Source organism: Coregonus lavaretus (assembly GCF_964263955.1).
Source record: "Coregonus lavaretus genome assembly, chromosome: 2".
NCBI classification, from domain to species: Eukaryota; Metazoa; Chordata; class Actinopteri; order Salmoniformes; family Salmonidae; genus Coregonus; species Coregonus lavaretus.
In genome coordinates, this window is record NC_139989.1 from 35,724,572 (window position 1) to 35,868,750 (window position 144,179).

The 144,179-nt window shown below is 44.6% G+C and overlaps 2 protein-coding genes across 2 annotated transcripts; both read right to left on the reverse strand.

Moving 5' to 3' along the window:
- Window positions 1–5,426: 5,426 nt before the first annotated feature.
- Window positions 5,427–68,953, reverse strand: LOC311101260 (neurabin-2-like). Its single transcript, XM_084142385.1, has 11 exons — window positions 68,815–68,953; window positions 64,403–65,934; window positions 15,997–16,129; window positions 13,382–13,502; window positions 13,167–13,271; window positions 10,459–10,594; window positions 8,489–8,632; window positions 8,274–8,327; window positions 7,861–8,090; window positions 5,846–5,942; window positions 5,427–5,666 (listed from the first exon to the last, which is right to left on the reverse strand). Exons 2-11 carry the CDS (start codon window positions 65,864–65,866, stop codon window positions 5,613–5,615), a joined length of 2,538 nt encoding a protein of 845 aa, XP_083998511.1. The 5' UTR covers window positions 65,867–65,934; window positions 68,815–68,953; the 3' UTR covers window positions 5,427–5,612.
- Window positions 68,954–76,860: 7,907 nt separating this feature from the next.
- LOC311103201 (uncharacterized protein) lies at window positions 76,861–99,977 on the reverse strand. The gene is made up of 47 exons (XM_084144749.1): window positions 99,764–99,977; window positions 97,234–97,425; window positions 96,676–96,698; window positions 96,393–96,428; window positions 95,119–95,211; window positions 94,364–94,435; window positions 93,754–93,798; window positions 93,209–93,262; window positions 92,591–92,644; window positions 92,369–92,422; window positions 92,139–92,192; window positions 91,818–91,871; window positions 91,655–91,699; window positions 91,451–91,504; window positions 90,395–90,439; window positions 90,205–90,258; window positions 89,433–89,531; window positions 89,263–89,307; window positions 88,984–89,082; window positions 88,772–88,825; window positions 88,463–88,570; window positions 87,589–87,642; window positions 87,277–87,375; window positions 87,004–87,057; window positions 86,780–86,878; window positions 86,324–86,431; window positions 85,994–86,047; window positions 85,825–85,878; window positions 85,580–85,624; window positions 85,132–85,338; window positions 84,742–84,903; window positions 84,353–84,406; window positions 83,931–84,038; window positions 82,021–82,074; window positions 81,836–81,889; window positions 81,297–81,458; window positions 81,021–81,128; window positions 80,576–80,737; window positions 80,254–80,361; window positions 79,784–79,837; window positions 79,559–79,666; window positions 79,288–79,341; window positions 79,042–79,149; window positions 78,654–78,936; window positions 78,215–78,405; window positions 77,850–78,092; window positions 76,861–77,419 (listed from the first exon to the last, which is right to left on the reverse strand). Exons 1-47 carry the CDS (start codon window positions 99,843–99,845, stop codon window positions 77,273–77,275), a joined length of 4,350 nt encoding a protein of 1,449 aa, XP_084000875.1. The 5' UTR covers window positions 99,846–99,977; the 3' UTR covers window positions 76,861–77,272.
- Window positions 99,978–144,179: the final 44,202 nt, after the last annotated feature.

A 144,179-nucleotide genomic window follows, 5' to 3' on the forward strand; every position in this document is an offset into this window, starting at 1 on the left:
TCGGAGGCGCTGGAGGGTGGAATGGGAGGCCCCCACCTGGGATGTCCGCGGGTCGCAAGCAGGGTGTCCAGTCGAATGGCCATGTCCACCAGCTGGTCAAATGTTAGTGTAGTGTCCCTGCATGCTAACTCCCTGCGGACGTCCTCCCGAAGGCTACATCTGAAGTGGTCTATGAGGGCCCTCTCATTCCACCCAGCATCAGCCGCTAGAGTCCGGAACTCCAGCGCAAACTCTTGAGCGCTCCTCATCCCCTGTCGGAGGTGGAATAGACGTTCCCTCGCCGCCCTCCCCTCTGGTGGATGGTCGAAGACAGCACGGAAGCGGCGGGAGAACTCCGCATAGGTGACTGTGGCGGCGTCTATTCCCCTCCATTCGGCGTTGGCCCACTCCAACGCCTTGCCGGTGAGACAGGAGATGAGGGCAGAGACGCTCTCGTATCCCGAGGGCGCCGGGTGTATGGTGGCAAGGTAGAGCTCCACTTGTAAGAGGAACCCCTGACACCCGGCAGCGGTGCCGTCGTACGCCCTCGGGAGCGAGAGCCGAATCCCACTGGGTTCCGGTCGATGGACGGGCTGGCTGTCCGGTGGTGATGGTGCGATAGGTGGGGCTGTGGGAACCCCGCTGGTTTCCCATCGACGAAGGGTGTCCATGACGCCCTCCAAGGCGTGCCCGATCCGGTTGATTCGGTGCTCTTGACCAAGGAGACGCTCCTCCATGACGTCGACAGGTGCTCCTGCTGATTCCATGTGTGGTGTGTAATTCTGTCACGATGCTGTGGATTGGTGTGGTGTAGAATCAGGCGCAGGAAGCAGAGGATAAGTCCAACAAGACTTTACTTGAGCACACACAAAAATAAATCCAAACAGCCCGGAGGCAAAAGGACGCACACAGGCGTAAATAGCGAGCGCACACACAGGTGCGTAAATACTCTCCTAAAACACAAGGAGGAAGCTATGAAAATAGCGTACCGACATGGGTAGCGCAACAACACGACACGAACAATTACACACAACACTAAACTAACAACAAAGAAACTAAATAGGGTGCTAAATGAGACATAACACAAAACAGGTGTGACTAACAGACAAAACCAATCAAACAAGCAACATAGAGCGGTGGCAGCTAGTACTCCGGAGACGACGACCGGCGAAACCTGCCCGAACAAGGAGGAGGAGCCGCCTCGGCCGAAACCGTGACACTGCTCAGCATTGGGCTGAGGGAGCTCGTTCCTACACCCGATTGCTTTTTAGCTACATAACAGGAAATCGAGCAGAGCACTTATCCAAATAAAAACAATCCATAGGCTACAAGCCATCACCAATAACCATACCGCTATTGGAATATTTTAGGGCATAACATCATAACAACAACTTATTTCCAATGCAGTCAATCAGATTAATTTTTCATATAGGCAACTTTTGAAATCCCATGTATTTCAAGGACAAACCCGACCTTATTGTCATCCATAATTGATCACTTTAAGTTCTCATCCACGTCTGTCTCAGCTACATGGAACAGTAATGATGACTGATGAAAAGTGACAGACCTTATAACGGTATTGCGTCATGCACCTAATGTTGTGCATGACCTCATACAAGTAGTTTCGTTCCTGAGGAGTGCGGGGGCTGGGAACAACATGGGGGGGCAAGGAGATAGGCATGGTGCTGTGATTATAAGAGCAATAATTCAAGGATGTGTTGGCTATGTTCCTTGTGATCCCTTTAGGCCAACTATTAGCCTAAAGCTCCCATAAGTCTCAGGACAGCTTCCACTTCTAAAAGGATCCACTATGAGGAAATCATTTAAAAGTGAATTAGCCTCTGTTTTAGAACCTCTTGACTTTTGTGAACAAATTGAGTGCATGAAATTGAAACAGACACCAACATTAATATACCTTTAATTTATGAAAATTATACCCCTTTCAGGTGATGTATTGCAGGTGCAACAGGTTATAACACAAAACAAGCCAACATGACCCTTGAGCTCTTGTTCAACACATCTGCATTTATTAACAAAGACTGTAACTTATGTGAGACGAACATTATGAATTTCTGGACTTTTTCTCTTACTCATTGTGTTTGCAAACCACAAGGCAGGGCTAAAAAAATATAAAAGGAATGTAACCAGTTTCCTTCCCCTCAGAGGAGGGCAATGCTATTACACTGTACTAATGGGCCATGGTCAATAATGCAAGTGTCTCTAGTATGAAGCAGAGATCCAGAATGAGTTTCCAACAGCATTTATCTGGCATATTGAATCTCATGCACTCAAAGTAATGACAAAGTGTACAATGGAATGTTAAAAGATGAGAGAAGCCGTACGATTGTTCTGGTCTGGATCATAATATAGAGCTCCTATTTCATGGCCTCATTGGCGTGGTTTATGTGTACATGTGGTTCCCCTTTCCTATTCTGAAGAACAGATATGAACATGCATTTCCCAGCATATTCTAATACTGCCTCGAGGGGTACTATCAGAACTGAAATCATAAAGATGCTAAATGTTATGTCAAATTCAAGGATCCACTTCAGTAAACCACATCCCTTTTTCACCCAGCCATTTCATTGGTCAACTATCCCATTTCTGACATGTTTCCCATGCTTGTAACTTTACTGACAGCATAGCTAGCCTTGGAATGTTATTGTGTGAACATATTTGATTTAGTCCACTTTGTAGTTAAATTATACTTGTCCAGTGTCTGCCTGCCATCTGAGAGGTGAGAGAAGGAGTCAATTTTATGATGAAGACTGTACAGGCAAGTCCCTTGGTTAGGTTCGTTTGAGAGTCATACATTAACAGACACAGTATCTATCTGAATGTGTTCTATGCACAGTTCTCTTTCTTTTGGTTAGTAGAGGTCAACCGTTTTGATTCACAACTGTAGGCAAGGTATTCACTATGAAGATGGATTTAAAAGGTAAATATATACTGCATATAGCCAAGAGGAAAGCGCAAAGTAGCAATAATACAATTGGGGACAGTGGATATAAATGTCTTGAGATGAGCGAGGTACTGCTTATCTCTAAGGTGGACATTGTGTTCCACACTGGCACACTCACTATGTAACGATCAGCATCCTGTACAAGCATACGGTATGGAGTTAATAGGTCAATAATGGTTCAATGTCATACAAGACAAACACACAAAAGTTATTTTTTGGAATGTTTCCTTTTGCTTAAAGGTCCAATGCAGCAATTTTATCTCAATATGAAATTATTTCTGGGTAACAATTAAGTACCTTACTGTGATTGTTTTCAATTAAGATCGTCAAAAATAAACAAAAATACTTTCTTAGCAAAGAGCAATTTCTCAAGCAACATGTTTCTAGGACTGCCTGGGAGTGGTCTGAGAGGGGAGAGGTAAACTGAAAACTAGCTGTTAGGAATTCTCTTATTGGTCTATTAACTAATTAGGGCAGGCCAAAACTCCATCCCACCAAAACAGGCAGAAATTCCCAAACAGCTCTTACACTAAAACGGCATTATCATCATTTTCACAATTTTACAGTATTATTCCAACCTCATAGTGTGGAAATATAATTTAACACAAGAAAATCATGTTTTGACTGCACTGGGCCTTTAAGTCCCTTTTAAGTTCTCTGTTCAATGCCACAGGATCAGAAAACGTGTCAGTTTATTCCAGATGGTACACAGGAATTAGCCACTACCTGATGACATAGTATTCCTTCTCTGAATCAAACTCACTGAAAGAGTGACACCTCCTGGTTTAGAGCAGTACTGCCACATAAGATATATAATGTAACATTGGGCCCATGAAAACTCTGTCAAATACATCTGTTTTCACTGTTAAAATAATACAAATTTGACATTAAAACACAGTTAAAATGATACAAGATTAAATTAATAATAGGGCCATTTTTAAGATGACAAAATCAATACATAGTGGGGGCAAATGAGTCTGACCTGTTTGTGCTACTAGAGGACAGAGAAGTAAGTGACGACAGGAAGTTCCAAATGCCTAGTCTTGGATAAGACACGCACGACTGAAAACTTAAAGCCCTGAAACAGGAGACTGTTGACAAACACGAGCAGCACAGAGGGAGCTAGGCAGCTGACTGGTATCATTGGAGATTCAAGCGAGAGCATCGCGTCGACAGACAAAAACCTTTTACTGCACCTCAGATGTCCACAGTGGCCTCCTCCTCCTCCTGTCTCCTTCAGCTGCACTGACCTGAGATACACTGGACAGGTGACAGGAGGTCCTCTGGTAGGAATCAGATCAGACACACTGCTTTGCTTTTACCTTCCCTGTGTTGTTCAGATCAGATGAAATGAAGGAAGGAGACAAGGAGACAGGAAGCCACTTGAGACTATTCAGGCATGCTGGAGCATTTTCCCCCCCTGCCTCCGTCGATCTCTTTCATAAAGCTGCTATGTAACATCAACATTATCCCATGGCTCTAGTTACCCCAACATCACACAATGATTGACATCCAGTCCCCAAATCTGAAGGGATACACCGTCTGGGGGCTAGATTTAACCCCCTTTGCTAAATTAGCAGTAATTCCAGACGCAAATGTGAGACCGTGAGTAAGACCTTGGTGGGGCAGGAAATCCCGGATTGTGAAATTCATATAGAGTGAAGCACAAAGTCAAATAATACTGACACTGAGTTATCAGAACCCAAGGTGAGACATACGCAAGTAAAACCACGAGTAACAGATTGAACTGTTAAGCTTGCACATATTCACACCCTGTTTGCCATTTTGCTAATAGAAAAGGAAAATGCGCCACTTTGCGTGGCCTATATCCACTTGGAATTAGACCATCTTCTGTATACCCAGTGTTCTCAATGCTTACGGCGATTCCAATCAACCCCCTCCCACTCCCAACCCAGCCACATTGCTTAAGCTTTTTAAGCAATTTTAAATATATGTAAAGAATATATACAAAACAAGCATATCATCACTGTACAAATGAACTTGAACCCCACCTGAGTCTTTCCATCACACAAGGGGAGCAGTCGAGCAAAAAGGGGAAGCGGACATTTTCTTTTGTTCAGTTAGTAGAAATCAAGAGAGATCATGCCATACAGCAGAAGCACTGTCTGTCACCAGTAGGCTAAACAAGTATTTGAGGAGTCTCTGTCATCATATCAGTTTCTTCTGTCCAGTTCTGTTTCCCATATCCAGTTGATTACTGAACCAGTAAGTCTAGTTTAGAAGCGTTAAGTCAGTAGGGGCTGTATTTCCTGGTTAGTTATTTTACCAGTGATAAGACAGAAAGAAGCGCATAGAAGACAAGCAACCTTCTTCACAGATTGATCAGTTGGGTAGTAAACTAGTTGAATGTGGTTCGATGCAACAAGTACCCAAGGTATTGAATAAGGAGCATATTGGGATTGTTGACGCGGCTTGAAGCAAATGACAGACATCAGTTGAAAAGACACATTTTTTTCTTCTATTTGCAGGTGTCTTTTGAACCCCACCGCCCCCCCCCCCCTTCAAACTGCTGCCCCTAAAGTCTTTCTTTCTCCATTATTTTTTTATAACTTTTGTCGTTCTTACAATCCGTCAGGGAAAACGTGGATTGGAAAAAGGATGGCCCCAGTGTGAAGGCATTGTTCCTCCTTTCCCTCTCTCTGCCAGAGGTTTAGGAGGGATCAGATGTCTTCAGAGCATCCACCTTGGTCTCCAGGTCTGTGATCTGAGGAGAGGACAGAGAGAGGGGGCTTATATTACACACAAAATGTCAAGGCAGAATGATCATAACTCAGTAGCATCCTCTTGCTATGCGTCTTGATTAACCACAGCAAAATGTCTTACATCATTATTGAGAATGTCCTAAAATATTTCCTCATACAGTAGAACCTAAATATACAACACCTTATCCTGGAGGTTGTCTGCCTCTTCCTTATGAGTGGCCTCTGTCTCCTCTTGGGCTCTGCGCTGAGCCGTCTCCTTCTTCAGATACTCAATCTCCCTGAGACACACAGCGTGGTTAGGCTGAATCCTGCCCATCCATCCTCCTACAAATCCCAGAATCCCCCATTCCTCTACATTCCACAAACCCCAGAATCCCGATTCATCTTCCTCCTACAAACCCCATAATACTCCATTCCTCTTCCTCCTACAAACCCCAGAATCCTCCATTCCTCTTCCTCCTACAATCCCCAGAACCTCGCATTCCTCTCTTCCTCCAACTCCTGAATCCTCCATTCCTCTCTTCCTTCTACAAACCCCAGAAACCCCCATTCCTTTCGTCCTCCGTGCTGAGCAATTAGTGCTTTTTTGAGGTCGGTTCGGTTTCAGTTCGATTATACAAAACATTATCACGGTATTCGATAAAAAAAAAAAAACACAAAAAAACAGAAATAGTGAACATTCAATTGCCAAAACATTGAAAACATTCCATTGTCTCTGTCAGGTCCACATTGGGTAGACATCAATAGAAAAATTGGAAATTACTATGAAATAATACAATATTTCAGTTGTGTATATTACTTAGTTTTTATTTGATGACTTTATTATTTTTCAGTCAGTCATCATCTCATCTCTGCTCAGGCAGTAGCAGCCAGCCAGCCAGACAACCATCCAACGTTATCTCTGTGCTCCCCATACTGTACTGTCTGACAAACCTAGTAGCTGTAGCTGCCTAGTAGCTGGCTAAGTATGCTGCAGAGCTGTCGGACAAAAACATTTTACTAGTTCCCTTTCAGTCAGTCAACTTCGGTACAATATACTATGGGGAGTCGCACTCTCGTGACTTCAGTTGAAGGATCTACAATCCCGCTTGACAAGGACAATGAAATCCGTGCCTCGCTGGAAGCCCTGCCTTCCATAGGTGATAAGCGTGAGGGAAATGAGGTACAACATACTATGGGGAGTTGTAGATCTTTCGGTTGAAGGATCTACATTCATGCCTGACGAGGCCAATGAACTTGTGGGCCATCGTCGTCTCTGGCGTTTTCTTATCCATCTTACTCATTGCACCAGCAAATTGAAGAATAACTAATTGTTTGTGATTAGAAAACTTATGAGAACAAACACAACCTTCAGTACACAATGTCCAGAGGATGAGCATGCTCTACCACTATGGGACAGTTTAGTTGGTGCAACGTAACAGTCTCGTTTTCCAATTGTTTGTTTTAGTAGCGTGAATCATTCCAATTCATACCGAGCTGAATAATTGAAGGAATGAATCCGAGCCTCACGCTTATCACCTGTGGAAGGCGGTGCTTCCAGCGAGACACGGATTTCATTGGCCTCATCAGGAATGACTCCCCATAGTATGTTGTACCTAATTTTCCCTCCTTCAGGGAATAGCAGTTATAGTCATAATGCTACGTTCGTCCAAAGTAGGCAAGTCATACTTTCAAGACTGCTTATTACCAAATACTACAACTATCAAATCAGGTAGCGCTACCTCACGAACTGTCTCTATCCATCTTGTCGTTGTGTTGCGTACATTCCTCTCTCGTGTGGTCTGTGTGTATCCGTCTCTGTCCGAGCCGGAAAGAACATGCGCAATTGATTACAGTCATGGTAGTTAATTACCACGTTTCTGCAGTGAACTAATTTGCTTAATGAAAACTACAACTCCCTTCAGCCCAGCATCTCACATAGTTCTTAACTTAATTTCTCTCATGAATTATTTGATTTCTCTCTAGAGAAACGGCACGTTGAGCTAAAAAAAGAAAAAAAAAAAAGAAAAGGAATTTAAGTAATTGAACCGACGTAGGTTGTTTAATAACAAAAACCCCGCAATTTCGGTTAATCGCTCAACACTACCTCCTACAAACCCCAGAATCCTTTATTCTTCTCTTCCTCCTACAAATCCCAGAACCCCCATTCCTCTCCCTCCTACAAATCCCAGAATCCCCCTTATTAATCAGCCTTACTTCTGCTGGTATTCCTTGATGAGGCGCTTGGCCTTGCTGTACTTGCGCTCCAGGGTCTGGTACTGGGCCTGCGTCTCCTTCAGATGTTCGTCCACCGCCTGACACAGACTCTGGGCCTCCATCCAGTAGCCCTCCAGCTTCTCCATGCGTTCCTTGTTCTCCCGAACGCTCTGTTCCAGCTGGGCACGCTCCATGCGCCAGCGCAGCTTGTCCTGCTCTGCATGCGCCAGCTAGATAAGGGGAGAAAGTGTCAAGTTTACTCCTGTATACTTCTAGTTTACTCCTGTATACTTCTAGTTTACTCCTGTATACTTCTAGTTTACTCCTGGACTGTGTGCTTTAGTCCAGGGTTAAGGTGGGTCTGTGAAACCAGTCCTATGTTTGTTGGTTAATTGATTTTGGAGCAGGTGTACCTTTCTCTTCAGCTGTTGAATCTCAGCCTGGGTGACGGCATGCTTTATCTGAAGCTATAGAGGGAGAGAGAGAGAGAGAGAGAGAGAGAGAGAGGTAAAAAAGTGGACACCATGGCTCATCTCATACGCTCGCTCAACAAGAAGTTGAATTGAATATAACTTTTTATCCATTTAGAGATAAACATTTGCCTTTGGCATCAAGCCTCCCTGCTCACCTCTTTGAACTTGTGGGCCAGTTTCTCAGGGTCCATCTCCATGGGGGAGAGCATGTCCTCATTCTCCGCCAGGTCAAACACCTCTATGGCGTTGGGGAACATGGGGCTCATCTCCTCCTCCTCGTCCGTGGCATACTCACCTGTCTGGAGGACATTCAGAAGATTCAGAGTATATTCACAATACATTCAGAGAGTGTATATAGACAACTTCCTGTCATGTTCCTGTCTTGTTGTGAACCAACAATGTCACACAGTAACCATACCTGCCTATGTAACTACCATGTGAAGTAAATACATGGTTTCACCAAAGGGGAACCAACGTTTTTTGGGGGTCCTCGCAGGATAGGCCTACATTTCTATTTCTCAATGTTTTCCCTCTACCCTAAAATGACCACTAGATGGTGAAGTTGAGCTTAGTGGAAAAAGCCATTGTGGAAAAAGCCATTGAGGAGTAGAATGCTAGTGGGCCAGAATTGACACCCTAGAATTGGGCAACCACCATTTTGTGTTTACCAGGGAAGCCTGTCAAAAGGCAAAGCTTGTCAGGGGACTCCGTGGCTGCATTGATGTGAATCTTTGTTGACAAATAGTCTACATACAAATGTGTCTATAATCAATTGTTCTGTTGATTGGTGAAATAAATCCCACTATACTGTACTGTCTATATGGACCTGGTGAGGTCAATAACAAAAGAAACACACAAACCTCTGTTCAATAAAAGGAAATTCCCCCTTCCTTCACACACAACACACTCACTCCTAACACCTCCCATCTCATACACACACAACACACAACACACAGACAGACACACAGCCATTCCAAATCTTCCTTTAACAACCGCCACCTGGGACAAGGCCCAACAAATCTCCCCGAACACACACACACACGCACGCACGCACGCACGCACGCACGCACACACACACACACACACACACACACACACACACACACACACACACACACCCCCCCCACCCACCATCAACCCTGGTCTGTCTGCCCGTCTGAACCCTCCCAGTTGGACCAAGCATCAAAGCCCTGAACGCGCCTGTCACAACAACTCTGTCTGATGTGTCAACTCTTCAAACGTGCTGAAAATGTTGAACAACACGGTTTGAATGTTGCATAGCCAACCAGAGTTGGGGAGAAACGTACAAAGCACAGAGACTGAGGGATGAGCCAGAGTCACATAGGACAATGCCATCAAACGATGCCTACCCATAAAAACAAGGCCAAATAACAATAACTATTAATTTTTTAATGTATTACAAAGTAACTGGTAATGCATCTTTAGCAGGAAATGTAATTGATGCAGGCTCAGATCTGTTGGGAGGGGGGCGTGTTCTGATGGGGAGACACAGTGTGATGGAATACCAGACCTGGGTCATGGCATCTGGCCCGCACTTGTCTGTCTTTCACACCCAAGCCCAGACATCTATTGAACGTGATTGAATTTAACAAGGAGACGGATTCAATTATTCAAGCATTTCCTCTCCATGGAAGAGACTGAGAAAATTGCTGGACAGGGTTTAATTCCACAACGCTTTCCCGTACCGTCTCTGTCCTTATTCAGCCCCTTTCAATGATCTGAGATGACTGGGCATCTGGTGCACCTAGGTTCCGTCATATTGCTTACACCTATCCAGTCCTGTTAGATCAGTGAAGGGGAGGTGAACAGGGAGTGTTCTTTCTAGAATTATATAGTTGTATTATTCCATTGTGAAGGGAGCCTGATGAAACATCTGTTAGCGGTGGGGAGGAAGTGTCAAACGCTTCATTAGCGCCATCTTGTTTTGTCACATTATTGACTGATGGAATGAGTGAAGATGTTTTGGATGGGCTGATCTAATATTTTTCATGGTGTGTGTGCGTGTGTGTGCGTTTGACCAGGGCCCTATGGTATCTGGCCAGAAGTAGTGCACTATAAAGGGAACTGGGTGCCATTTGGGACGCAGCCATAGTGAGCCCCTCACCTCCTCGTCCTCCTCCATGTACTGGCTGTAGCGCTGCTCCATCATCTCTTTCTGCCAGCGCTCCTGCTCCAGGGTCTGCTGGATCAGCTGGGCCACCTCGCTCTGCTCACCTGGCTTCTCTCGGCCAATCATGAACCTGCATGGGCAACAACAACCAATGGGGTGAGTGGAAAGGCATGTCTGTCAAGGAGTAGCCAATGGGAAACCTAGGGTAGGATTTAGTGGGTAGTAAGGTAAACCTAGGGTAGGATAGTTTAGGTCTAGTGGTTGCAACTTCAGAAGATACATCGTAAATAGATAACTCATCAGTTAGATTTGCCAAGAAAATAGCCCCCACAGTTTACAATCAAGTGCAAGCCAGGGCAGCAAATCCTTGACGGGAAAATTAAAATGACAGCTTGCGCCTGGAAAGAACATGACACTCACTGTACATGGATGGATGAGTTGACATCACTAATGAAAATCAAGGAAATTTGTAACGAGTAGAAAATGCGATAAGATTGCTCTGAGGGAGACAGACAATTCAGGGAATAAGTGTGGCACGCCATCAGGATAGAAGGTTATGGCTGTGTCTGAAATAGCACCCTATTCCCTATATAGTGCACAACTTTTTCCCAGAGCGCTATATAGGGAATAGAGTGTCATTTCAGACACAGTCTTTTTCTATGTATCACAGAGAATAACAATAAAATAAACAAATGTCAGTCCTGGGGACCAGAAGGCATGAGAGGACATGCATGTTGTTCAGGGATGTAGCTCAGTTGGTAGAGCATGGTGTTTGCAACGCCAGGGTTGTGGGTTCGATTCCCACGGGGGGCCAGTATGAAAAATAAATGTATGCACTAACTGTAAGTCGCTCTGGATAAGAGCGTCTGCTAAATGACTAAAATGTAAAATGTAAATGTAATGTTGTTTTTTTAGAATGTGTGACTGAAGCATCTACGGAGCCATTTCAGCCGTAGCAGAATTGTCTGACAGAGTTATCCTGTTGCAGATGGGACCCTTAAGACCGCGACACCAGTTCTGGCTGTCACATGTTGTCCAATGGAATGATCGAGCGGAAACACCTCAACTGGACGGTTGCCTGGAGATAATTTTTCACACCCAAGCATGTGTGCAAAGCAGCCAGATGCACATTGACACGTAAGACAAAGAAAAACATGTTGCTGTAGCCAATACCACGTTTGACTAAAAACGATTCTCTCAACAGAATATCATATTCCTTGATGATAGTGCACTAGACAATATGATGAAAACAATCATTTCTAAATATATTATAACGTCATATATTTTTGTACACCTATTATGGTTTACAGCAGAAAAAATGGCATTGATCACTACCTCTACATCATAAAAATCCCCATAGTGAGATTTGAACTAACAACCCTCTGGTCGCCAATCTGTATCCCTGCCTGAGACTAGACTACCACACATGCTCAATGAGACCCCAGAGAGCGGTAGCTACATAATTCAACACGACCGCCGGCACCACTGTGGCATTCAGTGTGAGCGGGGGTTCCGTGATGATGTTGTGAGTGTGTGAGGGTTAAGAACCCACTAGAGTGCCCCTTTGTTGCCTGAGGAGAAATAACTCAGTGCCGGTCAAAAGGGCAGAAGAAATGGTGACTAGGAATCTAACCACTATGTGGAAAAGCCAAGCTGTGCACGGAAAAAGATGTCAAGCAAATATGACACCTAACCTCTCCAGCATTTTCAAAACAAACCATGCCATCTATTTTCTGTGACTATGCTGAAGCATATTCGCCAAAGAGACGGCGCTTCTAATTTTGGACCAATCAAAATATCACCACCTGTCAGTGCACCCAGTCTGCAGCCTGTGAGGGTGATCGACGGATGTGCTAATCAGTGAATATTCACAAGCTCAGAGACACGCTCCATCCAGCCTTCAGGACATGAGGCAAAGTGGAAAACAACCAGGCCTTGTCTGGAACTGTCTGTACGTGTGAATCTGCAAGTATCCCCCTGCCACCGTCTGTACAAACCCATCCGACCTTGGATGAGGTCAAACACCAGCATTCTCCACAGACATTTCTTGGATTTTGATTAAACGGGGGGGGGGGGGGGGGGGACTTAACAATAGGTGGCAAATTCACTTTGAACAAAGGTGCTTCCACAAGGGGAGACAAGAGTCCGAGATCTCCTTTGGTTACAGTCCGTAGTGTTAGACAGCAACCTGAGCTTGGTCCGAAAATCAGGCTGGACCAGGCTATTTTATAAATAGCGTCGCCGCTCCTTCACGGACACCGGGCTCTCCGCTATCTCACTGGGATCCAGGCTCATGTATTAATCAGCCTCTCCAATCTCTGGGTGGCTGTGATGTGAAAACAGGGAGATGTCTCTGCTCGCAGGCAGTTAATAATGCAGGGGAGAGGGATGAGAGCGGAGGGATGAGGGGATGAAGGGATTAGAGGTGGTGAATGGGGAGAGAGGGATTCCAATTGTGATCCGGTCTGAAGAGAGGTAGAGTTAAGGTACTTGTGTTTGGTTCCCTATCACCAGTCTTCGTACAGTTCTGTATGTAGACCCCCTTCCCTCCAATCCCATGCTTAGTTTCTCATAACAGATTTTGTCAGGGTACTGTTGAACCATATTTGACCAGAGTGCAGTGAATACACAATAGATATTGTACCAATAGCTTGATGTTGAAACTAAGTGTTTATTGACAGCTATTGAGTAAGGGTTCTTACTTGACAGTGCCGGTGGTGTTCCTGAGGACGGAGGCAGCAAAGGCCTGGGTCACGCCCACCAGACTGGTCCCGTCCACCTCCACGATCAGGTCATTCACCTGGATCCTGCAGGGGAGGGAGGAAGAGAGTGATAGTGAACGAGGGGAAAGAGGACAAGGAGCAAGGGAAAAAACACCATTTTGGGATACACTGCTGAAACACAGTTTGTTCAGAACCTTTCATCTCGGTGTGCAGCTCCTCCATCAGTGACCGTCTTGACGAAGATGCCCAGTTTCTCCAGACCCATGTCTGCCCCGGCACCCATGCCGATGATGCTGATCCCCAGACCGTCCCCATCTGTGGAGAGGAGGGGATAGGAGATAGGATATGGGGAAATTGTATTTGATAAAATACAACAATAACCTCATAAATATGAGCATGGCTTACAACGAAAAACTTCCAAAAGGACTAATTTAAGGTAAAAAGGAGTTGGAGCACTCAACAAAAAAAGGCAGAGATGTATTTTTGTCACTTTAACCCATTGTACAGTATCCATTGTTGTGTCTCAATGGGCCACTAGGCTGCAATGGTCAGGTCACTCTGAGGAAGACGTCAGCTTGCCATCGAAACGTCAGTCACCTGTTCGCATCCTGTACAATTAATTAACGTGACAAAAATAAATCAAATCGCTGTCTTTTTTTGTTGAGTCCTCCAACTCCTTTTTACCTCGAATTAGTCCTTTTGGAAGTTTTTCTTGTTAAGCCATTCTCATGATTCTTGTCATGGTTGTTGAGCACCCCTCCTTTCCTTTGTTTGCTGAAGCGAAGGCCCACCTGAACTCGTTTTTCAACCACTCCACACATTTTTGTTTACAAACTATAGTTTTGGCAAGTCGGTTAGGACATCTACTTTGTGCATGACACAAGTAATTTTTCCAACAATTGTTTACAGACAGATTATTTCACTTATAATTCACTGTATCACAATTTCACAATATACTAAATTGACTGTGCCTTTAAACAGCTTGGAAAATTCCAGAAAATGATGTCATGGCTTTAGAAGCTTCTGATAGGCTAATTGACATAATTTGAGTCAGGTGTACCACCTGTGGATGTATTTCAAGGCCTACCTTCAAACTCAGTGCCTCTTTGCTTGACATTATGGGAAAATCAAAAGAAATCAGCCAAGACCTCAGAAAAAAATTGTAGACCTACACAAGTCTGGTTCATCCTTGGGAGCAATTTACAAATGCCTGAAGGTACCACGTTCATCTGTACAAACAATAGTACGCAAGTATAAACACCATGGGACCACGCAGCCATCATACCGCTCAGGAAGGAGACGCGTTCTGTCTCCTAGAGATGAACGTACTTTGGTGCGAAAAGTGCAAATCAATCCCAGAACAACAGCAAAGGACCTTGTGAAGATGCTGGAGGAAACAGGTACAAAAGTATCTATATCCACAGTAAAACGAGTCCTATATCGACATAACCTGAAAGGCCGCTCAGCAAGGAAGAAGCCACTGCTCCAAAACCGCCATAAAAAAGCCAGACTACGGTTTGCAACTTCACATGGGGACAAAGATCGTACTTGTTGGAGAAATGTCCTCTGGTCTGATGAAACAAAAATAGAACTGTTTGGCCATAATGAGCATCGTTATGTTTGGAGGAAAAAGGGGGTGCTTGCAAGCCGAAGAACACCATCCCAACCGTGAAGCACGGGGGTGGCAGCATAATTGCTGTGGGGGTGCTTTGCTGCAGGAGGGACTGGTGCACATCACAAAATAGATGGCATCATGAGGAAGGAAAATTATGTGGATATATCTCAAGACATCAGTCAGGAAGTTAAAGCTTGGTCGCAAATGGTTCTTCCAAATGGACAATGACCCCAAGCATACTTCCAAAGTTGTGGCAAAATGAAATTTCACCCAACTTATTGTGGGAAGCTTGTGGAAGGCTACCCGAAACCAAGTTTAACAATTTAAAGGCAATGCTACCAAATACTAATTGAGTGTATGTAAACTTCTGACCCACTGGGAATGTGATGAAAGAAATAAAAGCTGAAATAAATCATTCTCTCTACTATTATTCAGACATTTCACATTCTTAAAATAAAGTGGTGATCCTAACTGATCTAAGACAGGACATTTTTACTAGGCTTAAATGTCAGGAATTGTGAAAAACTGAGTTTAAATGTATTTGGCTAAGGTGTATGTAAACTTCCGACTTCAACTGTATGTTACCTTCCAAATATAAGGAAATAAATGGAATAAAATGGGGAACCTTGGCTTAAAGATACAGTAGCTAGCTAAAGCTACTACGCCACTTTGTATACGCAGGCATTATCCATAATAGAACCCAATTAGCCACTGCTAATCTAGTGTAATATAAATCCAATAAGGAGATAACAGGCGACTCTGGATTCATTTGTGACCAGTAAGCACTTAGTGACCACTAAGGTGTTCACTCATCATGTAAATATATGTGGCTAGCAGATTTGTGAGGAAAAGGGTAAAGGTTACTTAAAGACTTCAACTAGCTAGTTGAAGCAATTTAATTAAAGATTTAATGGGAACTACAGGCTTCACTGAAAATGTTTAGCTACTAGTTGTAACTTTAATAGTTACAGTTAAATGTTTACAGTTAATTCTCTATTTATGTATTGGTTTATGCTATTGAACTCCAAAGCGACAGTCATGTGTGCATACATTTTACGTATGGTTGGCCCCAGCGGGAATCGAACCCACGACCCTTGGTGTTGCAAGCGCCATGCTCTACCGACTGAGCCATGCAGGACTAACAATATACTGTGAGGTTCTGTAATGCTCTAGAAGATTCCACCAGGTTTTTACCTTTCTCCAATTCCACAGGGAAGAGGTCCAGTCTCTCCACCCTCTTCTCCAGCTCGTACTCAGCCGATGCCGCCATGGGGTCAACGTCATCATTACGCCGGTCGTAGTCCTCGTTGGAGTACGTGGTGAACACCTGGCAAGAGAAGACAAAAAAGGTCATAGGTCAGTTCGACACTCACCAACAAACAAGGTTTACACCACCACAGGTTTCCCATAGTGAAGACCTGTCCTCTAGAACAGTAGCTCCCAAACTGTGAGGCGCACCCCGAGGGGAACTCAGTCCGGCTTTAAACTTACTCTTGAAAGTTGTTATAGTAGAACGCACAAGGTGCAATTTTGGGTAGTGCATCATCAGTTAGTCATTGCATACCTTAGAGAACTATTTATAACTTGTCAGAAATGTCCAGATCAACTAGCCCATGTCTGCTAATGTTTTTTTTAGCCCATAGATATTGTTGTAATTTTTTGGTCACTCAAATATCACATGAATACACATTCGACATGGCAAAATGTATAGAATTGCAAGAAAATTACCTTTAAAACTGCAACATTTCCTTTGCATCCCATGACAAAACGTGTAGAATTGCAGAAAATAAGCTTAAACCTGCAAAATTCTCTCCACCAACAAGAGGGGTGTGGACAGCTTGTGTCATGAACAGTGCTTGTGCCCATAGAAATATGGGCACAGGGTAGGCGCAGGATGTTCCCCGCCCAGTGAAAAAGTTTGGGAACCCCTGCTCTAGAAAATGATCTAAGGTCAGTTTAGCATTGTCACCACTAATGGTTAAGGATAAGACTACGGGAAGAGTAAGCTGATCCTAGATCTGTGCCTACAGGCGTACAGACCTCTACCCGGAGTTAAAAGGAGAGCTAGGCAGGCAAGGCGCTAACAGGGCGGTAGGAGACGTCTCCAATAACCAGACAGACAGACAGGGGTGGTGTTATATACTGCCACTGATACAAACACACAAGCTCATGGCTTCTCGACTGAGCTTTTGGATTATCAACCGACCTATAAAGTCTATCTAGTTTAATGTGTGTGAGTGCGAGGGAGAGGAGAGCGAGAGCATGTGAGTGTGTGTATTTAAGGCCTCTTTCCTCCCTCTGCAGCCAGCCAAATTCACTCTGGCAGCGAGGACATACTTATGGGTGGTGTTGGTGTTGGAGTGCCCTGCTACACTGGCAGCTTGTGGGTGTAGAGAGCAGTGGAGAGGGTGCTCCAGTGAGCGGCTAGGCTAGATGGGGTGTACTACTCAGGTTATTTTTTTTAGTGCTACTTAGGTGATTTATATTTAACAGGGGGATGTATTTTTCATAACCTCCCATCCTGCATTAGTGCATTAGAGAGGTGTCTGGGCAGGTCTGGAGAGTTAGGGGCATTTTTGGGGATGTGTTCCGTTTTCAGAGGGATGAGGTTTAATATTTGAAATGGGGTCATGCACATGCACACACACACACACACACACACACACACACACACACACACACACACACACACACACACACACACACACACACACACACACACACACACACACACACACACACAGGTCATGGAGTTTCACATGTATTATTCATATCATAAATTGGGAGGAATCCTTTATCCAGTTATTTGATCTGATCCAGGGTTGCCATGCCAACATTATTAATATGCATTTGTTATTTCCATAGTAAAAAAAAAAAACACCAACGAATTAGATTACCAACAACAACAACAGCTCTAACAGAGTTATCCACAAGCGTGCCAAGAGGGTTAAGTATAAATAAGGTGGATATCCTCTTGCTGAGGTTAAAGGATAAAACACAACCCTCAACCTTTAGGATTTTGTACTGCTAGAATTCTAAGCCATAATGGCCTAGTCCAGGTCTATGTTATCTAGGCCCAGTGAGCAAAATGTGTTGAAATACATATTTTCAACGTCTTGTACTCATAGGAGGGGAGTAAAGAAGGTAGATGTGAGAAATAATTAAAAGTAGGCAACAAGGGAACTGAGTTCATCAGCTGGTCAGGGGAGAATTTAATGAGCCGTGTGTTATTTTACGGGAAATGGAGGTTTACTGTGTGAGAGGCAGAAGGAGAAGAGGCAAAAATAAGATGTGATAAACAAGGATTTGGTATTCAGCATTGTTTCAAGTCCTCAAATCTCCTCTTCAAGTGTCTGTCGTCCATAAGCTCTTACTAAAAGAAGCCGAGACCTGACACTTCAATTTTCTAGTTTATTTGTCACATGCACAAGTACAGTGAAATGCTGAAATGCTTAACTTAATAACTTGCAAGCCCTACCCAATAAAGCAGGATTCAATATCAAAATAGTTCAAAAAAAAAAAAAAAAAAAAGATGACACACACCTAAATAAAGTGTAGGAGTGTGATGAGTCTTCTTGTCAAGTGAAAGACTTCACCTTAACAGCCGCTCTATCAGGGCTGCTAGAAGGTGTGCCACTTCCCTCTGCTCCAAAAAGGCAGAAGCTTCATATTTACTACTGAGAAAGCCAGATCACTACCCCTAGTAAATACCAATACTTGTTAGCTTTCTTTTAAACCAGAGACAGAGTACTTATCACAAAGCCACACTGAACCAAGACCAACCGTAATCAACATGATTTTAACTGATGAGGGCCTCATTTACATATCATTTGCATAACTCCTCCCAAATGGAATATAAGCCTACAAACTATGCCTCTGATTTTACAGATCATTTCAGCTGGTGAAAACCCAGCAACGCCATCCAGATGTTTAAAATACAGAAACATTTAGTCCTGAGACAGGTCTGGATAAGTTACTTTACACTACACCATAACTAGCATAAGGAAAGGAAAAGCCATTTCAAAGCACATAAACCAGAGGTGTGTTATCGCATAATATCATATGATTGGCCCTATGTAGCAGCCAGCAAAGAGGATTATTTTCTCCAGCTATTAGATCTCTGCATGTCTGGCAGACATATCAGTGTGGATGTCGGATCATCACCTCAAGCTGAACCTCGGCAAGACGGAGCTGCTCTTCCTCCCGGGGAAGGACTGCCCGCTCCATGATCTCGCCATCACGGTTGACAACTCCATTGTGTCCTCCTCCCAGACTGCAAAGAACCTTGGCGTGACCCTGGACAACACTCGTTCTCCGCTAACATGAAAGCGGTGACCCGCTTTCATGCTCTACAACATTCGCAGAGTACGACCCTACCTTACAGAGAAAGCTGCACAGGTCCTAATCCAGGCACTTGTCATCTCCCGTCTGGATTACTGCAACTCGCTGTTGGCTGGGCTCCCTGCCTCTGCCATTAAACCCCTACAACTTATCCAGAACGCTGTAGCCCGTCTGGTGTTCAACCTTCCCAAGTTCTCTCATGTCACCCCGCTCCTCCGCACACTCCACTGGCTTCCAGTTGAGGCTCGCATCTACTACAAAACCATGGTGCTTGCCTACGGAGCTGTGAGGGGAACGGCACCTCCTTACCTTCAGGCTCTGATCAGACCCTACACCCAAACGAGGGCACTACGTTCATCCACCTCTGGCCTGCTAGCCCCCCTACCTCTACGGAAGCACAGTTCCTGCTCAGCCCAGTCAAAGCTATTCGCTGCTCTGGCACCCCAATGGTGGAACAAGCTCCCCCACGAAGTCAGGACAACGGAGTCACTGACCACCTTCCGGAGACACTTGAAACCCTACCTCTTTCAGGAATACCTGGAATAGTATAACAGTAATCCTTCTACCCCCCACTCCCCCACAAAAAAAAAGGGGGGGGGGGGGGGTTGTCCCACTGGCTATCCTAAATTGAATGCACCAATTTGTAAGTCGCTCTGGATAAGAGCGTCTGCTAAATGACTTAAATGTTAAATAACTACAACCAGACAGTCTATGGATGCGTCCCAAATAGCAACATTAAGGCAGCCCTCCGCACCTCTCTGATTCAGAGCGGTTGGGTTAAAATGCAGAAGACACATTTCAGTTGAATGCATTCAGTTCTGCAACTGACTAGGTATCCCCCTTTCTCTTTCAGAAAGTATTCATACCGCTTGACTTATTTCACATTTTGTTGTGTTACAGCCTGAATTCAAAATGGATTCATTTGATATTTTTTCTCACCCATCTACACACAATACCCCATAATGACAAAGTGAAAACATGTATTTAGAAATGTTTGCTAATTTATTTAGAAATGAAATACAGAAATATCTCATTTACATAAGTATTCACACCCGAGTCAATGTTAGAATCACCTTTGGCAGCGATTACAGCTGTGAGTATTTCTGGGTAAGTCTAAGAGATTTGCACACCTGGATTGTAAAATATTTGTACATTATTCTTTTTTAAATTGTTCAAGCTCTGTCAAGTTGGTTGTTGATCATTGCTAGACAGCCATTTTCAAGTCTTGCCATAGATTTAAGCCGATTTAAGTCAAAACTGGAACTAGGCCACCAAAAATTCTATGTCGTCTTGATAAGCAACTCCAGTGTATATTTGGCCTTGTGTTTTAGGTTATTGTCCTGCTGAAAGGTGAATGTCTCCCAGTGTCTGTTTGAAAGCAGACTGAACCAGGTTTTCCTCTAAGATTTCCTGCTTAGCTTTATGCGCTATTCCATTTATTTTTATCCGAAAAAAAGACCTAGTCCTTGCTGATTACAAGCATACCCATGATGCAGCCACCACCATGCTTGAAAATATGAAGAGTGGTACTCAGTGATGTATTGTGTTGGATTTTCCCCAAACATAACGCTTTGTATTGAGGACATAAAGTTAATTTCTTTGCCACATTTTTTGCAGTTTTACTTTAGTGCCTTGTTGCAAACAGGGTGCATGTTTTGGAATATTTGAATTCTGTACAGGCTTCCTTCTTTTCACTCTAACATTTAGGTTAGCATTGCGGAGTAACTACAATGTTGTCGATCAATCCTCCATTTTCTCCTATCACAGCCTTTAAACTAACTGTTTTAAGGTCACCATTGGCCTCATGGTAAAATCACTCAGCGGTTTCCTTCCTCTCCAGCAACTGAGTTAGGAAGGATGCCTGTAGTATATTTGTAGTGAATGGGTGTATCGTTACACCATCCAAAGTATAATTAATAACTTCATCATGCTCAAAAGGATATTCAATGTCTGTTTTTTGTTTTTTTTACCAATCTACCTAGAAGGTGCCCTTCTTTGCAAGGCATTGGAAAACCTCCCTGGTCTTTGTGGTTGAATCTGTGTTTGAAATGCACTGCTCGACTGAGGGACCTTACAGACAATTGCATGTGTGAGGTATAGAGATGAGGCAGTCATTCTAAAATCATGTTTAACACTATTATTGCACACAGAGTCCATGCAACGTATGTGTCATGTTAAGCACATTTTTACTCCTGAACTTACAGTATTTAGGCTTGCCATATCAAAAGGGTTGAATACTTAAAGCGAGATGGAGATAGAATGATATGTTCTGTGAGAGAAAATATAAATAAAACCATAAAAATCCTTAAATATCCAATAGGCCCTTTCTTTCACAACCTTGTTTTTGACCCCTCCCCCCTCCACACACATCCCATAATTCTCTCTCTCTCCGCTTACGAGCGTCAATATTTTATCAAATGCATTGTAATCTCGACTCAATGCTTTTCAAGAATCTCTCGCTTGCGCTCTCTCGCAACAGCTTCCCTACTCTGTGTGAATACCATCACTATGGTCACGTGGTGCCGTCACCATAGCAACCGGCAGCTTGGCAAATGTTAGTTTGACACCAGTTTCTCTCTCTTATCTCTCTCTCCCCAGGCTGCAGTCAGAGGGCAGTTATTTTTTCAGTCTCAGCATCTCTCTGTCTAGACTTCAGGGAATTCATTTTACACATATGCACACACACACACTTTTTAAAACGTGCACGGCACACACATTGAAAAAAACTGTTTTCAGTGTCTCCACTATCATGGCGTATTGCTCAAATAAATTGTGAAAATCTATAATTTTTTGACATTTGAAAACATAATCTACAATAACTTTGACAATATGGTCTAATTAGCGGAAGCTTCCATATCAGGCAAAACAAAAAAGATACTGCCCTCCCTTCACTCGATATGAACAAGCTGACCAGCTCAATGATATCTCTATACTATCTCTCTATCTTCTTATAGAAAGTCAATTATAAATGTGCTGTACTAAAACTATAATGGAAAAAAGCTAAGTAATGGCTTTACTAAGCTGCCCTTCCAGAGCTGTAATGGACCTTTTGATTGTAACATGAGAATGAGGACAGACAGAGAGTGGTCTGTACTGTAGCTCAGTTAATAGAGCATAACGCTTGCAACGTAGTATAGTGGGTTCAATTCCCAGGACCACTCGTAGGTAAAATGTATGCACGCATGACTGTAAGTCGCTTTGGATAGAAGCGTCTGCTAAATGGCATATATTACAGATCAAAAATATAAACGCAACATGTAAAGTGTTGATCCCATGTTTCATGAGTTTAAATAAAAGATCCCAGACATTTTCCATATGCACAAAAAGCTTATTTCTCTCAAATGTTGTGCACAAATGTGTTTACTTCCCTGTTAGTGAGCATATCAAGAAGCTGATTAAACAGCATTATCATTACACAGGTGACAAATAAAGGCCACTAAAATGTGCAGTTCTGTCACACAACACAATGCCACAGATGTCTGAAGTTTTTACGGGGCGTGCAATTGGCATGCTGACTGCAGGAATGTCCACCAGAGCTGTTGCCAAATAATTTAATGTTAATTTCTCTACCATAAGACACCTCCAACTTCATTTTAGAGAATTTGGCAGTACGTCCAACCAGCCTCACAACCGCAGACCACATGTAACCACGCTAGCCCAGGACCTCCATTTCCAGCTTCTTCACCTGCGGGATCATCCGAGACCAGCCACCCGGACAGCTGATGAAACTGAGTAGTATTTCTGTCAGTAATAAAACCCTTTTATGGGGAAAAACTCATTCTGATTGGCTGGGCCTGGCTCCCCAGTGGGTGGGCCTGCCTTCCCAGTGGGTGGGCCTATGCCCTCTGAGGCCCACCCATGGCTGCACCCCTGCCCAGTCATGTGAAATCCATAGATTAGGGCATAATGAATTTATTTAAATTGACTGATTTCCTTATATACAGATGAAGTCGGAAGTTTACATACACTTAGGTCGGAGTCAATAAAACTTGTTTTTCAACCACTCCACAAATTTCTTGTTAACAAACTATAGTTTTGGCAAGTCGGTTAGGACATCTACTTTGTGCATGACACAAGTCATTTTTCCAACAATTGTTTACAGACAGATTATTTCATTTATAATTCACTGTATCACAATTCCAGTTTGTCAGAAGTTTACATACACTAAGTTGACTGTGCCTTTAAACAGCTTGGAAAATCCCAGAAAATGATGTCATGGCTTTAGAAGCTTCAGATAGGCTAATTGACATAATTTAAGTCAATTGGAGGTGTACCACCTGTGGATGTATTTCGGCCTATCTTCAAACTCAGTGCCGCTTTGCTTGACATCATGGGAAAATCAAAAGAAAATCAGTCAAGACCTCAAAAAAATATTTGTAGACCTACACAAGTCTGGTTCATCCTTGGGAGCAATTTCCAAACGCCTGAAGGTTCCACGTTCATCTGTACAAACAATATTACGCAAGTATAAACACCATGGGACCACGCAGCCGTCATACCGCTCAGGAAGGAGACGCGTTGTGTCTCCTAGAGATGATCGTACTTTGGTGCGAAAAGTGCAAATCAATCCCAGAACAACAGCAAAGGACCTTGTGAAGATGCTGGAGGAAACAGGTACAAAAGTATCTATATCCACAGTAAAACGAGTCCTATATCGACATAACCTGAAAGGCCGCTCAGTAAGGAAGAAGCCACTGCTCCAAAACCGCCATAAAAAAGCCAGACTATGGTTTGGAACTGCACATGGGGACAAAGATTGTACTTTTTGGAGAAATGTCCTCTGGTCTGATGAAACAAAAATAGAACCGTTTGGCCATAATGACCATCGTTATGTTTGGAGGAAAAAGGGGGTGACTTGCAAGCCGAAGAACACCATCCCAACCGTGAAGCACGGGGGTGGCAGCATCATGCTGTGGGGGTGCTTTGCTGCAGGAGGGACTGGTGCACTTCACAAAATAGATGGCATCATGAGGAAGGGAAATGATGTGGATATATTGAACCAACATCTCAAGACATCAGTCAGGAAGTTAAAGCTTGGTCGCAAATGGGTCTTCCAAATGGACAATGACCCCATGCATACTTCCAAAGTTGTGGCAAAATGGCTTAAGGACAACAAAGTCAAGGTATTGGAGTGGCCATCACAAAGCTCTGACCTCAATCCTATAGAAAATGTGTGGGCAGATCTGAAAAAGCGTGTGCGAGCAAGGAGGCCTACAAACCTGACTCAGTTACACCAGCTCTGTCAGGAGGAATGGAATAAATCATTCTCTCTACTATTATTCTGACATTCCACATTCTTAAAATAAAGTGGTGATCCTAACTGACCTAAGACAGGGAAGTTTTACTAGGATTAAATGTCAGGAATTGTGAAAAACTGAATTTAAATGTATTTGGCTAAGGTGTATGTAAACTTCCGACTTCAACTGTAGATGTGCAGTTAGCCTGTGTGCCTGACTAGCTCTGCATTCACCAATGCTATATTGTAGCCTTGTCAAAGACACACAATAACACGTAGCAAAACCAGGCTAGCACGCAGGCTATGTTATAGCACACAAATGTGAATAAATAATTTTGATAGTACGGTCCAGTATGAGACAAGTCTGAATTTTGGGCCCTGCTCTGGCCTGATGTGACCAGCTTGGAAAGTTCTCAGACATATGGGCCGTGTCCGAATACCCGTACTTGTGTTCTAAATAGTAGGCATTTTGGGTATGCAAAAAAAAAACGTTTTATAGTGTGACATTTCGAAAATGTTGTATGCTTTAAATGACAATCAACGTAATTGTGCATTAGATTACACATTCTCAGTAGGAGGAGCCTATTATGTTGATATGTGTTGCTTACTGCATTCGTTCTTACTAAACAGTGTGTTCTAAATAGTATGTAGTAGGAGTAGCACAACGTATGTAGCTTTAGTAAGTAGTAGGGAAGACAGATTTCTTACACTGCCATGGATTAACCCAATTCACAGAGAGAGAGAGAGAGAGAGAGAGAGAGAGAGAGACAGAGAGAGAGAAAATGAGGGAGGAAGGAAGGAGAGGAGTAGGATAGAGGATAAAACAGATGTTCTGGTTGTGTTCAGCTTGTGGGAGCTGTTCTTAACCACTTATACAGGATCAGCTATCATTCCATCAATCTCCCTAATGGTTGAGATGAAGAATGAGGGTAAATCTGAACCTAGAACTGTGGTTAAGGGCAACCCCTACCTTCAGTGGGTCACTTAGGGGAGAGTGAGGTGGGTAGAAAGTGTTTGCGTCCCAAATGGTCATTTGGACCCAGATCAAAAGTATAGGGTATAGGGAATAGGGTGCAATTTGGGACGCAAACAGAGACAGTATGGAATGTGGCTGGGCTGACCACTGTGTTTACCCATCTCCCTGTTCCTGCCTTTCAGCCATTCCACAGGATTTAGCTGGTATGTGGCTGGCACTACGCTAGCAGGAGCATAGCATGTTGCTAATGCTAATGCTAACAGAATAGCAATTACAACCATAGCATAGCCTGTACCTTCTCTCTCTGCTCTGCCCAGCTGTGTGTGTACTGCAGTGGGGTGGAGGGGGTGTGGTGGCTGTCTGGCGTGGGAGTGGTGGAGGGAGGCAGAGACATGAGGCAACATTTAAAGGCGAACACAACAGACGAAGGTACGTAAAAGCTCTGGCACAGTCAGCAGTTTAGACTTCAGTGAGGCGGGGCAGACTGTGTGCCTAGGTCGTATTTCACTAGCTGTTTTTCCCCTTTAAAAAAAAAAGAAGCATATGGTTTCATTCGCCTTAAGAGCGGGCCGATGTATGACACTGCTGGCCTGGTTACCATGGAGACTACACACACACATCTCAGCCAGGCCCGTGGACACAGGGAATGTGTATTTTCTGCATCCCTCACGGAGGAACGCCATATAAATGCAATCAGCTTGGGCAATAGGGCTCATGCATGTGAATAAAGAACGAGGCAACCCGCAGCGATTGTGATCCTCACCAGAATGACTGAGAGAAAGAGAAACACAGCAGAGGGGAAAGATGGTATAGAGAGAGGGGAATGTGGAGAGAAAAGAGAAGTCAACCACTACTCCACAAGAACTGCCACAGAGCTCCACACCCCCTTTTTCCAAGACTAGGTCAATTTCCCATCTCCTACAGAAGTCTGTTTATTTGGAACAGTCTCCCGGAACACCTCAAGCACTGCAACAGGTTCAACTCCTTCAAATTCTAAATGAAAAAATATCTGGACATTCCAATAACTTCTCTGCCTTTCATTTTTCATTATGCACTGTACTTTAATTATTATTTGTTCTTTACCCCCTAATTCATCATGTTTTCATCTTCTATGTGTAAATCTCCAATCCTTTGTTCATCCCTCTTAAAAATCAGATTTTTTTTTGTATGGTTTTGTTTTATAACATTTGAAAGGGGAGGTGCCTACAAGCGTCTCTGAGTGTGTGTGTGTGTGCAGAGCAGAATGAAGCAGAGGGTATCATCACACACACAGCAGGCCTTAACAGTAGGGGACGTCCTCCACCTCTGCTCTGTACTGTCCCCTCAGTGAGAGGCAGGTCACTGTGACAATACTGTACACACACACAGAATGCAGCAGGGAGGGAAGGGGATGTCACAAGTCACAGACACCATTATCCTATCAGGAACATGAATATGTCCACATGTATAGTGTCTTAATTACACTACAGCAGGGGTGTCAAACTCATTCCATGGAGGATGTAGTGTCTGCTGGTTTTAGGTTTTTCCTTTCAACTATGACCTAGACAACCAGGTGAGATTAATTAGTGACCTTAATTCATCAATCAAGTAGAAGGGAGGAGCGAAAACCCGCAGACACTCGGCCCTCCGTGGAATGAGTTTGACACATGTGCACTACAGTATAGGGCTTAAAGGTGACATCATCATACACAACGGGGAGACTTCCTGCATACGGACAACACCGTTCAAATCTGCCAAAATCTTCCGATTTGCAGCCTTCCTTACTGAGTGTACATTTATTTAGAGTATCTAACTGGTTGCTAAACTAAATCAAATAGTTCCTTTTGGAAACAGTTGAAAACAATTAATTATTCAGATTTGACAAAATACGTTGCTCAAGGGAAAACAGCAGGTGTACGCCTTTAATTCAATGCCTGAATCACACATTATAACACCAACTTTGTCCCAGCCACTATTTTACATTGCTGCCTTAGGCCTAAAAGTATGTTAGCATAGTGTGCAAACGGCTACCACAGCAGGGGCAGGAGGATGCAGAGGAGGAGGAGGGTGTTTGCCTAGCTAAATAATCCACTTGGTGATCTGATAATGAACCTGAGGAGACATGCTGGTTTTAACAGTGGAGGGGAGGGGGTCCACGCTGCTGGGGTTTAGAGAGGGAGGGAGGCGGGGGGAGAGAGACTATTTTGATGAAGATGTTTTCCTGTCTAGATGTGCAGGTTTAGAGAAAGAGGGGATATAAAGAGAGAGAGAGAGCTAGGTGATTTTGAGGGTTGGTTGATTTCCACGTAGACTTGATGTGATGATGATTTGGGGATGCTGACATCTCCATCTCCTCAGTCTAACAGTGGGCAGGTGCGCACACACACACACACCCCATTAGCCTCAATCTGTCTGTATGTCTCTAGGGGGTTCATGTGTCACTACCCCAGCAGGTAAGGGTAAAAAATCCTTGTCGCTAAGGAGTTGCTATGGCGTCACTATGGCGTCTGCCACAACGTGGCGCAAGTGCTGTATCATAGGGCTATATTCAGCAGAATACGCTGAAGACTGACTCTGGAACAGTTTCAGACACTACTTGGGAGAGACAGGAAGCACAACATGATGACAGGAAGTGGTAGATACAGATCGGGCTTGTGTTCCACCTCCCTTGTGATAGGTCTGTGTGTGTCTGCGTGTCGGTGTGTGTGTTTCCACTGTCAGACTTGGGGGATTATGGTGTCTTCTCTTCCTGTGTGTGTGTGTGTGTGTGTGTGTGTGTGTGTGTGTGTGTGTGTGTGTGTGTGTGTGTGTGTGTGTGTGTGTGTGTGTGTGTGTGTGTGTGAGAGAGACTGTGTCTTTGCATTCCAAACGTCTTAAAGCTGTATCTTCAATAGAGCTTTTGGGTGTTTTCCTGAACTATAAGCCACAAATAAATATGACTCAACCCAAAGAAATCAGCCGCAACCCACCATTTAGGAAACACTGATCTAAAGCATTGTACATTCTAGCCTATATAGTAGGCCTAGGCCTAGAGATAGATAAACACAGTGCACTAGTCAATTAAACCATTCATAAGATGCATATGCACCAGTTGGCATTTGAAACGACCATTCACAGTTGAAATACAATAATGCTCCATATGCCTTTATGTGAAATCCTCGGGTTGTACAGCATATATATTATGGCATCTTACCATAGCCAGAGGGAGGGACTGGGCAGTCTATTGTGTAAGGATGATGTGCCAGTATTGGCATGGAGACTAAATCAAACCATTCATTAGATGCATTCTCAAAGATGGCTTCAAAAACTATTAGATTAGATAAACATACTGTATACAGAGATCTCCTGAAACTAGAAACACAATTCTAAACACTGTAGGATACTTTATAGCCTACAGTATGTCACTGCATATCAGTCTGATCTATGTACATTATCTACAGTAAACATAGCAACTAGCTGTATAGCTAGCCATCAATGAGGTAGCCGTGCTAGCTACAGTAATGTGCCATCCTTGGCTATCAATAGCATTGACACTAGCACAGACAATTCATTAGCTTCATTACCATCAGATGGCATTGTAAAGTATTAGATTAGCAGTAGGAAATCTAGTCTTAGTAGAACACTGCAGGCACTACAGCAGTTTCCTATGTGAGAGTGGGGATATATGTCAGACGATATGTATGTCATAGTATGTTCAAGCCAGGCAGGATAGCAGCTAGGAGCTATTAAATCATGTGTTATTAATAGTACACCAAACCCTCAGCTAGCTAAATCATTAATTAGATCAATTTCCATCATACAGCATCTCAAACTGTTAGATTAACAGGAAGAGTATGAAATACTATATTAAATCAGATCTATTATATTACGTTATAAATATATAATAGCAGTAGGTTTTGTTTAATGACAGACCGAGCTCTGGTGTCCTGATATCCCACATTCCCTTTCTCCCCGCTCAGCACCGCTCTGTCCACTTCCCCAGCCCCAGGCTAACATATGAAGGGAAGAAGGGAGGGATAGACGTTCCTCTTTCTGTGAATGGAGGAGGGAGGAGAGGAGGGGAGCAGACTAGCTGCAGGGCTTCTGGCTGTCATTGTCATCAACACAAGGAGCTAGCCAGGGCAGGGTACCAGGGTTGAGACTAGATCAGGTTTGAGACTAAATCAGACAAGGGGCAAGATTCAAACCAAACAAACAACGTAGCTCGGGTTACGGCACAAACATTATTTGCATTGATATAAATAACGTGTTGAGTTATTTACTGTATTTGATATTGGCTGACTTGAATATCGATTCATACCAGACAAATGCATGACACATAGTAGCTAAACCGCATCAGCTAAGGACTGCGTCTGAGCCCATCGGGCCGAAGCGATTTCAATTTCCTGTTCAATTAACCTTCTTTGGTTTTACATTACACACAGGTAATTTGTCACAGAGTGCTTAGCCCCCCAAAAATGTGTCGCCCCAAGCCTGGAGGCCACAAACGACAACAGATCTACCAATGTCCAAAACCCCATTTGGGGTTAAAAGATCAAAGCTTAAATACATGTTATTGATCCCATGAAGTATGTCTTCTTTTAGTGGTCACCAATCAATAAACCAATCACATTTCATTAGGGTGTACACCCCAGCTGTAGCCAACTCAGTGGCCTTGTGTTCTGAGTGTACGCCCTAAGATTGGAAGGTTGGGAGTTCGATCCCCGGCCGAGTCATACCAAAGACTGTAAAAATGGGACCCAATGAGTCTCTGCTTTGCACTCAGCATTAAGGAGATGTGAGGGAAGACAGGGGTGGGGGTGCTGAGGGAGGGAGAGAGAGGAGGAGAACAATAGAGGGAGTGAAGTTCTCCTCCCTGCTAATCAACAATGGAGTGAGAGAGACAGAGAGAGAGAGAGATGGCAAGAGGAATGCAGCATTCCCTCGGTTCTAATAACCCACTACCTCTCCCAAGAAGGAGTGGGAGGGAGAAAATGAAGAAGTATAGAGTACTCTCCATCTCTGCTAAAAGCCCTGTACATAATGAGAAACACAGAGCAAGCAGTAGGAGAGAGAGGGAGAGAACTAGGTAGTGGATAGTGGGAAAGAGAGAAATACAGTGAGAGCGCGTATCTGGCTGTAAACGGTGAGGTACTTGAGGTGTTTATTCCTGGTCCGTCCACCATGATGAAAGGGGACGGTAGTGCAGGTCAGAGCGACCCACCATCGATTTTACAAATAATTACCAAGTCAACGTGCAGAGTTCAGAACATTCTCCATTTAGAGTTTAAAAAACAAAAGGAATGAAGTGTTTTACTGGCAGGCCGGTTATCAATCTTTCTAATGGTGTGAGCCTTGCTAACCCCTTTAAGTTAACCACATTCTATCTTGATGGCATCTTTTGAAAGCCTTGCCCACCAAGAACCCAACATAGCAGAAGCCACAATAGTCAAACGCCTCCCCCAAAATTGCCCCCACTCCTTCTGCACAAGACTGTATATGAATGTCTCCTCTCTTCTCTCCATCTTCCCTCCTTTCTGTGAGAAAAACAACCTGGGAAGAAAAAAAACATCAGTCTTTGCGTTGGATAGGTTCTGAATGCTGCAGTGTCCCCTCCCTGCTCCCTCCTCCTCCATCATCCCCCCTATTTCTCTCCTCCCTTCTTCGTTCTCGCCATGCTGACCCAGTGAGCAGTACTGACGTCAAACTCCACCCCCCGTTGGGACAGCCTCCGCCACTGGAGCAGCTGGACCAATCACAGAACAGCACCGCTACTGCTGCCACAGAGCACCCTGGCTGTCAGAGACCGTCCAATCAGCTTAGAGAGAAGGGAGGAGGGCTTACACACATACACACACACACACACACACACACACACACACACACACACACACACACACACACACACACACACACACACACACACACACACACACACACACACACACACACACACACATACATACATACATACATATATATATATATATATATATATACACACACACACACACACACACACACACACACACACACATCTACACACACACACACACACACACACATATATATAAAACTACACGCACACACTTGCATAAAGATACGAACACTCTCTCATTCATACTGGCCAGTCGGCCACTGATACACATTAAGAATGCACAAATGGTCTCCCCCCTTTTCTCTCTCATAAATACACACAGCACACACACACACACTTCTGCTGACAGGGCTGCGTGTGTGAATCCCTCGCTAACAGGGCAGCCATTGAGCTATGTCTGTCTGATGAAGAAGCAGGGGCACATCTCTCTCTCTCTCTCTCACTCTTTTAGAGGTCATGTCCTTCTCAGCCAGCAGCCATTTAGAGATGAACACCCATAAATACCCCTGCTGCTGGTGTACTGTACTGTACATCTACAGTGAGGGAAAAAAAGTATTTGATCCCCTGCTGATTTTGTACGTTTGCCCACTGACAAAGAAATGATCAGTCTATAATTTTTTTGGTAGGTTTATTTGAACAGTGAGAGACAGAATAACTACAAAAAAATCCAGAAAAACGCATGTCAAAAATGTTATAAATTGATTTTCATTTTAATGAGGGAAATAAGTATTTGACCCCCTCTCAATCAGAAAGATTTCTGGCTCCCAAGTGTCTTTTATACAGGTAACGAGCTGAGATTAGGAGCACACTCTTAAAGGGAGTGCTCCTAATCTCAGTTTGTTACCTGTATAAAAAACACCTGTCCACAGAAGCAATCAATCAATCAGATTCCAAACTCTCCACCATGGCCAAGGCCAAAGAGCTCTCCAAGGATGTCAGGGACAAGATTGTAGACCTACACAAGGCTGGAATGGGCTACAAGACCATCGCCAAGCAGCTTGGTGAGAAGGTGACAACAGTTGGTGCGATTATTCGCAAATGGAAGAAACACAAAAGAACTGTCAATCTCCCTCAGCCTGGGGCTCCATGCAAGATCTCACCTCGTGGAGTTGCAATGATCATGAGAACGGTGAGGAATCAGCCCAGAAGTACACGGGAGGATCTTGTCAATGATCTCAAGGCAGCTGGGACCATAGTCACCAAGAAAACAATTGGTAACACACTACGCCGTGAAGGACTGAAATCATGCAGCGCCCGCAAGGTCCCCCTGCTCAAGAAAGCACATATACAGGCCCGTCTGAAGTTTGCCAATGAACATCTGAATGATTCAGAGGAGAACTGGGTGAAAGTGTTGTGGTCAGATGAGACCAAAATCGAGCTCTTTGGCATCAACTCAACTTGTCGTGTTTGGAGGAGGAGGAATGCTGCCTATGACCCCAAGAACACCATCCCCACCGTCAAACATGGAGGTGGAAACATTATGCTTTGGGGGTGTTTTTCTGCTAAGGGGACAGGACAACTTCACCGCATCAAAGGGACGATGGACGGGGCCATGTACCGTCAAATCTTGGGTGAGATCCTCCTTCCCTCAGCCAGGGCATTGAAAATGGGTCATGGATGGGTATTTCAGCATGACAATGACCCAAAACACACGGCCAAGGCAACAAAGGAGTGGCTCAAGAATAAGCACATTAAGGTCCTGGAGTGGCCTAGTCAGTCTCCAGACCTTAATCCCATAGAAAATCTGTGGAGGGAGCTGAAGGTTCGAGTTGCCAAACGTCAGCCTCGAAACCTTAATGACTTGGAGAAGATCTACAAAGAGAAGTGGGACAAAATCCCTCCTGAGATGTGTGCAAACCTGGTGGCCAACTACAAGAAACGTCTGACCTCTGTGATTGCCAACAAGGGTTTTGCCACCAAGTACTAAATCATGTTTTGCAGAGGGGTCAAATACTTAACTCCCTCATTAAAATGCAAATCAATTTATAAAAAATTTGACATGCGTTTTTCTGGATTTTGTTGTTGTTATTCTGTCTCTCACTGTTCAAATAAACCTACCATTAAAATTATAGACTGATAATGTCTTTGTCAGTGGGCAAACGTACAAAATCAGCAGGGGATCAAATACTTTTTTTCCCCTCACTGTATCTATCAGCAGTATGATCCACTGTGGCCCGCTGGTAGGGGACTATTACTGCACATTATGTCACAGGGAAATACTAGCTGTAGAACTGTCCACACATTGGGTTACTACAATGTACAGTACCAGTCAAAAGTTTGGACACACCTACTCATTCAAGGGTTTTTCTTTATTTTGACTATTTTCTACATTGTAGGATAATAGTGAAGACATCAAAACTATGAAATAACACATATGGAATCATGTAGTAACCAAAAAAGTGCTAAACAAATGCCAAGAGTGTGCAAAGCTGTCATCAAGGCAAAGGGTGGCTATTTGAAGAATCTCAAATATAAAATATATTTTGATTTGTTTAGCACTTTTTTGGTTACCACATGATTCCATATGTGTTATTTCATAGTTTTGATGTCTTCACTATTATTCTACAATGTAAAACATAGTAAAAAATTAAGAAAAACCCTTGAATGAGTAGGTGTGTCCAAACTTTTGACTGGTAGTGTATGTGTGTGTTTCCATACAGTATACATTTCCATCTCAGCCTTAGCAGCTGTAAAATCCTGATTATGCCCGCTGCCCTTTTGATCCTCACAGGTCCTTTATTTCTCTCTGGCCGCTGGACCGAGGCGGATCATGGGCGTGTTACACTGACCATAATGGCTGCCGTTTGGCCACACAAAACAGTCTCAGTGGCGTGGAGGGAATAGGGTCACGGTCAAAGGCATGCCGCACACCCTGCCACGCCCTCAGGGCACTGTCTCAGCCTCTCTGTCCCAATGACAGACTGGCTACTACTTCCGAGGTCACGGCTGCTAGTAGCTCCTACTGTTGTGTTAACTGTAAACTCTGCATAGTTTCAATTATGTTAGTGAGATAATTGCCATTCCGCTACTAGCAAAAATACAGCTACTTTAACTGAACTAAACTACTAAATACCAGAGAGAGAGAGAGACCCACCTCAAAGCTTCTACCAGTTACAACAAATAAACCCATCATGATATCTCTCCCAAAACCACTGCATCCCTCCCTCCTTCCCGATCCTTCCTTCCTCTCGCCCTCCTTCCCCTCCACAACCTCCCAGCTGGTGGCTAAATGTGTAGCTCCAGGAATCCCATTCATAAAACAGTTAACCTAGCGCACGTAGACACGCTTAGTGGCAAAATGGTCCCTCCTGTAGCATGTGGATCGGGAACAAAATGACCAACACCACCAGGCACACACAGCGGAGGGACAATAACTAAAAAATAGACATACATAATGCAGGAGCAGTGAGCGGGCTTTCTGGGCATGATGAGTTTGACACCCAGAGGCAGTGTGGCAGCGATTACAATGAGACTATTTATTTCAATGGCTGCATTGAATGGAAACGCAGTGAGATGGATGCAGGGGGGGGTGGAGAAAAGAAAGAGAGAGATCAAGTGAAGACAAGTGAGAGGAGGACAGAGTAAAAAAGGGGGAGAGAGGGGAGAGAGGGGTGACAGAAAGCGAGAGGGGAGACAGTGGCACTAACTGACTGAGCGAGCTAGGGAGGTTGACATAGAGACAGCAGACAGAGAAAGAAAGAGAGAGATGGAATGAGGGGAAGAAAAGAGTGGCACAGTGGGAGAGTGGCAGAGAGGGCAGGGAGAGAGTGGCAGAGAGGGCAGGGAGAGAGTGGCAGAGAGGGCAGGGAGAGAGTGGCAGAGAGGGCAGGGAGAGAGTGGCAGAGAGGGCAGGGAGAGAGTGGCAGAGAGGGCAGGGAGAGGCACAGATCTCATGAGTAAACGAGGGAAGGAGAGAGAGAGTGAAAGAGAACAGAGATGGCAGTGTGCTTTCTCTCTCTCTCTCTCTCTCTCTCTAACCATTCCACAGGCTTCTAGCCAGTGGATGACTATCAAAGGGATAGAAAGCGAGAGGAGCGAAAGACAGAAAAGCTCTCTCTCGTTTTCTATCTTCCCTCCTCGGTCTCTTTCCACTTCAGCCCGACCCCTTGTGCCCCTCTTCACAACCAACCCCCTGTGTTTCCAGCCAAAGACAGACGCCATTTTCTCCCACGCGGAGGAGGAGTAGGAGAGGAAAATAGCCTTTGTGTCAGCAGCATTAGCACTTCTTCTCCGAGACCAAACAACCCTCTGGGACCATCCTGCAACAAAACAAGAACAATAACAAGACAACCAGAAGAACCGCAGAAGTCTATTCAAAGTCTGCCTGTTATGTGAAGAGATGCTCCTCATCTAAATAATGAGCATAATAGAGGTAAAAACAAAAACAACAGCGGCAAAGCTCGGCTGTCATCAGAGAAGAGGTACTTAGTGGAAATGATGAATGTGAAAGGTAGAAAAACAGGACACACCCACACACACATGATTAAAGCTCGTCTTAAAAAGGGCCTCTTCATTGTCTCCCCTCCTCTCCTCCTTTTCTTTCACCTCCTCTGGGTCTTTTAGCCACGACGTGTGAGAGCAAAAACAGCCCTGGAGGCGACTGAGCCAGAGTGACATTCCTCGCTGACGACAGCCATTTTGGGGCCAAACAGTCACAATGTCGTCCAGAAAAGCCATTCTCCAGGTGGAAGCTGTCTTAAAGTGTTGCATAGAGACTAAATGCCAGAGAAATAGGTCTCAGTCTACCATTGCTACTGGGGATCATTGCTATGGAACAGACTTTACATGTCACAATGGAGTGTGCGTGGCGCGCGCGCGCGCACACACACACACACACACACACACACACACACACTACTTATCTGTTACTGGATAAAAAAAAGACAGACAGTGATGTCAAAAGAATGACATGAAAGTCAGCTATGCCCACTAACACAATTAACTTTTAGGGTAACACATTTGTAGTATTTGGCATTTGTAGAACAGGCTAGGCATTAAAACCGCCACACAAATCAGGAAGTAAGAACAAAGCACCAAACATGATCTCAGATCAGATCTACATTGTCTGAAGAAGAGACAGTGTCGAGTGACAACAGGGCACTGAGGACGACAGTATCACTTTCCATACAAACCTCCTCTATAGAATTTTAAAATAGACCAGACAGACAAATAGATATAGAATTACCAGAAAATACCATAATTCTCTCTCTAAGGTGAGTCAATGAGCTATTTCTACATGGAAACAATTACCATACTTTGGTTGCGGTAATACCTAAGCTATTATTTATACATCTATGTTTTGCGCTGCCTGTTGCAAAAGCCGAAACACCTTGGTTTCAGTGCACTTCCTCCTCCTCCCGGGGCCTCTTGTACCACAGTAAAACTTAGCTGTGTGTCAAAGGCACAATATGAACACAGCTCTCTCTCTTCAGCTCTAACTGCTGTTTCCTGCCTGCCCTCGGCTCTTGTAAACAAGTTCATATTGCTAAGTCTTTCGTGACCTCGGCCCTCACAAGTCATGTGATTAGACCTTGAAGTCAACAGGTTCCTGTTGGATTGGCTTTTGAAATGGCAGTTGTGTTGTCACAATCTGTAACATGGTGATAATGGTAACACATTGTTAAAGTAAATGCCCAGTGAAAATCTCACTTTTAAAAGTTCATAACAAACACAGCACTTTACGGTTTATTGACAGTTTCCACACTATTTTCCACACTGGCCCATGGGGGCCCATGGGGCTCTGGCCAAAAGTATTGCACTATATAGTGAATAGGGTGCCATTTAGGACATCGACATTGTCACAATTTGTGCTATGATTCCAATGGATGTCATGTCTAGCTAGCTGACTTCCAGAGAACATTTTTGTTTTAATAGTGTTCCTTGTTTCTGAGAAACTGGAAGGAAACTGCAGAACCATAAAAGCAACAGAGCTGCCAGACCAGTGGGATGCAGGATGGATGGGAGGACGCAACATGTTTTTATAGACATGATTACTTATGCAGGAGCATTTTCATCACGTCTTAGCTACATTTAGTGTACATAGGCCTTTTAGAGATTATGGCCTATGAAACTAGACATGCAGAAATACACTCACAATATAGGCCTAGCATTGTGACTGTATTTATCCAAGTGTGACACAACCCTCTTAATTCAGCCTCCCAACACTTAGATTTCCACATTTTGGGGGCATACAGTATGTAACGCGTGTGTGATGGTTGAAGCGATTCATTCTAGTTGATGACCCTTACAATGAAGGATGGCTGTCAAATCAGGATTATACCAGGCAGTCCGTGCTCACTGCTTAGTGATCACCTTGTAGATGAACACTGAATATGATGACTGTTGATATCACCAAATGTCAAACCTATTGTTGAACGTCGGATTTCTGAATGTCTAAAATTTGAGATTTTACGATGAGCTCATAGACCAAACAAACAACTCTCCTTAAGTCTTGTTTTCATACCACCAGGTGTTGGGAACACTTAAGTAAAGTTGAAATAAAAAATGTAAAAAAAATATTACTGTTCACTTTAAACTTCAAACACACCAAATGTTTGAGACTTCAATAGAAGCCCCAGCAGCGACAAATACAATCATGGTTTGACTGTAATATACTAAGCCTCTTTTCACTAAGGGCATGCCGAATAGGCAAAAATACTACAAAAAGTGGGGTGCAACAGGGACGGAATATATTCTAGGTTAGAAATGAAAGACCTTGCCTCAAAAAAGACCAGGGTGAGACAGACATCTAAAAGTAAAGAAAAGTCAACGTTTTCTCCTATTAAAGGGATACAATATAGGCCTAGCATTGCCGGGTTGCATAAGTAATAAAGCAAGCATGAACTGATCAACAGCAGTACCAGCTAACGCGAGGCTACAGTGTAACAGAAAGAGCAGAGAAGTTGTAGTGACCGGCGAGGAGACAGCTTGAGGACAAGCGGAGAAAATAATAACCGCTATATAAAAATGTAGGCTGTGGGAGTTCCAGGCCGCCACACCACAACAACAAAGCCTCCCCATCAGAGTCGGTCTATGCAAGGGAGCTGAAGTGGTCTGAGAGACGCTGGAAAGGGGAACGGGGGGTGTGTGTGTCGGATGGGAGGTGCATGGGCAGGTGTGTCTGTGTGTGTATTTCAAAGGGGGGCTCAGTGTGAAAAGGAGGATTTTTTTCATTTATTTTTATTTCACCTTTATTTAACCAGGTAAGCCAGTTGAGAACGAGTTCTCATTTACAACTGCGACCTGGCCAAGATAAAGCAAAGCAGTGCGATAAAAACCACAACACAGAGTTACATATGGGGTAAACAAAACAAAGTAAAAAATACAACAGAAATATATATACAGTGTGTGTAAATGTAGCAAGTTATGGAGGTAAGGCAAAAAATAGGCCATAGTGCAAAATAATTACAATTTAGTATTAACACTGGAATGATAGATATGCAAGAGATGATGTGCAAATAGAGATACTGGGGTGCAAATTAGCAAAATAAATAACAATATGGGGATGAGGTAGTTGGGTGGGCTAATTTCAGATGGGCTGTGTACAGGTGCAGTGATCGGTAAGGTGCTCTAACAACTGATGCTTAAAGTTAGTGATGGAGATAAGAGTCTCCAGCTTCAGAGATTTTTGCAGTTCGTTCCAGTCATTGGCAGCAGAGAACTGGAAGGAATGGCGGCCAAAGGAGGTGTTGGCTTTGGGGATGACCAGTGAGATATACCTGCTGGAGCGCATACTACAGGTGGGTGTTGCTATGGTGACCAATGAGCTAAGATAAGGCGGAGATTTGCCTAGCAGTGATTTATAGATGACCTGAAGCCAGTGGGTTTGGCGACAAATATGTAGTGAGGACCAGCCAACAAGAGCGTACAGGTCACAGTGGTGGGTAGTATATGGGGCTTTGGTGACAAAACAGATGGCACTGTGATAGACTACATCCAATTTGCTGAGTAGAGTGTTTGAGGCTATTTTGTAAATGACATCGCCAAAGTCAAGGATCGGTAGGATAGTCAGTTTTACGAGGGCATGTTTGGCAGCATGAGTGAAGGAGGCTTTGTTGTGAAATAGGAAGTCGATTCTAGATTTAACTTTGGATTGGAGATGCTTAATGTGAGTCTGGAAGGAGAGTTTACTGTCTAACCAGACACCTAGGTATTTGTAGTTGTCCACATACTCTAGGTCAGACCCACCGAGAGTAGTGATTCTAGTTGGGTGGGCAGGTGCCAGCAGCGCTCGATTGAAGAGCATGCATTTAGTTTTACTAGTGTTTAAGAGCAGTTGGAGGCTACGGAAGGAGTGTTGTATGGCATTGAAACTCGTTTGGAGGTTTGTTGCGACAATTTCGGTGGCTAATTTTAGAAAGAAAGGGTCCAGATTGTCTAGCCCAGATGATTTGTAGGGGTGCAGATTTTGCAGCTCTTTCAGAACATCAGCTGTCTGAATTTGTGTGAAGGAGAAGCGGGGCGGGGGGGGGGTTATGGGGTGCGTTGGGTACAGATAATTAAAGGGGCAGATTTCCGGGCGTTGTAGAATAGATTCATGGCATTATGTACAGACAAGGATATGGAAGGATATGAGTACAGTGGAGGTAAACCTAAGCGTTGGGTAACAATGAAAGAGATAGCATCACTGGAGGCACCGATTGAGCCGGTCTCCGCGTGTATGGAGGGTTGGAACAAAGGAGCTATTTGAGGCAGTTTGAGTGGGACTTGGGGCTCTACAGTGAAATTGTATAATAAGAACTAACTGGAACAGCAATAGGCAAGGCATATTGACATGGGAGAGAGGCATAAAGCAATCACAGGTGTTATTCGAGAGAGCTAAGACAACAACTGGTAATGGCGATTTAAGTTTGGGCTGAGGCTAAACAGATAAACAGGACAGGGTATCGTGTAAAAGGATTAGTCCAGCAGGCATCAGCTGTGCAGCTGAGTGATCATAAGGTCCAGTGAACAGCAATATGTGAGTCCGAGAGCAGTTCGAATTGGTGCTACAGCACAGGTGAGCAGGAAGCACGGCTGTTGAATTGCGTGTGCTAGCGGGCTGGGGCTAGCAGATGGATTTTCGTGGTCATCGCAACGGGAAGCCTGTTGAAACCACAGACGATTACGTCGGCAGACGAGTCGTGATGGATCGGCGGGGCTCCGTGTCGACACTAGGAGGTCCCGTCCGGTTGACAGAGAGGTAGATAGCTGGGAGATGGGCCTGACTCGAGGCTAGCTCAAGGCTGATTAGCCAACAACCACATCCATTCGGTTGCAGCTAGCTAGTTGCGATGATCCGGTGTTAAAGGTCCAGTGATTCAGTGATTCTGGCAGAAAATCCGGTATGTTCCGGGTCGATTATGCGCTGTGCAGACAGTGCAGACTGGCCAATAATAGTCCAGGCTAGAGCTGGCTGGTAGGTAGGTAGTGCAGGCCACGGACAATGGTGAAAAACCGCTAACTTGGCTAATAGCAAGTAGCTAGTTAGCTGGCTACTCCTGCCCGGTAGACAGAGAGGTAGATAGCCGGGATATGGGCCTGGCTAGAGGCTAGCTCAAGGCTAACTTGTGCTTGCTTCGGGGACAGTGGTGATTAGCCAACAGCAACATCCATTTGGTTGCGGCTAGCTAGTTGCGATCCGGTGTTAAGGTCCAGTGATTCAGTTATTCCGGCAGAAAATCTGATGTTCTGGGTGAAAACCGCTAACGGTGGCTAATAGCAAGTAGCTAGTTAGCTGGCTAGCTAGTTTCAACTGGAGATTCTAGATAAAAGGTAAGTAAATAATAGAATCCGTTCCATATTGAGTGAGGCGGGTTGCAGTAGAAGGATGAAGATTGTCTGATAGGGAAATATATACGAAAAAGACAAAAAACTGGCTATTTACACGGACACAGTACAGAGTACATGACCGCACTGCTACGCCATCTTGGACACACAATGATTCTTCTATAGTTTAAACGGACAGGGCCAGCCAAAGCTGGAGACTGGAGAGCCAGCATGATAACAGAGAGAGAGATAGACACTGAAAGAGGGACATGTGTCAGGGGTTCAGATAAAGTGTTCAAATGTCAGAGAGAAGGATGGGTGTAAAAGAGAGAGGGAAACATTGATTGGCTATGTGCATGAGAGAGTGAGAATGCACTGTGCACTTCATTAGACTCTGCAGTCTGGGAGAGACCTCCTGAATCAACCACCCTCTCTTTCTCTCCTTCTCCCTCCTTCCATCCATCCCACCAAACTCATCCTGGCACATGTCACCACCATTAATTGCACTCTATGCTCTCTGATCTCTCCACTGCCCACCTTCCCTCTCCCCCTTCTCCACTCCTCCCCGGCACCGACTTTTTCTCCTCGCCTTTTTACCCTTTTCCTGGCGGGCGCGGTTCACACTTCCACGTGCCCTCGTAGGCGTCTCTCCCAAACACCAGGAAAACATGTCGGAGAGAAAACACAATAACACTAACAGCATACTCTAGCCTAGCTTCTTTGTGTGTCTGAGAAAGTCATTAGCTAAGCGTGTATCCAAAGGCCTAAAAGCCTCCATGTGCTGTCCACAAAAAAAGCCCTCACAATGCAATACGGCAGGTGCAGCGATTATACTGGGTTCTTATGAACTGTGACATTGGAGTGTCATGACTACATGGTATCTTTCAGAGTTGGGCTCAATCCCATTTCAATTTAGTCAATTCATGGTGTGGATAGAAATTCCAAATTCCCCTAGAAAATAAAAGGCACATTTCTTTTTGTGACTTTGAATTGACTCAATTGACACAGACACACACACAGACAGAGAGAGAGACAAAGCGTTAAAGAAAGTGAGAAAAGCAGTCTGTCAGAGCAAGGTAAAGAGCTAGAAAGAGAGGACAAAAAAGAGAGCAATATAAAGAGAGCATTAGAGGAAGGAAGAATGAATGAAAGCAGCAGGATTGAGGCATGGCTCAGAAGTTTCTGGAGCATGTTGAGACAGAGACCAGGGAGTGAGTCATAACTAGAGAGGTGGTTGCCGGTTGTTCCCCTGCTGTGACCTTCCTTGGACAGCCTCTATAAGAACTAGGCTAAAGCAAATCCAACCGCTTTAGAAATGGTGGATTGAAAGGTTCAGTACTGGCAACCCTGCTTGTTGCTTTGAGAAGAAAAGGTGAGCCATAAGCAAGTCATGCTTTAGATGGCGTTGGTGTTGATATCTTGGTAAAGAGGCAGATGAAACATGGGGGTATTGTGCAGGAATGCATTGAATGTGTTGTGTCAAGAAAGCCTAGCAGACAGACAGGTAAATATGGTGTCAGAGAGAAGGTGTGTGTGTGTGTGTGTGTGTGTATATGCGCGTGTACAGGGGAGAGGAAGAAAAAGCCATGGATGCGCCACAGACAGGAAATTCCTAATATAAATGTGTGAGTAGGAAAGAGAGATAGGGAAGCATAAAGGAGGGAAATAGAGAAAAGGAGGGAAAGAGAAAAGCAAAGTTTAAGGTTGCCACTGTTTAGAGACTGACATGGGAAAGCCATTCTCCAGGAGAGACAGAGAGAGAGATATGACATTTTAAATGTCTTTATTCTTTTGGAACTTCTGAGTGTAATGTTTACTGTTCATTTTTATTGTTTATTTCACTTTTGTTTACTATCTACTTCACTTGGTATGGCAATGTTAACGTGTTTCCCATGCCAATAAATCCCTTAAATTGAATTGAGAGAGAGAGAGAGAGAGAGAGAACAAGAAAATTATTAACATTCAGTATAAAATGTCCTTTAAGTAGATTCATTTGCTTTTAGCTCATAATGGTCATGGCCTTTGGTAGAGATCTGATTCTGAAACAGAAATTAAGAACGGCAGCAGCCATTGGAGTTGCCTGGGCAACAATCACATCAACAACCGTTAGAAGGTCAAAGCCTGCCCTGAGGCTGATTGCTTGATTTACTGTGTTCACATTATCATCAAACTACAATGGAAACCCACGCTGGTGTAATGCTATGTACCCAGACTTTATGGGTCAAAATTAGGTTACTTAAACAGTTGCATTGAAGCAGAGGGGAGACATAAGAGACACATGCAAACCATGGTTTTACTGTAACCAACATGCAAATACAGTATGAAAACAATGACTAGTGTTGATCAGGTCACCACATGGCTAGGTTGTTTATTTAAAGACAGCCATAACACAAAGTTTAGTTACTGATCATCTACATTTGCATCAAAGTGCACTATCTTGTTGATCTTGGTTCATAGTGCATTTCTGAATCTCAGATTCCAACATGGCCACCCTTCCCTGTATACACTAGTGAGTATTGCTGTTATCGGATAGAGTCATAGCAGTAATCCTATTATGACGGTTACTATGTGGCTAGCTTCACGTCGTACCATGGCGTGGTAAGGGTGGGGTTAAAGTTGAATGGGTTACACAAGGGATAGTCATTAGCCAACATACATAGCCTTATAGAAAATCTCTGCAGTGAGCTACAGTGCATTCGGAAAGTATTCAGGCCACTTGACTTATTTCCACATTTTGCCATGAGGTCGAAGGAATTGTCCATAGAGCTCTGAGACAGGATTGTGTAGAGGCACATATCAGGGGAAGGGTACCAAAACATGTCTGCAGCATTGAAGGTCCCCAAGAACACAGTGGCCTCCATCATTTTTAAATGGAAGAAGTTTGGAACCACAAAGACTCTTCCTAGAGATGGCCGCCTGGCCAAACTGAGCAATCGGGGGAGAAGGGCCTTGGTCAGGGAGGGGACCAAGAACCCGATGGTCACTCTAGAGTTCCTCTGTGGAGATCGGAGAACCTTCCAGAAGGACAACCATCTCTGCAGCACTCCACCAATCAGGATTTATGGTGGCCAGACGGAAGCCACTCCTCAGTAAAAGGCACATGAAAGCCCGCTTGGAGTTTGCCAAAAGGCACCTAAAGACTCTCAGACCATGAGAAACAAGATTCTCTGGTCAGATGAAACCAAGATTGAACTCTTTGGCCTGAATGCCAAGCGTCACATCTGGAGGAAACCTGGCACCATCCCTATGGTGAAGCATGGTGGTGGCAGCATCATACTGTGGGTATGTTTTTCAGCGGCAGGGACTGGGAGACTAGTCAGGATCGAGGGAAAGATGAATGGAGCAAAGTACAGAGAGATCCTTGATGAAAACCTGCTCCAGAGCACTCAGGACCTCAGACTGGGGTGAAGGTTCACCTTCCAACAGGACAACGACCCTAAGCACACAGCCAAGACAACGCAGGAGTGGCTTCGGGACAAGTCTCTAAATGTCCTTGAGTGGCCCAGCCAGAGCCCGGACTTGAACCCGATCGAACATCTCTGGAGAGACCTGAACATAGCTGTGCAGCGACGCTCCCCATCCAACCTGATAGAGCTTGAGAGGATCTGCAGAGAACAATGGGAGAAACTCCCCAAATACAGGTGTGCCAAGCTTGTAGCGGCATACCCAAGAAGACTTAAGACAGTAATCGCTGCCAAAGGTGCTTCAACAAAGTACTGAGTAAAGGATCTGAATACTTCTGTAAATGTGATATTTCAGTTTTGTATATTTAATAAATGTCAAAAAAACTGTTTTTGCTTTGTCATTATGGGGTATTGTGTGTAGATTGATGTGGGGGGGGGGGGGGGGGGAACAATTTAATCCATTTTAGAATAAGGCTGTAACGTAACAAAATGTGGAAAAAGTCAAGGGGTCTGAATTCTTTCCGAATGCACTGTATGTGCTTTTATGGGTCACTTGGAGTGAATGTAGGCCAATCACATTGTCATACTTTCTCGACCAATTACATTTAACTCAAATGCGAGAAAGTTGCTAGATATTGAGGTTTGATGAAGGCTATTTTAAGGAGAAAATATAGGGAAAAACTTTACAGGGAAGAACTATTTTCGCTACAATGACAGCCAAGAGGCGCTGGGTAGTCTATTAATCATTACTACACACTCGTTTCATTGTAACCTTATGATGACAGGGATGTAAAGGGTTCCTCAATTCAGACCCTGCAATGCACAACATGGCACTCCAGCCTCTTAATCAATGTGGCACGAACAATCCATTCTCACCATCCTCCATCTCTAAATGTCAGACTCCACTAACTGGGAGAAAAGTTATCACTATGGAAGTTACTCACATGAAGATAAAACAAGTAATGGGTTATGGCAGACACTGCTTAAGACACTGACTATACCTGGGGCTGTAAAATAAACACAGCCTCGGATTGAATGTCCACAGTCATATGGTTAAATGCTGTTCCCACACACACACATTAGGGCTAGGCGATACATCGAATTAATTGGAATGTATGTTTTTGTGCGATATTCCTAATGCCTGTATCACAAGAATCAAAGTTTTGTTATTGTTCGTTTTTATGAGCGTCCATGTCCACTTGTTCTCATGTTGTATTTTTGGTCTCGTCTCCTTCGCTCCTCTGTGCTGTGTGCATCTTCCCATTCACACCAGAGCTCTGTATATAATGACGAGATGCACGTCTCCGCCCTAACAATGGGAGTCGTTGTCCCAAAGGAGGGAAGACAGGCAACAAGTTTAGGTCCAAAACAAGCCCATAGAAAAGCATTGGGCTTATTTTGGACAGATTTTAACGAGAGTGAAACCCCTTGCTGCGCCTCTTCCTCTATGGTTTAAACACACACCAAGCCCCTCCCCCTGCCTCTCATGCCAACAAAGTTACATTTACATTTTAGTCATTTAGCAGACGCTCTTAACCAGAGCGACTTACAGGAGCAATTAGGGTTAAGTGCCTTGCTCAAGGGCACATTAACGTCATTTAGCAGACGCTCTTAGCCAGAGCGACTCACAAATTGGTGCGTTCACCCTATAGCCAGTGGGATAACCACTTTACAATTTGGGGGGGGGGGGGGGGGGGGGGGTTAGAAGGAATACTTTAGCCTATCCCAGGTATTCCTTAAAGAGGTGGGGTTTCAAATGTCTCCGGAAGGTGGTGAGTGACTCCGCTGTCCTGGCGTCGTGAGGGAGCTTGTTCCACCATTGGGGTGCCAGAGCAGCGAACAGTTTTGACTGGGCTGAGCGGGAGCTGTGCTTCCGCAGAGGAAGAGGAGCCAGCAGGCCAGAGGTGGATGAACGCAATGTCCTCGTTTGGGTGTAGGGACTGATCAGAGCCTGAAGGTACAGGGGTGCCGTTCCCCTCACTGCTCCAAAGGCAAGCACCATGGTCTTGTAGCGGATGCGAGCTTCAATTGGAAGCCAGTGGAGTGTGCGGAGGAGGGGGGTGACGTGAGAGAACTTGGGAAGGTTGAACACCAGACGGGCTGCGGCATTCTGGATGAGTTGTAGGGGTTTAATGGCACAGGCAGGGAGCCCAGCCAACAGCGAGTTGCAGTAGTCCAGACGGGAGATGACAAGTGCCTGGACCAGGACCTGCGCCGCTTCCTGTGTAAGGCAGGGTCGCACTCTCCGAATGTTGTAGAGCATGAACCTGCAGGAGCGGGTCACCGCCTTGATGTTGGCGGAGAACGACAGGGTGTTGTCCAGGGTCACGCCTAGGCTCTTCGCACTCTGGGAGGAGGACACAGCGGAGTTGTCTACCGTGATGGCGAGATCATGGAACGGGCAGTCCTTCCCCGGGAGGAAGAGCAGCTCCGTCTTGCCAGGGTTCAGCTTGAGGTGGTGATCCGTCATCCATACTGATATGTCTGCCTGAGGGATCACATCTTCCTCCCTGACAAGAGGTTTCAACTCACTTTCTGCATTTGGTTTGGTCCAACAGAATCGGTCATATGGACACCAAAACACATTGAGACATTATTTGAATGTAATAGTGGAGAAGTTAACTTCTCTAACGATACCCTTTTTATATCTCAACTCCTCAAATTGTGCGCAGAGCAGACACTACTAAAACGGTAGTATCAATGACCATTGATTCTGGAAAATGAACGCTCAGTTGGTCACACACGGCACCGCTAGCAGCATTTTAGACTGTTATACTAGCTGTCTATTCTGTGTTTCATAAAATGTTCAATAAGCATAAAACACAATTATATACCGAATTGGCAACTCGTTCTCATTCTGAGAAATAAGGTAGGCCACTTGATTTCAACATCTGAACAAAGTGGACAGGCTAACATGCTTTTGAAACTGTTGGAGACAGACAGAACGGTGTGCTCATAACAACTGTTCAACCTTGTTAGCTAGCAAATAGATCCAAGTTAGCTAAACTTAAAATATAAAGATTATTTGGCTAATCACTATCGCGTGGGTTTTAGAGATTGATGAGACCTGTGTTAATTTTCTATAGCCTAATGACTGCTATGAGAAGTTAGTCATTATTTGTGAATGTGAATGTGCATTATGCATGGTTCTAGTTAAATTTGTAACTAAAAATAGCATTTTCATAGACGGATCTGAAAGCCAAAAAAATAAAAATATATACACATATCTGGTTAAACTATTTTGATAAAATAATTACATTATTAGTGGGTCTTATGGTTGTGGAAGGCTTATATTTAGCCTAGGTATAACTTCACGAGCCCTGAATTCATTAAATTATTGCTGACTGTTTGAAATGCAGTGTATTTTACCTTAATTGTACAGCAACACTTATTTAGAGAAAACATTTGTTTAAAAATCTCTCTCTCTCTCTATATATATATATATATATATATATATATATATATATATATATATATATATATATATATATATATATATACATATACATATACATATACACACACACACAGTACCAGTCAAAAGTTTGGACACACCTACTCATTCAAGGGTTTTTCTTTATTTTAACTATTTTCTACATTGTACACTTTTTTGGTTACTACATGATTCCTTATGTGTTCTTTCATAGTTTTGATGTCTTCACTATTATTGTACAATGTAGAAAATAGTAAAAATAAAGAAAAACCCTTGAATTAGTAGGTGTGTCCAAACTTTGACTGGTACTGTATGTATGTATGTAGAGTTGAAGTCGAAAGTTTAAATACACTTAGGTTGGAGTCATTAAAACTTGTTTTTCAACCACTCCACAAATTTCTTGTTAACAAACTATAGTTTTGGCAAGTCGGTTAGGACATCTACTTTGTGCATGACACAAGTCATTTTTCCAACAATTGTTTACAGACAGATTATTTCAGTTATAATTCACTGTATCACAATTCCAGTGGGTCAGAAGTTTACATACACTAAGTTGACTGTGCCTTTAAACAGCTTGGAAAATCCCAGAAAATGATGTAATGGCTTTGGAAGCTTCTGATAGGCTAATTGACATCATTTGAGTCAATTGGAGGTGTACCTGTGGATGTATTTCAAGGCCTACCTTAATTTACATTTTAGTCATTTAGCAAACGCTCTTATCCAGAGCGACTTACAGTTAGTGAGTGCATACATTTTTCATACTGGCCCCCCGTGGGAAACGAACCCACAACCCTGGCGTTGCAAGCGCCATGCTCTACCAAGTGAGCTACAGGGGATAGGCTAATTGACATCATTTAAGTCATTTGGAGGTGTACCTGTGGATGTATTTCAAGGCCTACCTTCAAACTCAGTGCCTCTTTGCTTGACATCATGGGAAAATCAAAAGAAATCAGCCAAGACCTCAGAATAAAAATTGTAGACCTCCACAAGTCTGGTTCATCCTTGGGAGCAATTTCCAAACGCCTGAAGGTACCACGTTCATCTGTACAAACAATAGTACGCAAGTATAAACACCATGGGACCACGCAGCCGTCATACCGCTCAGGAGGGAGACGCATTCTGTCTCCTAGAGATGATCGTACTTTGGTGCAAAAAGTGCATATCAATCCCAGAACAACAGCAAAGGACCTTGTGAAGATGCTGGAGGAAACAGGTACAAAAATATCTATATCCACAGTAAAACAAGTCCTATATCGACATAACCTGAAAGGCCACTCAGCAAGGAAGAAGCCACTGCTCCAAAACCGCCATAAAAAAGCCAGACTACGGTTTGCAACTGCACATGGGGACAAAGATCAATCAATCAATTTTCAATCAATTTTATTTTATATAGCCCTTCTTACATCAGCTAATATCTCGAAGTGCTGTACAGAAACCCAGCCTAAAACCCCAAACAGCTAGTAATGCAGGTGTAGAAGCACGGTGGCTAGGAAAAACTCCCTAGAAAGGCGAAAACCTAGGAAGAAACCTAGAGAGGAACCAGGCTATGAGGGGTGGCCAGTCCTCTTCTGGCTGTGCCGGGTGGAGATTATAACAGAACCATGCCAAGATGTTCAAAAATGTTCATAAGTGACAAGCATGGTCAAATAATAATCAGGAATAAATCTCAGTTGGCTTTTCATAGCCGATCATTAAGAGTTGAAAACAGCAGGTCTGGGACAGGTAGGGGTTCCATAACCGCAGGCAGAACAGTTTAAACTGGAATAGCAGCAAGGCCAGGCGGACTGGGGACAGCAAGGAGTCACCACGGCCGGTAGTCCCGACGTATGGTCCTAGGGCTCAGGTCTCTCAGTTGGCTTTTCATAGCCGATCATTTAGAGTTGAAAACAGCAGGTCTGGGACAGGTAGGGGTTTCGTAGCCGCAGGCAGAACAGTTGAAACTGGAATAGCAGCAAGGCCAGGCGGACTGGGGACAGCAAGGTGTCATCATGCCCGGTAGTCCTGACGTATGGTCCTAGGGCTCAGGTTCTCAGAGAGAAAGAGAGAACGAGAGAATTAGAGAGAGCATACTTAAATTCACACAGGACACTGGATAAGACAGGAGAAGTACTCCAGGTATAACCAACTAAAGATCGTACTTTTTGGAGAAATTGAGAAATGTCCTCTGGTCTGATGAAACAAAAATAGAACTGTTTGGCCATAATGACCATCGTTATGTTTGGAGGAAAAAGGGGGGCGCTTGCAAGCCGAAGAACACCATCCCAACCGTGAAGCATGGGGGTGGCAGCATCATACTGTGGGGGTGCATTGCTGCAGGAGGGACTGGTGCACTTCACAAAATAGATGGCATTATGAGGAAGGAAAATTATGTGGATATATTGAAGCAACATCTCAAGACATCAGTCAGGAAGTGAAAGCTTGGTCGCAAATGGGTCTTCCAAATGGACAATGACCCCAAGCATACTTCCAAAGTTGTGGCAAAATGGCTTAAGGACAACAAAGTCAAGGTATTGGAGTGGCCATCACAAAGCCCTGACCTCAATCCTATAGAAAATGTGTGGGCAGAACTGAAAAAGTTTGTGCGAGCAAGGAGGCCTACAAACCTGACTCAGTTACACCAGCTCTGTCAGGAAGAATGGGCCAAAATTAACCCAACTTATTGTGGGAAGATTGTGGAAGGCTACCCGAAACATTTGACCTAAGTTAAACAATTTAAAGGCAATGCTACCAAATACTAATTGAGTGTATGTAAACTTCTGACCCACTGGGAATGTGATGAAAGAAATAAATGCTGGTTTTCCAGTTGGCAGAAACAGTAGACTAACACCGGTGTCTAATTACATTGGCTTTTACGGGTAATGTTGATGTCATGCTATATCCTCATTTGTTCCAAAGCTTCCACTGACTTTCCCCCCTCTGACTGTAATGGGGGATTGCAACAGCAGGCAATTCCAAAGGCATCGGAGTGATGGCATGAGGTTCAGAGATAATTTGGATCATTAGGAGCTATCGTTCACACAGGCAGAACACTGTTAGCAGACTGGAGAGAGACTCCCAAGGTTAGGTTAATGAACCAGAACAAATACAATAGCATCGGTTTAAATTGAGTAATATTGTCTAGAAGTGGCGTAGCAAGAGGAAAAGACAAACCAGTCTGGATAGTGGAGAATAATGTTGTGGTGTTTGTGGGCAAACCAACTGGAGGAATGGAACATGCTCTCTGTCTGATTCCTGTTCTTGGAGGTCCTACAAAGAACTCGGAAGCAGTCTTCAAGGATTCTGCTAACGAGTCCTGCCCTTTGGATGCAAACCGCCGTCAGCAATAGAGCAAACTTGTCAGACGGCGGCACAAAATGTCTGTTGTGGCAAAATCTGGGGAAACGATAATAGGTAATGTGAGGTTGTTTTCAAAACCGAAAACACCACACACTGTGGGAACAAAGACTTAAAGTTATGCTGTAATTCTGAGGTGTATTGGGTGTGAACTGGCACAATGAGGCTCCCAGCATAGCCTATTTCCGGTTGAGAATTTGGGAGAAAGAAAGAAATGGAGAGACAGGTTTTTAAATAATCCTTCTCTCCAGGGAGAGGGGAATGGCAGACTGAGGCGAGGGAGGGAAAGAGAGGGAGGTCTGCTGTGCTGCTCAGGCATGCCATTGGTATTGTTCTCCCTTCTCTCTAATATTATGCACCCAGTTTCTCCAAACTCACGGACACAAAATGCACACAGCTCACCATTCTACCTCCATCACACAGTCCACCCACAGACATAGATTTAGACCACCTGTGCCAAACACAAGGCCTGTGACACGTTTCTAACTAACTTGTCAATTCATTTTGGCCCGTTTCTATAACACCTGTGTTGCGCTGCACTTCAAGTCACAGCAAGCACTGCCAACGTGCTGCACGCAAAACGACAGTGTATTACCACACACACCCTTCCTCCCAGACCCACACACATAACAGCCAGACTGTATCATATCATCACTAACGGCACTGACCGAATCTTCTACCAGACCGAAATGTTTAAAGGTGTTGTAGGCTAAATGTCCATGGCAAGTTTCGGTTCCAACAAGTCATTGCTGTAGCCTACAGAAAATGTAATCTTGGTTGTCAAAAAGTTCTAAGATAAAAGGATTCACACGCGGGTATAAATTACTACTAAAGGACAATCGTACGAAAATGTTGCAGTCTGGCTTCAGTTTTTAAAGCTTGACAATGAATAACCCCCCCAAAACAACATGCAAAGGAGAAACATGTTGGCCTATTAATGCAACATTTGAGCAGTAGATTAGGCTGGCTACTCAGCTACAAGACATTTTGAGTGCAACATACAGCAGTGCTGCATTCAACTGCACCGGTAATCCATGCAGTCCCAAAAAAATGAATTTTTTTTTTTAAGTTTAAATGTTACAACAACCTAGCTGAGTTTTTGTTATTTGGAGTTATTAAATACTTTGATTAGGGTCGCAGCATATTATGCACATCTGCAAGCATAGCAGCAAATGATGGACAAATATTATTTATCTCTAAATTTGTTTTAATATGTAAAATTCTACAGTGAGGGAAAAAAGTATTTGATCCCCTGCTGATTTTGTACGTTTGCCCACTGACAAAGAAATGATCAGTCTATAATTTTAATGGTAGGTTTATTTGAACAGTGAGAGACAGAATAACAACAACAAAATCCAGAAAAACGCATGTCAAAAATGTTATAAATTCCTTTGTATTTTAATGAGGGAAATAAGTATTTGACCCCCTCTCAATCAGAAAGATTTCTGGCTCCCAGGTGTCTTTTATACAGGTAACGAGCTGAGATTAGGAGCACACTCTTAAAGGGAGTGCTCCTAATCTCAGTTTGTTACCTGTATAAAAGACACCTGTCCACAGAAGCAATCAATCAATCACATTCCAAACTCTCCACCATGGCCAAGACCAAAGAGCACTCCAAGGATGTCAGGGACAAGATTGTAGACCTACACAAGGCTGGAATGGGCTACAAGACCATCGCTAGCAGCTTGGTGAGAAGGTGTCGTGGATGGGTATTCCAGCATGACAATGACCCAAAACACACGGCCAGGGCAACAAAGGAGAGGCTCAAGAAGAAGCACATTAAGGTCCTGGAGTGGCCTAGCCAGTCTCCAGACCTTAATCCCATAGAAAATCTGTGGAGGGAGCTGAAGGTTCAAGTTGCCAAACGTCAGGCTCGAAACCTTAATGACTTGGAGAAGATTTGCAAAGAGGAGTGAGACAAAATCCCTCCTGAGATGTGTGCAAACCTGGTGGCCAACTACAAGAAACGTCTGACCTCTGTGATTGCCAACAAGGGTTTTGCCACCAAGTACTAAGTCATGTTTTGCAGAGGGGTCAAATACTTATTTCTCTCATTAAAATGCAAATCAATTTATAACATTTTTGACATGCGTTTTTCTGGATTTTTGTTGTTGTTATTCTGTCTCTCACTGTTCAAATAAACTTACCATTAAAATTATAGACTGATCATGTCTTTGTCAGTGGGCAAACGTACAAAATCAGCAGGGGATCAAATACTTTTTCCCCTCACTGTATATACAGTATCCTAAGTAGACATTATAAAGGTCCATATGTTTTAAAATAAAACAATGGCCAGTTTTGGTCAGAGTTGTATCCACGTTTTTTTGTCAAAACAAACATAATAGGCTATGTCTGGCCCGCGAATGTGTTGTGTTTTTTCAATATGGCCTTTCCGCTGATTGAGTTTGACACCCCTGATTTAGACTGTAGCTATGCTGTGGATTTGGAATTCTGAATAGCCTTCTATATGTCACGAACACAGAACTTCAGTACATTGGTCCTTTCTGGTGACTGGTCTTATAGGATACTAAACTAGCTCAACCCAAACAACGAGTAATGAGAGTGTCACCCCTTTTGACATTCTTATACATTATCAAATCAAATGTTATTGGTCACATACACATATTTAGCAGACGTTATTGCGGGTGTAGCGAAATGCTTGTGTTTCTAGCTCTTACAGTGCAGTATTATCTAACAATTCACCACAATACACACAAATCTAAAAGTAAAAGAATGCAATTAAGAAACATAAATATTAGATTGAGCAATGTTGGAGTGGCATTGACTAAAATACAGTAGAATAGAATACAGTATATACATATGAGATGAGTAAAACAGTATGTTAACATTATTAAAGTGGCCAGTGTTCCATTATTAAAGTGGCCAGTGATTCCATGTCTATGTATATAGGGCAGCAGCCTCTAAGGTGCAGGGTTGCGTAACCGGGTGGAAGCCGGCTAGTGATGGCAAAACAGTGTCATTATCAGGTGGTGATGGAGGGGACAGGAGCTGGAGACGTTAAGACTTCCTGTCTATTGACATTATAGACCCCCTCCCCCCTCCTAAGCCTTAGGCAACATTGTAACCAAGGCTGCCTCTTTAAGACTATAAAAAGCACTGTCATGGAATGCAGAAAATGACTGATATCGATCGAAACGTGAACAGAAAGGCTGCTGTCTGCAGAGCACAGCCTCTGTATTGGAAAGATAAGGGCCTCTGCATAAGGGGGAGAGAAAGAGAAGAAAATACCCAAGGTACAGTGGTGTTACGCTGCCGTCTATGGTACAGTACGTCTACCTAATCTAAGTGGCCTCTAGACCTGCCCCCCCCCCTGCAGCGCCATGCTAGCATCCTGACACAGGGAGAAGTCTTTAAATAACCCCGCCCGGCAGTACAGGAGGCTCTAAGAATCAAGCAGTGGATTATGGGAACGTTCAGAGCAGTAGACCTCTATTTATAACCACTAGGGCGTTCCGCTAATCTGTTTCACTACTTAGAATGTGGCACTCTACAAGGCCTGGGTAAGACAATGGACTATATAGCGCTTATAGCCCGATGCTATGGATAGATGTTGATGAGAAGGTATTTCGTTCAAATAAGTAATTTCCTTTGGAATGCCTAAGCTAGATCTACCAACCAAGGCGACTTAAATGATGCATAAAAAACAGTATTGTTTACTGAAGCAATCATGGTAGCTGGTGGTTAGTTGGACACGTACAGTGCATTCGGAAAGTATTCAGACCCCTTGACTTTTTCCACATTTTGTTGCGTTACAGCCTTATTCTAAAATGGATTAAATTCTTCATCAATCTACACACAATACCCCATAATGACAAAAAAAAAAAAAAATTTTGTTGTTGACATTTTTGCAAATTTAAAATTTAAAACTGAAATATCACATTTACAGAAGTATTCAGACTCTTTACTCAGTACTTTGTTGAAGCACCTTTGGCAGTGATTACAGCCTCAAGTCCTTTTGGGTATGACGCTGCAAGCTTGGCACACCTGTATTTGGGGAGTTTCTCCCATTGTTCTCTGCAGATCCTCTCAAGCTCTGTCAGGTTGGATGGGGAGCGTCGCTGCACAGCTATTTTCAGGTCTCTCCAGAGATGTTCCATCGGGTTCAAGTCCGGGCTCTGGCTGGGCCACTTAAGGACATTCAGAGACTTTTCCCGAAGCCACTCCTGCATTGTCTTGGCTGTGTGCTTAGGGTCGTTGTCCTGTTGGAAGGTGAACCTTCGCCCCAGTCTGAGGTCCTGAGTGCTCTGGAGCAGGATTTCATTAAGGATCTCTGTATTTTGCGCCGTTCATCTTTCCCTCGATCCTAACTAGTCTCCCAGTCACTGCCGCTGAAAAACATCCCCACAGCACGATGCTGCCATGACCATGCTTCACCGTAGGGATGGTGCCAGGTTTCCTCCACTCGTGACGCTTGGCATTCAGGCCAAATAGTTAAGTCTTGGTTTCATCAGACCAGTCTTATTTCTCATGGTCTGAGAGTCCTTTAGGTGCCTTTGGCAAACTCCAAGTGGACTGTCATGTGCCTTTTACTGAGGAGTGGCTTCCATCTGGCCACTCTACCATAAAGGCCTGATTGGTGGAGTGCTGCAGAGATGGTTGTCCTTCTGGAAGGTTCTCCCATCTCCACCTCCCTGACCAAGGCCCTTCTCCCCCGATTGCTCAGTTTGGCCCGGGCGGCCAGCTCTAGGAAGAGTCTTGGTGGTTCCAAAATTCTTCCATTTAAGAATGGAGGCCACTGTGTTCTTGGGGACCGTCAATGCTCCAGAATTCTTTGCGTACCCTTCCCCAGATCTGTGCCTTGACACAATCCTGTCTCGGAGCTCTACGGACAATTCCTTCGACCTCATGGCTTGGTTTTTGCTCTGTGGGACCTTATATAGACAGGTGTGTGCTTTCCAAATCATGTACAATCAATTGAATTTACCACAGGTGGACTCCAATCAAGTTGTAGAAATATCTTAAGGATGATCAATGGAAACAGGGTGCACCTGAACTCAATTTCGAGTCTCATAGCAAAGGGTCTGAATACTTATGTAAATAAGGTATGTTTTTTTATTTTCAATACATTTGCAAAACATTCTAAAAACCTGTTTTCGCTTTGTCATTATGGGATATTTTGTGTAGATTGATGAGGAAAAAAACATATTTAATCAATTTTAGAATAAGGCTGTAACGTGACAATATGTGGAAATAGTCAAGGGATCTGAATACTTTCCGAATGCAGTGTATAATCTACCAGATGCATTTAAGGATGCCAGCTTCTAATACTACGGATGGCAGCCAGTTGTTATTCAATGTGAGGAAGGTGAGACATTGACCTCTTACAAGACATTGTCTGCAGGTTCAGATCCCAGGTTAGAGACACAAGCACACCTGGCTCTGGTGATATGGGACTCATCAAGGGGCGCTACCCCAGCAGTGAGCCAGGTGTCCACACACTGAAACTTGATCTCCCTCTCGAAATTGAGCTATATCCTGCTCTGAGACATGCCCTCACCCAGCCCTCCTTCCCTCTCTACTGCTTCCTCCCTTTGAGAGGATAAGAGGGGCCGCCCAAGTCTGTCTGGGATCAGGAAACACCTAATAACAGGGTCACTCTCGCTCACAATCACACACAAGGATGGACAGATACAAACTCTCGCCTCACAAACAAATACTCAACCACACTTCTGTGACATAAAGTAATGAGTTCATACATTTTCATACTGGTCCCCCGTGGTAATAGAACCCACAACCCTGGTGTTGCAAGTGCCATGCTCTACCAACTGAGCCACACGGGACCAACACACAGTTGGGACCAACTCATAGTGCAGCCAGTTTATCAGTTTACCAGACTACTCACTGATCTGAGATAAGACTGGCAGATTGGGGAAATGAGGCTGAGACATTTTTTTTATTTTACGCTTATTTTACCAGGTAAGTTGACTCAGAACCCATTCTCATTTACAGCAATGACTTGGGGAATAGTTACAGGGGAGAGGAGGGGGGATGAATGAGCCAATTGGAAGCTGGGGATGATAAGGTGGCCATGATGGTATGAGGGCCAGATTGGGAATTTAGCCAAGACACCGGGGTTAACACCCCTACTCTTACGATAAGTGCCATGGGATCTTTAGGTGACCACAGAGAGTCAGGACACCCGTTTAACGTCCCATCCGAAAGACGGCACCCTACACAGGGCAATATCCCCTATCACTGCCCTGGGGCATTTGTGATATTTCTTTAGACCAAAGGAAAGAGTGCCTCCTACTGGCCGTCCAACACCACTTCCAGCAGCATCTGGTCTCCCATCCAGGGACTGACCAGGACCAACCTTGTTTAGCTTCAGAGGCAAGCCAGCAGTGGGATGCAAGGTGGTATGACATAAGGAATGTACTGACAGACGGGACAGACAGACGGGACAGACAGACGGGACAGACAGACGGGACAGACAGACAGACAGACCGAGAGACACAAAGAGAGCGAGTGCAGGGGCTAGCTTGCTCTAAATGCAGAGGGACTTGGTGTTTATTCTCAGCTAAAAATGTGTCTGATAAGAGTGACAGCATGCCTGCTCAGAGGAAGAGATGGAGCAATATATTAAGTTTTCATGTCATATTACGTTGCTTTCAGTGTCATTGAGGTATGAATGCCATTTCAGTCTAAAAAAATCGAACGAATCAACCACTGAGAAGAAAAAGCGAAGGCAGGCTTGAACAGTTTAATGGCTTTGAGAGGAACAAAGGAAACACTACTGTTTCCCTTGGAGATTTCAGGGACAGAAAATCCCATTTCAGTCATTGGAGCACAACAGCAGAGCTGAACTTGTTTTACATGTCCTTCTCTGGAAACCCTAAAGCACTTAGCCTTTCGGTCTGCCAGATCACCAGCTGACAGTAGCTACCCCTTTTACACAAGGCTCCTGTCCTTAAACCGTCAACTCTTATCCATGTGTCTTCATATGACGAGGGAAAAGTACCTTTCACAGAGGCCCTAAGGTAGCAATCCTTGTATTACCTGAACTGAACAAAATATGATTCAGAAAAGCAGGTCACAGACATGGAACATGTAAGTTAGTGTAAAAAGTGAAGGCAGACTCAAGACACAAGTGTCATAACCTATAATCCTTTCAAATACCCCCCAAAAATACCTTATGACCCTCACCTCAACTTCTTAACACTGTATAGCACAAACAAGGATTCTTCCAATACAGACTACTACCCTATGGTTTGCACAATGCTGCACATAGAATTAGAAGCCTATCAGGGCTCGCTCTCTCTTTAGACTAGAGGTCCTCCTACACCAGGCATTCATCCACCAGATTAAAATCATCTTGACCTTACTTGAAGTAATTGCAGCACATCCCTTTCCCTGTTGTACAGTTATTATTATGAAAAGCTGGTGAATTACAGCAGGCCTCCATGTCCCAGTCCAAGACCAAATGCGCCCTGTATAATACAATATAAATATACATTATAACTAATATATATATATATATAAGTTATAATGTATATACATACACAAATACACACACTACCAGCCAAAAGTTTGGACACACCTACTCATTCAAGGGTTTTTCTTTATTTCTAATATTTTCTACATTGTAGAATAATAGTGAAGACATCAAAACTATGAAATAACGCATATGGAATCATGTAGTAACCAAAAAAGTGTTAAACAAATCAAAATATATGTTATATTTGAGATTCTTCAAATAGCCACCCTTTGCCTTGATGACAGCTATGCACAGTCTTGGCATTCTCTCAACCAGCTTCACCTGGAATGCTTTTCCAACAGTCTTGAAGAAGTTCCCACATATGCTGAGCACTTGGTGGCTGCTTTTCCTTCACTCTGTGGTCCAACTCATCACAAACCATCTCAATTTGGTTGAGGTCGGGGGATTGTGGAGGCCAGGTCATGTGATGCAGCACTCCATCACTCTCCTTCTTGGTAAAATAGCCATTACACAGCCTGGAGGTGTGTTGGGTCATTGTCCTGTTGAAAAACAAATGATAGTCCCACTTAGCCCAAACCAGATGGGATGGCGTATCGCTGCAGAATGCTGTGGTAGCCATGCTGGTTAAATAAATCACAGACAGTGTCAACAGCAAAGCCTCCCCACACCATAACACCTTCTCCTCCATGATTTACGGTGGGAAATACACATGCGGAGATCATCCATTCACCCACACCGCGTCTCACAAAGACACGGCGGTTGGAACCAAAAATCTCAAATTTGGACTCCAGACCAAAAGGACACATTTCCACGGGTCTAATGTCCATTGCTCGTGTTTCTTGGCCCAAGCAGGTCTCTTCTTATTATTGGTGTCCTTTAGTAGTGGTTTCTTTGCAGCAATTCAACCATGAAGGCCTGATTCACACAGTCCCCTCTGAACAGTTGATGTTGAGATATGCCTGTTACTTGAACTCTGTGAAGCATTTATTTGGGCTGCAATTTCTGAGGCTGGTAACTCTAATGAACTTATCCTCTGCAGCAGAGGTAACTCTGGGTCTTCCATTCCTGTTGCGGTCCTCATGAGAGCCAGTTTCATTATAGCGCTCAATGGTTTTTGCGACTGCACTTGAAGAAACTTTCAAAGTTATTGAAATGTTCCGTATTGACTGACCTTCATGTCTTAAAGTAATGATGGACTGTCATTTCTCTTTGCTTATTTGAGCTGTTCTTGCCATAATATGGACTTGGTCTTTTACCAAATAGGGATATATTCTGTATACCCCTCCTACCTTGTCACAACACAACTGATTGGCTGAAACGCATTAAGAAGGAAAGAAATTCCACAAATTAACTTTTAAGAAGGCACACCTGTTAATAGAAATGCATTCCAGGTGACTACCTCATGAAGCTGGTTGAGAGAATGCCAAGAGTGTGCAAAGCTGTCATCGAGGCAAAGGGTGGTTACTTTGAAGAATCTCAAATATATTTTGATTTGTTTAACACTTTTTTTGGTTACTACATGATTCCTTATGTGTTATTTCATAGTTTTGATGTCTTGTCTTCACTATTATTCTACAATGTAGAAAATTGTAAAAATAAAGAAAAACCCTTGAATGAGTAGGTGTGTCCAAACTTTTGACTGGTAATGTATATGTGTGTGTAATATATATATATATTTTATTACATATTAAAATACAAAAACACAGTCATGGTAAGCACAAATAAAACATCACAAATCACCAAGAAAAACAGTTACATTCCTCCACAAATAAGTTCCCAATCAATACTTTAAATTGCCCAAACGGCACCAGAACATCAAGATGAAATTTATTTTTATGTATTTTATACTTCAACAGAAAAGTTAGATAAGAAGGAAGTTCAGGAATTAGGGCCTTGTAAACAAAAAGGGAGTAATGTAGAGATCTACAGGTCTTTAGTGAAGTCCAGCCAACCTTTTGATACAGTGATAAATAGCAAAACTGTTGCCTGTAACAAAATGAAGGGCACTATGGTAGATGGCATCCAACGGTTTAAGAATAGTAGCAGCTGCACTTTGATAAATAATATCACCATAATCAAGAACAGATAAAAAGGTTGACTGAATAATCTGCTTCCTACTGCATAGAGAATGGCACAATCTGTTTCTGTAGAAAAATACAACTTCAAATCTTAGCTTCTTAACCAGCTCATCTACAGTGAGGGAAAAAAGTATTTGATCCCCTGCTGATTTTGTATGTTTGCCCACTGACAAAGAAATGATCAGTCTATAATTTTAATGGTAGGTTTATTTGAACAGTGAGAGACAGAATAACAACAAAAAAATCCAGAAAAACGCATGTAAAAAATGTTATAAATTGATTTGCATTTTAATGAGGGAAATAAGTATTTGACCCCTCAAGGAAGCCTTGAAATTGGGAGATAATTATTAAGATCACTACTATCCCTGCCCTTATGGAGTGGCAGCACAAGAGCTGATTTCCATAGTTTTGGAATATTTCCTGATAACAATTTTAAATAACAAATGTGGGTGTTTGGTCGGCCCATGTGGATTTCTTGTCGTCTATTGCTAGCAAAGCATCCAGGACTTTATTTTCTGTAAATAGCCTAAAAGAAAAGCTTTGACTATCATTTCTCTGATCATTCAGCAAGTTTCCCCTATCAGCATCCAGCCCAATATCATTGTGAATAGGCTTAGAAATTATTTCAAAGAGATACCCCTCTGAAATAAAATAGTGATGAAATGCATCAATGATGGCATTTACTTCATATTGAGGCCAGTGTCTGAATTAATGTGTTATAGTGCACTACTTTTGACCAGATCAGTGCACCATCTAGGGAATAGGGGGCAATTTGGGATGCAAACCTCCTGTGACTCAGACACTCTGGAGCTGACTGAGTGGACAATGGACCTGCCTGTTCTGTCCTTATCTCTGCAAAGAGGTCTACACGGGCGACTCACCTAGTCATCCCCATGGCCTGCTGAACACCTAACAAATTCATTCTCTTCCCCGGGTGCCCTCACCTTGGCTAAGAGAGGGAGTCAGTCAGTCACCGATGGTACGGGTATATGTTTAAGTATCAGGCACTACTGCAGAAAAAACAAGACACTAATATAGAGCACAGTTTATCAACAATGGAAGCTGACTGCAGAATGAACTCCCAGGTGCAGTGAATGCATCATGGTTAAGCCACACCCTTGGTTGAGTTAAAGCCATAAACAACATAACAGGGTCAATAGGTCAGAAAGGTAAAAGAAGATGCTGAACTGTCATCTCCAGTTCTTGCACAGGTCAGATCAATTCAGTGCAATATTCAAAAGTGCAACAGCAATGGTTTTCAGAGATAGAAGGTCTAGTAGATTTAACAGATTAAAACCTTCCAGTCTACACTATGATGGACTAGCCTATATGATAGCTCTCTATCCTCCGCCACTGAGGAATAAAGGGACACTGCTTGCTGTGACAGCAAAGTCATGGCATGCCATTACACGCTTCACAAGTGGCTGTGCTTAAGGGTGTCCTACTGCAAAGCAGTCATTTTCCTCCTCTACTAGGATTACAAGGCTATGCAGCAAATCTATTGGATCCTATCACAACCATGAAATCTCAGACACTCACTGACTGAGAAGAGGTGAAAATGACTGCTACTGAAAATCCCTCTACATAACATATAGTTACAGTGATACGGTGGCTGCCTGGTTGGTTAGCATGCTGTGCATGGCGGGGAGATGAAATCCACACTACTTGCTGGTGGCATTTAATGGCAAGTCACCAAGGTACAGGAGAGAAAGGCCACTGGCATATTCATCTGACATTTCATAACGATAATATACAGTAGCATAGAGCTAATATCTACCTACCTACATCATTTCACATTTTATGTAAACGATGTATTTGTGGTTCAGACTGAAGCCCCTGAGAACACCTGGCCTATACCTGGCTGGAAATGGCATATCATTGGAGCAGCAGTCAGCATTAGGATTTTAAAAATCAGTTTTCTACGCCCAGCTTTTTTGGAGGTCCCTTGTTACATCATACAGATCTTAGAGGAATTAAGCTATGGAAGGGGGGGTACCTATATTGGATTTCACCACAATAATTATTGCTGATGCAAGCTGAAACGAACAGCCTGTCTTGTGTCAAGGCAGGAGGAACAAGTCTATCTTGCTGTCAGGACTACTGAGTAGGTCCTTAGTGTCAAGCAAATGAATGAATGCTGACCGAGCCAAAAAATAGATTTCACAAGTTGTCAGTCACTTAGTCATACATAGAGCAGCTCACACAGTATGCTGAATGTGTTCTGCAGTAAACGCGCTGTATTGGACACCGCTGCTGTGCTGAAACAGCTCGACCAATAAGTTGGCCTGATATCCGGAAGTCAAAACCCAAACTACAACGTCTAGCTATTAGCTTCTATCTCTGAAGCACTCCGTAGAAGGGTTGGGAAGTATCCAGATTTTCATACCATTTCTGTACCATACCGGGGTATACGGTTATACCTGCAGTGCACACATCTTTCCAGATGTAAATAAATAAATAAATAAAAGACAGTATGCTAACAAATGCTAACAAAACTTCCGAATTCACATAGCGGACGCTAGCTAAATGCTAACAAGCGCAAGCGAACATTAAACTAAACCAGCCGCACCAATGTGTCGGAGGAAACACCATACACCTCGCGACCGCGTCAGCGTGCACGGTGCCCGGCCCGCCACAGGAGTCGCTAGTGCGCGATGGGACAAACCTTTCCCTAACCTGGACGACGCTGGGCCAAATTGTGCGTCTCCCCATGGGTCTCCCGGTCGCGGCCGGCTGCGACAGAGCCTGGACTCGAACCAGGATCTCTAGTCCACTCGAGAGGCCCCGACAGCAGGGATCTTGATCCAGGAGGGGATTGATTGTCTCTGCTGTAACCAAGAAGCTTGATCTTGCAAGCTAGCTACTTAGCTAGAAAGTTAGCATACCAAATGCATAGCTGGAGCCCTGAGCTAAAGAGAATGTATTTGGCACATCTTAGATAGTTAAACTTATAAGATATTTACCTGGCAAACATTAGTAGAGAATTTGAAATGTAACTTGATCACCTCTCTTGCGCCTCTCTTAAATAGTTAATTAAATAGTTAACCAAATAGCTACCTGAACTATCTGCATTAACCCTTTTTGCACTAACTTTTTTTGACTCATCACATACACTGCTGCTACTGTTTACTATCTGTCACTTTATTCCTAGTTATATGTACATATCTACCTCAATTACCCAGTACCCCTGCACATTGACTCGGTACTGGTACCCCTTGTATATAGCCACGTTATTATTACTCAATGTTACATGTTTAACTTTTCTATTATTTATCTATTTTCAATCTCTCTGCTTTGTTGGAAAGGGCCCCTAAGTAAGCATTTCACTGTTAGTCCACACCTGTTGTTTACGAAGCATGTGACTAATACAATTTGATTTGAAGGAAGTATGTGGATGCTGATCTTTGCACAGGCTTTCACAAGATGTTTTCACCAATACAGGAAATGCAAAGTCATTCAAATGTGTCAGTGTAGAGACGTAGGCCAATGTAAACTGTGGGGAAATATGTGGCTGCGTCAACCAACTACTATTAAAACACTTATGACTTCTACACAGATGAATCAGAGAGCTTTGTCTTCTGATTACTACTGTAAAACTATTAATAAAACTACCCCTAAGTACTATGCCTACAGGTAGAAATAATGGTCTACCACTATAGACAGCTTCGGATCTCCACTTCAGACCAGTATTGATGTCTCTTCCCTTATCATCTCTTGATAAACTGTTCCTCATTTCTGCCCACCTGAACCAGAGACTCACCTTTATTGGTCCAGTGCTAAAGCAGATCTTCCTGTTCTCTGGCAGTGTTTCCTCCTCGGCAGGCAGTCCCGGGATCTCAGAGCAGCTCGACTCTGGCTCGTAGGGCTCATCTTCCTCCTCCTCATCCTCATCCAGCTGGCTGCCGCCGGAGTCCTCTCCGATTCCGCTGTACGCGCTGATGTCCACCAGGTCGCCCTCAGAGTAATCCTCCTTTCGAGACTCCTCCTCCAGGCCATCCTCAAACTGTCCCTCACACTGGGGCCCCTCGCCTGGCTCCTCCCTGTGGCCCCTCTCTCCCTCCTGCCTCCCTGCCATGTCGCTGGGGCACCCAGGGTCCTCTCCATTTTCCAGTGAGGCGTGGATCTCGGCCTGCACCAGCCGGCTCCCTGCCTCGGGTGCGGGGGAGTCCTCCTGGTCCCCGGGTATGGGTTCCCTGCCAGGCTCGCCTCCGGTACTTAAGCCCCTGTCTTCCTTCCCTCTCTCCCTCTCAGGCTTGGTTTCGGTAGAAGCAGAAGAGGTCCTGTCCCCTGTTCGTGGACTTCCTGAGGAGCCGTCGTCGTTTTGGGGAGCTGCTCTGTTCCTGGGGCTTCTGGGGGAACCCTCCTGGTCCAAGTGTTGGCTGCTCCCATCCTCCTGACTGCCTGGTGGCAAGACTTGCACCTTCCTGTCGATGATTTTGGAGTTGAGGCATTCTGCTGTTTTCGCCGGAGTGGGGCTTTCTTCTCGGGAGGGCTGCGGGGACGTGGAGGAGGGCCGGTGCAGGTTGTTCCTCAGGTCGGCCTTCTCGAAGACGGCGCTAAGCTGGCTTACGGTGGGCGACACTGCCTCACCGGCTCCCCCTACCGTATCCAGGCAGTCCAGAGACTCAGTGCTGCCGTTGAAGCGCACTACCACGTCCAGCCGGCTGTCCTGGACCGCGGACGAAACCGGACGCTCCTTCTTGAGCAGGATGCGGTTGGTGGCGGACTGCTTCTCCTGCAGCTGACGCTGCTCGAAGATCTTCCTCGTCTCCTGCAGCTTGGAGTATCCTGCTGAGGCCCCTCGGGACCCGCCAACTTCGCCGCCCTTGGGGTCGAAGCGGTTGACGCGCTCAGAGACTGTGGCGCCCAGCTTGAGCAGGGCGCTGTGGTTCACGTCCTCGTTGAGGCTGCTGGCCCTGGGCAGGGACAGCCGCACCGCCTGGTCATTGGTCTTGGATGGGTCATCCTCGTCGCCCGGCGACTGCATCTGCATGAACATGTTCTTGATGCGGTGGACATTGGAGCCGTACTGGCGGCGGCCCCTGCCGGTAGGCCGTGGCGGCTTGCCGTCCTTGGCAGCATCGTCCCCATTGGCAGCGTTGTTCAGGGCGTCATGGGCCTGCTTCAGAGCCTGGATGCCCGCCTCATAGGCATTTCTGTGGGGGGATGGGCTCCGGAGGGTGGAGCTGGCACTGCCCGCCGATGGGGGTTCAGTCTTCATCATGGTTAATCAAACTGAGCCACTGAGACTTGGCAGTAACAGCATAGCTCCTCCGTCTTGTCTTCCTCCCCCTGGATGAGAAAAACAAACAAAACCACTCAATTTCACCTGAGGGAGTCTGCCTGCACATGGGGTAGACAGACACAAATGCAAGAACAGCATTGAGCGATAGTGGGGAAGAGAGAGTGGGTTTGTGAAAACGAAAGGGAGAGATAGAGAGAGGAAGAGAAGGATGGATAGAGAAGCCTTGAAAATGAGCATGTTAGATGCATGATAAAGAAATCCAAGAGAAAGAAAAAATAGAAAGCTACACACGTGGGTGTGAGTGGAAGTTTACTCTGACGTAAATACGGAACAGCCTGGGGCGCTGCAAATCCCGTATCTATTCACCTACACTTAGGAAGGAGAACTGTAGTGAAGGATATGAGATAAATATATGACATGACTAGTCTAGGGCTTACAACAATAACACCCTGATTGCAAATTGGAGAGGCCTGGCAGAAATCCTACTTGTGCTGTATCCGTTAGTCATTATATAATTTTGATCGTTAGGATTTTTCTCAGCTGACCTAAGATTTCTGGTCTCACCACCGACAGCAAAAGCTGCTGCTAAGTAGAAAGACACCACAGGGTCTTAAAGCTAAATTAATAACAATAATCCTCATTCATGCAATCAGAGCCACGAGTCTGGGTGAAAGAGGAATAGAAATCCAACGTCTTTATGCTCACTCAAATACACCATATGACCAACAGTATGTGGACACCTGCTCGTCGAACATCTCATTCCAAAATCATGGGCATTAATGTGGAGTTGGTCCCCCCTTTGCTGCTATAACAGCCTCCACTCTTCTGGGAAGGCTTTCCACTAGATGTTAGAACATTTCTACGGGCATTTGCTTCCATTCAGCCACAAGAGCATTAGTGTGGTTGGGCACTGATATTGGGCAATTAGGCTTGTCTCGCAGTCTGCGTTCCAATTCATCCCAAAGCTGTTCAATGGGGTTGAGGTCAGGGCTGTGTGCAGGCCAGTCAAGTTCTTCCACAGCGATCTCGACAAACCATTTCTGTACGGACCTCGCTTTGTGCATGGAGGCATTGTCATGCTGAAACCGGAAAGGGCCTTCCCCAAACGGTTGCCATAAAGTTGGAAGCACAGAATCGCTTAGAATGTCATTGCATGCTGTAGAGCTAAGATTTCCCAGCCCAAACCATTATTCCTCCTCCACCAAACTTTACAGTTGGCACTATGCATTGGGCAGGTAGCGTTCTCCTGGCATCCGCCAAACCCAGATTCGTCCCAGATGGTGAAGCATGATTCATTTCTCCAGAGAACGCATTTTGACGACCTTTACACCACTCCAGCCGACGCTTGGTATTGTGCATGGTGATCTTAGGCTTGTGTGCAGCTGCTCGGCCATGGAAACCCATTTCATGAAGCTCCCGACGAACAGTTATTGTGCTGACGTTGCTTTCCAGAGGCAGTTAGGAACTCGGTATTGAGTGTTGCAACCAAGAACATTTTTACACGCTATGCGGTTTAGCACTCGGCGGTCCTGTTCTGTGAGCTTGTATGGCCTACCACTTCATGGCTGAGCTGTTGTTGCTCCTAGATGTTTCCACTTCACAATAACAGCACCTACAGTTGACCGGGGCAGATCTAGCAGGGCAGACTGACTTGTTGTAAAGGTGGCATCCTATGACGGTGCCATGTTGAAAGTCACTGAGCTCTTCAGTAAGGCCATTTTACTGCCACTGTTTGTCTATGGAGATTGCATGGTTGTGCGCTCGATTTTATACACCTGTCAGCAACGGGTGTGGCTTAAATAGCCAAATCCACTAATTTGAAAGGGTGTCCACATTCTTCTGTATATATAGTGTAACTCAGACCATGTCAGACTAAATATGCCTAATTGTTGTTGCAAATCATGTAAAACATATCAGGCTGGACCATGATTATGCAAATAACAGCCACAATGCCTTTATTCTTCAATCAGCAGCACTGCATTTATCCAGTTTCCTGTTATTGTATATTACCAGAGTGACCCCTTATCCCATGAATTTTCTAATTGTATTTACAAAGAGAGCACAGTATCCTGCTACCACTACACATAGGCCTATGTTATGTAGACTGCTGTAGCCTACATGTCATGTATGATGTCAGTTGGATTTAAATATGCCTATGATGAGAATCTATCCAACATTAGGCCTAATTGAAATCGGACAGAGAATCCGGATATCCTTATTTGATCAGTGCCATTTCCATGAATTGAATAACCTATTGCAACAGCCTATGCATTCAGCCTATATGCATTGCTGGCACAAAGGACATCCTCTACAAAACACGAACAAAATCTACCCGTAGGTCTTAAAGCAAAGAGTATGCTATTTTGTCAGTGATTCAATTCATCTTCTCGGCGTATAGACCATTCCGTCATTTTGACACAAAATATTCATTTTCTCAGCTACAGACTCAGGAAACGACACGTTCTATATAGGTAGTCTGTAAAATGTAGCCAACTTTGACTGATGTGCAACCGAGCATATAAAATAAACACATCATGGACTGTCATGTTATGATAGGTTTTTGTTGTGACGAATAGCCTACCTGGCAGACAGACAGTTAGGATTACGGAGCGCTGTAACGTTAGTTCCCTATAAACGCTAGCGCTGCTCAACAAACTATGTCTATACAGGACATTTATGGTGGAATACACTTTCATTAAACATCCCCGAAAATAGCCTGTGTGCGTCTTTCAAAAATCCGACTTGTCAAAAACATTAGGACCCTGCGGAAATTGAGGGCCTCAAACACCTCGCTTGCCTGATCGCTGTACATCGCTTCCTGCATCTTCTGCAGTCAGAATAACAGTTATCTTTCTCTATAAGACGAGCAAGATAAAAGCAAAAAAAAGGAAATGTCGTTGCATCTTTACTAGGTTTGGTTACCGTACCTTGTTCAGTGTTTTACAGAGGTTGGTTCAAGTTACGATCCGTCTATTATAGAATCCATTGTGTCCACGTTCTGTTTTCGCTTCTGATTCCCTTGCGAGCGTAGCGAACTGATGCTCTCTCGCTCGCTCGCTCCCCTCCTCCCCCCCTCCCCTCCCCTCCCCTCTCCTCCTCCCCTCCCCTCCCCTCCCCTCTCCTCCCCCCCTCCCCTCCCCTCCCCTCTCCTCCCCCCCTCCCCTCTCCGCTCCTCCCCCTCCCCTCTCCTCTCCTCTCAACCAACAGCATATGGCGTCACAGGCAACGTTAACCCTTGATGTCGAGCAAAATAAAATAGACTTGAAGATCCCCCCTAATTTAAATGGCAAGAGACATGCCACTCGTAGGTCTATAGGCTACAATAAATTCGGGACAATAATCGAACAGTTAGGCCTATGGATTATTTATTAGCCCACTGAACCGGCTGCTTAATCGGTTTATAGCCGATTAAACTCAACTCCACGATTTACGATGGCGCGGCGACTAGTATGGGCGGACTGGAGCTCCGACGTCACATAAAATGAAGTTTTTATAAAAAATAAAAAAAAATACTGATTTCAGCATCCAAATAATAGCCCGCAATTACAAATGACATTGTTATGTGTAATTGGCAATTGGGTTTATAGCCCCTTATATCCCAAGACCATTAGGCCTACTGGTGACCGAAATGCCAAAAGCTACAGTTTCAATAAATTCAATCAAAGTATAGCCCAATGAAATGTTACACACATCATAAAAGGTATAATGATGAACAGTAAAACAATATATATATCGAAGGGGGAGTGGTTGTTACATTGTTAGGCTGTTCCTTGGAATGAAACAAAAATGTGAGTGTCGGCAGCGACCTCGTGAGGTAAATCTGTGAACACACAATAATAAATAATAATAATATGCCATTTAGCAGACGCTTTTATCCAAAGCGACTTACAGTCATGCGTGCATACATTTTTGTGTATGGGTGGTCCCGGGGATCGAACCCACTACCTTGGCGTTAACAATGGTTAGTGCTCACTATTCAAAAGCAATCACCACATCTTCCAAAAACACCATAAACTGTTTTGACGGGATGGTATGCTAGACCTGTATGTATGTGTGTACAGTGCACAGCAGTGTAACGACAGCCAGTGGCACCTCCAAATGGCACCACTTTCCTTTTGGCACTTCATCATAGGATTATCCGCCCCCAATTAGTTTTTGTCAGAGCGTTTATGCGATGGTGATAAGTGTGACGAGTTTCTGTTAATTGGTTTGTAGTAAAATTGCAACAATCCTTTGAAGAATGTCCCACTTCCATGCAAGCACCATTTGCCACGGGCAGCTGCTTTTTAAATGCAGGGTTAAATTGGATTTCTCTTGAGCCTAATACCGTTATTCCTAGATTACAACCAAAATCTCTTTATCTTTTATGGGTTTAGGGGGTTTATGAAGGCCTAATCTAGATGAGATCCTTGTCGAGGTTATCGGATAGGCTACAGGCGTTATAGTGCCTTTTCATTACATTAAACATATGTTGTCTAAAAGTATTTCCATTTCCTTTATTGATGTATACAGAACAAAAATATAAACGCAACATGCAACAATTTTAATCAGTTAATTGAAATAATGTCATTATGCCCTAATCTATGGATTTCTCATGACTGGGAAGGGGCGCAGCCATGGGTGGGCCCACAGACAGAAATACTCCTCAGTTTCATCAGCTGTCTGGGTGGCTGGTCTCAGACGATCCCGCAGGTGAAGAAGCCGCATATGGAGGTCCTGGGCTGGCTTGGTTTCACGGGGTCTGCGGTTGTGAGGCCTATTGGACGTACTGCCAAATTCTCTAAAACGACGTTGGAGGCGGCTTATGGTAGAGAAATTAACATTCAATTATCTGGCAACAGCTCTGGTGGACATTCCTACACTCAGCATGCCAATTGCATGCTCCCTCAAAACTTGAGACAACTGTGGCATTGTGTTGTGTGACAAAACTGCACATTTTAGAGTGGCCTTTTATTGTCACCAGTACAAGGTGCACCTGTGTAATGATCATGCTGTTTAATCAGCTTCTTGATATACCACACCTGTCAAGTGGATGGATTATCTTGGCAAAGGAGAAATGCTCACTAACAGGGATGTAAACAAATTAGTGCACAACATTTGAGAGAAATAAGCTTTTTGTGCATATGGAACATTTCTGGGATCTTTTATTTCAGCTCATGAAACATGGGACCAACACTTTAAATGTTGCGTTGATATTTTTGTTTAGTGTATTTTACAAACAAATTACCTCTTGACATAAATATGCCTTATAGTAGCCTATACCACTAACCACATCAGGGAGCATGACGTTGTTATTTACCAATGCACTGACCAGAGAATACACTTTATAGAACTATTGCCTTATACAGTATTGAATAATTCTACTCAGATTATGAGTGTGATATTATTCAACCCATTAGAAAAAAAGGGTTCCAAAAGGGTTCTCTGGCTATCCCCATAGGAGAACCCTTTTTGGTTCCAGGTAGAACCGTTTTTGGTTCCAGGTAGAACTCTTTTGGGTTCCATGTAGAATCCTCTGGGGAAACACTTTTAGGTTTTAGAGTGTATGCTATTACTAGGCTAATTGCACATATGGACTTGATAGCTGAATATACATAGTAGAAACGTATATTAATTAAGGTCTCTCTTGAAAAATAGATAAATAAATGAAAAATAGGGAATAAACCAAGCCATCTCTTAAAATGCAGGCCTATCCCACTGAACATGACAATAACATGCAGGATTAGAGGGAAACTGGTATTCTATGAGGGATGTCATTGTTTTATGGTTCATAAATTGATAGAGTCATCATTTTGGCACTTGGAGACACTTTGCCACCATTCTCTGGGCACCGGAGGATATATATTTTTATAGGCTCTTACCCATGTGATTTGCTCAATCACCCTCTATAGAAAGAATACCATAGGCTATATACTGTATTTTTCAGTTGACTTTAGTTATAAAGGCATTGCAATACTGTATTTTTTTGTAATCCTTTTGTGTTGTTATTTAAAGAATAAACACTGTCTTCATGTTCAGCCATTATAATTTTACTTTGAGAAGGCCTGCCCTCTTATACCTGTTGCCCATGCCTTTCTTTCTGTTCGGTTAAGGTTAGGTAATTCTTCCTGTCAGTGTCACCACAACGGTCCTTGGGCATGTAAAACACTCCAATAACAGACCTGATGGGCACAGAGACCACAAGAGGAGAACATGGTGAGAATACCATGTTCTAAAATAACTCTGTGAAAAAATGTTATGTTCCAGTTTATAATGAGATTCCATCTGTGTAATCTACACAGAGAGATATAATCTTCCTCCAGCACCAGGTTCTAATGTGCAGTGGCAGAATTATCATCTTTTGGGTTTAACCATGGGTCAATACAGCAGAGTAAAGTCTCAAATGGCACCCTATTCCCTACATAGCACACTACTTTTGAACAGGGCCCATAGGGCTCTGGCAAAAGAAGTGCACTATTTAGGGAATAGTGTGCCATTTGGGATGCAACCCAGCTCTCTAAACCAATGACTCAACACTGCAGACTTACTGCAGTGAGAAGAGGCGGGATGGTAAGAGATGTTACCTTGACTGAACCCTATATATCCCTAGATATAAAAAAATGCACTATATACCATGAACATATTTAAGATGACTTGTATCATTCCTACCTATTGATAATCTGACTAATGGTAACAGTAAAAATGGCAGTGGTAGTATTATTATCTTCAGCCTACTCAAATGTAATTATTTATTTTGACTAACCATATGCAGCCAGCAGATGGCAGAGCAACAAACCAGCCATCCCTACTCTTCTCTAGGCTTGGATAACAAAAGAGAGGTGGGTTCCTAAAATCACACAGTGTGAGTCTGTGAGAAGATGCACAGATGTATTACTAATATGAATAGGCTTAAATCATTTTTATGTAACATCATCGGAAGATCATCATCCACATTGTGTAATACAATGAATATTACCTGCAAAGCAACTTGTATTATCAAACATATTCTGTGTATGTGGCCCCATGCAAGATTCAAACCCACAACTCTGGTGGTGTTGCAAGCAGCATGCTGCAACCAAGTGCCACCAGAACCACATTATGTAGGGTCCAGACCACTGTACCTGCCGCAGGTTGGCTCACAGCAGGCACCCGTTCTCAGGGAGATTCATTGCAGCTGAGGACTTGAATCTCTCTACTTGAGTGCGGCCCTCACACACACACACACACACACACACACACACACACACACACACACACACACACACACACACACACACACACACACAGCTGTGGAGGAGTCTCCATGGCAACACCTCCCCTGCCTGTGGTCATGTGACTGCACACACACACACACACACACACACACTGCAGTAATGACCCAGATTTGTGCTGCCTGTTGTCTCTCTCTCTCTCTGTCTGGAGACTCACTGTTGTGAACGAATGGAGCCTCCCCAGGCAACAAGTGATGCATGTGAAAGACAGCCAAAGTGACTCAATAGTGACTGCGGGTGGTGGTGGTGCACATGTTGTCAGGCATCAAGCCAAAATACTGTTTATTCTCATGGCTGTGATCCACAAGCAGCGATGCTTTGCCTAGCCACGCTAGGTTTGTCCAGAGTGGCTCCTCATGTGGTTGCTAGCAAGCCGACAGCATGCCCGGTAGTGCTAGGTATCAACAGCCTATCCAGTAGAGGCTGGAAGTTATAGTGAGCTTTCATTGGTCAATTGCGCCATGATATTGCAGAGTCTTTTGCATGAAGTTCAGCTTTCCCAACTTAAGTCCCGCCCTGTTCACGCTCCCACGCCATTTTCGCATCGCCCAACGGTCCCCCATCCACTTTGCTTCTAATCGCTTTTCTGCCATTCAAAATGAATGGCCTCTGTTGTTTCATCATCCTACATCGTCCCCAGTGGACATGGGCCATCAGAAAAGCAACTGACCAAACAGTTACTGGCAATACTTTGCTCAGGTCAAAAGAGCTATAAGGACCTATAATGGTGCGATACAATCTAATATATTCTAATATCTAATAATAATAACATCTAAATACAGAGGCAAGACTAAAGGTCTCGATTCTATCTCATTATCTTTGTTTTCAATTGCCTCAGGGGATACGTCTACTGTTAATAGAGCGCTACTAGGCCTAGCCTTTATGACCTTAACCACCTGGTTCCACAAGGTGGCAGTATTTACTCTATTGACATAAAAAATACCTGCACTCTCCTGACAGCACAAAAACAATATGCTTACCATGAATCAAACAGTGGGTCACTAACAAAAATGGAAACAACAGAGCAAATGCAAATGCATGCAATGCTAATAGTTGGTCTACTTAATTTATATAGCCAATATATCTGGGCCTGGTGAATGACATGTAATGAGAGCAACACAACTTTCTAAAACAAGCATGTTTTGCAATAAAGCAAGACAGTAATAAACTCATCAGTTCAAATGACTGGAATTTTACATACAAATTGTGGCTTTAACTATCTGTTTGTGTGTGTGTGTGTGTGTGTGTGTGTTTGGTTTTACTATCCTTGTGGGGACCAGAAATCCTGACAATAATTTTAAAACAAGGAAAATTGGGACAAGTGAGGACATTTCGCAAGTCCCCCCATGGAAAAGGCTATTTTAGGCTTAGGGGTTAGGTTTACGGTTACAATTAGGTTTAGGGGTTGGGTTTAGGGTTAGGTGTTAGAGTTAGGGTTACAATTAGGGTTAGGGGTTAGGTTTAGGGTTAGGTGTTAGAGTTAGGGTTAGGGTTAGGGTTAGGTTTAGGGGTTTGGGGTTAGGAAAAATTGGATTTTGAATGGGAATTAATTGTTTTGTCCCCACAAGGATAGTAAAACAAACATGTGTGTCGGTGTTGCTATGGTGTGCACGTGCTTGGTACCTGCATGTTGTCACACTTTTCTTGACATTAAACAAAGTCCACATTGCGACAGAGTATAGACTATAGAGAATATCATCAATATAAGAGAAAAACAGCTTACTTGTTTTTCATTTAACAATGATTATAACATTATTATAAATATGCTTTCAGAGCGAAATTACAAGTGCATTCATTTATGGAATGAATTATCAAATTTCACAATATTCCTTCATGATTCTTCATCCCCTCTCTTTCAAAATCCCAATTTACTCCTACCCCAGTCCACCACCCCATCTTCAAAACTGCACACAAGCAGGAAAACCAAAACAACAGACTAGTCTATCTGAACTAAAATAATTTTGTAGCCTATATTATTTAGCCAAAAAGTCATTATTTGTGCTTAATATTGAGGTTGCATATCCGAGAAATGTGAGCCCAAAAGTAGGAATTTACAGAATAATTCAAATCCCTATTGCCCTCTCCGGAATTTGGGGGTAGCCGCCTACTATGCTGCTGCCTGCTGACACAACAAGGTGGACAATCGGGCCCTTTGTGAAGCCAACTCTGGGCTAACTGGTAGAGTAGAGCCCACCTGAATAGCGTGCCACTGAAAGGCAGAGATGGTTAAACTACGGTGCTGGGTCTCCACAACTGAATACCTATCAGAGAGAATGTCTTACGGATGGTTATCCTTTTGTATTTATTTTTCTATTTCGGATTAACTATGCTTGAAACAAATTGGATTTCAATTGTGTTGTGGTTTTTCTTTTGCCGATGGATGCGTAAACATCAATACGTAAACTGTGGGCACGATGGATTTTGTTGCATATAGAGGTGTCGCGCACCGCTGCTGTCTCCAAGGGCGCGCCAATGTGGATAGTTATCACTGGGGGATATACTTGACAGAACTGAATGGAATATCTATTTCAATCAACCCTGTCGAAAGGAGATGAACAGCGTGGGAACTAAAGTCAAATGTCTTGGATATGCATCTTCAAACTGGATTTTGCCCTGAGCGGTTTTAAATCAGAAAAAGGCTTAAACCATTTAGCCTATGTTGTAAAGGTAGAGTATTGAAGTATCCACCTTCTGTGCTGTGTTTGTACTATTGAACGGTCTTTAACACTAACACTGGCCACCATGTGTTTTTTCTTTAGCCTACTAATTGTTGACTTGGACATGGCTCCAATTTAAATGTTACCTGATTCTGAGAAGCATATAATTTTCAGGCAAACATTTCGGAGATGTTCTTTAATCTTCCTTTCAGTCAAAACAACTGTAACAGGTGCAAGCTGTGCCTCATTCAAGTCCATTGGTCAGTCAGGGAATAGTCAAGATCATGTCTGACAAACATAAGGTAGACCACTTAACATGCTTTATTTCAGCATCCAAAATAATTAAAAACATCTCAAATTTTTATACATATACAAAATAGGTACAGATCCTCTTGTTTTAATCCCCCAACGGTGTGTCTGCTTCTCTCATAATTTGATGATATTTCAATTTTTTCTGTGTTCAATCTTTTCCAAAACCCTTTGCATAAAATAAGAAAACAAAACAAAACAAAAAAAACAATGGGGGGAGAGAGAGGGGTACTGCTAGAAGCAATTGGACAACAAAAGGGGGGATTTCAATACGAAACAAACAACAACCAAAAAGTGTCAAAAGATGTAAAAAACAGACAACAAATCCACCTGCTTATTCTACACTAGACAGGACCGTGTGCATCCTAACTACAGTATACCTCTTGCTAAGCCTCTGTTGCAGAGGTTTTAGCCAACACTTGAAACACATCTGTTACGACTGACATCAAGATAATCTGCTAATTTAGCACCTAAGGTCCTGCAAGCAAGAATGACAACACAATAGCACAATTTCAAATCACCCTCCACTGACAGGACCTCATGAAGAATAGCACCTTTTGCAGCTGTTACTTTCAACTATACTTCTGCCGTGTAAAATCTATCCTGGGGTTCACTAACACTGGGTAACGTGGATTTCCTTTTTGAGGTAGCCATAAGATTAAAAAAGTAGTTGAACCCATGCCTCTAATGCTGCTTTCGTGTGACTTCAGAAGGAACAACTGCTTCTCTAGGTGGGTACAACAACAAGACACTTCACTGTCATTTTTAAGATTTATTTGACATCACCTGAAAGTGGTACAAAGCATTTGATTTTCTTTTTCATTGTCCTTCCTCAGTGGTAAAAAAAGTCACCTGTATCTGGGATGTTTTTTCTGTCAAACTCCAGGGGGGATTTTACACTTTACAAGTATATATTATTTTCTTTTTGCCAGTGAAACCATTGAGTCTTCTAAAGTATCCTCGGTGTTGATGGTGGTTGTAATAGTGGTCCCAAAAAAGCTTGATGACACACAACCACGGTCTTCAGAAGTGCAGTTTTAAGCAAGTGGACCATTTGAACGGCCAAATGAAACTCTAGTTTTTTTTTAAATGCATAGAAAAGGGTTGAGAGGGGGGATTGCTAGAAAAAAACATACACACACAAACAATTTCAAGTCCAGATTTCTTTTTTACAAGAAGCAGACTGGGCCAACTTCAATGCCAAATTCCTGATTGGGTGCACCAACGTCCATAGGAGCGATGTCAATAATAGGCAGACGGGATGTTTTCGTTGTCTTGTAGTCGATGACTGTCTTGCCCCATGCACCAGTGTGCGACTGTGGTGAGAGAGAAGATGAAAAAGGCCCAATCAGAATCCATAGTTTCCATTTCCTAATCAATTGAAATCATTCTCTTCCTTCCCCCTTTACCCTTTCAAAAGATGGCTCCTGGAAAAAGCACTTTATACCAAGTTATGAGCAATAACATCACAGATACTATCATAAAGCCCCTCAAATGAAACCCTCATCTGTTTCCAACTAGTGACCCTTGTCCTATACCAACACCACAATCCCAAAAGCCCTTTCCAATTCCACCTTGACAAGACTACTGCTGCTCATACCCACAGTCTAACACCAACTACCTCTTCAAGAGGAGCGAATTCTCTCGAACCATTCCTGAGAGGAAGGATTCTTTCTAGAACAGTTCCTGAGCGGACACAGACTAAGATAAAGCAGCGAGTAGGTAACAGGAGGAAGGAGGACTCACCGTGCAGCCATCCTCGGTGACGCTGTATGTGAAGCGGCTGTTGCCCTCGGCTCTGATCTCGATCTCGTTGGAGCCCTGGAGCAGCAGAGACTTCTTGAGGTTGCCGGACTGCTGGTCCATGTAGGCGATGCTGTTCTTGCAGTGGTATGTGATGTTCTGGCTGGCCTCTGTGGCCATAAGGCGCAGGAAGGTCAGCTGGATGTTAACATCCTGAGCATTGGAGCCCTCACTGCCATACTCAAACTGTAGGGGAGAGGAGAAAGAAATGGAGTTAGCATGGTTTGGAGTTAGCATCAAGGACATCTAAGAGAATGGTGCGATTATGGTCCTCTTTTCCCAACAGTTTGACGCTCCGAGGTTCTCACCTGGAAGCCATCGGTCATTGCCTCGCCGAACCAGATGTGCTTCTTCTCCTTGATGTTCTTGCTGGTGTACCAGCTCTTCTTGGGGATATTGGCCTCGGTGGGGTAGACGCAGGTCTCGCCGGTCTCCATGTTGCAGTAAACCTTGATGGCATCCTGGGTGCAGCCCTGGTCGGGGTCGATCCAGTACTCGCCTGCATGGAGAAGAGAGTGGATCGCGTTAAGAGCATCCAATGTGATTGTTGCTGTTTTGAGACTACACAGACAGCAAGACTCACAAGAAACTAAAAGAGCTTGTGTATACTGAAGATGTCTTTACACACTATGCTAAAGCTTGTCAGAACCAATACAGCTCCATACTTTCCTCAAAGCCAAGCAATTTCTTGACTAATGATGAGCAAGCAACCATAGTCTAGAATGGGTCTATGACTCTTAGACTCACCGCTCTTCCAGTCGGGGTGGCACATCTTCAGGTCTCTGCAGGTGCGGGCGGGGTTCTTCTTGGTGCCCTCGGGAGAGCGGATGTTCTCAATCTGCTGGCTCAGGCTCTTGAGGGTGGTGTCTACCTCCAGGTCGCGGTCGCGCATCACGTTGGCGTCGTCGGCGCGGAAGTGACGGTAGGGATCGGGGGCCTTCTCCTGAGCGGGCTGAGCAATGAAGCCCATGTCGAATCCACCACCGGGAGGTCCGGGGGGGCCAGGGGGGCCGGGAGGGCCAGGGGGTCCCTATATGTGGAGGAAGCAAAGGCCAACCAAGATAGGATGTGAAGAAGAATAAGAGGAGTACAAGGAGCAAAATATACCGATTTTGAAGTGGTTGAAGTGACTTACAGAGGGTCCCATCTCTCCAGAGCGACCACGGGGTCCGGGAGGTCCGATGGGGCCGGGCAGACCGCTCATACCATCCTTACCGGCGGCACCAGCAGATCCAGAAGGTCCCTAGTGTAGGCAGAGCCATAGCTTAATACGAAAGTGTAGACTATCCACATCATATTGTCATCAGAGAAGTGCTCCACAGTCATAATGTTGCTGTGCTGATCGTTGTGTAACAGTTGTCATAATGTGGGTCATACTCACTCTAGGTCCAGCGGGGCCAGAGGCTCCAGCAGGTCCTGACTCTCCAGATGGTCCCTATGGGCAGAAACAACAGATTAAGGTGCCTGTTAAATCAAACACCAATATTACAGGGAGAAGGTTGAAATATCTCTTCCTTGTGCCTTTGCAGGCATGTACGAATCTAGCTATTTATGGTGTACTGCATGTGGATAAAGGGTAGCAACCCATTTCCCTTGTTTATGCTGGTCACTTGTGTTATTATTGTTGATTTGTAATCAGTTGGGGTACTCACAGAGGGGCCAGGGGGTCCCTGCATGCCAGTGAATCCTCTGTGTCCCTTCATGCCTCTCTCTCCAGCCTCGCCAGCCTCTCCCTTGTCTCCACGAGCTCCAGCGGGTCCCTGGGTAGGAAAGCGACAGGCGTGTTCAGTATACCCTTTCCTCAGACTCAGAGTGGAAGAGCAGATATTGTATTCATAGTGATGGTTTTATGAATCTGTGATGGAGTATATACGTACAGATGGGCCACGGGGACCAGCAGGGCCAGCAATACCAGCGGGGCCAGCAGGACCCTGAAGAAGAGAGAAAGGGAAAGAAAGAGATATATATATATATTTTTAGTCGGCTCGGGGATTAGAACCAGCGACCTTTCGCTTACTGGCACAACGCTCTTAACCACTAAGCTACCTGGCTGAATTGATATGACAATCAATTCAATTGATAATCCCAACTCGAAGGCATGTCATAAAGGCTATGTAGCTCAACTATTAGGAGCTCCAGTATATGCTATATTCTAACAGGACTACAAACAAAGACCTCAACCCCTTCTATAGCCTTAACTAGTTACTGTGCGATGGGCGGCCATTTTGAGGCTACAAGAGTTGTCAACATACAGTACGGTCTCTAAACATTATCATGTCTGAATTGCCCCCAGTTATGTATTCCTCGTCAGTCTAAGGGAGTAATGGCGGAGGATCTGGACACTTACAGACTCTCCACGGTCACCAGACTTTCCAGCGGGGCCGACGGGTCCAGGGGCGCCAGGGGGTCCGGGGGCACCGGGAGCACCAGCAACACCAGACTCACCACGTTCTCCCTACAGGCAGGACAGAGAGGAACAGAGACGGGTCAAGAGAAGATCAAACTCCTGGACATGATCCCAATACATTACACTATTGGATGCTCTTTCAGCCATGCAAGTAGTCGTGTAATGGTGCCCAGTGTAGTTTGTCTACAGTATACCAACAGGCTGGTTCCCAAAGTGAGGGGGTGAATCTGTCTTGAGGACAGTGTATGAGTATAGCTCTCACCTTGGGTCCAGCAGCACCATCGCGACCAGCAGATCCCTCGTTACCAGGAGTTCCCTCACGACCAGGCTCGCCAGGTGCTCCAGCCAGTCCAGGGGGTCCCATGGGTCCAGGGGGTCCACGCTCACCAGAGGGGCCAGCAGGTCCCTGCTTGCCAGGCTCTCCCTAAAGCAGGAAACAAAGATCAGGGTTAGACCTCAACCATAACACTAGAAGTAGAGCAATGGTGTATGAACTGTATGAATAAGCTACTGCAAGAGCGTTGCAGTCGGCTGCCATCTTGGCAGAGCTAGCACAGAGGGCCTTTAGCATCGTTGTGACAGGCCTGTAGACTATCTAATCACCGCCTTACTGAAAACTAGGGATATCCACCGTGAACTGTGTCTCCTCTGCAAAAGCCTAACGCATTTAACATGAAGTTCTAGAACTAGCACTCTGCAGTACTGACCAGTTGTCCGGCGAGGCCGGGGAAACCGCGCTCGCCTCTCTGTCCGGGCAGACCAACAATACCACGCTGTCCAGCAATACCCTGAGGTCCGGGAGTTCCAGAGGGTCCCTGTAGGTGAGAAGGAGAGAAAGAGAGAATAGGTCAGATCTAAACTTCATCAGCGTGTATTACAGGTGCACTCAAAAAGGAGTATTAGTATTGATCTGGCTTGTCAGCGTAGGGGTCAGAGTGTTACTTTGTTAGGGTGACAGTGACAGCCAAAAAAGGGGTACTTACATTGGGACCATCTCCACCAGGCTGTCCCTTCTCTCCCTGGGGACCAGGGGGTCCAGCAGCACCAAGCTCACCAGGGCGACCGGCGGGGCCAGTCTCACCACGGTTACCCTTCTGTCCTTCCTTTCCACCGGGGCCTGGGGGTCCGGGGGGTCCGTTGTTGCCCTGAAAGAAAGAGGAGAGGATGGTTGAGTATGAAATGAGGCTGAAGTTGACCGAATACACCTGTATCAATGGCTGTTATCGATGACAGTATTGTGATCATCTAAATGTTAAGCTAATGCCTAGCTAGATGCTTGTATGGGCATCAGGCAATGCAGTTATGTCTTGGGTTGGTTGCACAATAATATGTTGTATCGATAGTTGTGCTGTTGTGTTGTGGGATTGCTGTTTTAAGCTATTATTGAGCTGTTTGCTTGCTTAGTGTTCGCCTATGGTTAAAGTGGAACCTATGGCCAGAGCCAGGGTATTGACTGCTATACTGATGGATGACGAGCATGGTTCAGTGTGAATGGAATGGTGGTAGAGAAAGAAGTACTTACAGATGGGCCGGGAGGTCCAACTCTGCCAGCAGCACCGGGGAAACCAGTGGCACCCTAAAGAGAGAAAGAGAGGCACTGGTCAACCTAGTGTATCAGATTGGGAAGCATGATACTACTTTACAAATGCTATCGTTTACGGTCAGACAGATGAGAGATGATGGAGGATAAGACACAAAGCTACTTACAGGGGGACCAGCAGCACCACGGGCGCCCTTAGGTCCGGTGTTTCCAGCAGGACCCTGTGTGGACACATCAGTGCTTCAGTCAGTAAACAAGAGCAATACAAACATTTGTAATACTGAGGGGAGACCAATATAACAACACTCCAGCTGAAGTCGCTGATAGTACCATTGTAGGGCTATGATGGTGTCATTCATTTGTGTAATGACTTTAATGCATATCAATAAAGAACTACAGTGAGGGAAAAAAGTAAATCCAGAAAAACGCATGTCAAAAATGTTATAAATTGATTTGCATTTTAATGAGGGAAATAAGTATTTGACCCCTCTGCAAAACATGACTTAGTACTTGGTGGCAAAACCCTTGTTGGCAATCACAGAGGTCAGACGTTTCTTGTAGTTGGCCACCAGGTTTGCACACATCTCAGGAGGGATTCTGTCCCACTCCTCTTTGCAGATCTTCTCCAAGTCATTAAGGTTTCAAGGCTGACGTTTGGCAACTCGAACCTTCAGCTCCCTCCACAGATTTTCTATGGGATTAAGGTCTGGAGACTGGCTAGGCCACTCCAGGACCTTAATGTGCTTCTTCTTGAGCCACTCCATTGTTGCCTTGGCCGTGTGTTTTGGGTCATTCTCATGCTGGAATACCCATCCACGACCCATTTTCAATGCCCTGGCTGAGGGAAGGAGGTTCTCACCCAAGATTTGACGGTACATGGCCCCGTCCATCGTCCCTTTGATGCGGTGAAGTTGTCCTGTCTCCTTAGCAGAAACCCCCCCCCAAAGCATAATGTTTCCACCTCCATGTTTGACGGTGAGGATGGTGTTCTTGGGGTCATAGGCAGCATTCCTCCTCCTCCAAACACGGCGAGGTTGAGTTGATGCCAAAGAGCTCCATTTTGGTCTCATCTGACCACAACACTTCACCCAGTTCTCCTCTGAATGTTCATTGGCAAACTTCAGACGGGCATGTATATGTGCTTTCTTGAGCAGGGGGACCTTGCTGGCGCTGCAGGATTTCAGTCCTTCACGGCGTAATGTGTCACCAATTGTTTTCTTGGTGACTATGGTCCCAGCTGCCTTGAGATCATTGACAAGATCCTCCCGTGTAGTTCTGGGCTGATTCCTCACCGTTCTCATGATCATTGCAACTCCACGAGGTGAGATCTTGCATGGGGCCCAGGCCGAGGGATATTGACAGTTATTTTGTGTTTCTTCCATTTGTGAATAATCGCACCTACTGTTGTCACCTTCTCACCAAGCTGCTTGGCGATTGTCTTGTAGCCCATTCCAGCCTTGTGTAGGTCTACATTCTTGTCCCTGACATCCTTGGAGAGCTCTTTGGTCTTGGACATGGTGGAGAGTTTGGAATCTGATTGATTGATTGCGTCCGTGGACAGGTGTCTTTTATACAGGTAACAAGCTGAGATTAGGAGCACTCCCTTTAAGAGTGTGCTCCTAATCTCAGCTTGTTACCTGTATAAAAAGACACCTGGGAGCTATACATCTTTCTGATTGAGAGGGGGTCAAATACTTATTTCCCTCATTAAAATGTTTGCGTTTTTTCAGGATTTTTGGTTGTTATTCTGTATCTCACTGTTCAAATATACCTACCATTAAAATTATAGACTGATCATTTCTTTGTCAGTGGGCAAACGTACAAAATCAGCAGGGGATCAAATACTTTTTTCCCTCACTGTAGATGACAATATAATAATATGATATATGCCATTTAGCAGACGCTATTATCCAAAGCGACTTACAGTCATGCATTCATACATTTTACATACGGGTGGTGCCGGGAATCGAACCCACTATCCTGGCATTGCAACTGCCATGTTCTACCAATTAAACTACAGATGACCATTTAAGATGGGTCAGGGTGGGTACCCAGTGGTCAGTCCCACGTGTTATACCTGAGGTCCAGGGGCTCCAGTAGGTCCAGCAGGTCCTTGGGCACCACCGTCACCCTTGGCACCGTTATCTCCGGCCTCTCCCTTAGCACCAGGCTGACCATCAGCACCCTGAAGGAGAAGAGAGAAGAAGAAGTGATTGAGTGAATGTAGAGTAGATTGGTGTGTAGGTTCATCTAGACTGGATGCTATGGTAAGATAAGCCTGTCTCATTTAATGTCAATGAAATCAATTTAGAATCGTCATAGTGCGCAAGATGTTACAAGTCATCATCTTGATTGACAACTGATGTCTGTTTGAATTGAGAAGTGATTTCTGTGTGAATTGAGAAGTGATTTCTGTGTGAATTGAGAAGTGATTTCTGTGTAAATTGAGAAGTGATTTCTGTGTGAAATGAGGACAGGTAAAGAGGTGTGTGTACTTACAGGAGGCCCAGCGAATCCAGCAGGTCCGGGGGCACCAGACTCACCACGCTCACCCTGGGAGAGGAGAGAGGAGAAGGTTAGGGTTAGTCAGGTCAGGACTATGTTACAGGTCAGGGACTAGCATCATATGAGTGTGGGTCAGTTCTTTCTTCTATATGCATTCATTTCTACTTAAGTTTCATTCTTTATTGCTCTCTTTGGTGCTCAGTAGGTTCCGGAACCATTTGAGCTTTGCTTCATGCATTGTGGCAATGTGGTCTCTATTTGAAGCTTCAAGACTAACTCCCATAGAGAGATGCCTGTGGTATGGATGCATGGGGAACTATGTTTTTAGGTATTTGTGTCATGTCTGTGGAGAGGTGGTAACAGGGTGGGACTGAGGTACTCACAGGGGCACCACGGGCACCAGTAGGTCCAACAGCTCCAGGAGCGCCAGTCTCTCCCTTGTCACCAGGAGCGCCAGCAGGGCCGTTGGGTCCGATGGGGCCAGTCATACCACGGATGCCATCCTTACCACTGGCACCATCAACACCCTTGACTCCTTGGTCACCCTGTCAACACAAGAATAGCTGAATTAGTATTGTAAGTTGTGGGTTATACAGATACAGAGACGGATGAGTGCTTTTATGGACACAGTCAAGTCCACTGTAATGCAAGTGGACGTTTGGATGGATGGAGGGTATGCCACTGAATGCCACAGAAGTATGAAGTCAAGGCCCACTGATGAACATGAATTTAGGAATGGAGGATGATAAGTGAAGGGTGGCACCGGTACTCACTCTGTCTCCCTTCAGGCCTGGCAGACCACCAGCACCACGCTCTCCTGGCATTCCCTGTAGGCCAGGGGGTCCCTGGCCACCGGGGGCACCTGCGGCACCAGCCTCTCCCTTAGCACCATCGTTACCAGCAGAGCCAGGAGAGCCACGGGCACCAGCGGGTCCAGATGGGCCGGAGGCACCACGCTCACCGGGGAAACCTCTGTCACCCTGGGGTACGGAGCGGAGAGAGGAGAGGGGAGAGGGCATAAGCTTTGGTTCCAGAGCATCACATCACATGTATATAAGATGAAGGATGTTATCGATGTCAATGCTAATGTCTTTAGCCTGGGTCGGCTGGGTGCTAGTCTGTTGCTGCTTTAGCTGTTAGCCGTTGTCTTGTTTGGCAACAGTGTAGCTGTAGCAGTCTATCACCCAGGAAGTGATGTCATTATTGTTCTGGGATACTCACTCTGGCTCCAGCAAGACCAGGAGCACCACCTTCACCGGGCAGACCCTAGACAGGAGAGAGAGGAGAAGATATTAGAGATTACGATTAGAGATTTGAGATCTGCATTTGTAATGCTCAATGTTCAGCTGTGTCAAGTCACAAATCTTGACAGGAAGTCAAGTGTCATGTAGTGATGAGTACCAAGGACAAGAAATGAGGCAGTGAGTGACAACACCAAAGGTGCTGTACTCCTGTAGTGTTCTTACCTGCTCTCCGGGCTTGCCAGTCTCGCCAATAGCACCTTGGGGTCCTGGAAGTCCCTGTTATACAAAGAGACAAGAGAGAGACAGGTGAGCCAATGGCCAGAGGACCTGAAGTAGGAGGAGGTCTGCGATTGGTCAGATACTGATTATTTCCCATAGCTCAGGGATGTACCTGGAATCCAGGGGGGCCAGCGGCTCCCTGCTCGCCTCGCTCTCCAGAAGGTCCCTATGAGGAGGAGAAGATGGAGGAGAAAATCAGTGTGACCGGCATAATGGTGGGTGGATGGGGGTTACACCCATATAATGTAAGCAAAAACAAACTGAGTGGAAACATTTGGTTTGGTTTTGCAGTCCTAGGAGATTCCATGCTGGCTTGGATTAGTGATAGTGTGTTTGCTTGTGTGCAAGTGTGACGCAGTGCAGGTAATGTTGAAGAATGTTGTCCTTAAAGCTTTGGGGAGAATGGGAGTGAAGCATTGTGGGATGCTGGAAGTGTACTTACGGCAACACCGGGGGCACCAGGAGCACCAACATCACCATCTTTGCCGGGAGCGCCAACAGCGCCAACGGGTCCCATGACTCCTCTCTCACCAGGCTTGCCACCCTCACCCTACAGGAGAAGACAAATACCCATTAGCTCATTTCCCATCAAAGAGCAATACTGTATACTGAAACATAGGTTTTAGGCTATGGACAACTATGTCATACATTGCAGTGAAGGCTGCTGAGTCTCATAGTAATGGCTGGAATGGAGTCAACGGAATGGTATCAACCACATCAACCATATGTTTGATACCATTCCATTGACTCCATTCCAGCCATTATTATGAGCCGTCCTCCCCTCAGCAGACTCCACTGATACATTGTGCTAACTCTCAATTTCATAATTAATTTCTCGAATCAGCCCATCAATTATTGTGCCCCAATAAGAGCAGCGAGAGACAGAAGGGTTACTCACAGCGCCTCCCTTAGGTCCGGGGAATCCCATGACTCCGGGCTGGCCTCTGGCTCCAACGGGGCCGGGGGGTCCAGGGCGACCATCTTGACCACCGGCACCCTGTCACAGGAGAGGGTAGAGAGAGAGAGTCAGTGACCACAGTGATATTGGGTGAAGTAGTCATAGGACTACTTTGTTGAATTGGTGTTGTGAGGGTCAGGTGAATCTGTAGCTGAGAAACTTACAGAGGGGCCAGTCTTGCCATCGGGACCAGGGCTGCCAGGGCTACCAGTCATACCCTAGAGATGGGGGGCAAAGGTGAGAGGGCAAAGGTCAGGCACATAACAACCGTAACATAAGCACATAACATAGGCAGCATACACATCTTGATATGCCATTTTAACATGAATATATGGGTTTCATTCTTATAGTATCTATTAGTTGTTGAATAATTATCCAACAATGATAGTGTATAACAAAGGCCCAGTGATCTAAGACCGGACACCTGTCTAACTCACCTTGGATCCAGGCATACCAGGCTCACCGTTGCGACCAGGCTCACCAGTGTTACCCTTAGGTCCAGCAACTCCAGCGCCACCACGCTCACCAGGGCCACCCTATGATGGATGGAGAGAGGGAGAGATGGAGAGAGAGAGGGGTGGAGAGATGAGTTTGCTGCACTTAGCTAGTAACCATAGCATGTAGCAACGTTTGGAGGTGCACTGTAGTATATACATTTGAACAAGTGGGTGGCTGTTGCAGGTGTGTATGTGTGTCTGTGTGTGTGTTCCAGGTATGTGTGTGTTTCAGGTGTGTGTGTGTGTAGTCACCTTGGGGCCAGCAGCTCCATCAGCACCAGGGAAACCACGGCTACCAGGGGCACCCTGTAGGGGGCGACAAACACAACACAGGTCAATACCACAACACTGTCTGTCACTCAGTCAGCACCACAACATTACTGCTACCTCAGCACCATAACACAACCATTCAGTAACATTACATTACTGCTCAGCGCTCACAGCTCTCTGGTGGCCAAATGAGGTGAAACATCAGGGAGAGGGCTACAGTTACATTTAGCTGACTGGGAACCAGAGAGGTTATTAGCTAGCTATTGGTTCCAATGAGCTTAGCATTCATAAGTCATAATGTGATTATTTATGTGTTGGAATAGTGACATAGATATCATCGTTGTGTGGGTGTGTGCCAATACTAGCTGTACTGTGAGGAAGTAAACAATGTATAAAAAGAGAAATGTCCAAGTTCTCGTATAGCACTCTCCTACTGACCCAGTTCCTATAGTTGATTTAAAGCATTATATTGGATGGTTCAAACACCATCATTTTGATGGGTATGGGGCAGTAATGCAATGCTGGTTATTTGGAATAGTAGGACAGTGGAGCAGAGTATCGTGGATTTGGAGGACTACAACAGAGTTTAGTGAGGCAGGGGGGAGGGTATTCTAAAAGTAGGAGACAGGAGGACATATGGGATAGGAGGACAGTGAAACTGAGATATTGGTCAACAGATTATAACACAGGGCTAGTTCCTTTATTATAGCATACATTCCTCCTCTCTCTCTCCTAAGAGTAAGAGGAAGGAGGACAGTGAAACTGGCTGTCCTAAGAGTAAGGGAATGGGACATGTAAAGGACAGGAGAACATTATGATGAAGAGTGGACAGTGTGTGACTATCTGGGGTACTTACGCGCTCGCCGGGGGCTCCACGGGCACCAGCAGCACCGGGCTCACCACGGGCTCCTCTCTTGCCCTCCTCACCAGCAGCGCCGGGGGGTCCCTGGACTCCAGCGGGGCCCTGGGTAATGGAGAAACAAGATGAAGGTCAGAGAAATGGAGGGTGGCAAGGCATTGTGCTGAGATGTGGATCAGTACAGTGGTAGAGTTCAGACACATCTGGACTGCTGACTGAGTATGTGAGTTTATGATACAGTGTATGTGGTATGGATGACTTGGTGGATCGTATTTGTCCAAAGACTAAGTCAAAAGGTGTACTTACAGACTCTCCTTTAGCACCAGCCTCTCCCTTGGCTCCAGTAGCACCAACCTCACCCTAGGGTGAAGAAATAACAAACATCATTTTCAGATCCCACACTCAATGGTCTGTGCATTCTGACCAAGTTATTGCAACAACATAAGTTTCAAGATAACATAGATCGTTGTATTTCTTTACTATATTTAGTGATGGAAGTCAGAGGGAGCTGGACTTACAGTGTTACCCTTGGGTCCGGGAGCTCCACCAGCACCCTGGGGTCCTGGGGGTCCACGGGGTCCGGGGAAACCAGGAGCGCCAGCAATACCAGCAGAACCCTAGAGGAGGCAGCAGAGTGACAACAATCATTATACTTCCTGGATTCATTATCACTGAGAGACAAGTCAGTAACAACAATATTGGTTATTTCCAAAGTTGAACTCTAACAAATACCAAGACAAACCAATGACAACTAAAATCGCTAGTTCACTGAGGAGTGGGGTGAGGTGTATACTTACAGGGGCTCCCTTGGTACCGGGGTTTCCATCAGCACCGTTGTTTCCCTACAAGAGATACAAACCAAGGGGTTAGAGGAGAAAGTCTCTCACAAGGATAGCAAATTTAACTTCAAGTCACCAACACAGTCCAGAGGTGTATTTCACTAGAGGTTTCTGAGGGTGAGACTCACAGCAGGGCCAGCAGCGCCAGCGGGTCCGGGGTTACCAGCCTCTCCACGGGCTCCCTGGGGTCCCTCGCCGCCACGAGCTCCCTGGGCACCAACCTCTCCCTGTTGGGGTGAAGATAGACATGGTCAGGGCAAGAACAGAAAGAACATGTAACTAGTATTGTACTAGTCCTACCCTAAGTACTACCCTACACAAGTACTACCCTTTAGTTGTACTGTACTAGCACTACACTACCCCATCCGTCCATTCCCTAAGTACTACCCTACACAAGTACTACTCTAGTAGTACTATTGCTACCAAGTTAAGTACTACTGTACTAGTACTGTACTACCCTACTCCCTAGTACTTCCATATGGTAGTACTGTACTAATACTGTACTATGCTGCCATTCAAAAAATTAATATCCACATCATGACCCCAAATAAATCAATGTGACCTCTGACCCCACAAGGTCACATGGCATGGCACAATCACAATAGTGAAGCTGGATAGACTTTCAACTGGCAGCCAACTACACACGGTTTCATGCATGGTGCAAATGGATACCACTATCTTGGAAACACAGCAGTGTGTACACTACTATTACCATTGTTGTTTTGTTGTTTTCTTTTGTGCTAGAATGGATGTACTGTATGTTTTTATCTCATCTACCTCTCCAAATACTGCCCCCTGGGAAAGAGCTAGAGGGTGAGGGTAGAGGGTGGAGGATAGAATTTAATAAAGTAGAAGGTATACAGGTGTGTGAACACGGATAGGTGCAAGTCGACATCTTACCTTGGCTCCGGGGCCACCGGGGAAACCAGGGGCACCAGCGGGGCCAGTGGGGCCCTAGAATACAAGTAAACAAGAGAAAGGTTTGAGTTACAGTCTAAATGATGAATACTGAATAAGTGTGCTTGTGTACCAATATGTTTCTGTTGATGGTTGTGTACTGTGTGAATAGACAGCTGGCGTTAGTACTTACAGGAGGACCAGCAGCACCCGCAGCACCATCGTTACCACGAGCACCCTGCAGGAGAGAAAGATGCAGAGAGAGAGGCACAACAAGGTCAGAATCAACTAGCTACCACCCTTCAGGGTCCAATTCCAATATGGCTGAACTGTAAACATAAATTGTAAACAAACAAAATGGCTGACCCTTCAATGTCAGAATCCAACATGACACTGTAAAACTAAATAACTGACACACTGAATTGTTAGAACATCTAAAATATGGCTTCCTACTGAGGCCAGTATACAAGGCTCATGTTCAACAATATTCAGGTAAATCAGATTGTAAGGCATTTTGTAGATTGACAGTAAGAATGGTTAGGTTTCCAACAAGCTAGTCCTGGACTGATCAGTAAGCATCTGAAATATACAAAACGCTTGGGAAATGTGATGACCCTTGAGCTACAGGAATAGGGTCTCTGTCAATAGGACTATGTTGTAATGGTGCTATTGCACCCCTTGTTTATGGTCACAGGCAGTGGTGTAAAGTACTTAAGTAAAAATATTTGAAAGGAATACTATTACGGTATATTTTTACCCCTTTTTCTCCAATTGGTAGTTACAGTCTTGTCCCATCGCTGCAACTCCTGTACGGACTCGGGAGAGGCGAAGGTCGAGAGCCGTGTGTCCTCCGAAACACGACCCCGCCAAGCCGCACTGCTTCATTACACAATGCTTGCTTAACCCGGAAGCCAGCTGCACCAATGTGTCAGAAGAAACACCGTACACCTGGCGACCGTGTCAGCGTGCATGCGCCCGGCCCGCCACAGGAGTCGCTAGAGTGCGATGGGCCGGCCAAACCCTCCCCTAACCCGGACAACGATGGGCCAATTGTGCGCCGCCTCATGGGTCTCCCGGTCGCGGCCGGTTGTGACAAAGCCTGGGATCGAACCAGGATCTGTAGTGATGCAGCTAGCCTTAGACCGCTGCGCCACTCGGGAGGCCCAGGTATCTTGACTTTTACTCAAGTATGAAAGTTGGATACTTTTTCCACCACTGGTTACAGGGAGTGGTTTTGGGGTTGACTTACAGCAGCTCCGTTGGGACCAGCACGGCCTCTCTCACCAGGCAGACCACGGGGTCCCTAAAAGAGAGGGAGAGATATTGGCACGGTAAGTAATCATGGCTGCCATTCACATTGCTACTGTATTGCAGAATGCTAAAAATGACTGATCTTCTCTCTACACTCATATTCTTGTGTAGGTCTGCTGACAAAATGGAAGGTGGGACTCACCATGGCTCCAGGGGCTCCGTTCTCACCAGATGCACCACCCTCTCCCTGAGGAAGGACAAACAGACACACAGACAGACAGGTCAGTGAATGGGGGACGAGAGAGGGGAAAGGGGGGATGTGTGTGATTTCAACATCAGTGGGAGAGATGGAGAGGGGGTCTCACCTTGGGTCCAGCAGGGCCAGACTCTCCCTTAGCTCCATCAAGACCGCTGAATCCCTAGAGAAGGAAGTAGAGAGGGATAGAGAGGAGAGAGAGAGAGAGAGGGAGAGGGTGAGGACAAGGTTAGAGGACAGGAAAACAGGGCGGATTGTATTGCTGCTATTTGGGAAGTATAGGCTGATGTTGCCACCAGACACTGGTCCAAGATCAGTTTTGCGAGCATCCCCTTCATGGTTAAGGTTAGGCATGGGGACATTTAGCTGATCCTGGATCTGTTCTGGAGAGCAACTTCTACCAGGACAGTTTGGGGGTGTGGTGACTCACTCGGTGTCCCTTGATGCCGGGAAGGCCGGGGGTTCCGGGGAATCCACGAGCTCCCTGGAGAGAGAGAAAGAAAGAGAGAGAGAGAGAAAAAGAGAGTGAGACATGCTATCAGTGCAGTTGATGTCTTAACATCCCTTGAAGTATTTGAGATGACACTATTGTTCTAGAGTGAGTGTATGGATGGAGTATGGGGTGACATAAGGTGACATTAGAATGACATTGCGACTTACCTGTGGGCCGGATGCTCCACGCTCACCGGCGCGACCAGGCTTGCCAGACTCACCCTGGATGGGAGGGTAGGAAGGAAGGAGAGAGGGATGGAGAGGAGGAGACAAGGTGAGGAATTAATTATAATCCAAATCCTTCCCCTTTATGAATATCTTACCCAGAATTTGTCCTGGGACATAGATGGTAAATGGTCGATTTTAATGATGGATATCTTGGTGACTTACATCATCTCCATTCTTGCCAGGGGGACCAGCAGGACCACGGGGGCCCATGGGACCCTGTAAGAGATAACCCACTGGGTGAGAAGGGTGTGTGTGTGTGTGTGTGTGTGTGTGTGTGTGTGTGTGTGTGTGTGTGTGTGTGTGTTTGTGCGTGTGAGAGAGATAGATAGAGTTACCTTGATGTGAGATATAGCATTACAATTAGTCAGTGATGGAAATAATCTAGGATAATTTGTCATTAATCTAGAAATCATAATTAATAGGTAGGTAAGTCAAAATACTATTGGAAGATGGTGATGGGTGTACGTGTCTGTGTTGTGTGTATGGGGGGGGGGGGGGGGAACCCTGTGACTTAGTTGGCTCCATTCCAAGCATCAGGCTAGGGCAAGACCTATGCAGCAGGTAATGGGTGGTTTAGTAGTCTGGAGGTTGTTTGGAAGATGTTTTTTAAGTGAAGCTATTGTATGTTGAGCTATTTTTCTGCTTTTGGCATGGTATTGCCCTGCAGAATATGGCGTAGAATTTAGCTCAAAGTGTATGTTTATGAGGGATTCAGATACTGAGGTGATATTGAGATGATGGTGTAACATTTTCTGGAAGATTCCGGAACGAGATACTCACAGAAGCACCAGCCTCACCAGGCTCACCAGGGGGGCCAGTGAAACCCTGAGGTCCCTATAGGGGGAGACAAAGAGACAATGTCAGACTATGATGTTCATCCATCCAAAAAACAACATTGTTTAGTTCTGTTGACAATGGGCTATGAGCTTATGGGACAATGAGTCCTGTGGGTCAAACATTCCCACGGTCATTATAGTTATCGAAGACTGAAACTGAATGTTAAAAAAAGGAACAAAAAAGCTATAAAAATAGTCAACTAAAAGTAAAGCCAATGACAACTAAAACTGAAATAAAATGACAAGAACTAAACAGACACTAAATAGATATGGTCAGGAACCTATCAAATTAAACTAAGTTTACATATAGCCATATATGCTTAAAAAAACACACCTACAATGAAACAACTCGAGAGTGACTTCAACTCCCATCATGCATTTCACCTAGGATCATAAACTGACCTCATTTTGACCTTGGACCCCAGGTCTCTTCCCCTACAAGACAAATGTCACTTAAACAGCTAGAACACAAAGGGAAGGGATACTTACACTTGAGCCAGGAGGTCCAGGGGGACCACGGGGACCCATGGGGCCCTGTCAATCAAAAGGAAAAGAAAGAATCAGTCAGTTATCGACCAATCACATCAGTCTTCCCATTAGAATATATATTTGAGAAGGAGCCAACTGACCAAAGGATTAACCAAAGGTTGGGTGGGCGAGGGTTAAAGTCCTTCCAATGTATACATTCTAATGCCCGACCGTCACATCATGAAGAGTGATATTAGAATACTGGTATCAGTAACTTTTCAAGGCATCTACACAGTGGTAACAGGGGGTTTGATGCTATTATTGAAGTGATAAAGTAGGAAGAGTCAAAGGTTATGCAGATATCGCAAACATAGAATGTGTGGTGTTAGTCATTTTACTCATATTGTTACTTAATGTGGATATGGAAGTACATAAGACATGAAAATATCATATTTGTTTTATGGGATAGTACTTGATGTGACCTATGGAGTACCAATGAGGTCAATTTGTAGGACTTCTGCTGAGCAAAAGTCTCTCATGGCCATAGTTTCTGGTAGTGTCTATACATAAAACAGATTCAAGTGAGTGATACTACTGGGCCAACAGGCTCTGTGTAGTTGTATGTCCATACCATGGGGCCAGGCATGGACATGCCACCACCGCTCTTCTCATCAAAACCACCAGACATCTGAGGGGAGAAGTTCTGTAGGGGAGACACAAGGGAGAGATGTGTTACAGTCAGTCAGTATTGGGAATCATGAGAACAGTGCTGTGATCTCGACATACAGGATATGGATGGGCCTAACACGGCTAGAGAATGCAAGGCACTAGGCCTGTCCATATCAATGACAGATCTGTTCATATCCATGACATATCTACAGGGTGACTACCTCTCTGGCGTTCCCTAGCTGTGTTAGGCATTATCTCCCTGTCCACTCCTGGCTGGGTGCTGTCCACCTGACCTGGTGCTGAAATACAGACTGCACTGCACTCTAACCAGGATAGCTTAGCATTACACCTCCAGTGCTCTTGCCTCTACTCTTTTTGGAGGTGTATCATTTTGATTTGGAGATTTCCATTCTGAATAGACTAGCACAATAGTTCCTGTTGTATTTACTGCGCTAACACTCTATTTGGAGCCTGTCCAGACTATATGGAGATCAGTGATTTGTGACATCATAAGAGGGTGTTGCTGTGTTCTCCACCCAGCTGTCAGAGTTAGCCACTTTCTCCCATTTCTTTAAAACAGAAGCTGCCCCTAATCTCTGATCTAGGATCAGTTTCCTCTGTCTAACGCATAACCTTTTAACCTTTCGACCTGGGTCAAAGCTGACTCCGGGTCAGTGCTAAGTAGGCTAAACGTCCATCTTGGCCTGAGATACTTACTCCGCCGAGGCCAGGGGGTCCAGGGGGTCCTGGTGGTCCAGGAAGGCCGGGCTGGCCGGGAATACCATCGTTGCCGGGGAAACCAGGAGCTCCCTGCAGGAGAGACAAGAGAGAGAGAAGCTGGTTAGTGATGAACTATCACAGAGACATAGTAGTAGTCACTGAATATATGAAAGGGCTTCATTATTATCTATGGGGGATAAGGTGACAGTGAAGAGAAAGGGAAAAGCTAACATAGGCCTAGGGTTTGGGGAGAACTCAAGGCATATAGGCCCCTAGTATATTAGGAGCATATTGATGGGTCATATCTGTAATAACTTCTGATTACTTGTACATTAGGCCATCTATCCATCTGTCCTTCCATACATCCATCTATCTATATGTTAATCTAACTGTATAAGTATCTACCAGTCTGTCAGTCTGTCCATCCATCCATTCATCTGATCGGAAATAAAATGCCACGGATAGTCTCAGTTATAAGACAATCCCAAGTGACTTAAGTCATAAAGATTGTAACACTACACTATACCCACTTCAAGTATTTGGTTAGGGCCAACCAGTCACTGTCCCAGATATTGTGATTGTGAGAACCACATTATTCTTCTAATTAATTTGAAATGGAGTAGAATTCTTCAAGTTAAGAAATTGTATTTCTATTCCAATAAATGCACAATATATCTGCATATGCTGGCCCAATACAAATCCACACATATCTCAAAATACTAGTCAGCAAATGGGTATCTAGACAGGTTGGGCTTTGGCTGAAGTATAACATCTATACCAATTGAAAAATATGAATTGAGATTTAAATAATGAAGATAGTGGTCAACTATTTAGCCATTTACATCCACTAGTAAACTCCAAAGACTCTGGATGTACATGTCTATCCAATGCCTTTGATAATAATCTAACCTCATGTCAGACATTACTAACATAAAAGCAGAATCTACTAATAGCTAATATCTTATAGGCCAAAACTCTGCTATGAGTATTATGAGCTAATACAACAGTTATTATGAGTGATATGTGCAAGATGCTAGGCCTGTCCTTTAAAACTGAGACAAGAGGCACACAAGTACAAAAAGACACCAGAACATAAGGGCCAAATCCTAACTTGGAATATAGGTGCAAACCTTTAACGTCCACACACCTCTGTCAATGGAGGATTAGTGAAAAACTGTGACTTGAAGTTTTGCATGTATCTCATGTTTGTTAGGTTTTGGCCCCCAGAAAGTGAATACAAAGCATGACAGGAATAAGGAAGTGAAACGTACTGGCTCTCCCTTGGCTCCACGATCACCCTGGGGTCCCTATTGGAGGGGGAAATAGTAGCATTAGGTCATGGTTGTAAATGAGGATGTGGTTCTTATTGTCCTATGGCCTTACTAGATGTGCAGTGTAAGATAAAATACATTTGTTTCAATTATGTGTTTATAATGAATCAACAATCAAAAATACATGTAAAGTACACTTTAAATGTTAACAATAATACAAAATATAATTATATTAACCTTATCTAATAGTTAATAACAATAAGGATCATAATATCATATTTACCTCAACCTTTGGCTCCTGGAAGCCTATGGTAGCAACAGAAAAACAACAATTAGATTAAAATGTGAACTATCTGAAATAGTCTGAACATTAAACAAATTAAATATTTGTAGTGTGCATTTAAATTGTACATTAGGCCTATGTTATTAGATTTAGAACTAATAGGGGCCTACAATGTCTGAACTAGGCCTAAGGAAAATGTACACAAATGCCCAAATTTGAGACTAGGTCAAAGTTGAAAGGAAGGCCAAAGGTAGTTAGGAGGTGGCAGTGCTACCAGACTGGACATGCGCATAATATGTGCCTGAAGCATTGAATAGTATCCCATCCCATTTCGGAGGAAAATGGGAAAAAAATGACTGGTGTGATTGGAATAAAGGTAAATCCAAGTTTATTCCTCGTTGGCCATCCATAAAATGCTGTCCAACCCCTTAAAAGTAAAAGCCAAACAGTCCCTCTGAGGCCTCGAAAAACTTTTCAAAACTGATTCTGGGAGCGCCTGCGCCTGTAAAGTAAACTCCGTGAGCGCATGAGCGTTGCATCGGGAGGAAATCGTCGTACCGTCGTCGGGGCAGATGGGGCAGCATTCGTCGTGGGGGATCACTGGATTGGGGCAGTCGGATGTGTCCTCGCAGATAACTTCGTCGCACATGACGGTGCCGCTATCGCACACGCAGATCTGGCATGGCTCGGGTTTCCAGACATCTCTGTCGTTGTAGAATTGACCGTCCAACGTACAGCTGCCGGCGGTGCCTGAGAAAGATGCAGATAGGAAATAGTTTAGAACGCTTGCCTTCAATGTTGACCTAGAAAGGCACGGATGCCCATGTGATGACGCATTGACCAGGTGATGCATACGAAAATGTATGCACTCACCAAGTCGCTCTGGATAAATCAGCGTTTCCCAACTCCAGTCCTCGAGTATGCCCATAGTACACATTTTTGTTGTAGCCCCAGACAAGCTCAACTGATTCAACTTGTCAACAAATCATTAAGCACTCAATGAGTTGAATCAGGTGAGTTTGTCCGGGGCAACAACAGAAATGTGTGCTGTTGGAGGTACACAAAAGTTGGAGGTAGACAACAGTTGGAGGTACACAAGGACTGGAGTTAAGAAACACTATGCTAAATGACAAATGTATTTGTAATGCATAAAGCCTCGATTGGAATGAACAACAGGACAGAAGGCCTGGAAAATTACTAAAGTAAGGCCTATTTCCTACATTTATGTTGACAAATATCTTTGAAATGTAAATAGTAAGCCCTGAGGGGTATACTACAAAATAGGATCAATGAGTTACCCAGATAACTTGCCTAAATATTCTGAAATAACACATTTTTTGTAAAGATAAACTTGAAATGGGCATGGTCTAATTGACTCAAGAACCAAAAACACATATTTAAGTTACATTTTCTTAATGAACCAGAAAATCAATAGGTATTTCTGATTATTTTATTAAAGTTAGCTGGCTAACTCATTGATTCTGCTTTGTAGTATACTCATCAGGCTTGACTACCTCAGAAAATTCGTCTTGAGTTTGTTTATTTATTGTTGGATATACAGTACAACCAGACTAATGGATATCCAACCAGACATTGCATTTCCAAAGTAGGCCCAGCTAGAGCTCGAACTAGTTCTAGATAGCCTATATTTTATTGTATTGATGGCTAATTTGTGGTCTTTGTTTAGCCGAGAGCCGGACTACCTGTGTCCAAACCAACAATGTTGGTCTACATGAGTTACAACGATTTGACTGTACATTTTACATTTTAGTCATTTAGCAGACGCTCTTATCCAGAGCGACTTACAGGAGCAATTATGGTTAAGTGCCTTGCTCAACGGCACATCGACAGATTTTTCACCTAGTCGGCTCGGGGATACTGTAGAGGGCGAAACAGTCTAAAAATGTCCCACAATTCCCTGACTGAGTCAGTGGAAAGGGTCCACGTCGTCTATGCTGTCCTCCAAACGCTGCTGAAATAATTGTAAACTGTCGGCTTGGCAAGCACCAGCGTTTCCCTCAGTGGAAAGTTTCCGATGTCTGAATGTGTTATCAATTATCATAAAAAAATGAAAGGGGAGGGTAGGGGGCTCATCGAAAGCATTTAAATGTTGGTGGAGTTGCATGTCAAAACCACATGGTGGCGCTACAGGGCCGTAGAGCGAATTTGCACATCTGTCTGCCCCAGATGCAACTAGAAACCCTATACTCAACCAGTCTAGGCAATTTGACATCATACATCAAATAACTTAAAACGGCATATCTTTGTCTATAAGTAATGCATTTAGGTTCTTATCCTTTATCTCTATTAGAATACACTTTTTGTAAGTAGCTACCTAGGCCAAATAACTGAGCTTGAAACTATTCTAGGGAATTTGCGCATGATGATGCTTTGTCCTCTCCTTCAACATTTAGGTCACTGTATTCTTTCTACAAAAGTTTTTATTTGAAAAGATGTAGCCTACCTGTGATGAATGACTATATGCTAGGCTATATGCCATTTAGAAAAACTGTAGGTTCAAGATGACCCTGTTCCTTTTCCACTTGGCTGACATTTAGCCTCAGGCTGAATACCTTTATCCTTTATTTACAGACTGTTGAGCCATATAGGCCTATTCAATTCCACTCAATCCAATGGGCAGAGAGTTGGCATGCCTTGTAGCCTTCCCCTCTATCCCTTACATGCATTCTAATATTTCCAGCTGTTAAAATGTACCCCCAGGGCATCAAATAACGAGTGGAAGGGAAAGCCTTGGAACCTGTACCAACTCGTTCCAAAGGCACGCGCAAGCAAGCGTGAGAAGGCCCACAAGCAATGATGCCCATACACTATGCTCAAGCTGCAAGAGGTAGGCTATCCTTATGAATCCCACAAAAAAACTGGTAACCAGTCAACAATCAATAAAAATTTACCACAGATAAAGAATAGAAATGTATCCTAATATGCATATGTATCTGAATGGCTCAGTCGTCACCAAACCTTTTTCCTATGAAAACCACTTTTCTCCTTCAACCCACTGTCTTTCTATATCAATTTCGTCAAGACAATAGATACCAGAGGCAAGGATAGACTAAAAAGTGACACTTACGATCGTCCTCGCCTTGTCCTCTTGCCAAAAGCACTGTTGCGCTGAGCAACAGCGCTAACCGAATATCCACAAAGCTGAACATGTCTAAATATTAGACATGTAGACTCTTTGAGGCGAGGGGGAAGTAATTTTTTCCGTTAGACTCCAATCATACAAGTAGGGTCCGGTCCTCTGTATTTCCAATCCAGACCCCGCAGAAAACTCCCTACTGCCTACAGAAACTTTTTGCCCTGCCTTTTATATTCCAAACTTTTGGGGAGGTGCTGGCCACACCAGAAAGCTCCAGCATGCTCATGTTCATGGAAAAAAAGTCCCTCCTTCCATCATTGCAAAGGGGGTGTCATAGGCAATTTTTTCACCTCTAGAAAAGGTGGAGGTTTAGTAAAAACCATCCCCTATCATGGCTTAGACAGACGACAGGACATGACATCTCCAAAAGTCGATTGGCGAGGAGGGCCTGGATAGCTAGCTCACTGTCTGTAGATTCTTCAGGGGTGCAATTAAATAGAAACGAGTTGTGCACAGGAAAGGGACTTCAATTAAGTTGCTTATCTCGCTTGTGTGTTTCCAGGCAGATGTTATTTTATTGTCAATATTGAATGCTTTGCAGTTGTTGCACAGTCTTACTTTTATGAGTAAAAGGTGCCACATCAACTTGGGCACTAAATTGGGCATGCACTGTTCCCTCAGGAGCTGCGGTTTCGTTGCCATTTATTGTTCTGTGGGGATGGATTGGCTGTTGCTTAGCAGGCTTATACATCTCTGTGTCTAGGCCTAGGATATTTCTGATCGAAATGTATCTATCGGAAACGTTTGCCTACATTTTTGTTTAAGGTGAAATTGCTCATCGATTGAATTCATATGTGGGGCACTATCGAATATATTCCTAAGATTATTTTCGTTTTTGTAGTAAATGTGTTTTAAAGTTCTATGACCGATCATATTTGGAGAGGTGTGCAGGCTTTCGATAACACATTGATATTCGATAACCTATTGCATGTAGCCCATCATCATATCGATAAGGATCTTGATTTGCTGAAAGGATGGTTGCTAGGCCTTACTGAGCTACAACTTAGGGGAGGAGTGTGTATAGTGTCGTTATGTGGCACAGTGGAACCTCACAGTTTAGGCTATAGTATTATTTTGGCTGCAATTTTAAGTTTTTATTTCACATTTGTTCATAGTATAGTTAATGGGATATGAGCTCCGCTTCGGAAGGTACGTGGACTGAGAGGTCGGAAAATGGAATGCCTGTGGATTGCCAGCGCTTCTTTAATTTTGGCATCAACCCCACTACAGGTCGCTTGAGGAGAATACCGTCAATTAACTCCCGGTTATAGCCTGTTTGAAGAAGATATAGCTGATTCTCTCTGTGGATGGAAACCGTTCATTCTTCTACTAATGCTGGTCATGTGTACGCTGCAGAACGTCTGTGCACAGCCATAAACAGGCAAAAAAGTTATAATGACAGAAACAGATGTGGAATTTCAGGGGAGTTTCTACAACGGAAGAATTCGTTTCCAAACGAAAAATAATGTATTTATTTAGGACGTTTTGTCTCTCTCAAGTTTGTTGTTAGTCGTGCTATAACGAATCAAAAAGCATCCTAACTCCCCAGATGAAGGTGTCATACAACATCCACATGCACATATAGCAAATGAATACAATGAGATATCAATGAATAAAGTGTAATTGTAGGTCGCCAAAGCACTGCTCCGTAACGCCCACACTGTAATTATTATGCACAGACACCTCTCCATAGACTCGCCTGCGTCTTTCTTATAAAAAAATACATTTTTGGCATCAGTACAGTCTTTTCTCTTCACTGCAGACACGTTGCAGCTTTGAGCAGAACTACCCAATCCCATCACTGCTCTTTCCCTTCACTTCCGAACCTCTCTCACATGCCTTCACATTATCCAAGAAATGCATCTGTCTTTTTTTACGACGATGACGATGGAATGCTTTCTCTGAGATAGAAAGCGCCACCTCATCATTTCGAGTTTTGAATCAGGTGTATTTGGGACTAAATTACAGGTGCATTGTACCATTATAAAAACAGAACGGGGCATGATTGGCGTCTCATTTGTTTCTCATAATGATGGAAATTCTGTGAGAAAGGGCTATGCAGGGAAGCTTGCTTTGCGTGAATGCACCCTCCATTTGGATAGGTGGCATTTAGGATGGACTGCTGTACAGTCCAAATGCAGTCAACAGGACAAATGGCGACCCGCCCGGGATTTGTGTCAATGAGATAGATGGCCGTTACGACCAAGTCTTCCATCCTAAAGATAATTTCACTCAGATCAACTGCATGTTGGATAGGCTATATGTCTACAATGATCAATGAAATTCACCGTAGTTGTGTGATTTTTTTACGTGCGTAAAATACCCTACATTTTGTAAATGTAAGCCTTCTTGCTTTATTTTTGATGATGCAATTTCAGTGTCACTTAAAATATAAACGTAATTAGATGGAAGACTGTATATTTATGTTGAACGTTAAACAACAGACTGAACTGCAATTACGCATTGGTTACTGCAATTACGTATTGGGCACTTTTTTTCTTGATTTGCTTGTATAGGCCTAGACTACTATAAGTGTTTATTTTTTGACAGACCACATAGTCGTGTAAAAGTCATGTCCGACATAAATTGAGGTTATGCTTCCATACTTGGCGGCGTTACTCTTTGTTTAATCTTCCCCCAAACTCTCCAAATCGAATCGCCCCTAAAATTGAAACGTGAACGTGCAGTAAGAATGTCAAGTGAAACCGCAAAAGACAGTGTTTTCTGCTCTCACCACCTGAAATTACTGGAACTCTTCAAGCTGTGTCAGCGCCGTGGACACGTTATAACGCCCTGTAAATTGTGGTTATGGCTAGCGGATGGCCACCAATGTCTCCAGGGGACAATACAATTTTTTTGTTGCCTACATTGAAAAAATACATAAACATGGTCACGCTGAAGGATTAGCTAATGAAGGAGTTGTGACAGGGCTACTATTGACAAGCAAAAGTGTCAGATATCTCAAATTAAAAAGTCAAACTACAAGCCTGTAATTCAAGGCCCTGTCCTTGGCTTAGTTCTCAGTGTATCATAGCATGATGTGGGTAGAGAGAGAGAAAAGCTAGTCCAACAAATGTTTAGAATTCCTTTGCCAGATGAAGACTTGTGTTTACTCAGGAAATAAATGTCTATGGGGTCAGAAGTGGGGCAACATTACCATATGCTCGTAACGATATATGAATGTGTAAAAGCAGTGTGATGGATATCTCCGCTGCTAAAGCTGGTGGCTGCAGCAGCCATATTGCTTTCAACTCAGGAAGGAACGGATAAAGAAAACGAGGAAGGAAAGACATTTAGGCCTATGAGTGTTTGGACATGGACTGTTGATGGTGGAAAGACAGCATGAAGAGAGATAGGAGGCTGCAACGAAAAGGGCTGCAATTTTGATCACTCAGTCAGAGGGCCAGAGCGAGACAGAGAGAATGCAGAGGCCTCAATGATCTCGCCATCATCCAGAACCAGCATTAAAAAAGGATCTTCATCTCTTGGCCAACCAAAACACCTCATGTGGCTTATTAAGAGCTGCACATCTTCACTTAGATATGCAATGTCAGTAATTGAATTGCGATGCCATTGACCCCAACCCTGCATGATAATGTCAGAAACCACAGAGAAGAAGGTTAGGTAAAAATTGCATGTTAATAGGGTACAGTAATTGAGTAAAGGGCAGTTTACACATGCATGCCAGTTTATATATGGGCAATTCCACGGTGCAGATGCAAAGTTTGGTAACAGAATGACAGTTTGTGTTGTTCGTGCCGTCATTCTGTTACCGAAGTGTGCATCTGCACTGTTCTTCAAATAAATGTGTTTTTGTAAAAAATGTCTGTGGAAATTGATAATTGTCTGTGTGCATAGAGTTGGTTTGTTTAACTTTGCAATAACTACGTAAACGCAGCCCATGACGAGCCTTGAGCCCTGAACCATGAGGGACAGCCATATACCCTCAAATTATTCCATCTTGGAGCGTTGTGTAATTCATCTAATCAACAACTACTGGCACTGCTTGTTGAAGGAAAACAAAAGACTGAGACAAGGAGACTGGTTGATGGGCGGGTGTCAGTCTTGAGCAAACAGGTGTTGGGACCTTCCTTTCCCTTTCAAGAGACTGAGGGGATGCCTCTGAAAACACCAGCTTCACGCAGGTTGGTGTTTCACCACAGCTGTTCCCTCTTGGAAAGGGTCCCATCCTCTTTGTGGTTACCGGCAATGTCATAAAACAGAAAATGAGTAGGAATCTCTGCAAACCTGGAAAGAAGGAGAGGAATGCAAGATGGACCCAATGGCACTGCAGGACCTCACTTATCATCAGTAAATCATGGATGGAAAAGCGTATGCTGCTCATTCATAACAAATACATGGTTCTATTCTGTCTATAGTAATAATAGCTTTATTTTGCAGAAACTTGTTATCTTAATCACTTTCTGTTCTAGACTAGAGAAATGTTCATTTGAAAAGTACATCTAGACTTATTCTGTGTGAGCATAGTTGAAATGCGACATCATATGGACATCTATGGACACTGGATGCAGTAGATAGGTCCTCAAACAGCTTCCAGCCACACACAAATGTACAAACAAAACTAATCTCTCTAAAAATGACTTGAGAAAAATAGAAATGACTGACTTAAAGTTCTCGGAATGAGCCAATTAAAGGCCTCAAACTGTGACTCGATTGGCTCGTAGAAAACCATTGGCTCATTTTGAGAGGAAGTTGTCGCTTACCGTAATATTTGGGTCCTCTCGTTTCATTCCAAGTCAATTAAATTGTAACGCTCAACATGATTTCTTACAGTTAAGGCCAAGCCACCATGTCTGGAACCAAAGACGAACTGACTTAATCTGAGACAGAAAAATATTTAGTTATGGGTTTTTAACTATCTGGACTACAAATATGAAGACATTTGAGGTTCCATCATACCAATACTGCATACCACTACTGTCTATTCATCTAAGGGTGAAGATAAGTAACATATTATGAACTCGATGAAGCCTGGACATACAACATGTGAGACTTCAGATCTGTCTCATCATGTTACTATGCTGTAACTCTTGACAATACCATTATTAAATTGACTTTGTTGCATGCTCCAACCAATTGTATGCAAATGAGATGGATTCTTAGTGTCAGATTGGGTCAAACAGAGACCTATCATCCTATACCCCACCACCACACCCTTTTATTACACTGTGACCAGGTGAGGCCTTATGATGAATTCGTTACCATTTCAGTAGGCATGGTAGGGGAAAAATGCAACCCAACACCACTTACTATATGACTCATCGCCTCATACTGTATAATCTCTGTTATGCTATTATTTGTAGTTGAATACTGTATTTTTATCATCTGCACTGCAGTGAAACTGTATTCTATTATTAACAAAGAATATAATGCAAACAGGAATTAAGGAATTACTACAGATGTAGGATCTTAATTTGATCACTCTTTTGCTGCTGAGAATTAAAAAGGCTTCTGAAGTTTGTCATTTACACTTTGTCATTTCAGACTTGATTTGCCCTTACGAAAAATGTATCAACCCCTTCAAACATCTTTATTATATTGATGCATAAAGCTGGATATTTCAGCAGAGGAGTCAATTGGATGTACTATATGTGAGTGTTGATTGATGTGCTGGTTGAAGCCAGACAGAGCAGAGAAACCTTGTGTTGTTGAGCATGGCCCTGCCAGCAGACCGACCGGGAGCTTTCCTGGAATGGAAACACAGGATCAGGGAGGAATTGAAGTTTGGGAGGAACTGAAGTTCGGAAGAAAGGAGGAGATACTGTAGAAGCAGTTTAACTTTCCTGTCTATATATGATTGTTGGCTTTGTTGCTTTTCATTTAATTGGCTTCATTACTCTCAAGGGGCCTGTGGAATTCAAAGGGTTGAACTGCATTTCCCATTAGGATTTGGCATTTTTAACACATGTTAATTCTTTAGTGAGCTTATGTAAAGTACAGTGATGGCCACAAGTGGTCAAATACCTTCACCTTCCGCCAAAATGGCTGAAAGTAGGTCACTGGTAGTGGTTAAGAGCGTTGTGCCAGTAACCGAAAGGTTGCTGGTTCTAATCCCTAAGCCGACTAGGTGAAAAATCTGTCTGTGCCCTTGAGCAAGGCACTTAACCCCAATTGCTCATGTAAGTCGCTCTGGATAAGAGCGTCTGCTAAATGACAAAAATGTAAATGTAACTGTGCAAAATGCCATATACAGTGGGGAGAACAAGTATTTGATACACTGCCGATTTTGCAGGTTTTCCTACTTACAAAGCATGTAGAGGTCTGTAATGTGTATCATAGGTACACTTCAACTGTGAGAGACGGAATCTAAAACAAAAATCCAGAAAATCCCATTGTATGACTTTTAAGTAATTAATTGGCATTTTATTGCATGACATAAGTATTTGGTACATCAGAAAAGCAGAACTTAATATTTGGTACAGAAACCTTTGTTTGCAATTACAGAGATCATACGTTTCCTGTAGGTCTTGACCAGGTTTGCACACATTGCTGCAGGGATTTTGGCCCACTCCTCCATACAGACCTTCTCCAGATCCTTCAGGTTTTGGGGCTGTCGCTGGGCAATACGGACTTTCAACTCCCTCCAAAGATTTTCTATTGGTTTCAGGTCTGGAGACTGGCTAGGCCACTCCAGGACCTTGAGATACTTCTTACGGAGCCACTCCTTAGTTGCCCTGGCTGTGTGTTTCGGGTCGTTGTCATGCTGGAAGGCCCAGCCACGACCCATCTTCAATGCTTTTACTGAGGGAAGGAGGTTGTTGGCCAAGATCTCGCAATACATGGCCCCATCCATCCTCCCCTCAATACGGTGCAGTCGTCCTGTCCCCTTTGCAGAAAAGCATCCCCAAAGAATGATGTTTCCACCTCCATTCTTCACGGTTGGGATGGTGTTCTTGGGGTTGTACTCCTTCTTCTTGTAATCCTTCTTCTTCCTCCAAACGCGGCGAGTGGAGTTTAGACCAAAAAGCTCTATTTTTGTCTCATCAGACCACATGACCTTCTCCCATTCTTCCTCTGGATCATCTAGATGGTCATTGGCAAACTTCAGACGGGTCTGGACATGCGCTGGCTTGATCAGGGGGACCTTGCGTGCACTGCAGGATTTCATTCCATGACGGCGTAGTGTGTTACTAATGGTTTTCTTTGAGACTGTGGTCCCAGCTCTCTTCAGGTCATTGACCAGGTCCTGCCGTGTAGTTCTGGGCTGATCCCTCACCTTCCTCATGATCATTGATGCCCCACGAGGTGAGATCTTGCATGGAACCCCAGACCGAGGGTGATTGACCGTCATCTTGAACTTCTTCCATTTTCTAATAATTGCGCCAACAGTTGTTGCCTTCTCACCAAGCTGCTTGCCTATTGTCCTGTAGCCCATCCTAGCCTTCTGCAGGTCTACAATTTTATCCCTGATGTCCTTACACAGCTCTCTGGTCTTGGCCATTGTGGAGAGGTTGGAGTCTGTTTGATTGAGTGTGTGGACAGGTGTCTTTTATACAGGTAACAAGTTCAAACAGGTGCAGTTAATACAGGTAATGAGTGGAGAACAGGAGGGCTTCTTAAAGAAAAACTAACAGGTCTGTGAGAGCCGGAATTCTTACTGGTTGGTAGGTGGTCAAATACTTATGTCATGCAATAAAATGCAAATGAATTACTTAAAAATCATACAATGTGATTTTCTGGATTTTTGTTTTAGATTCCGTCTCTCACAGTTGAAGTGTACCTATGATAAATATTACAGACCTCTACATGCTTTGTAAGTAGGAAAACCTGCAAAATCGGCAGTGTATCAAATACTTGTTCTCCCCACTGTATACTAAATGGATTACTAATTGAATGTATTACTGCAGTACCACAAAGTCACACACCAGTTAGTCACCTACTCTCACCCATCCCCATTTGTGAGGGACTCCGCTATCCTGAGAGCACTGCTGGTGCCTTGCATTGGCCAAAGGGCAACCAGCGTCTGAAATAGAAACAGTAATTTACTGGGCCGGCTAGCCTGACAGGACTCTATGTAATCTACTGTTCTGTGGTCAGTGTCTTGTACAGTTCAAACTGGTGGTTAAGAAGGGTGGAGTCCCACTGTGTCAGGTTGGCTCAGACTCTTAGAGAGATGGAAAGAGGGAGAGGATGAACTGTTGCTGTGTACATTTCTTCTGCAGACTGCAGCGCAGAAAGGTTACTACTCCTCTCGCAGTTGACACAAGACAATAGCCACCGATAGAGATAGCCGATGTCAGGCTCTTGAGTTAAGTTGTACACAAGATAGTGGAAAAGTTGTGAGACTGGATGTAATTGAGTGTTGAGTGCCAGAGAAGCACATAAGATTAGCATTAGTCTTAATCGGGGAAAAGTACAATTATTGTTTTTACCACAAAAAGAAACAAAGGGTAATGGGATATTTGATTTACTAAAACCCTTTACAATCACGTGTTTCTTGAAGTGTTTCTTGGTAGTCTTTTTGAAATTATGTTTATTAATTAAATGAAATAATGAAAAATATTAACATTCCACCCATGAGGCCACTAGGTCATTTCACTGCAGGAAATGGTTTTAAAGAAGGACAGATTATTCAATTTGGGGCATCTAAGGACAAAGCATAAGAGCAGGGTTTGTAATGCCAAGCTACTAGTAACATTTAGGGGTTTAGTTTGCCAACGGCCATATGTACACACACACACACCATACCATTCTATGGCTTGCCATTTACCACAAAGTTGAAGACAAATCTTTGTTCAGACCTAGGAGGTCGACTCCTTAATATTGCGCAGACTGATTCTTGGTTAGCACAAGGTTTTAGAGCCAAATTGTTCTTATAAATGAATATTATTTTTTAAGTACATGTAAATACAATATAAAGATGGTCAAGTGCACAGTACAAAGATTGGCCAGCCACGTCACGCTTATTATATTTTTATTTATTTAAAGATGATCAAGTGCCTCTTCTATATTATAGTACTTCATCTTACTTTCATCTTACTGATGAAAGATTTGACTGAGTAAGTGTGTAAGCAAGCACATTTCAATGAAGCAATAAAGGCTACAGGTGTATCAATAATATTAGCATGGCTAGGGCTAGATTTTAGGCACTAGGCTTTATCTTTACTTATCAGTAGTTGACTTCACTGTATAAGCATACAGCAGCTACATGCTACCATAACACACACCAATGTAGCTTGATGTTCTTTTCGGTCTACCTTGCACCTCAGAGCAGCTTGAGGTAAAGACAATAATTTTATGGTTATTATTTATTATGTACCATTTTCCTCTAGGGAGACCAAAGACTTGCAGAACAGAGTAAGCCAGCACAGCAAGTGATGAAAAGGTGACTGTTGCTCCATAAGAGGCCTTTAATGAATACACTGATGCAGCTTTTCCCTCAGCACCCACAACCCTAAAGGTGCCTCTCTTTAAAGCCTGTTGTTTTTATGAACGGAAGCCTGCCGTTTGAAGTTTTGCAGGAGCCATATGTTTGCGAAAAGCAGCGAGTGGATGTCAGTGGGGAGGAGGGTGGTGAAAAAACGCATTACTGGGGGGCTAATAATCATATATTTAAACACACAACATGAAGTTTATGAACATCTGCAAGACAGGAACCAGGGCACCAGTAAATTGGGCATTTTGTGTCTGTTGGAGGAGTGCGGTTACCTAAGGGTTTCTTCTTTGCTTCTGTGCAGAGGGGTTCAAGCTCCACGTCAATGGCTAGTTGGAAGTTTCTGCTAACTGTCTAATGTTGAAATATTAAACATACCTGTACAGTAATGTGAACCCAATTAGGAAAATTTGCTCATCTCTCAGAAGATGTGAAGTAATCACATGAAAGGTGTCATCAGAATAGTGGCGGCCTCTGATTGGCTGAATATCCGGGGCGCGGGGTGGTTGGAGTTATCAACAAAGCAGCAAGACAGAAATATAATACCAAGTGTTCGAACTACCGGTAGTTTCTTTGAGAAGATATATAAAGTGATTTGTGCATTTCTACAACAGCATAAATACACCTATTTCACTTTTGCATGTCAAAAACCGAATGAACACTGCTGCACAAAATGCCATTAAAAAAAAATATTAGATTATACTATTTAGAACAAGCAGCCAGCTCACGAACGAATGAGCGCAGCAGGGAGAACGCAACAAGCATTTCGATGCAATAAGTGAAAACACATTATCCCTAACTGGGGGTAGCTAGCTAACATAATGTTACAAAGCATGATGCGCTAGCCAGTTAACTTTCATTCTGAAATAATTTCATATTTCCGAGTTAATCAGATATTCTTTTAGAAAGACTTAAAATTGACATGGTAGTTAACTAGCTAGCAAGCCACCAGCTAGCTGCTTATCAAAAGTAGCTAATTTGACAAAAAAAATTGACCAAACTATTTCTCAATGTTTCTCAAAATTATTGTAGCTGGCTAATTAATTTGATCATGCTTTGTGATACACCCGGTTTTATGCTGTTTTAGTACACACAACATGTCGACCTGTCACCCACAGTACAACCTGATGAGCAATAAAATTGGCCAGCCACGTCACGCTTTTTTATCCTACTAGATCTGCAATGAGAAAGTTAATGTATCCCTCTGTCCTTCAACTCTTGTCGGATGTAGATGTCCGGTGTATCAGGTTCCAGGCTGTTATGATTATTTATTTAAGTTAATTACAATTTGCTTTTTGGTTTAGCGCCATCTGTACCTGATAGAGCAGATCTATTCTCAAATGCGAAAGTCAGCCGTCTGGCTCGAGATACTTATTGGGAGGGAGACTAGAGCAGAACCAGAAGTTCTGACTGAACTCACATTTGAGCACCCCAGGATGATCCATTTTCTTTGTACTGTTAGAATTTATGCTATGAAATCCTGCCATTTCATTGGGGCAGTTCCCCTCATAGCAAATAGCTGGATAAACAATCCAAGCAAAGTTTGCATGGCTTATGCGCCTGTGGAGCTGCTGCTAATGGCAGTCACTGAGGGGCAGAATAGTAAGCAACTGAACAGCTTCTTTTGAACAACATATTTTTGAAACAGGAAAATGTACACATTTACCACACTTTTATGAGCATTTCAAACAATCTCTGGATATTATATATATATATATATATACACAGTATATATATATATACAGTGGGGAGAACAAGTATTTGATACACTGCCGATTTTGCAGGTTTTCCTACTTAAAAAGCATGTGAGGTCTGTAATTTTTATCATAGGTACACTTCAACTGTGAGAGACAGAATCTAAAACAAAAATCCAGAAAATCACATTGTATGATTTTTAAGTAAATAATTTGCATTTTATTGCATGACATAAGTATTTGATCACCTACCAACCAGTAAGAATTCTGGCTTTCACAGACCTGTTAGTTTTTCTTTAAGAAGCCCTCCTGTTCTCCACTCATTACCTGTATTAACTACAACTGTTTGAACTCATTACCTGTATAAAAGACACCTGTCCACACACTCAATCAAACAGACTCCAACCTCTCCACAATGGCCAAGACCAGAGAGCTGTGTAAGGACATCAGGGATAAAATTGTAGACCTGCACAAGGCTGGGATGGGCTACAGGACATTTACATTACATTTACATTTACGTCATTTAGCAGACGCTCTTATCCAGAGCGACTTACAGTTAGTGCATACATTATTCTTTTTTTATTTTCATACTGGCCCCCCGTGGGAATCGAACCCACAACCCTGGCGTTGCAAACGCCATGCTCTACCAACTGAGCTACCTCCCTGCCGGCCATTCCCTCCCCTACCCTGGACGACGCTGGGCCAATTGTGCGCCGCCCCATTGGTCTCCCGGTTGCGGCCGGCTACAGCAGAGCCTGGATTCGAACCAGGATCTCTAGTGGCACAGATAGCACTGCGATGCAGTGCCTTAGACCACTGCGCCACTCGGGAGGTTAATAGGCAAGCAGCTTGGTGAGAAGGGAACAACTGTTGGCGCAATTATTAGAAAATGGAAGAAGTTCAAGATGACGGTCAATCACCCTCGGTCTGGGGCTCCATGCAAGTTCTCACCTCGTGGGGCATCAATGATCATGAGGAAGGTGAGGGATCAGCCCAGAACTACACGGCAGGACCTGGTCAATGACCTGCAGAGAGCTGGGACCACAGTCTCAAAGAAAACCATTAGTAACACACTACGCCGTCATGGATTAAAATCCTGCAGCGCACGCAAGGTCCCCCTGCTCAAGCCAGCGCATGTCCAGGCCCGTCTGAAGTTTGCCAATGACGATCTGGATGATCCAGAGGAGGAATGGGAGAAGGTCATGTGGTCTGATGAGACAAAAATAGAGCTTTTTGGTCTAAACTCCACTCGCCGTGTTTGGAGGAAGAAGGATGAGTACAACCCCAAGAACACCATCCCAACCGTGAAGCATGGAGGTGGAAACATCATTCTTTGGGGATGCTTTTCTACAAAGGGGACAGGACGACTGCACCATATTGAGGGGAGGATGGATGGGGCCATGTATCGCGAGATCTTGGCCAACAACCTCCTTCCCTCAGTAAGAGCATTGAAGATGGGTCGTGGCTGGGTCTTCCAGCATGACAACGACCCGAAACACACAGCCAGGGCAACTAAGGAGTGGCTCCGTAAGAAGCATCTCAAGGTCCTGGAGTGGCCTAGCCAGTCTCCAGACCTGAACCCAATAGAAAATCTTTGGAGGGAGCTGAAAGTCCGTATTGCCCAGCGACAGCCCCGAAACCTGAAGGATCTGGAGAAGGTCTGTATGGAGGAGTGGGCCAAAATCCCTGCTGCAGTGTCTGCAAACCTGGTCAAGACCTACAGGAAACGTATCATCTCTGTAATTGCTAACAAAGGTTTCTGTACCAAATATTAAGTTTTGCTTTTCTGATGTATCAAATACTTATGTCATGCAATAAAATACATATTAATTACTTAAAAATCATATAATGTGATTTTCTGGATTTTTGTTTTAGATTCCGTCTCTCACAGTTGAAGAAGTGTACCTATGATAAAAATTACAGACCTCTAAATGCTTTGTAAGTAGGAAAACCTGCAAAATTGGCAGTGTATCAAGTACTTGTTCTCCCCACTGTATATATATATATACACTACCGTTCAAAAGTTTTGGGTCACTTAGAAATGTCCTAGTTTTCGAAAGAAAAGCAATTTTTTTGTACATTAAAATAACATAAAATTGACCAGAAATACAGTGTAGACAGTGTTAATGGTGTAAATGGCTATTGTAGCTGGAAACGGCAGATTTTTTATGGAATATCTACATAGGCGTACAGAGGCCCATTATCAAAACACCAGTCTCAACGTCAACAGTGAAGTGGCGACTCCGGGGGATGCTGACCTTCTAGGCAGAGTTGCAAAGGAAAAGTCAAGTGTCTATGTTCTTTTGCCCCCCTTAATCTTTTATTTTTATTGGCCAGTCTGAGATATGGTTTTTTCTTTGCAACACTGCCTAGAAGGTCAGCATCCCAGGGTCGCCTCTTCACTGTTGACGTTGAGACTGGTGTTTTGCGGGTACTATTTAATGAAGCTGCCAGTTGAGGACCTGTGAGGCGTCTGTTTCTCAAACTGTCCTCTTGCTCAGTTGTGCACCGTGGCCTCCTACTCTTCTTTCTATTCTGGTTAGAGCCAGTTTGCGCTGTTCTGTGAAGGGAGTAGTACACAGCGTTGTAAAGAGATCTTCAGTTTCTTGGCAATTTCTCGCATGGAATAGCCTTCATTTCTCAGAACAAGAATAGACTGACGAGTTTCAGAAGAAAGTTATTTCTTTCTGGCCATTTTGAGCCTGTAATCGAACCCACCATTTCTGATGCTCCAGATACTCAACTAGTCTCAAGAAGGCTAGTTTCATTCCTTCTTTAATCAGCACAACAGTTTTCAGCTGTGCTAACATAATTGCAAAAGGGTTTTCTAATGATCAATTAGTCTTTTAAAATGATAAACACAACGTGCCATTGGAACACAGGACTGATGGTTGCTGTAATGGGCCTCTGTCTGTATTCCATAAAAAATCAGCCATTTCCAGCTACAATAGCCATTTACAACATTAACAATGTCTACACTGTATTTCTGATCAATTTGATGTTATTTTAATGGACAAAATAATTGCTTTTCTTTCGAAAACAAGGACATTTCTAAGTGACCCCAAACTTCTGAACGGTATTGTGTGTGTGTGTGTATATATATATATACACACACAGTACCAGTCAATGGTTTGGACACACCTACTCATTCAAGGGTTTTTCTTTATTTGTACTATTTTGTACATTGTAGAATAATAGTGAAGACATCAAAACTATGAAATAACACATATGGAATCAAGTAGTAACCAAAAAAGTGTTAAAAAAGTCTAAATATATTCTATATTTGAGATTCTTCAAATAGCCACCTTTTGCCTTGATGACAGCTTTGCACACTTGGCATTCTCTCAACCAGCTTCATGAGGTAGTCACCTTGAATGCATTCCAATTAACAGGTGTGCCTTGTTAAAAGTTAATTTGTGGAATTTCTTTCCTTCTTAATGCGTTTGAGCCAATCAGTTGTGTTGTGACAAGGTAGGGGGGTATACAGAAGATAGCCCTATTTGGTAAAAGACCATGTCCATATTATGGCAAGAACCGCTCAAATAAGCAAAGAGAAATGACAGTCAATCATTACTTTAAGACATGAAGGTCAGTCAAGGACCGGAAAATTTCAAGGACTTTGAAAGTTTCTTCAAGTGCAGTTGCAAAAACCATCAAGCGCTATGATGAAACTGTCTCTCATGAGGACCGCCACAGGAAAGGAAGACCCAGAGTTACCTCTGCTACAGAGGACAAGTTCATTAGAGTTGACAGCCTCAGAAATTGTAGCCCAAATAAATGCTTCACAGAGTTCAAGTAACAGACACATCTCAACATCAACTGTTCAGAGGAGACTGCGTGAATCAGGCCTTCAGGGTCGAATTGCTGTCCATTACTAAACGACACCAATAAGAAGAAGAGACTTGCTTGGGCCAAGAAACACGAGCAATGGACATTAGACCAGTGAAAATCTGTCCTTTTGGTCTGATGAGTCCAAATTTGAGATTTTTGGTTCCAACCGCCATGTCTTTGTGAGACGCAGAGTAGGTGAACGGATGATCTCCGCATGTGTGGTTCCCACCGTGAAGCATAGAGGAGGAGCATTCTGCAGCGATACGCCATCCCATCTGGTTTGCGGTTAGTGGGACTATCATTTGTTTTTCAACAGGACAATGACCCATCACACCACCAGGCTCTGTAAGTGCTATTTGTCCAAGAAGGAGAGTGATGGAGTGCTGCATCAGATGACCTGGCCTCCACAATCCCCTGACCTCAACCCAATTGAGATGGTTTGGGATGAGTCGGACCGCAGAGTGAGGGAAAAGCAGCCAACAAGTGCTCAGCATATGTGGGAAGTCCTTCAAGACTGTTGGAAAAGCATTCCAGGTGAGGCTAGTTGAGAGAATGCCAAGAGTGTGCAAAGCTGTCATCAAGGCAAAGGATGGCTGCTTTAAAGAATCTCAAATATAAAATCTATTTTGATTTGTAAATTTTTTTTGGGTTACTACATGATTCCATATGTGTTATTTTAGAGTTTTGATGTCTTCACTATTATTCTACAATGTAAAAAAAATAAAGAAAAACCCTTGAATGAGTAGGTGTGCCTAAACCTTTGACTGGTAGTGTATATATATGGGGCGCCGCCCTTAATGCCCTAATGGGCAGGCCGCCACTGTATTTGAAGAAGCTGATAGGAGCAAGTCCAAGAGTTTTCAGCCTAATTATTTTTGCATAGCCTCACTCATGCTACTCATAATGATTTTTGTACCAGGAAGTGGTGTCCTGTACATTGTAGCATTTTTCTGAAGGTTTTGGATACAAAGCACATTGTTGAAATAGGCATCCATTTCAACTGATACAGTACATGTTTCTTCATAGATTAGAGTCAATTTATACAGCAAAACATCTTTAAGGTTTGATAGATATGCTGTCATTATAGCCTTGTTTGCACCCACCCTAAATACTAATTGTGTACATTCCTCCTCATAAAGTCGTCCCCAAATTAGCAAAAATCCCAGCAGGTCAAAAAGAGCACCCCCTTCAAGTGTCATTTGTTGCAGCTTTTTAGCAGATGTTTGAACCTGAATTACTTCCTTTACGCAGCCCTGTAAGGAAAGTGTGAATTTAGAACAGGCACTGTGCTGCCACCTCAACACATTGGGAGCCTGCATAGTTACAGTGTGTGATGCCACTTATAGCTACCTTCGTACTACAGTAATGAACCTGCGTTGTTAGTGCAGCGCGGGCTCTCATGTTCTCCGCTCACCTCCTTTGTACATAAAAAAAATCCTTCCACAAAAACACTACAATGAATAGTATAGTATTTATACCATAGTATACTATAGTATTTTCTTCATGTGGGTAAGGACTAAGGACATAGGGAAAGAAGGCTATTTATGACTATTTGGACGCTGCCCAGCCTTGGTGCATTTCCCTCAGTAATGAAGACGTGCCAGGAAGTGAAAGGTGCTTAAATCCATTGATGAATTATGTTGCCTTTCATGAGCCCTTGTCTAGATTGAGAACAGAAGCCATTGAAGGGAAAATGTACAGCATTGGTTGGCAGGATCCCTGTTATTTGCCAGGTGAAATAAAACTAGTTGAAAGGTAGCAATCAGGCCTTTAATACCTATAGAGTGTTCATGCCTATTCATCGCAAGTAATGATTTCCCATCTTCGCCTTTTCAGCACCCGTCTGCCCCTAGATACGGGTATGTTTTATAGCAAACATTACTGCAATGCTTAGCAACCTCACAAGAGGCGAAACATCTGAAACTGTCAGCAGGTTGCTGGTTTGAATGCCCCACACGCCATTTCCCTTGTTGGTGTCAGAAGTGGGATAAGTGACCAAAGTGATGCTATCAGAAGTGTGCCCAGAGAAATAAGTGAGGGACTTGTGAAAGTGATGCACCAGGGTATGCTTTGCAGACGTTAATGTTCAAACGTCCATTTGGCCGATGCTTAGCGATCTCACAAGTCTGAACGTCATGGAGCAATGGCTTCATGCGATAGTTTATCAATGTATCATTTCACTGGCGGCAATTCATGTTTTGTGTGAATGTTCTTGTTTCTGAATCTGCATGCATGCATAAGTGTGTGTTTTTTCATGAGTATTTGATTATATGCTTAGGTGTGTGTGTGTGTGTGTGTGTGTGTGTGTGTTTATGTGCACACCTCTGGGGCAAGGCAGGCAGGCAGGCAGCAGAGCCTAGCTGTGAAACACACTTCATGAGCCTCTGTTAAGAGGTAAGGGGCGGGAGAGGCGCAGGCATTCGGCGCCTGCTTCCAACGAGGGCTTCTGTTACACAGCAGGTGTTCTGGCTGCGATTAGGCTGCTACCAGACGCCACCATTTTACTGTGTCAGGACTCTACGCTACTCCACAATGGACAGTGAACCGCTACCGGGTTAGGGTTAGTGTGCTGTCAACTGGCTCCTACATTTGGAGTAGGACTCCTACAAATGCTTCACATAGGATTTTTGCAAATTGGTTCCCAAGGCATAAAGTTGTTTCCTATAGCCTAATGTTGGCTGACTATTTTCATATTGTCCAGTTAGATTTTGGTTTAAACCCCAATGTAGCCAATAGGCTTCTTTGGAAAGGTCCCCGTCTCAGCACTGACCATTTTCTGCCGCGTCACATATGGCCTCCTGGGCCGCAAGCACTGAATCAAATCCCATCCCTTGTTCTGTCAGTAGCTGACGTGGATGGTCAGGTGAGGTAGAGAGGTAGAGCAGAGCCTCCCCAGCCAGCTGCTGAGAATTCAAGTCCATGGCTGTTTTGTGTGCAGGTTTAAAAACTTGCAGGCAGGCACCCCGCTGGACAGGCATGCTATTCCAAAAGGTTCACTGATACTACCGGAGAGACGGAGCAGGACGGACAGCTACTGTATCGTCTATATTTAACTTGTCATATAGCTAGGTAATGATCCACCATTTTAGACTACACAGATGTGCTAGTGCACTACTGTATATTTAGAGGCATGGGTGGATCACATATAAGGGCACAGGATGGTGTAGATAGAGACACTTGCTTGGGGCTATGGAGACTGAGGCGGCAGTATGTGTTTTGAGTTATGGTCTGTTTTATATATACAGTATTTCAACCATATCTATAGTGACAGGGGTGTTATGAGGAGACCTACTGGTAGTATAGAGGAGCAGGGATACCGGAGTGAGAACCGGGAGACATGGCTAATATGACAACACACATGAGCATAGAAATAGAAATAGAATCCCTTCTAGAATTCTAGTTCTGTGCTCATGGGGTTACAATGTAATCAAGTGTTTGTTGAAATGACATGGCGACAACTTCCATGAAACCAGGTTGTGCCCCAGTGGGATGGGATGAGATGAGACAGAAGGGTTTGTTCATGTGGAGATGATACCATCTCTCCCTTTTCCCTTCACAGACTGTCTGTTTTTCATCCCCGCCAGGCGCAGCGACGGTAGTGGATCCTCTTTGATAGGCCCTCGTGTTCCAGACAAATTATAGGCCGGGGGAGAACGGGGGTAAAATCGCACCCTTTCAAGCCGCTTCAATTTGGGAGACTGTAAAACGTCTGTCATTAACGCAGAGTTAAAAATAATCTGCACCAATTACAGGTACCTGCCACAGTCTTTCCCAATGTTACAGACACACTAGGACGGGGATGAGGGAGAGAGAAAGGGTGAACTCTGTGCACTCCTGTTGGATGTCTTCACAAAGCAGCCTGGATGTCTTGAGTCTTAATTGGGTGAATGATGTCATTATGTTGACAAAAGAAATGTCCAGAAAGGATTCTTTCATTGGTTGCCATGGTAAATGGAACTGGATGACCTAAATGGGACATAAGGTCATGTACAACATCCATGCATCTTATAGCTTCCTTCCCCTATCATTAACCTTGGGAATGTCCTATTGCAACTCAGAGTCGACTCTGGTCCATTCAATTGACAAACGGCTGAAATAATGGTCAACTACGTCATTGTTCATTAGCGATAGCATTCCCCGTTACTTTTCTAGCTTTATAGAAGACACCTCAGGCTGGTGCTAACGCAGATAAGGGAGCTAAACTCAGACATTAAGGTTTTATGTAGGCTATATTCAGGAGACATGAAAAGCACCAAGATAAATAATGGGCCCAAAAGAAAACATAGAAAATGTCAGTCCTAACAGAGAGAATTGCATTATGACAATTTAAGAAAAATTTATAACTACAGGTATAGATGTGCTTAGACCTAACACACACAAAAAAGCAGCTTAACCTTCTATAAGTAGAGCATTAAATGATGGCTTCCAATGCCATTAACAGAAAGGTCTGTAAACATGGGCAGCAGTGTCTACACACGGCTGAGGTGTGAACAACCATGTTACACCAGCACCATTCACACCACAGCGCTAGGTGCTCGTTGACCTCTGTGAGCTCTCTCTCTCTCTCTCTCTCTCTCTCTCTCAGATGCAGGGTTGTGGGTTTAAGTCCAGCTTGAGCTACCCCCCAAGTTAACTGCATTTCCTGAAAACATTGGATACATTTTACCACGGTACACAGTGATTTGTCAGACATTTGTTTCAGGGAACTGTACAACTCTCATGGTTGAAGTAAGATAAGCCTTAGCTCTGTAGCTTACAAACAACTTTTGTCCCCACACAGTGGGTTTTCAACTTTCCCAAACTGGATAATTTCTGAGTGTACCTCTCTGCCTTTGTTTTTGTTGGTCAGGGAAGACACTGGAGTAGCATGGAGAGAGAGAATATGAAGCCAAACCCAGGGACAGCCACGTCAACACAGAGTAATTTGATGACATATCTGTAGATGTTGGAGTTGTCCGTTTCAGGGTTGAGGTCAATTCCATTTTGATTCAGGCAATCCATGAAGTTGATTTGAAATTGTATTTCATGAATCAAAAAGTGACATTGGTTGACAGCAGCTTTTTTTTTTTAAATGATTGAATGTCAGTTTACTTCCTGAATTGAAAATCTGAATTGACCCTAACCCTGATCTGCTCCCTACATAGAGAAACCCAGGGATTAAGTGTGGTTGGCCACATTAAGCTTCCATTCAGAAACGCATCAACACACTTCTGCTGCATTTTAGAGTGATAATCATCTGGTCTCAGATCTATTATAAGCATTTTAACCTAATTGGCATGGCTCTTAATCCCTTGACCTCAGATGAGTGTGAGTAAACATCACTCCCTCTAGAAACACTTGACAGTGTGTAGCACACCTGCCACAGCCTGCCAGCCAGTGCCACACACCCAGACGGGCTGTTTCTCTCAAACCCAACACAAACACAGACAGGGCCTGAGGACTGGTGTCTGGCACCAGGCGGTTTGTGTGTGTGTGTGTATTTTTTGTGTGTGTTTGTGGGAGAGAGAGAGAGAGGGAGAGAGAGAGAGGGAGAGAGAGAGAGAGAGGGAGAGAGAGAGAGGGAGAGAGAGAGAGGGGGGAGAGAGAGGGAGAGAGAGAGAGGGGGGGGAGAGGGAGGGAGAAGGAGGGAGGGGAGAGAGAGGGAGAGGGAGGTGGAGAGAGAGGGAGGTGGAGAGAGAGGGAGAGGGAGAGAGAGGGAGAGGGAGAGAGAGCGAGCGAGAGAGAGGGAGGGGGAGAGGAAGGGAGAGAGAGAGTGAGAGGGCCCACTAGGCACAGACGTCAGTTCAACATCTAGTTTTGATTTACATTTGGTTGAATTGTCAACTAACATGAATTCAACGTGAAATCAACAAAAAAATTCACCATGTCATTGGATTTAGGTTAAACGTTGGGTGAAACAAATAACAAAATTCCCTTACGTTGAGGACTTTTTTCAAATCCAATCAGTTTTCCATGTTGATTCAACATCATCACATATATTTTTTTGTTGTTGAAAATACGTGGAAACAACGTTGATTCAACCAGTTTTTGCCCAGTGGGAAGGACAAATACACAGAAGGAGAGGGAGATGGAGAGCACCAAAAGCAGTGTTTTTACTAAATGAGAGAGAGGCAGAAACCGAGGATGGGAGGGGTTCAATTACAGGGTGGAAAGGCTAGCCTTCTCTGGTTCACTGGCAGCTACAGTATAGCAACGTGGAGCAGAGCAGAGCGGAGCGGAGTCGGCATGGACATCAATTGACCTATAATCTGTGTGCCAGGCCTAAAACTCCTGCATTAGCATAGGCAGACTGCCCATTGCAACTTAGGGGAGGCTCTTTCCTGCTTTCTTTTGTTATTTTCCATGACTCTTTCAGATCCATGGCCATGTCCGAATACCCGTATTTGCGTTGTAAATAGTAGGTATTTTGGGTATGCGAAAAAAATTGTTTTACAGTATGTGACTTTTAAAAAACTGTGTATGCATGCTTTAAATGCTATGATGTCATACTCATTTTGCCTTTTCACCTCGTAGAATATGCTGCACTCTATTGAGGAAGAGAATCATCTTTCAAGACCCACGTTTGTTTGACAACCACTGATAATCAGCTGAGGGGACGAGCTGTACCAAAATTAACGAATGGCGGGAATCAACGCTACTGTGCATTAGATTACACATTCTCATTAGGATGAGCCTAGTATGTTGATTTGTGTTGCTTGCCGCATTCGTTTTTACTAAACAGTACGTTCTAAATAGTATGTCCTACGATTAGGACACAGTATGCAGTTTAAGTAAGTAGAAGGCAAGACATATTTCGGACACGGCACATGACTCTTTCACTTCTAAAGCACTGATATGGCTTTGCAGTTGGAAGATGACAACATGGGTTTCTGAGTCCAAGATCCCAAAGAAGTGTGTAATTTTCTACTGTATGATTATACCTTTTAGATCCAAGGACTACCTTTTGCTTGACTCTAATTCAACAACAGGGTGCTTCATGGGATAGCTAGGAGTGTGCTCCCGCAGTAGATACTGCCTCCAAGGGGGCTAGTCACGGCTGAAGTGGACCCCCACGGATGAAAACATAAATAGTTCTAGGTTTTCTTACCGGGCCAGATGCAGTGACCTCACCATTGCTTCCTGTCTGTGTAAGCTTCCCACTTTGATCATCTGTGAACCCACATCACTGTGGCAGCCATTTTGGTTCAGACCAGAAGGAACGTTATTCGCTCTGGATGGAAGAGAGTGGTCCACTCATAGAATTAAGAATTAGAATATTCATAGTTAAAGGATCTCTATGGGTCCACTGCCCTCCATTGTGGCTCCTCCTTTTCAAGACATAACAATACACGCTCTATAGATTCCTTAGGGGTAAATACTTTGGCCTTTTCTTAGAGGTAAATACTTTGGTAAATACTCTGACCTGAGGGGGACATTGCAATCTCCATACCATATTCAATCCTTTACTTTCCCCTCTTACTGGCGCCACAGAGGCAAAATATGTGCCCCCCCCCCCGTCCCCCCCCGTCCCCCCCGTCCCCCTGCTGAGACAGTCCTTGGTGCGGTGAAACAGACAGACAGGGAGCAGATGGAAAGTATGACCACTCTTGGCTCCTGCCATACACGACACCACAGAGGAGAGGAGAGGGATAGACCAACACTTTAAAGGAGAAGGGCTATGTGAAGGGACAGCAGGATTTTAGGAATGTGGGGCATATTAGAAAGAGACAGAGAGCGGGAGAGAGAGAGAGAGCAACAGAGAGAATGTAGTGTTGTTTCATCTCAGAGATATTGTTCTCCATTGAAGGTAGGGCTGTGACGATACCAGTTACGCAATATATTTTCCATGGCAAAAATGAAAAATATTGTGTGCTACAATATAGCTTGGAAAACAACATAATGATGTTTGTTTCCAATATTAGGGCTGTTTTCCTAAAGAAGTTAAATCCGCTTCATGGTTTTTTTCCTTGCCATGATACTAACGAATATCGCGATACTGGTATGTCCTGGCCCTAATTGAAAGTGCTTCTTAGTCCAAGACTAAGCTTAATCAGTATCAGGAAAACTGGCCCTATAGGATTTAAGTTGAACCACTAAAATGCTACTTTTCTAGGCTACTTCAGACATCTCTAAGTCTTTGTAGATCAAGTAAGAACAATGCTGATATAAAAGGTGCATTTGGTATTTCCTCACTAGTAGAAAACTGACTTTTCAGTGGAGACATTGTTCTTCCCACAAATGCCCTATGACAGACAGTCCAAAACTGGGTTAGACCATAGCACATTGTTCAACGGGGGTCGGCCGAAGAGAGGGGTGTGTAATGGAACATTCCTGGCTGAATAAGAAAAGTGAAAACAGATTATGAAATTGACAATTTGGAAGTATTGTTCCAAATGGAATTAATGTGTTTTCATGGTCTTGAGGAAGGCATACTCACTCAGGACAGTATTAATTGAAAATAGCTAACTTTTTTACTCTCTGCAGTGTTGTTCAGTATTCTATAGTTTATTATTTAGAGCAATATTTACTTTCAAATCAAATCACATTTTATTGGTCACATACACATATTTAGCAGATGTTATTGCAGGTGTAATGAAATTATTGTATATAATATAATCGCAAGAGTTAATTCTACTACTTTGGAGACAAACTCAACATTATTTGGGGGTTTATATGGTCCCATTTGAGGTGTAAGAGTGGAAAGTCTCATTTACATTTTTCTTAATGTGTAATATAATGGTGGCTTGCAATGTGACATCCAATCTCTATTTGTGTCCATTTAAGAGGGAGGATGGCCAGCAATTTTACATAACCCACAACTGACATTCAGAATGCATGTCAGAGTAGGGAGGAGAGTACTGTTATTAGAGACTACCTACATCTAAACTGGAACAGCCTTCTCAGTAATGGTTGCAATAAATCCAACCACTTACAGATTAGATTAGTTTAGGAAAATGTATGTTACATATAATTGTGTAGTACAAGATAAAAAAAAATCATAAATAAACAAGCGAAAAAAGATATTGAAACAAACAATTGTACAAATCAACCTTCAACAGAGCATGCTGGGGAATATGACACATCTGTGCATACTCCATAGTTTTAACTCCCTGTCTCTGGTTACTCTTAATGGAGTTTAAAGTACTCAGTCCCAATCAACTCCAGTTATCAACACTAACTCCAGGGAGCGTATAACTGTTGAGGGTTAAGATAACTCCAGTAGAGTAAATTTAACTCTAAAAAATGTTTACTCTGTGATTTCAACTCTCCTTGATTTACTGTGTAGCTAACTATAATGAACACCAACACAATTGCCTATATCACAACTACAATTTCTGAAGAAACACTGACATTGGGACTGGTAAACACTGAAGCGGTTAGCTAACTGACAGAAACCACCTAGCAAACCTACAGTAGCCTAGCATTCTTTGAAAAGCTGTGATATTTGAATCAATGTGCCATAAATATTCCCCTGCTTTTTTAATTATAGTGTTAATTTGGGTGTCTTTTCAGCCTTAAAGGGGAAAGTATGTCTTGTGACATCAGACTGAGATTGTCTGAACTAGGAGTTGATTTAATGACATTTTATTTAAACTAGAATGGGCCTAAGGGCAATGCCATGGTTTAACAACAGATTATGACTGCACGCACACTCAATGTTAATGCATGGCGTGTTCCTCAGAAAATAATACACTGGGAAACCAGCTGTTAGAGAATTATTTTAGCCTTAGTTTATCTAAAGGGATTCTTGGTTGAATATCACTGCAGTCAGTCTAGAGGCCTTTTTCTCCAGCTTGGCTGAAAATGCTGTCCAGACCTGCGCAGCCTTGGAAAAACAGCTCTTGGGGCAGCGATTAGGTATACCCTTCCCCCCCGTCGTTCAGCGTTCCAGTATGGGAAAATTAGTCAGAGAGTGAGCTCAGCTGCCTGTCTGGAGACTACATTAACTCCCTGTCTTCTATCTGGGTCTCTGGTCCTCTGGTTCAGTTCTGCACAGACACAGGGAGGAACTGAGGAAAGAGAACGGGTGAGAGAAAGAGAGAAATGGAGGAAAGAGTGAAAGAGAAGTGGGTCAAAGAGGACATATTTAAAGAGGGAGTGTAAGAGAGGGTGTAGCGGGAAAGGAGAGGAATATAATATGTGGGAGAGATTGCTAAAGTGGTAATAGAGAAATAACGATTGTTTTTAAGGAACATTAAATATAGAATTTAACATTATATTTAATGTAATAGATACACCTAGATGTGTGTACCTTGTGTACAACACTTAAAGAACTTGTGTGAAGTGCTACAGGCTTGTAATGGACCTAAAGCAAAAATAAAAGCCCAGGACTTGTCTCCTTCAGAAAACCTAAACTCTTCCTGAAGTTGACTCAATGTACTAGTTTTCCCTCCAGCAAGCATTCCCCCACACTACGACTGTTCTGGGAACTAAAAAGTGTGGACTGGACAAATGATTAATCATGTAAGACTATGTTCTCTCTCTCTCTCTCTCTCTCTCTCTCTCTCTCTCTCTCTCTCTCTCTCTCTCTCTCTCTCTCTCTCTCTCTCTCTCTCTCTCTCTCTCTCTCTCTCTCTCTCTCTCTCTCTCTCTCTCTCTCTCTCTCTCTCTCTCTCTCTCTCTCTCTCTCTCTGTGTCTGTCTGTCTGTCTGTGTCTCTCTCTCTCTCTCAGCCTAACTAAAGCTAACTCCACCCAACCTATACAAAAGGAAGCTATAGTGCAGTTTGATCCATTCCATCAGTGTGGGGTGGGTGAAGGGAGTTCATATTGGAGAGGGGTTTCAGAATATGTGAACCACACAAACACCACCCCCTTACTCCAGCCCCTTAACTTTCAGTCAAAATGGTGGCCTTGACTGTAGATGAGGAGGTATAAGTGATGTAATGGGGAAAGAATGCTCTCGGTAGTGCAGCCTGCCTGTTGAGAGCTGGAAATTACAATCATCTCTCCATTAGCAGGCAGCGACAGGACAGTACAGCACCTACCAAGCAGCGCTGTGTAAACAATCAGTACTTCCCCTTACATCACTCACACACTCAGCACCCACGGCCCAATTAACTGCTGCAAAGGATCATGGGTAGAGGGCGGACCTATAGCCATGTCACTTCCTCTTCCATGCTTTCGTTATGTTTTGGTAAAGAAAAAATAACTAGTAAAACCTTCATGTATGGCCAACATTTGGTGTAATGTCAATCATTTGTTCTAAAATAAAGAATTAGAACATGTTCCTGTTGGGCATAGTGAGGTCTCTAATCTCACGATATAAATAAGTCAAGACCATAAGGGCTGCATGTCTGGAGTTTTTGACTTTATTTGTGTTGTTTGTGAAGTCTCAAGGTTAACGAAGGTCGGTAACGACGTCCTGTAAACCAGAGCCGCCCACAGTTTCCTGTGTGATATAGCATCTTTCCCAACTGTTGCACATTTCACTAGAGGGCCTGCTGCTCAGTATCCTGGACATCATAAAACACAACACTGGGGAAGTATTACTAGTCAGGACTGTAAGGTGAGGTTAGAGAAGGCCTGTGAAGGAGAGTAACAGGTGCGCTGCTTCTTTGAAAATGCCGTTGGGGAAAGGTAATCAGAAAGAGGCCTTCAAGCTGAAATCCACAGTTGGTGAAACTGCCATGTCCGTTTTGCAAAGAAGTTACTTCAAACAACAAACACAGTTTTTTTCCTTCGGACATCATTGCATGCACGATGGAACAGTAGAATGTGTACTGCAACTTTTTTACCACGATGCTGGATGCTCCTCTCCTCCATTCATCAACAAAACAATAACGAAGTTGCTGGGGCGACCAGTGGTGCTGTTTCCCCCTTTACAGACTTCAGCTTTAGGTCCAAAAGGTGAAGCTGTGCGCCCAATTTGAGTCGCCCAAGCTGTGCGCCCCCCCCACCCACCCCACCCCACCCCACATTGTCACGACACAACTGATTGGCTCAAACGCATGAAGAAGGAAATATTCCACAAAATAACTTTGAACTGTTAATTGAAATGCATTCCAGGTGACTACCTCGTGAAGCTGGTTGAGAGAATGCCAAGAGTGTGCAAAGCTGTCATCAAGGCAAAGGGTGGCTACTTTGAAGAATCTCAAATATAAAATATATTTTGATTTGTTTAACACTTTTTTGGTTACTACATGATTCCATATGTGTTATTTCATAGTTTTGATGTCTTCACTATTATTCTACAATGAAGAACTTTTGACTAGTACTGTGTCACGATCGTCTAAGGAGGAGGACCAAGGCGCAGCGTTGAAGGTGAACATATTATTTATTATACTGATCACACGATCAAAACAACAGACGATAACGTGATGTCTACGGTTTAACACAAACCAAATAAGAACAAGAAACCACAAACACAAAAGGAAAGACAGACAGTTTAAATATGGCTCCCAATCAGAGACAACCAGCTGACACTCGTTGCCTCTGATTGGGAGTCACTCAGGCCAACATAGAAATACAAACTAGACCCACAACACAAAACATAGAAACAAACACCCTGGCTCAAAATACGAGAGTCCCCCGAGCCAGGGCGTGACAGTACCCCCCCCCCTAAAGGCGCAGACTCCGACCGCGCCAACCAAACACAACAGGGGAGGGACCGGGTGGGCACTCCGCCTAGGCGGCGGATCCGGCTCCGGGCATGATCCCCACTCCTTCTCTAACCCCCCAAAGTACCCCTGGTCCGGTCTGGCCCTGCTGACCAGAGCTGAACTGAACACTGGTGGAGCGGATTGCTCTAGCTCCGGCGTGACGCAGCACCTGACCGGTGCCGGACCCGCCCCCGGTGGAACAGGCACGGGTCGTGCCGGACTGACGACGCACACCACTGGCTTGGTGTGGGGAGCAGGAGCGGACCGAGCCGGGCTGACGAAACGCACCACAGACTTGGTGCGGGGAGCAGGAATGGGCCGGACTGGGCTGACGACGCGCACCACTGACTTGGTGCGGGGAGCAGGAACGGGCCGGACAGGGCTGACGAAACGCACCACAGACTTGGTGCGGGGAGCAGGAATGGGCCGGACTGGGCTGACGACGCGCACCACTGACTTGGTGCGGGGAGCAGGAACGGGCCGGACAGGGCTGACGAAACGCACCACAGACTTGGTGCGGGGAGCAGGAATGGGCCGGGCTGGCGACGCGCACCACAGACTTGGTGCGGAGAGCAGGAACGGGCCGGACAGGGCTGACAAAACGCACCACAGACTTGGTGCGGGGAGCAGGAATGGGCCGGACTGGGCTGGCGACGCGCACCACAGACTTGGTGCGAGTGGCAGGAACAGGCCGGACTGGGAACACACACCACTGGCCCTACATGGGGATCAGGAACAGGCCGGACCGGACTGGCAACACACGCCAGTACCTCTCGCCGTGCCTCTACATCTTCCACCCCCTCTTCGACCAGTGGCCCCCGTAACCTGGCGGCCTCCTCTGCCAATCCGCTGGGCCGCTCTGCCGCGGTCTCCCGCTGGCCCGTCGTCCACGGCGTTAGCCCCCCCCTAAAAAATTTCTGGGCTTCACTCCTACCCGTGGCCAAGGTCTCCATGTCCCTCGCCAGCCGTTCGCCCTTCTGCCACAATGTCAAGCCCCTCTCCTCCTCATCCGGCTTGACCCAGTCGAGGAGGCGAAGGAGATCTGTTAGAGATCTCCCTGGCGATGGCTCCGGGACACGCTGCTTGGTCACATCTTGGTGGTTTCTTCTGTCACGATCGTCTAAGGAGGAGGACCAAGGCGCAGCGTTGAAGGTGAACATATTATTTATTATACTGATCACACGATCAAAACAACAGACGATAACGTGATGTCTACGGTTTAACACAAACCAAATAAGAACAAGAAACCACAAACACAAAAGGAAAGACAGACAGTTTAAATATGGCTCCCAATCAGAGACAACCAGCTGACACTCGTTGCCTCTGATTGGGAGTCACTCAGGCCAACATAGAAATACAAACTAGACCCACAACACAAAACATAGAAACTAACACCCTGGCTCAACATACGAGAGTCCCCCGAGCCAGGGCGTGACATACTGTATATAATCCACATCAGTGTCGTTTTAGTCACATTCTCCCAACCATCTAGCTGTGTGGTGCAACAAGGCCATGACTAGAGCCTCCTGTAGCCTAGAGGTGATATATCCAGTTCCTTTCATGTTGGCCCACAGATGTTTTCCCCATCATTGAAGTCTCAGTGGCTGCTGTGCTTCATTGGCTCTGGGGTTGATGGCACTGCAGCTTGTGAAAAAGACATTGAGGCCATAGTTAAAGTTCTGAATGCACAGGTCGATGGCGTAAGAGCTCCATGGATGCATTTGAACTTTTTTCATAGGTTGGTTAAATTTACCTCTAAACACTTTATGACAAAACTAAATGAAAAATAAGCCCTGTATGTTACATGTTATGGTAGGTAACAATGAGCTAATTCTTTGAATATTACAAACAAATCTTATAGACTTCATTCATATAATGTCACACGTAAAAACATTGCAGGTCCATGTTGACAAGAAATAGTGTTTGTGTACTCTCACTTAAATATATGGCCTCTCCAGAGACGTTACTCCACCTCTTCCTTCAATGTCATCCAGTTGATACTGAAGGCTGTCTTACCACAGGATAGAAACCAGATGACCCATGCCAGCCAGCTGTAAGATAATGCTTGGCTTAACCCATAGTGTTGCCTTTCTAAAACCCTCCCTTGATTTCACCTTGCCCAGCTTTGGTTCTGCACCATTACAATCCAATGTTGATATAACCTCTAAATAGCCTAATTTTGGCCTGAAAGACACAATAGTGGAGTGTTGAAGAGGTATTTTTAGAAAATCTATCTAGCAATTTTTTGCTCACATTCTGGTGTTTAGCTAATGTTGTAAGGCAAGCAGCACCTGTCAAGGTCTGATGTGGATGCGGTGGTGGAGTCAAGCGCAGGACACAGAGGAATAGTCAAGACGACTTTACTAATACCTCTCAAGGTACACACAAATAAACAGCCTCCAAAACACAAGAGGCTTAACAAAATACGCGAGTGCGTAAAACCCACAAAAGCCAAGGTCACAGAACCTATACATACACGACAGGCGACAATAACACACAACATGCAAACCTAACACAGGGGAACTTATAGGAGATATAATCAAGACAGAATACGAGACAGGTGCACCAACTAGACATAACCAAACAAACATCGAAAACATCAAGCGGTAGTAGCTAGTACTCCGGGGACGACGAACGCCGAAGCCTGCCCGAGCAAGGAGGAGGAGCAGCCTCGGCGGTCTCCGTGACAGTACCCCCCCCCCCCCCCCCTTGACTCGGGGACGGCCAGGAGGACGCGGAGCAGGACGCGTAGGATGACTCCGGTGGAACTCCGTCAGGAGGGAGGGATCTAAAATGTCCCTCCTAGGCACCCAGCACCGTTCCTCCGGTCCGTACCCCTCCCACTCCACGAGATACTGCAGACCCTCCATCCGACGTCTCGAATCCACGATGGTCCGGACTGAGTACGCCGGAGCCCCCTCGATGTCCAGTGGGGGCGGAGGAGTCTCCCATATCTCACTGTCCTGGAGTGGACCAGCTACCACCGGCCTGAGGAGAGACACATGGAACGAGGGGTTAATGCGATAATCATTAGGCAGTTGTAACCTGTAACAAACCTTGTTCAATCTCCTCAGGACTTTAAATGGCCCCACAAACCGCCGACCCAGCTTCCGGCAGGGCAGGCGAAGGGGCAGGTTTCGAGTCGAGAGCCAGACCCGGTCTCCTGGTGCATACACCGGAGCATCACTGCGGTGGCGATCGGCGCTCGCCTTTTGCCGCCTGATGGCACGCTGCAAATGAACGTGCGCAGCATTCCACGTCTCCTCCGAGCGCCGAAACCACTCGTCTACCGCAGGGGCCTCGATCTGGCTTTGATGCCAAGGTGCCAGAACCGGCTGGTAACCAAACACACACTGGAAAGGTGTCATGTTAATAGATGAATGACGGAGGGAGTTCTGGGCTATCTCTGCCCAGGGAATATATCCTGACCACTCCCGCTGCCGGTCCTGGCAATATGATCTCAGAAACCTACCCACATCCTGGTTCACTCTCTCCACCTGCCCATTACTCTCAGGGTGGAAACCCGAGGTAAGGCTAACCGAGACCCCAAGCATTCCGTGAACGCCCTCCAGACTCTAGAGGTGAATTGGGGACCCCGATCAGACACTATATCCTTGGGTACCCCGTAGTGCCAGAAGACGTGGGTAAACAAAGCTTCAGCAGTCTGTAGGGCAGTAGGGAGACCTGGCATTGGGATGAGACGACAAGCCTTAGAGAACCGATCCACAACGACCAGAATAGTGGTATTCCCCTGGGAGTGGGGAAGGTCCATGACAAAGTCTACCGAGAGGTGAGACCACGGCCGTTGTGGAACGGGTAGGGGTTGTAACTTCCCCCTGGGCAGGTGTCTAGGCGCCTTACACTGAGCGCACACCGAGCAGGAGGAGACATAAACCCTCACGTCCTTAGCCAATGTTGGCCACCAGTACTTGTCACTAAGGCAGTGCACTGTCCGGCCGATACCAGGGTGTCCAGAGGAGGGTGACGTATGAGCCCAATATATGAGACGATCACGAATCTCGAGCGGAACGTACGTCCGCCCCACCGGACAATCTGGAGGAGTAGGGTCGGTGCGCAACGCCCGCTCGATCTCCGCATCGACCTCCCACACCACCGGTGCCACCAGACAAGACTCCGGCAGTATGGGCGTGGGCTCAATGGACCTCTCCTCTGCATCATATCGCCGGGACAGGGCGTCTGCCTTACCGTTCTGGGACCCTGGGATGTAGGTGAGCTTAAACGCAAACCTGGCCAGAAACATGGTCCACCTAGCCTGACGAGGGTTCAGTCTCCTAGCTGCCCGGATGTACTCCAGGTTACGATGGTCAGTCAGAATGAAAAAAGGGTGTTGAGCCCCCTCAAGCCAATGCCTCCACACCTTTAGGGCTTGAACCACGGCGAGCAGCTCCCTGTCCCCCACGTCATAATTACGTTCCGCCGGGCTGAACTTCTTAGAGTAAAAAGCGCAGGGCCGGAGTTTAGGGGGGGTGCCTGAGCGTTGAGACAGTACAGCCCCAATACCGGCCTCTGACGCGTCCACCTCCACCTGGAACGCTAAAGTGGGATCCGGATGCGCCAGCACCGGAGCAGAGGTGAACAGGTCCTTCAGTTTACCAAACGCCCTGTCCGCCTCAGCTGACCACTGCAAATGCACCGGGCCCCCCTTCAGCAGGGAGGTGATGGGAGCTGCCACCTGTCCAAAACCCCGGATAAACCTCCGGTAGTAATTGGCAAAACCCAAAAACCGCTGCACTTCCTTAACCGTGGTTGGAGTCGGCCAATTACGCATGGCTGAAACGCGGTCAATCTCCATCTCCACCCCTGACGCGGACAATCGATGGCCCAGGAAGGAGATGGACTCCTGGAAAAACAGACATTTCTCTGCCTTGACATACAAGTCATGCTCCAACAGCCTACCCAACACTCGACGCACCAGGGCTACATGCTCGGCTCGTGTAGAAGAGTAAACTAGTATGTCGTCAATATACACTACTACACCCTGCCCATGCAAATCCCGGAAGATCTCGTCCACAAAGGATTGGAAGACTGAAGGAGCATTCATTAACCCGTATGGCATGACGAGATACTCGTAGTGACCCGAGGTGGTACTAAATGCTGTCTTCCATTCATCTCCTTCCCTAATGCGCACCAAGTTGTAGGCGCTCCTAAGATCCAGTTTTGTGAAGAAACGCGCTCCGTGTAATGATTCCGTCATACTCACAATCAGAGGGAGTGGATAACTGTATTTCACAGTGATCTGATTGAGACTACAGTAATCAATACACGGGCGCAACCCTCCATCCTTCTTCTTCACAAAAAAGAAACTCGAGGACGCAGGGGAAGTGGAGGGCCGTATGTATCCCTGTCTCAGAGACTCGGCTATGTATGTCTCCATAGCCACCTTCTCCTCTTGAGACAGAGGATACACATGACTACGCGGAAGTGCAGCACCTGCCTGGAGGTCTATCGCACAATCCCCCTGTCTATGAGGTGGCAATCGCGTCGCCCTAGTCTTGTTAAACACTAGTGCCAAATCATCATACTCAGGAGGAATGTGCAGTGCGGGCAATTGGTTCGGACTCTCCACCGTGGTCGCCCCTACGGAAACACCTAGACATCGCCCAACACACTGGGCAGACCACTCCTTGAGAGCCCTCTGTTGCCACGAAATGGTGGGGTCATGGGCGATTAACCAAGGAAGCCCCAGCACCACGGGATACGCAGGAGAGTCGATCAGATATAACTGAATGATCTCCTCATGACCCTCCTGCGCCTTCATCTTTAGTGGCGCTGTGACCTCCCTAATCAACCCAGATCCCAACGGACGGCTATCTAAGGCATGAATCGGGAAAGGCACATCTACTGGTCGGAGGGGAATCCCTAACTTAACACAAAAATTACGATCAATAAAATTCCCAGCTGCGCCTGAATTTACTAGCGCCTTATGCTGGGAATGAGATGCAACCTGGGGGAATACTACAGGTATACACATGTGACCAACAGAGAGCTCTGGGTGAGTTGGGCGCCTACTCACCTGGAATGACTCCCCAGTGCGTGACCTGTTGCCTCGATCCCCTGGAGACCCTCCCCAGCACCGAACCGCAGTGTGTCCTCTACGGCCACAGTTGGTGCAGGGGACGGCCTCCCTCCAGATCTCTCTCCTCCTCTCTCTAGCGCCAGCACCCCCGAACTCCATAGGGCTCGGCTCGGAGGTGCTGGGGGATGGAATGGACGGCCCCAACTCCGGACATCCGCGGGTAGCCAGCAGGGTATCCAGACGGATTGACATGTCCACCAACTGGTCGAAGGTTAAATTGGTGTCCCTGCAGGCCAACTCTCGTCGAACGTCCTCTCGCAGGCTGCACCGATAGTGGTCGATGAGGGCCCTCTCATTCCACCCCGCATCTGCCGCTAGAGTCCGGAAGTCCAGGGCGAACTCCTGTGCACTCCTCTTCCCCTGTCGGAGGTGGAACAGACGCTCCCCCGCCGCTTTACCCTCTGGAGGATGATCGAAAACAGCCCTGAAGCGGCGGGAGAACTCTGCGTAGCTGATGGTGGCGGCGTCTATTCCCCTCCATTCGGCATTGGCCCACTCCAAAGCCTTGCCGGAGAGACAGGAGATGAGGGCGGAAACGCTCTCATATCCCGAGGGCGCCGGGTGTATGGTTGCCAGGTAGAGCTCCACCTGAAGGAGGAACCCCTGACACCCGGCTGCGGTGCCATCATACAGTGGGGAGAACAAGTATTTGATACACTGCCGATTTTGCAGGTTTTCCTACTTACAAAGCATGTAGAGGTCTGTAAAAAATCCAGAAAATCACATTGTATGATTTTAAAGTAATTAATTTGCATTTTATTGCATGACATAAGTATTTGATACATCAGAAAAGCAGAACTTAATATTTGGTACAGAAACCTTTGTTTGCAACTACAGAGATCATACTATTCCTGTAGGTCTTGACCAGGTTTGCAGACACTGCAGCAGGGATTTTGGCCCACTCCTCCATACAGACCTTCTCCAGATTTCGGGGCTGTCGCTGGGCAATACGGACTATCAGCTCCCTCCAAAGATGTTCTATTGGGTTCAGGTCTGGAGACTGGCTAGGCCACTCCAGGACCTTGAGATGCTTCTTACGGAGCCACTCCTTAGTTGCCCTGGCTGTGTGTTTCAAGTCGTTGTCATGCTGGAAGACCCAGCCACAACCCATCTTCAATGCTCTTACTGAGGGAAGGAGGTTGTTGGCCAAGATCTCGTGATACATGGTCCCATCCATCCTCCCCTCAATACGGTGCAGTCGTCCTGTCCCCTTTGCAGAAAAGCTTCCCCAAAGAATGATGTTTCCACCTCCATGCTTCACGGTTGGGATGGTGTTCTTGGGGTTGTACTCATCCTTCTTCTTCCTCCAAACACGGCGAGTGGAGTTTAGACCAAAAAGCTCTATTTTTGTCTCATCAGACCATATGACCTTCTCCCATTCCTCCTCTGGATCATCCAGATGGTCATTGGCAAACTTCAGACGGGCCTGGACATGCGCTGGCTTGAGCAGGGGGATCTTGCGTGTGCTGCAGGATTTTAATTCATGACGGTGTAGTGTGTTACTAATGGTTTTCTTTGAGACTGTGGTCCCAGCTCTCTTCAGGTCATTGACCAGGTCCTGCCTTGTAGTTCTGGGCTGATCCCTCACCTTCCTCATGATCATTGATGCCCCACGAGGTGAGATCTTGCATGGAGCCCCAGACCGAGGGTGATTGACCATCATCTTGAACTTCTTCTATTTTCTAATAATTGCGCCAACAGTTGTTGCCTTCTCACCAAGCTGCTTGCCTATTGTCCTGTAGCCCATCCCAGCCTTGGGCAGGTCTACAATTTTATCCCTGATGTCCTTACACAGCTCTCTGGTCTTGGCCATTGTGGAGAGGTTGGAGTCTGTTTGATTGAGTGTGTGGACAGGTGTCTTTTATACAGGTAACGAGTTCAAACAGGTGCAGTTAATACAGGTAATGAGTGGAGAACAGGAGGGCTTCTTAAAGAAAAACTAACAGGTCTGTGAGAGCCGGAATTCTTACTGGTTGGTAGGTGATCAAATACTTATGTCATGCAATAAAATGCAAATGAATTACTTAAAAATCATACAATGTGATTTTCTGGATTTTTGTTTTAGATTCCGTCTCTCACAGTTGAAGTGTACCTATGATAAATATTACAGACCTCTACATGCTTTGTAAGTAGGAAAACCTGCAAAATCGGCAGTGTATCAAATACTTGTTCTCCCCACTGTATGCCTTCGGGAGCGAGAGCCGAATCCCACTGGACTCCGGAGCTGGTATGATGGGGCTGGCCGATGGTGGTGGTATGGTAGGAGGAGGTGTGGGCAAGCCTCCTCTCTCCAATCGGCGCAGGGTGTTCATGACTTCTTGCATGGCGGCGCCGAGTCGGTGGATCATGGCGTCCTGGCTGCTGACGCGCTCCTCCAGTGACTCGGTCACCGCCGCTGCTGCTCCTGCTGACTCCATAGGTGGTGTGTTATTCTGTCAAGGTCTGATGTGGATGCGGTGGTGGAGTCAAGCACAGGACACAGAGGAATAGTCAAGACAACTTTACTAATACCTCTCAAGGTACACACAAATAAACAGCCTCCAAAACACAAGAGGCTTAACAAAATACGCGAGTGCGTAAAACCCACAAAAGCCAAGGTCACAGAACCTATACATACACGACAGGCGACAATAACACACAACATGCAAACCTAACACAGGGGAACTTATAGGAGACATAATCAAGACAGAATACGAGACAGGTGCACCAACTAGACATAACCAAACAAACATCGAAAACATCAAGCGGTAGTAGCTAGTACTCCGGGGACGACGAACGCCGAAGCCTGCCCGAGCAAGGAGGAGGAACAGCCTCGGCGGTCTCCATGACAGCACCCTCCATGACCGGACCAGGACCACAGAAATGTAAGAAACGCCCAGCCCAGGGCTTTGAATAGCTACCACCACTGCCCTCTCCTTAATTTATCTCTCTCTCCCTCTCTCTCAATTAGAGCCAGTCTAAAATAGCAGAGTAAATTGACTGAATAAACACATGAACCAGAGATATTTGACAATTCACTCCCTACTGGAAAGCAGCACAGAGGTTTTTTACAAGAGAAATTGGTCTTTAGGATAAGTGGATAGAATTTTTAACTTTCTTGAGTTGATGATGGATGCCAGCGATGAATAGAGGCCATCTATATCTGAACTCCATTGAAGGGCAATCATATGAGATCATAAAGAACACTTACAGTAGCCTTTGAATCTTTCTACAGTGACAACCCTTAGAAATGGTACAGTGGTAACTTCCCACCTTTGTTGGAGCAAGTGAAGAGAAAGACATGGAGAGTATTCTGAACCTCCACCCACCCAGCTAGAGGAGGATAGGCTCCACCTCTTGAGTCTGCCTCCTCTGTCTCTTCCTCTGTATCTGCTGACTATTCAGGGGTTTAGAGCCTAGGTTCCTATACTTTACAACAAATGTATTTATAAAAAATGCTACACAAGTCAAATTGAATTGGACGTTATGAGGTGTCTTGGGATCAGATATTGTGTGCTGGGTATGGGTACCCTGAGGGCATCCCTCTACCAAATGTTTTTAGGAGGGGCTGGTCATGAGGCCAGGACCACAGGAAGGATGACCTGAGGAACTCGGGGTCAATACAGATCTGCAATAAATCACCTGAAATGTGCAAAAACAAAACACGCTCAACACAAACACCTAAAGCCCTGCTTCTCTTCCCCCAAGCTAAAGCATAGACTTTGCTTTTACAAAAACTAGAACAACTGTATTTGAGTTACTAAATTAGAATCTTGACTTGGACTGGATGGGGTTTATTTTCCCAAGGCAGAGTTCTGGCCATGAGGCGATGGGGAGATGGAAAGAGAAAAGAGCTTTCCAACGTGGCACTGTGACGTACCGACCAACCAAGCCCAGAAGACAATCCCAACCCGCCACAAGACAAATGAGAGGGGGAGGGAAAGAGGGAAGGGAGGAATGAGGAGAAAAACAGAGTGAGAGCGATGGAGAAAGAGAGGACTAAAGAGGAGGAGAGAGGAGAGAGGATCAGATAGGGAAAAAAGAGCGTTCTCTTCTCGCTGCAAAAGACGAGACTTACCGAAGGCACATATTGCTTGAATTAAAAAGGCAGGGGAGGAGAAGGAGAGAAAGAAAAAGGATTTGCATTCTTTTCCATTGAGGTCAGTGTTTTGCTACCTCCCTGACTGGTTTGCCTGGCCTGAACGGGGAGCAGTGGCTTCCACATCAGAGCTGAGATCCTCCTTCCCCCTATCTGATGACGTGACTACACTTTCCCTGTCATATAGACTGCTTATGCCATATTCAGTGTCACAATGGTGTAGACCCTAGAAGTCCCTGATCAGGTACTGTGATGGTGGTATTTAGCTGAAGATGTCACTGATTGGTGTAGATTCATATTGTCCCTCCCCTATCCCCTATATATTTCAGTGTACCTTTTCTGTGACTTACGTCTTTGCCCTAACTTATCAGTGCTGGATAGGTGAAAGAAAGAACAAACCATGGCTACAACGCCATCTCTCCTATCAGTCAACTTTAGCCATATTGATTTTGTTGTATTTATTATGTATTTTTTGGAAAACAATAAGTAGACAGATAAAACAGACACCCAGTGATGGCATCACCACCATATGGAAGATATTTATGTATTTAAGTGCCAGGGTGGAATGCCACTCCCCCACTGCATTGCCAATTGCCGAATTCTCTGGACGCCTCTTCCGGATAGCTAAAAATGCATCTGCGCATGTGCAGGATTCTCTATTTTTTTTCAGCACAGATTTTTTTTCGCAGCCTTTTATAGTTTTTTTTTTCCCTCAAAAGCTCCACATTTATTGGGCACAATAAATATAACAATGGTTATCGTTCCCTTTTTGAAGAATTGAAGTGAAGTCATTTCTCTTTTGTTTGAACTCCACACATTTATTGTGCTTGCAGGGCAATACAGTTGTATTATTCATATCCTACAAGTTTGTTTTTAGCCATGGCTAGTATGGATGGATTGAGTTGGAATGTGCCATAGATGAGGTAGGTATAGCAGGTATCCTCTTACCTGATAACAGTACAAAATTATGTGTACCCCTTAAGTACGGGGTGCCAAAGTGATTGATGGTAAACAGATGGATGCGCCCCTCCCCCCATATATACCAGGGTGCCCCCCTCCCCCCACATTTACAAAAATCTATATACCCCTATACCATTTTCATAGACCGGAATTCCACCTGGATTTGGTGATTGCCGGCAAACAGAATGGGGCAGCAATACAGTAGTGAGTGTTTGGACTTGCTTTCCCAGAGCTCAGTCACTTACACTCTTAATCTCCCCCATGTTAGATCTTTGCATTAGACCCAACCCCCACAATCCTTAAATTAACACAGGCAACCATCTGGGTTCATCCTCTTTTTACTTTATTCCCTCTCTTTTTCTCTCTGCCCAGACTCCTCCTCTCGCTCGCTCTCCCTCTCTTCTCCCTCACTGTCTGCCTTTCTGAACCCCTCACTCCCAGTCTATCTGAACCTTGATCCAACTAATCACACACTTTAAAAATATATATTTTACCCCTCTCTCTCTCTCTCCCCTCCTCTGATTCCTCTTTTTTATTCTGTTTTTTTCCTTCCTTTTGTGCTATCACTTCCAGACTGCACCTCTTTGTCAATCTTTCCATTACTCTTCCCTCTACATTACTCAAGTTACCTTTCTCTCTTTTTTTGTCCTTCCCCAATCTCCATATTTCATGACTGTAATTGCATTCTGACTGTAATTGCATTCTGACTGTAATTGCATTCTTGCTCGTTTCTCTTCATCTGCCATATTCTCCTCTGAGTTAATTTGAATCATTTCACCCCAATCTTTCTTCCTCACTCTATACCATCTTTCTCTCTCACACTCATGACTACATGTATAAGCCAACAGTCAAGTCAATCATGAATCCCCTCTTCCTCTCCATTTCCCAAACCCCCCCCCATCAGAATGAGTTATAGCCTGATGCACTGCAGTGGTGTGTGTGGCATGTGGTCCACAGTCCCTGTGACTCAGAGGCACACTGCAGTGGGCACCTCCTATCTCCAAGCCCTCTCTCCCAGGGTCCTCAACTACAACACAGGCAGGCAGCCGCATGGCTTCCAGGGGAAGTCTCCCCCTTAAGAACTGATCCATGGTCAGATTTGGGATGTATATTTCATGGTCGCAGTTATGTCTGAGTTAAGGTATGCTGGTTATAGGGACGATGTGTAACCCGGAGCCAGACACATGTACAGGGCACAATGGAGACTCCCCTGGGCCCCTCTACGACAAGTCCCAGTGGGCTTTGACTGTTTACAAAGACAGATATGGAGCCATGGGGTTAGTGTTACAAACCAGAAGATCCAAACAACCCTCTGAGGGAAAATACTTATGTCTATGGCCACCCAATTCAAACATTCTGTATGTGATTGGATGAATGTGCTTTTAAATTTGATTAGCTCACACTGAAAGAAAGGTTAAGCACAGAACAGAGTCTGAGATTCAGTGCTGCTACTAGAGCAATCTTAACATTATCACAGCAGCAGCATAGGAGGGAAGAGTAAATGTGGGTAAATGTGTTTTGCAGGCCCAGTGTTACGTTTCTGCAGAGTGAATCATGACCAAACTCACACAGAGACCTCAAGGGAACAGCCAATCAGGAAACGAAGAAAAAAACTACAGCAACCCCAGACTACATTTCCCTCCCTCTCCCCCACTTCTGTTACTCCCTTTTTCTCCCTCTCGTTCCCATCCTTCTGTCTGGTTTTCTCTTTCCGTCTCTCTACTATTCTCTAGCCTCTATCATGGTCTCTTTTGTTTAGTTTGGAATTAGTTTTTGTCATTCTTTGTCTCACTTCACGCCTACCATCTAATGTACATGTATGTATTTCTGCTGTTATCATTTCTTACTCTAACTTGGTGTTTGCTCTCTCTTCCCCCTCTCTCTGCCTCCCTCCCTCTCTACCTCCCTCCCTCCGTCTCAGTGTTCTCTTGGCAGGCAGTGTAGAGCCGTGGGCTGTGTGGGTAGCATGCTCTGTTTACAAGGGGAAGTCTTGAGTGCTGCACCAAGGACCTCCTACCTGCACAAACCAAAACAGGAAGTGGGTGCTTGTCATTCCACAAAAGGGAAGGGGCTACATTTACATTTACATCATTTAGCAGACGCTCTTATCCAGAGCGACTTACAAATTGGTGCATTCAACTTATGATAGCCAGTGGGACAACCACCTTTTTTTTATGGGGGGGTGGGGGAGAGTGGGGGTAGAAGGATTACTTTCTACTATTCCAGGTATTCCTTAAAGAGGTAGGGTTTCAAGTGTCTCCGGAAGGTGGTCAGTGACTCCGCTGTCCTGGCATCGTGGAGGAGCTTGTTCCACCATTGGGGTGCCAGAGCAGCGAATAGCTTTGACTGGGCTGAGCGGGAACTGTGCTTCCGTAGAGGTAGGGGAGCTAGCAGGCCAGAGGTGGATGAACGTAGTGCCCTCGTTTGGGTGTAGGGTCTGATCAGAGCCTGAACGTAAGGAGGTGCCGTTCCCCTCATTGCTCCGTAGGCAAGCACCATGGTCTTGTAGTAACTGCAAGCCTCAACTGGAAGCCAGTGGAGTGTGCGGAAGAGCGGGGTGACATGAGAGAACTTGGGAAGGTTGAACACCAGACGGACTGTAGCGTTCTGGATAAGTTGTAGGGGTTTAATGGAACAGGCAGGGAGCCCAGCCAACAGCGAGTTGCAGTAATCCAGACGGGAGATGACAAGTGCCTGGATTAGGACCTGTGCCGCTTTCTGTGTAAGGTAGGCTTGTACTCTGCGAATGTTGTAGAGCATGAACCTGCAGGATCGGGTCACCGCTTTGATGTTAGCGGAGAACGAGTGTTGTCCAGGGTCATGCCAAGGTTCTTTGCACTCTGGGAGGAGGACACAAGGGAGTTGTCAACCGTGATGGCGAGATCATGGAGCGGGCAGTCCTTCCCCGGGAGGAAGAGCAGCTCCGTCTTGCCGAGGTTCAGCTTGAGGTGGTGATCCGACATCCACACTGATATGTCTGCCAGACATGCAGAGATGCGATTCGCCACCTGGTTATCAGAAGGGGGAAAGGAGAAAATTAATTGTGTGTCGTCTGCGTAGCAATGATAGGAGAGACCATGTGAGGATATGACAGAGCCAAGTGACTTGGTGTATAGAGAGAATAGAAAAGGGCCTAGAACTGAGCCCTGGGGGACACCAGTGGTGAGAGCACGTGGTGCAGAGACAGATTCTCGCCACGCCACCTGGTAGGAGCGACCTGTCAGGTAGGACGCAATCAAAGAGTGAGCAGCGCCAGAGATGCCCATCTCGGAGAGGGTGGAGAGGAGGATCTGATAGTTCACAGTAACAAAGGCAGCGGATAAGTCTAGAAGGATAAGAGCAGAGGAGAGAGACTTAGCTTTAGCAGTGTGGAGAGCCTCCATGACACAGAGAAGAGCAGTCTCAGTTGAATGACCAGTCTTGAAACCTGACTGGTTTGGATCAAGAAGGTAATTCTGAGAGAGATAGCAGGAGAGTTGGCTAGAGACGGCACGCTCAAGAGTTTTGGAGAGAAAAGAAAGAAGGGATACTGGTCTGTAGTTGTTGACATCGAAGGGATCGAGTGTAGGTTTTTTGAACTGGGTGCAACTCTCGCTCTCTTGAAGACGGAAGGGACATGGCCAGCAGTCAAGGATGAGTTGATGAGCGAGGTGAGGTAAGGGAGAAGGTCTCCGGAAATGGTCTGGAGAAGAGAGGAGGGGATAGGGTCAAGCGGGCAGGTTGTTGGGCGGCTGGCCGTCACAAGTCGCAAGATTTCATCTGGAGAGAGAGGGGATAAAGAAGTCAAAGCATAGGTTAGGGCAGTGTGAGCAGGACCAGCGGTGTCATTTGACTTAATAAATGAGGATCGGATGTCGTCAACCTTCTTTTCAAAATGGTTGATGAAGTCATCCACAGAGAGGGAGGGGGAGGAGGAGGAGGATTCAGCAGGGAGGAGAAGGTGGCAAAGAGCTTCCTAGGGTTAGAGGCAGAGGCTTGAAATTTAGAGTGGTAGAAAGTGGCTTTAGCAGCGGAAACAGAAGAAGAGAATGTAGAGAGGAGGGAGTGAAAAGATGACAGGTCCGCAGGGAGTCTAGTTTTCCTCCATTTCCGCTCGGCTGCCCGGAGCCCTCTTCTGTGAGCTCGCAATGAGTCGTCAAGCCACGGAGCAGGAGGGGAGGACCGAGCCGGCCGGGAGGATAGGGGATATAGAGAGTCAAAAGATGCAGAAAGGGAGGAGAGGAGGGTTGAGGAGGCAGAATCAGGAGATCGGAGGGAGAAAGATTTAGCAGAGGGAAGAGATGATAGGATGGAAGAGGAGAGAGTAGCGGGAGAGAGAGAGAGCGAAGGTTGCGACGGCACATTACCATCTGAGTAGGGGCAGAGTGAGTAGTGTTGGAGGAGAGCGAGAGAGAAAAGGATACAAAGTAATGGTCGGAGACTTGGAGGGGAGTTGCAGTGAGATTAGTAGAAGAACAGCATCTAGTAAAGATGAGGTCAAGCGTATTGCCTGCCTTGTGAGTAGGGGGGGACGGTGAGAGGATGAGGTCAAAAGAGGAAAGGAGTGGAAAGAAGGAGGCAGAGAGAAATTAGTCAAAGGCAGATGTAGGGAGGTTTAAGTCACCCAGAACTGTGAGGGGTGAGCCATCCTCAGATAAGGAACTTATCAAGGCGTCAAGCTCATTGATGAACTCTCCAAGGGAACCTGGAGGGCGATAAATGACAAGGATGTTAAGCTTGAATGGGCTAGTGACTGTGACAGCATGAAATTCAAATGAGGCGATAGACAGATGGGTCAGTGGAAAAAGAGAGAATGTCCACTTGGGAGAGATGAGGATTCCTGTGCCACCGCCGCGCTGACCAGATGCTCTCAGGGTATGCGAGAACACATGGTCAGACGAGGAAAGAGCAGTAGGAGTAGCAGTGTTTTCTGTGGTAATCCATGTTTCCGTCACCGCCAAGAAGTCGAGGGACTGGAGGGTAGCATAGGCTGAGATGAACTCTGCCTTGTTGGCCGCAGAACGGCAGTTACAGAGGCTGCCAGAGACCTGGAACTCCACATGGGTCGTGCACGCAGGGACCATCAGATTAGAGTGACAACAGCCACTTGGTGTGAAGCGTTTGTATGGCCTGTGCAGAGAGGAGAGAACAGGGATAGACAGACACATAGTTGACAGGCTACAGAAAAAGGATACAATAATGCAAAGGAGATCGGAATTAAATGAACTAAACATCTGGGAAAGCGAGAGAGCGGGACCTCCCTCACTTACATTTCACTGAAACACTCAAATATAATGCTCCCACCTTCCACTTGAAATTATAATTGTTGTAAACTACAGCGGTTCAATGTTTTCTAGGAATAGACTCTAACTTAGTTTATTCAGCTAGCTAACTTGGTACAGTATTCTTCTGTGAAAACCGTCCAGGGCACCGAATCCTATGACACCATAGCCAACTAGCATGCCAGCCTCCAATAACACGGTTTAGCACCATTACTCGGTTACAACAAACCACCACTGTGTTAACACGCCAAGCAGATCATTTTTGTCCATGTCTAACGTTGTGTAAAGTTTTGGGTTAGTTTTGACAGTTTGAGTGAGTACGTCGTCAACTTATTCAGCCAGTTAGTTAGCTAGAATAGTTAGCATACTAGCTAGCCATTGCTCTCTGCCAACGAACCAACCCCTCCTCCGATGGCACGAACACACAGAGAGAGCCAAGCTAACGTTAACTAG

Bases quoted from the DNA above. Each gene is read 5' to 3' on its own strand.
- LOC311101260 (XM_084142385.1), bottom strand. From the start codon at position 65,866: ATGATGAAGACTGAACCCCCATCGGCGGGCAGTGCCAGCTCCACCCTC. The intron at 8,328-8,488 runs GTGAGCAGGGAG...CTCCCTCTATAG, and splicing joins TGGCCCACAAGTTCAAAGAG to CTTCAGATAAAGCATGCCGT. The intron at 8,091-8,273 runs GTACACCTGCTC...CCCCTTATCTAG, and splicing joins TTCAACAGCTGAAGAGAAAG to CTGGCGCATGCAGAGCAGGA.
- LOC311103201 (XM_084144749.1), bottom strand. From the start codon at position 99,845: ATGTTCAGCTTTGTGGATATTCGGTTAGCGCTGTTGCTCAGCGCAACA. The intron at 84,407-84,741 runs GTGAGTACCTCA...CTCCTCTCCCAG, and splicing joins CTGGTGCCCGTGGTGCCCCT to GGTGAGCGTGGTGAGTCTGG. The intron at 79,838-80,253 runs GTAAGTGTCCAG...TCTCTTCTTCAG, and splicing joins CTGGTGACCGTGGAGAGTCT to GGTCCTGCTGGCCCCGCTGG.